This window comes from Coptis chinensis, chromosome 2 (assembly GCF_015680905.1).
Source record: "Coptis chinensis isolate HL-2020 chromosome 2, ASM1568090v1, whole genome shotgun sequence".
NCBI classification, from domain to species: Eukaryota; Viridiplantae; Streptophyta; class Magnoliopsida; order Ranunculales; family Ranunculaceae; genus Coptis; species Coptis chinensis.
The window spans coordinates 80,892,102-81,035,483 of record NC_141457.1 but is presented as its reverse complement, the minus strand read 5'-3'; the positions used below and the strand labels follow the sequence as shown (position 1 = coordinate 81,035,483).

At 37.3% G+C, this 143,382-nt stretch overlaps 12 protein-coding genes, 2 long non-coding RNA genes and 1 pseudogene across 25 annotated transcripts; 7 read left to right on the top strand and 8 right to left on the bottom strand.

The window, feature by feature from the left end:
* The first annotated feature begins 13,848 nt into the window (after window positions 1-13,848).
* Window positions 13,849-14,928, top strand: LOC147518199 (uncharacterized). Its single transcript, XM_086590118.1, has one exon. The coding sequence runs from the start codon at window positions 14,266-14,268 to the stop codon at window positions 14,632-14,634; it is 369 nt and encodes a 122-aa protein (XP_086446244.1). The 5' UTR covers window positions 13,849-14,265; the 3' UTR covers window positions 14,635-14,928.
* Window positions 14,929-19,857: 4,929 nt separating this feature from the next.
* Window positions 19,858-22,617, bottom strand: LOC147518198 (flocculation FLO11-like protein). Of its 2 annotated transcripts, none has more exons than XM_086590117.1 (4): window positions 22,383-22,617; window positions 22,272-22,305; window positions 20,229-22,098; window positions 19,858-20,137 (listed from the first exon to the last, which is right to left on the bottom strand). In XM_086590117.1, exon 3 carries the CDS (start codon window positions 22,018-22,020, stop codon window positions 21,418-21,420), a length of 603 nt encoding a protein of 200 aa, XP_086446243.1. In that variant the 5' UTR covers window positions 22,021-22,098; window positions 22,272-22,305; window positions 22,383-22,617; the 3' UTR covers window positions 19,858-20,137; window positions 20,229-21,417. The 2 variants fall into 2 exon arrangements, with proteins under 2 accessions (XP_086446243.1, XP_086446241.1); XM_086590115.1 differs by having other exon boundaries at window positions 19,858-20,134.
* A 1,433-nt stretch (window positions 22,618-24,050) lies between these two features.
* Window positions 24,051-35,238, bottom strand: EDR1 (Protein kinase superfamily protein). Of its 6 annotated transcripts, XM_086590111.1 has the most exons (15): window positions 34,614-35,094; window positions 34,097-34,513; window positions 32,365-32,397; window positions 31,417-31,520; window positions 30,221-30,501; window positions 29,288-30,121; window positions 28,972-29,012; window positions 27,741-27,809; window positions 27,522-27,622; window positions 27,126-27,204; window positions 26,921-27,019; window positions 25,348-25,416; window positions 25,160-25,209; window positions 24,659-24,835; window positions 24,051-24,490 (listed from the first exon to the last, which is right to left on the bottom strand). In XM_086590111.1, the coding sequence occupies exons 1-15, from the start codon at window positions 34,992-34,994 to the stop codon at window positions 24,367-24,369; spliced, it is 2,859 nt and encodes a 952-aa protein (XP_086446237.1). In that variant the 5' UTR covers window positions 34,995-35,094; the 3' UTR covers window positions 24,051-24,366. The 6 variants fall into 6 exon arrangements, with proteins under 6 accessions (XP_086446237.1, XP_086446235.1, XP_086446239.1 ...); XM_086590109.1 differs by having other exon boundaries at window positions 29,288-30,501; XM_086590113.1 differs by lacking the exon at window positions 32,365-32,397 and having other exon boundaries at window positions 34,614-35,092.
* Window positions 35,239-40,098: 4,860 nt separating this feature from the next.
* Window positions 40,099-42,623, top strand: RUG2 (Regulator of chromosome condensation (RCC1) family protein). The gene is made up of 3 exons (XM_086590108.1): window positions 40,099-40,765; window positions 41,635-41,965; window positions 42,062-42,623. Exons 1-3 carry the CDS (start codon window positions 40,214-40,216, stop codon window positions 42,532-42,534), a joined length of 1,356 nt encoding a protein of 451 aa, XP_086446234.1. The 5' UTR covers window positions 40,099-40,213; the 3' UTR covers window positions 42,535-42,623.
* Window positions 42,624-44,170: 1,547 nt separating this feature from the next.
* On the top strand, window positions 44,171-45,145 carry LOC147518195 (uncharacterized). The gene has a single exon (XM_086590106.1). It carries the CDS (start codon window positions 44,448-44,450, stop codon window positions 45,021-45,023), a length of 576 nt encoding a protein of 191 aa, XP_086446232.1. The 5' UTR covers window positions 44,171-44,447; the 3' UTR covers window positions 45,024-45,145.
* A 2,373-nt stretch (window positions 45,146-47,518) lies between these two features.
* On the bottom strand, window positions 47,519-51,475 carry LOC147518194 (uncharacterized). 3 transcript variants are annotated; one of them, XM_086590104.1, is made up of 7 exons: window positions 51,336-51,475; window positions 51,105-51,189; window positions 50,832-50,906; window positions 50,315-50,718; window positions 49,222-49,757; window positions 48,630-48,696; window positions 47,519-48,283 (listed from the first exon to the last, which is right to left on the bottom strand). In XM_086590104.1, the coding sequence occupies exons 4-7, from the start codon at window positions 50,700-50,702 to the stop codon at window positions 47,817-47,819; spliced, it is 1,458 nt and encodes a 485-aa protein (XP_086446230.1). In that variant the 5' UTR covers window positions 50,703-50,718; window positions 50,832-50,906; window positions 51,105-51,189; window positions 51,336-51,475; the 3' UTR covers window positions 47,519-47,816. The 3 variants fall into 3 exon arrangements, with proteins under 3 accessions (XP_086446230.1, XP_086446228.1, XP_086446229.1); XM_086590102.1 differs by lacking the exon at window positions 50,832-50,906; XM_086590103.1 differs by lacking the exons at window positions 50,832-50,906; window positions 51,336-51,475 and having other exon boundaries at window positions 51,105-51,243.
* A 30,016-nt stretch (window positions 51,476-81,491) lies between these two features.
* On the bottom strand, window positions 81,492-82,091 carry LOC147518193 (uncharacterized). The gene has a single exon (XM_086593853.1). The coding sequence runs from the start codon at window positions 82,089-82,091 to the stop codon at window positions 81,492-81,494; it is 600 nt and encodes a 199-aa protein (XP_086449979.1).
* Window positions 82,092-89,190: 7,099 nt separating this feature from the next.
* Window positions 89,191-109,492, top strand: LOC147518192 (pyrophosphate-energized vacuolar membrane proton pump 1-like; annotated as a pseudogene).
* A 2,090-nt stretch (window positions 109,493-111,582) lies between these two features.
* Window positions 111,583-113,022, bottom strand: LOC147518191 (uncharacterized). Its single transcript, XM_086590105.1, has 4 exons — window positions 112,890-113,022; window positions 112,719-112,802; window positions 112,083-112,329; window positions 111,583-112,005 (listed from the first exon to the last, which is right to left on the bottom strand). Exons 3-4 carry the CDS (start codon window positions 112,311-112,313, stop codon window positions 111,754-111,756), a joined length of 483 nt encoding a protein of 160 aa, XP_086446231.1. The 5' UTR covers window positions 112,314-112,329; window positions 112,719-112,802; window positions 112,890-113,022; the 3' UTR covers window positions 111,583-111,753.
* A 3,210-nt stretch (window positions 113,023-116,232) lies between these two features.
* LOC147518190 (P-loop containing nucleoside triphosphate hydrolases superfamily protein) lies at window positions 116,233-120,557 on the top strand. The gene is made up of 2 exons (XM_086590101.1): window positions 116,233-116,870; window positions 117,307-120,557. Exons 1-2 carry the CDS (start codon window positions 116,620-116,622, stop codon window positions 120,362-120,364), a joined length of 3,309 nt encoding a protein of 1,102 aa, XP_086446227.1. The 5' UTR covers window positions 116,233-116,619; the 3' UTR covers window positions 120,365-120,557.
* Window positions 120,558-121,717: 1,160 nt separating this feature from the next.
* LOC147518189 (uncharacterized) lies at window positions 121,718-123,707 on the bottom strand. Its single transcript, XM_086590100.1, has 4 exons — window positions 123,391-123,707; window positions 123,213-123,304; window positions 122,847-122,960; window positions 121,718-122,177 (listed from the first exon to the last, which is right to left on the bottom strand). The coding sequence occupies exons 1-4, from the start codon at window positions 123,593-123,595 to the stop codon at window positions 121,968-121,970; spliced, it is 621 nt and encodes a 206-aa protein (XP_086446226.1). The 5' UTR covers window positions 123,596-123,707; the 3' UTR covers window positions 121,718-121,967.
* A 1,648-nt stretch (window positions 123,708-125,355) lies between these two features.
* Window positions 125,356-128,611, bottom strand: LOC147518188 (uncharacterized). Of its 3 annotated transcripts, none has more exons than XR_015211723.1 (4): window positions 128,596-128,611; window positions 128,326-128,402; window positions 127,492-127,620; window positions 125,356-126,403 (listed from the first exon to the last, which is right to left on the bottom strand). It is a non-coding gene; the product is annotated as an uncharacterized LOC147518188 (long non-coding RNA). The 3 variants fall into 3 exon arrangements; XR_015211724.1 differs by lacking the exon at window positions 128,596-128,611 and having other exon boundaries at window positions 125,356-125,662; window positions 126,106-126,403; window positions 128,326-128,557; XR_015211722.1 differs by lacking the exon at window positions 128,596-128,611 and having other exon boundaries at window positions 128,326-128,554.
* A 581-nt stretch (window positions 128,612-129,192) lies between these two features.
* On the bottom strand, window positions 129,193-130,178 carry LOC147518187 (uncharacterized). The gene is made up of 3 exons (XR_015214017.1): window positions 129,746-130,178; window positions 129,610-129,643; window positions 129,193-129,252 (listed from the first exon to the last, which is right to left on the bottom strand). It is a non-coding gene; the product is annotated as an uncharacterized LOC147518187 (long non-coding RNA).
* A 911-nt stretch (window positions 130,179-131,089) lies between these two features.
* LOC147518186 (uncharacterized) lies at window positions 131,090-133,189 on the top strand. The gene is made up of 3 exons (XM_086594744.1): window positions 131,090-131,333; window positions 131,738-131,972; window positions 132,459-133,189. The coding sequence occupies exons 1-3, from the start codon at window positions 131,152-131,154 to the stop codon at window positions 132,948-132,950; spliced, it is 909 nt and encodes a 302-aa protein (XP_086450870.1). The 5' UTR covers window positions 131,090-131,151; the 3' UTR covers window positions 132,951-133,189.
* A 264-nt stretch (window positions 133,190-133,453) lies between these two features.
* LOC147518185 (dihydrofolate reductase-like) lies at window positions 133,454-143,159 on the top strand. 2 transcript variants are annotated; one of them, XM_086594741.1, is made up of 6 exons: window positions 133,454-133,637; window positions 134,221-134,316; window positions 134,424-134,522; window positions 142,091-142,132; window positions 142,256-142,487; window positions 142,871-143,159. In XM_086594741.1, the coding sequence occupies exons 1-6, from the start codon at window positions 133,572-133,574 to the stop codon at window positions 143,017-143,019; spliced, it is 684 nt and encodes a 227-aa protein (XP_086450867.1). In that variant the 5' UTR covers window positions 133,454-133,571; the 3' UTR covers window positions 143,020-143,159. The 2 variants fall into 2 exon arrangements, with proteins under 2 accessions (XP_086450867.1, XP_086450868.1); XM_086594742.1 differs by having other exon boundaries at window positions 142,851-143,159.
* Window positions 143,160-143,382: the final 223 nt, after the last annotated feature.

Genomic DNA, 143,382 nt, shown 5'->3' with positions numbered 1-143,382 from the left:
TTTAGGTATGTTGTTTGTGATATTTATTTATGGAATGATCCACAACTATTTCGGTTGTTGATATAGGATAAACTGCATGTTCATACATATGTTTAGATAAAGTCTCGAGTATCTGACTATAAACAACTCAGTTTTTGTGTTTGGTGCATTTTCTTTCATTTCCAGATATTGGTGAAAGCACCATTAAGGTAATCGGGCCCTCCCTATGGAGTGTGTGGCTGTAAGTACCGGATCCTAAGTCCACGTTTAACATAATTCATGTTTTCCACTCTTGCATGTTTTCTCGGATTTTTGAGTCATGTTTCTCTATGGGGTGAATTATGTCCTTATTGCTTATTGTTTTTCCTTATAAAAGTAAAAAAAATATTAAATAATAAACATAGTAATCTAGGAAGTCTCGGGAATCTGACTTTAAAAGACCCACTTTTAAAAAAACAAATTTTCTAAACTTTGTTGTAAAAAATTTGTTTAGGGGTGGGGTGTTCGTGTTTTCGTCCTAGAATGTTTTATGTCCCATTAGAGTTGCTTAGGCCGTTTAATTGTATTCTGATTTTGGTTGACATAATCTATGAATTTAGAGTTCATTCGTTCGCATAACTTACGTCAAACACATACTTCGAGGCGTTTTCCACTATCTTATATGTCATCCATGGTCGGAATAGTGTTTTATAGATCATTGGATTGGAAATTCTCTCCTGATCATTTCCATATCTCGTTTGCAAAAATCGGACCGGTAACGAAGCGGAAATGTTAGGTTGAAGTCGCGCTAAAAATCGACAAAAATTCGAAAAATTCAAATTGGGCTTGGGCCCAACTCGCGCGCACCTGCGCCCCTATGTTTCCACCAACAATCGTGCGTTTTCATCTTCCAAACCGCCATTGACAAACTTCCAAGCTTCAAACCCTAACTAACAATAAAATTAAAAAGAAACCTAACTACACCCACGCCAAGCATCCAAATCAATTTCAAATCTTCTCAAAAACCTTTCCACCACCACTTCCATCAATTTACAAAACCAAAAACCACCGAAAAATCCAAATCTTGGAGCTGCCGCGCCACCACACCACCACCACCATCGTTTTTTTAGTGAGGTTGTCCCTCATTGCTTCCCCCTACCTTATTCAAACCCCCTAACCTTATCAAAACTTCCAATGGCTCAACAACGCCGGATTTTGCCAGAGCAAGCATTTACTGGCGACCACTTCGCATCGTTTTACGGTGACGAAATGATTAGTAGAGATTGGAATAGCTTGTGGTACTCGACAGACGCCTTTTACCACGAAGAGTTAGTCCGACGGTTTTACAACACGAGGGAGTTGGAGGGGGATCGAATTTTTGTTACGGTGGCAAAGAGGAGGAAGGAAGTAAATACTGGGTTGTTGGCTGAGATTCTAGGCATTCCGCCTAGAATCCATCTTGATGCCACGTTACAGGAGTCCCAATATATCGGGTCGAGCCGTTGATGAGCAGCGGATCGTTGCGATCGGGGGAACTACAATGTGAGCTCGCATTGTGTTCGCCAGCATCCTCGAACCAACCAACCGGGCCGCAGCTCGATGGATTGGTAGGAATATCATAGGAAAGGAGAAGGTCGGCGATATCGGTCCGAATCGCCTTCACATTCTATGGATACTCCGGGGAGCGTAAGTATGAGTTACAGATCTTGGAGTTTTGCTTAACATGATTAGGGGGAGTAGGAAGTCTATTGCACCTCTCCCCGTTTTGATAACCAAGATCATCTTTGAAGTTGAGGCGACTTCGACGTCTGATAGGATTTGCCTCACCCTACACCGAAATCCTCGAATTTATAAGGAGTGTATCCAAAAAGTTTGGAGGTTGCCTGAAGATAGGGTAGTCGACGAGAAGGACGTCGGAAATGAGAATGACTCGGAGGACGAGGAGGACTTGACATGTTTTGATGTTGATGCCTTGGAGAGGTGTTGGTCAGATGCAGAACGCATGGCTGTGATTCATCGTGGCATGCTTTCACTCAATACTATCTGCGAAGACTTTCGGACTCGACAGGTACTATCCACCATAACTTTGAGATTCGTACCCAGCGAGAGGATGAGCGGTGGGAACAGATGAGGGCTGAGCTAGAAGCTTCGGTCCGCCCGCCAATATGCTTGCACGCTTTCCACCTCACGGGGATTCTCCTTCTGAGGATACATCATCGAGGCACGAGCGTCGTCGCCAAAAGACGAATGGTGTTGGCCCATCGGGAGCTCAAGAGCCATCTCCTGAGCGTGTGCCCTCCGCTACCAGTACTGACGTGTTTAGGGATAGTATAGCTTGATGATTTTTATTAGTAGTTTTATTATTGTTAGTTATTTTAATGTCCGTTTTAATTCGGTAATTTGAATTTTGTAGTGAAATGTACTTTGAATGAAAATTTTAATATAATGCGGTTATTTTCATTGTGCGTGGTTGTTTAATATTGATCCCACCTTCCCAAATTGTTTGGGGGTGGTATTATCTATTCCAGCATGATTTTTATATGACCCTCATTTCTAGAAGTTATTTCGGAGTTAGGGTGAGAATATTGCCGATCTGGGCATATCTATGAATAAATATTGGTTAGGATGAAATCTCGATAAGTTAAGTAGTTTTATCCTAAATTCAACCTAAAAGATACTAGGGTTGTTTTAGAATCAAGAATATGAGTTGTTTCCGTTTCGGGTTTGAAAATTTTAGTATTTTCGGAAATTGCCGTAAAAACTTTTTGGTAACTTCCTAATTCGTTTTAGCAACTTAAAACCTATAAAAACTTCATTCATTATACACTCACAACCCACACTACACCTAACTTTCATCTCTCACCTTTCACTCCCACGTTTCCCATTGTTCTTCACCATTTTCACAAATCAGCACCTCGGAGCGCACCTGCGCCCCAGTGGAGCGCACCTGCGCCCTAAGCCATTTTCAGAAATTTTACACTAAGCGCACCTGCGCCCAAAACACTGTAAATCCATAAGCACCCGAGCGCACCTGCGCCCTGACCTCCGTAGACCATAAATTTCCAGTTTTCTGCAGGTTGTTCCCGAATCAGTTACAGCTGTTCCAGAGGGTCATTTTAAGATGACATCTCCTACAATAATATCGGAACAGTCTTTCAAAGATTTGTTCCAAAGCACTACTTATGGTGCTTGGTTTCGCGAGGTGATCACATCGTAATGAGGTCGGGAACCGCTTTTATGGTAAGACCTGATGAACTTTATTCTCCAACACTTGCATCTTATTTTTATGATAACTGTATTTTCTTTGAGAGACCGGATGGAGAAGAAGTGTGTTCTCCATCAACATTAATGATGAACCAATGGAAATTACCAGGTTCTTGCTAGCATTTGTTCTTGGATTTGCTATGCCCGCTGAAATACAAGACCCATGGTGCTATTGGGTAGATAATATGCATGTCTACACTTATGAGTTTTTGCATGAGTCGTATGGGGCAGGCATTTTCCGTATCGAGGACCAAGGGGAATATAACGTCTCCTTTGGTAGCCTGTCCATGAACATAGGAACTGTTATGTTTTGGATCATGCTAAACATTTAGGGGAATGGCATTTTTCTTCTGTGAATGATGCCACTTGCAGCGTCTTCCTTACTTTAGCCCAGGGACGTATGTGCCATGACCTTCCCAGAACCTTGATGTCTAGTTTAGCACGAGCCTATAGCATTAGGCATAAGTACCTTCTTATGCCTGTGCTAATTTCCTGTATTATGCTATGTTTCTTTCCTATTTTTTGTACACGTTTCATGGATTGGATTACGGTCGACACTGTGCGACCCACCAATAGTATTATTCGATCTTTCCGTGCAATGACTTGGCTAGGGTGGAGGATACAACCTCATCAGGTTGCACCCTACACCCCGTCAGACCGAGTGGTGCTAAATAGGTTAGCAATAATAGATGATAAATGGCGGAAAGCCTGACAAATTATCATGGCATGGCAGGACGCGAAGGAACCTCACTTCTTTATAAAAGAAGAGGATGAGGAGGATGAAGAATAAAAGCGGGAGATAAGGTCAGTTTTTTTTTGTAATTCCAGTTAGTGTCTGCTTATGTCCTAAGCAATTTTATTCTTGTTAACCCCATAATGGGTGGAACTCTTACAAAGTTGCGTCAGTTATTATTTTCTATATTACAATGTTCTAACCTTGCTTTTGCGGATGTTCCGAATTTCCGCAGCGTTTCCATGGTATTTTTCTACCCTCTTTTATTTAAATGCTTTGAGGACAAAGCATGCTTCTTGTTTGGGGGGGGCATAGAAACACGTGTAATTAAGGCATCTGTTAGGATATAGATATGTATAATATGCATTTGTTTTTAAGTTAAAATTTTTAAAAATATAAATAAATAAGTTTATGCTATACACTTAGGAATATTGGTATTTTCTTTCTCTATGCTCTTAACAATCTAGAAGTCTCAACGTAGCTTTTGCATCGAATAATTGTTAGAAACTTAGGTTAATATGTAGGTAATAATCTTTGCATCTATCTATAAATATATTACATGAGTATCTATGATTGTTAGCGATAAATTTTGAAATCTATGCTAGAGACTTATTCTACAAATCCTGTGAGAATATAGCCTAAAAGCCTTATATGAAGCGAAACATTTGAGAAATGACATAAGGGAGAAGTAAAATCCGGATAGAGAAATCACACGTCCACTTGCTTGATCACTATGCCATATCCTAAGCGAGAATTTAGGCCCTCTTTGGATCGATATAGCCGTAAATTCAAACCTATGAATTATTTTCCGCTAGTCGCCCCTCTGAGCCTTTCTTTAGCCTTCCATAAACCACAATTCCTTTACCCTGTACAAAAACAAAACAAAATAAAAAAAAAAAAATTCAACTTACCCAATCTAGAATAAGTCTGAGAATAGAATGAGTGAAGAAAGAAGAAGAGAAAAACCTGTGTAAACAAAAATTAGTTAGTTGCTTCAGAAAAAGAGAAGAAGTTTCCATCTAAGGAAAAGAAAAATAGAAATAAATAAAAACTCCAAAAATAGAATAAAAGAGAGTCAAAAGCCAAAGAAAATAAAAAGAAAAATATGGCTAAGGATGGAAACAAAGTATAGAAGCAAAAGGAAATAACAAGGTTTTCTCTAAGTTACATAATATGAAGACTCTAGTATCTCAGACTTGTCCTTTTGAATATCCATTTCCTTCCTTCTTAAACCATCTCCTAATCCCCGCAACACCTAATAAAGACCTCTAACTCAATTAGGAATAGGTTAGTGTGATAGTAAGTGGCAGATGTGTTTGATCGACTCCGGCTTCCTTGTTTGTCATTGAGATTGTAAGGTAAAGTGTGCCCATCACAAGACCGGAGTAGTGAAACTTGAGTGGAAAAATCAGAGTGTTGTATCTTGACTATTATTGTGAGAACCTACTTAAGGACGTTATTCCGAGTTTCAGAAACGGACCTGTTAATGCATTTCATAATATTACTCATTATATATATGTTTATTCGTAGATGATCGGTTATTACGGCATATATTAACTTAGGTTTCGACTTGATTATTCTATATTCATTGCTAGTGAGATGTATAGTTAATTTAGAGCATGAATAAGGAAACAATAGTTTTATTTCTTAGTCGTTGTAGTATAGATGAAGTTTGTGAGTACCTTCACTGGAAAACTCTCACGAGGCTACAACTTGTCCACTAAGGAATTCCTAGTGGTTTAAGGCCTTGTTGCATGTGGTCAATGCAATCGCACTCAACGAAACGAGATTAGTTAGAACTCCATTTTTTGTCACTTATTCTAATTTCTCATATTTGCTTGAGGACAAGCAAAATGCTGTTTGGGGGTGGTTTGATAAGAGCCCAAAACTGTAGTTTTAACTCCTTAACAATCGTACTTTTAGACCAATTATGTGAATAATAAGTAAGAGTTAATATCGACACGTGTTTTATGCATTTCGGGCTTCAAAGTCCATTATGTGCATAAATGTGCCACTTTAGCGAGATAAAGGAGCAAAGGTCGGTTGCTAAGGAGTTCTGTGAATAAAGGCCAAGATTCAAGGAGACAAAGCCTTTGTAAAGCCCGGTCAAAAGCTGAAAAGTCAACACGGGTAGAAACAGTGCACAAGTCAGCAGAATTTCCGAAGACCATATCTTTGGACTCAGACCTCGGAATTGGGCCTACCTTATGTCAAAATGACCGGCTCGGAAAGAGCTTTCCAATGGTTGAAGCCTTGACCCAATCAGAGGAGCAGAAGTGGACAAAAAGTCTATTGAAGCCAAATCCAGCTGAAGAGCCCTTTTCGGACTGAAAGAATTGGGTTTTGGGCCCGATTTTCTGGCCCAAAACATAACTCCAAGCCCATGCACGATTTTTGGATCTGAAAGTATAAAAACAAAAGCTTGACTCTTTGTAATGGATAGATAGTTAGGTTAGAAAATAAAAGTAGCTTAGAATAGAAAGTAGCCATTAGAATAGCTTCTAGATCTAGTTTTAATGGTTTTTAATTAAGTTTAGTTTCATTTTCATTCCTTGTTTTAGATTAAACCTTTAAAATATTGTTATTCATTTGATTAGATTAATAAAATAGTTTATTATTATTCAATTCGTTTTCTGTCATTACATTTATAGATCTAGTTTAATTTCTTGTTGATATCATTTCTTAATTATTAATTAGATTTTAATTATTGTTTAATTTAGATTAGTAAATTTCAATTCTTTATAGTATGTTTAGTTTTAATTTAATCAGAAATGATTGCGTAATGATTCTCGACTAAACCTCCATTATAGGGGGTTGAGAAGCCTTGATGAAAGCTTGATTTGTGTTAGCGTAGGATAGTCGTAATTTCTATTCCACTCTAGAAACGATTAGTTCACCATGAGAATGGGTTTAATCGTTCACATGCTAGTTATGAATTGGTAGAAATGTCATGTGTAATTAGGGATTAGGAAAAACCAATTGTTCTGTGTAGCAGTTCAATTCGGATTACGACGATTCGTCGTTAGTAAGTTAAGTTGAGTTAAGGTGGAATCAATCCCCCCCCCCCCTAATTCCTTATCATAGAATCGACGTAGTATTTTCATAGCTGTTTATTTAGTTGACTAGTTGCATCTTGTGGGTAGTTGCATCGTAGTCTAGTTTATAATTCGTAAATCTCTCATTAGATTTTAGTTAAGATTATTTATACGTAGAGAACATTACTTTGTGAAAGAACTAAGAGTGGAACGAATCATCTACTCCACTATATCTCAATAGGATTGAGAGTAGAAATCTTTGATAAATTAGGCACGTAAACTATCGTTTAGTTTTACTTACGTTTAGAGTTTCATCGCTTTATTCATTAGTAAAATTATTCTTTTTACGTTTATCAAAGATCATCATAAGAAATTGGACTGTCTCTTGCTTGTGCAGAGCTAACAGTAGCTTCATAACTAGGTCCAACATTGCTCATAATAATGGAAATAATATCATCATCTTCAATCGGTTTTCCAGTAAGTGCAAGATTATCAGCAATGCGGTTAATTTTATCCACAAATTCAATAATAGAAAGATTGTCCCCTTTAGTGGTAAATAGTTCATTCCGCAAGTGTAAGACCCCAAATTATTTTTACATTATTTCGTAACAATATTTAGCATTTTGGAATTTGATATTTATTTCTTGGTCAACGGGCTAGTAAATGTGGGGTTGAATTTTTGATAGAAAGAGAAAGGAGGGAAAATTAGTATTTTGAATTTTTGTGTACAGATTTTTAATAGTTAGAAAGTTTTCAAAAGAGATGTTAATATAAGGTATGTAATAAATAGAATATTTTTAATATAAAATAATATTCTATATTATGAATATATATATATATTTGGTAAAATAGGAAGTTTATAAAATGTTAAACAAAATATAAATTTTTAAGAATGGAATGGTTTATCAAAAATTTAGGATTTTTTAGAAAAATAAGTTTTTGCTTAGAACTTGACAAGTTAACTAAAAGAAAGAACGGAGACACGGATCGTGCATCTTTTAGCTAGCTTAGGATTGGTTTTCTCACGTAATTTTTCTATATACTCTGTTTCGGGGATACAAGAGGTGAGTAGTTATATTTTTTTCTGTTTCACCGAACCTACGGGTACGAAGAAAAAGTTGTACTGTTAGAGTTTTTCCGCTCAGTTTCTTTGTGCTGCCTTTATTCTTCTTTCGATATTTTCTTATCGCGTTAAAGTGTTAAACTTGCCGAATTGTTAAACTGGTTACCGTTATATATTGTTTGTCTTTCTTAATTATTGAAATTATTGGACTGTTGGAATTCTGAAGAAGTTAATGGCGGCGCGAGCCCTAGGAATCGTACTGGATTTTATTTGAACCTCTATTATGTTGTTGTTTTGGTTGTTTTGGTTGGATTATGTTGTTGTTTTGGTTGGATTAGGATTGGTGGTAGTGGGGCTGTGTGAGGGCTATCAAATGGGTGTCGTTGAAGGTTGGAGGCGTTAATGGCGTCGAGACAGAGTTTTGTGAGGAGTGAGGATTTTTGGGTTTTGATTATACCCAAAGGTTTGGTTTTGATGGGGATCAAAACCCAACCGTTTGGTGGTGGTTGGGGGTTGGCAGAGGTGTTGTTGGGAGCTTGAAGAAGTGGTTAATGGCGGTCGAGATCGATTTTTGGATCTGAGGGGAATCGAGTTTTGAGGGTATCGAAATGTTGGATTTTTCTGGGGGTTCAAAACCGAACTGTTTCGGTTAGGTTTGGAGTGGTGGCAAGTGGAAACTCATGGTGGCTGGTGGTGGAGGAGAGCGGCTGGTGAGGTGAGGGAGACGACCTGTTAGCTTGGTTGGGCTTGGGCTTGGGCCGAAACTAATGGGTTTGTTTTCTTTGGGCCTGGTTATGATCTTTTAGGCTTAAGGTTTGTTTAGTTGGTTTGGATCTATTGGGTTAGCCTTGAGTTGGGTCTGCTGAGTTTGAGTGGACCAGATCTGTTGAGTTTGAGTGGACCAGATTCTATTAAGTTAGATGGGCTTTGGTTTTGGGGCTTTGTCTTGTTTAATTTGATTAGGACAGTGGGTTAAACTATTTTAAACATGGGTTTGGGGTAGGACCTGTTTGGATGAACACCAGTTAGGGACTGATGACTGTTGGGCTTGACCTGTTGACCAGTCAACCCTTTGATTGTTGACCATTGACTTTGTGTTACATTTTTTTTTATATTAAATTTTATAGACTAATCCAATGGTAGCATGTTGTGGAAGCCTATATAAACTATTTGTCATTATTTAAGAAAGATTTGACGTTGATATTGTGCAATTTTTGACACATGACGAGATTGAAATTTTAAGAGACATGATATTCCTAAAACGTTATAAAAATGTTATGCGGTACGTTTGGAGTAATTATGACATTATGTGGTATGCTGAAATTTTTGTTCTGTTAAATAAGATGATATGTTATGATATATATTAAATGCGATATTTTTTAGCAAATAAATATAAACGTTCCATCATTATATCTGTGAGATGCTACTATGAGGTAGTATAATATTTGTAGATATTTCCCAACGGATTGTGACTTAGTGTAATAATTTATTTGGCACGTGTAAGAATGAAAGTCGTTATGAGATATATTGAGATATTTCTAAATATTGTGGCTTAGTGCAATAATGTATTTGGCATGCACGTGATAAAGTGAAATGGTTATGAGATATAAATGTATGATACCTGAATAAATTACGTAACGAAAATTCTAGAACATAGCTACCATAACTTACTTGATTTTCCCCTGGTGTAGGGCATACATAATATGATTGGCCCTTGTATAAGGTGTATAAGATATTGATTGACCCATGTATAGGGCAATCGTAGCCGAATAGTAGCTTAATTATCTCGTTCGCAAAATTAGAACGAGACACGCGATATTTTATGTCAAATAGTGGCAATACCTACATAATGGCGTTTGTGTGGGGGTTACGTGGTATGTGATATCCCGCTTATGGTAACTACGCACGGAGTGGTTCATTATGTGAGGGGAGGCATGTGGATGTACATGTTCGGCGTAGGAAAGTGATTGTGGTAGCCAGGAAAACTAGGTAAGACATAGAGACGACGTGATTCTAGAGACAGTTGAAGAAATTTTAAACAATAATTGTGATGATATATCAAAGTGTACATTAAATCTATAATAAATGATTTATTGTAAGTTATGTTACATTCACAATGGTTTTGCAGAAGGGTGGGTTGAATTGATTATTTATGCAGATGTGACCCACTCTGTGATTAGGCTTACACCAGTGTAAGTATAGAGTAAGTTTTAGTTTTGTTATTTTATTATTAGATGCAGTTGATTTAGTACGGTTGGAAGCTAAGGCACCTCAGTGGAGGAACTACCTGTCTTAATTATTGTAATTAAGAATATTGTATTAGTCGTTGGAAGTTAAGGTGCCTCGGTGGAGGAACTAACTGCCTTATGGATTGTGTATATATATGTATAAGCAGTATTGTTTATAATGCTGACCCGATTTGCATGTTTACTTATCGGGTGTGTTCATAAAATGAACACAGTTGATAAGTCTTGACAGGATTAATGTTGAAGAAGGTTGGTTGCTGCTTGTTGTTTGCGTTAGCGTCTCATTACAGGATATGCTTTGTTTTCCCTTAAGGTGCAATAGATTTTTAGTTGAGACAATATTTTGTATTTTCAGTTGTAATTATAATTAAAGAGTTGTTGAAAAGAAATTTGTAACTTAATCATATTTGTAAATTTTTGTAATGAAGAGGACTTTTGTTTATTTAAAATTTTTTATTGGTTTCCAATTATTGGAATAGTTAAACAGGTTATGGGTTTTTGGAAGTGGAGAGTGCATCACACCTCGAAAATCGAAGAGTCAGGAACAAATATTGTTTTTCTGATTTTGTCGAAATTCGGGGTGTGATAGCAAGTGCATAATGCAATTGTGAGATTGAGAAGCATACCTTTTCTCTAGTGAGACCCATGATTCATGTCAAGATTTTGAGCAAGCAACAGTCGATAAAACTGTCGGAGTCAACGAATTATTGATCCAGCCTAAAATCATTTGATCTTTCTGCTGCCATTCAACATATGCAGGATCTTCCTCTGTTGTTGGAACACCATTTTCTCCCAGTTTAAATTTCGACAGACACTTAGTGGTAACATCAACAATACCCATGAATTTTTGCTCTTCAGAATAGGAGAAATCTGAGCCAACCATAATGGATAATTGGTTCTGTCTAGTTTGATTGACATGAATCCCGACAAGCTAGGTACTACGACACCATCATTTGAGTTTGAGTTGTTTCCTTCCATTGTGATTAGATTGATGAGAGGGAAAAAAAATAGCTATAGGAAATCGTTGGATGTAGAGGCTCTGATACCATAAAGGTTTGTACGAAAGATGGTTTCAAACCACTTGGGTTTTCAGTGGTGTTCCATGTTATATTTATAAGGGTTAGTTAAACTTACCCCCCTCCCCCCAATTACTAGTTGCAATTAGTGTTACTCAGTTGCAAGATCCAAACTCTGAGATGATTTTTTTTTTTAGGATGAAGAATCATAACCGTTGGATCTTACAAATGGGGAGTATCACTAATATTTTTGAAAATTGGGGGGGGTTAAGTCTAACTAACCCTATTTATAAATTGTACATAATAAGTCTCTTCCCAATACTTGGGAATTACAAGCTAAGAGTACATTTAAATTATAAGTAAGATTGAGAGATATTTCAAGAGAGAAGGTTATAGAGTCTCAGCTCCTATCTGTTCCTTGATATGAGGAGAGTAAGATTCGGTTAGGCTATCAATAAGATTTTAAGATTTTTTAGCAGTCGGGCGAAATTTTGGCATACATAGAAAGCAAGTCCAATAAGCTTTTTTTAGTATTTTGGTAGAATTGGTGGACAGACGGTCACTATTTACTTAAAAATGAATAGCAAAACTGAACAATACCATAAATAGTGACAGATGGTTGCGTCTATTGCAATTTAACGCACAGACCGTCTCCCGTAACTTATTTTTAGCAACTGCTATACAAGACTACAAATTTAACTCAGTTTATCACACCAACTAAATTTAAGAGCCTTCTAACAGCCCCATTGGAATGGTTTTTTGGTATTTGGAGTGCCATTAGACTTGCTCTTACAAGCAAACTGACATGCACATACTTAATAGAATGCATGCCTACTATTTTGGTTTTTGAGTTTTGATTATGTTACAACTTTGCAAATAGATGCAAGGGTCAACTTCTCTACCTGAGTGCATTGTTTTTCTTGATTAATTTTCTGCAATCATATAATACCTCCATAGAAAATATGGTTGAAATATTGCCATCACTAGCTTGGAAATGAATAGGTGTTTGTCCAAGCTTGAGTCGTAGTTATCAGACTAAACAGAGAAGCAACAAATAAAACACGCCACAGCTTTACCGAATGATTTAAAACTTTTTTTTTATTAGCAAACCTATTTTAAATGAGATCGGTAACTCTTTAATGCTGGTGGGGTTCGAGTCCCAAACCTCTGGTATCATCACCAAAGGTTTTACCGACTTTGCTAGTCGGCACCTGCAATGATTTGAAACTTGATAACTCAACAACCAATCATTATTTATATTGTCATACACTTGCAAATCAGTCATGTCCTAGAAGTAATACGTGATTAAGTTTTGATGACTTGCAGCTTTCATATCCTTCTTAAGCAGTTAGGGCACGATTTAAATTTAATGATGTTGGAAATTTTGATTGTCTAAGACATCACCGTCAATGTGATTAACATGCTAAATGCTAAGAAGCACGCACGCTGTCACAAGACATCATGACACTGTCGTTACGATATTCGCCAATTGCAGCATGCAAGCTTATAAATATCCTTTCGGGGTTATTAACTGACGAAAAGAATAGTTACCAAAAAAAAACTGACCCGAAAAGAATGCGTTATTGTATTAACAACTTACTAGCTTGTGAATTATCGAAAAAAACTTACTAGCTTGTCTGCAAGTTTTACAACAACTAACACCAACTTATCCGAAACATTGTTTTTAGTCAGTTGTCCTTGTATGAACCATATGCTGGTTAGACATCGTACATTATATAATTTTGAAAAGGCTAAGTCCAATAGTTTGGACCGCTATTGCACCTAACTACAATAGAATAGTTTATAAAGTTAGTGGGATAGCGTTTTAAGATTCAATGGTTTTTACAAAAAAAAAAAAACAAAAACACCTCCCTAGCCGCCTAAAAAAAAAAAAAAAAACTAAACTCTAACCGCCACTGCCAAATGCCAATGGTGGAAATTTTTTTCTTTCTTTCCCATTTTGCCCTTTTTTTCTAAGTATACAAATAAAATAATAAAGATGCAAACGTAATTTACCAAAGCTAAAAATTTTAAAAATAAATTTGGCCAAACAAATTTTCTAGCCGTCATTTCTATTATATCGTTAAAACTGGCGGTATAGAAAGTTAAACTTATACCGATAGCGTTAGCGGGTTAGCATTTTGACGTACTATTGGATTACAATTTCCCTCATATTTGATGTTTTGCCACTATTAGACTTAGCCTCAAAAGGTTCAACTGCAACTTTGACAATGAATGGATTCAATTGTTTATTAAGGTGAACAAGCAGACACGTATTCATACAAAATATATTGTTGCATATTCATGGAATCACATGCATAGTCAGAACAAGCAGGATCCAACCAACCAGAAAGCAAACAAAGAACAGCAAGCCAAGTCCAAAAGTAAAATGTAAGCTAAGCCAAGTCAAGCTAACAAATTAAACTATGTCAACCCCAAAGCATCAGTATATCGATTTATCAACTACAGCATTAGCCAAAAAGGAGTAAGAAGACAAGAGAAAATATGACATGGGGCGTATAGATTCTAATGCTAAAACCCCTCTAATTGAGTATAAAATATGACAAATAGGCCAACTATGACCCCTCCCCAACTACATTGTCTCATCTTCCACTCCCCATGTTCCTTAGAACATGGAGGAAATTATGGCAGATTTCCCTACCACATGAAGTGAAAGTCTTTCTCTCTCTTCCCCCACCATAAAAGCTCTCATACAACACCCAACATGACAACATCAGTTATCCTGGCAACAAAACCATGAACTCCCTAGTGAGATATATTAAAGCAATAATAAAGCAATCCAATCTTCCCTTCACTATGATAAGATCACAATCATTTCTAAGTTTGAAAAGTAGTATCAACTTGCAATAATTTGCTAATCACTTTCTTCATATCTTTTTCACACTTGGTTGTTGCATTCAACAGAGAAAAAAGAAGAAACGAGAGAAACATGGAGGTTGAATCAGTGAAGTGTGAGTGTTGTGGACTGAAAGAGGATTGCACCCAAGATTATATAACAGAAGTGAAGGAGAAATTTGATGGAAAATGGCTTTGTGGTTTATGCGCCGAAGCTGTTAGAGATGAAGTAAACAGAGGAAAAGTACCATTTGAAGTTCATGAAGCTGTGAAAGCACATATGTCGTTTTGTCGAAAATTCAAGTCCAATCCAGCTGTTAGAGTGGCCGATGGAATGAGGCAGATGCTTAGAAGGAGGTCAGACTTAACTAGTTCGCCGTCCAAGCCTTCTTCTACGAAGAAGTATTTGAGATCATCTAGCACTTCACAAGTAGGCGACGTGTCGTCCTTAACACTTTACTAGCTTGTTAGAGTGACAAGGAGACCTCTTCTTTGCTGAAATAATTCTTACCACCTTTAATGGCTAATTTTCTTATTCGTCTTTGTACAGAGGATGTTGTTCCAATGGAGGCACACGTACTAGTTTTATGTTTTCTTGAAGATGGAGTTTGTCTTCTTTTTTTAATTCTCTAGGATGAAGCAGAGAATAATTAAAAGTTCTAAAGATAGTAAGTAGATCCTAAATTTAGTACAATGGTATTAGAACAAAATCTCCACGTCAAGTTCAAGTATAATTATTCTTTAGTTCTCATCTTTATTCTTCTCTTTGCTTTAAGTTTCTTCTATTTCTTTGTTTTCTAACCTTCTGTTTTTAAGTTTCTTGCTAGCTATAGAGTATGAGCATGCATCTTTCATTACAAATACTAGAGTCTTCTCTCTGTTTTTGTCCTATATATTATATTCAAAACTTATGAGTATGTATAAGTGTATACATAGTTCTTAATGAAGCCAGCTTAAAAGAGCGATAGAATTCCGAAATCAAATTTATATATATCTTATTTTATTTTTATTTTTATTTATGAAAAGAAAAAAGTAGTTGATTTTGATTTCAGGAAAATGAGGTATATTTATAGTCTATTGGAAGCTTGTTTCTTCTCATTTCCCTATAAACACATTTCCACCTCTGAAATAGACAGTAGAAGAATGATTTACTTTACACATCGAGTTCTTAGTTTCTTACTGACTACGTATACACCAAAATTTCCATTTTCCCTTCTTCTTTCTCTAGAAAAAAGATTGTACTAGTCCCGGCCGGTGAGAAGGATCAAAAGTCTTGAGAATAAAATTATTATTTTTTATTATGTACACTAGATGAATAAAATTATTTTATCTTATTTATTAACTTTTGCATATTTTTCACTTTGTCGAATATGATTTTGGATTAAGAAAGTACATACATACATTTTTTAGGTTCTTTTTGCGTTTGTACCCGCTCAACTCCGATTTCCATTAACTTTTCCTATGTGTTTCTTAAACCTCAAGTTTGATAACTCCTCAATTTTGAAGAATACGCAATCATTTAGAAAGAGGGGGATTTGGCACAGGATCATATGAAATTATTTTTCAACCGAGTCCATGATCTCCGTTTGGCTCATTCGATATTTCATAAGCGAAAAAATCAAGACCAACTCTGTACTTCTCAATATTAAATTGTAACACAAGAAAGTCAGCTGCGCATCAGGCCAGTAGTCAGTACACTACAAAGGATACTCTAGGCATTATCGCGTGTAAGCTTAACTAACATAGAATAACCATGATTATTTGCTAAGATAAAGAGTCGTAAAGAAAGAAAAATCACTCTGCAAATCGACGCATACATAAGTTCGACTATTGAATGATTATTGATTCGTCCATTGAGATAGGTGCTGAATAACAATGGTCACACTCTATGCATATATATAGGATTAAGGCGTTTAGCCTATGAGCACTTAATAAAGTTTGGATATATATATTTCCAACATTATGATGAATCAATTCCAGGCGAAAATTGAGTAGCCTTAACTATTTACTTTCTAATATGGTGTTTGAAGATTGTGATGATATGATAGCTGGGAATGGATTGCTATAACAAACAAACATTTTTTCAGTCAAGTCTTTCTACTCATTACTACAAGACACAAAAAATTATTTGAGCAGTATGACATTTCCTTACAAGATAGCGTGGGAAGCAGACGTTCCCATGAACGTAAAGTTTTTTTATATGGAGCTTCTTTTAGGATAGAATACTCACAAAGGACAAGCTCGTTAAAAAAATCCAAGGTACGGATCCTCCTAATTGCTTTTGTGTTTTATGTAATGTTATGGATGAATCTCTTCTCCATTTTTTCTTCTCTTGTCTAATCTCTATCATGATTTGGAAGTCTCTTTTGGGAGATTATGTGAAAATGGTAAACTTGGTTCTTACATCCCCAAGTGCTAAAGCATTGTTGATGAATTGGCTGAATATAAATGTGAGTGGTTTATGAGCATGCATATGGCAGATCTTTCCTTACGCGGTTTGTTGGACACTTTGAAATACAATAAATGAAATCATCTTTGAAGATAAGAAACTAATGGTCAGTCAAGTACGTGGCCGGATCGCTCGAATAAAAGGAACAATTTTGAAAGCGACAAGGTATGAATCTAGAAAAGAACACAACTTCAAAGATCTCATTTGCAGGTGGGATGAATTGCTTAAAGCTCGATGAATCGTGGTGTAATGATGCAATGGGGGTTGAATACGGACTTGATGGATCATTGATGAGGTTTGGGTGGTGTCTCTATGAATGTGAATATGTGATGATAACGTGGAATTAGCATAATAGTTGATTAGATGGATTTTACTTTGATCGTCTCATTTGTTTCACTCTTTGTATCGTTGTAGTTGGCACTATTTGAAGATCTCCTTCATACTTAGATTTCCACAAAGGTTGTGCTGCCCGTGCGATGCATGGCCCGACTGATAACGGATGATGGGAGTGCATGGCTTAGGGAAGGGGGTAGTCTATACTTGTGTTTCCCATCTTTAATGACAATTTTGAGTGGATATTAATGAAATGTTTTTACTTTCATAAAAAAAAGATTATCTTTTCAACGGATTGAATGATGACGGTTTATCACATTAGCACCATCTTATCTACATGTCATATATATATATATATAAGCTAATTGATGAATCAGATTCCTAATTGATAAGTAAGAACCATTCAAACACCTCTATAAGCTAGATACTGTTGTTGGAAGTCTTGGAACTATCAACTAAGTGCTCCCTGCATGCTGTTCTGGTTCTTATCAGGGCATCTCTAATGGGGGGTGTAAACCGTATAGAGTGAAAATTTTACACTCCAAATATCAAAAAACTCTCTCTAATGGGGGTGCTATACCGTAGGTAATAGTGTATTAGCTAATAGAGAGGATGGGGAATTCCCCCTCTCGCTATTAGTTAATAAAAAGCCCGGACGTCACTTAAAATAACGTCTATTTAACTTAAAAACTCGGACGTCACTTCAACACACGTTTGAAGCTTTATTTTTCTGTTTGCGACGGTCTAAGTCCGTCGCTCAGTGATTTAAAACTGTTAAAAACACGGGCGTTGTTTTGAATGACGTTTGAAAGTGGACTACTATTTGTTTTAAGCTTTTGCAACGGACCAAATCCGTTATTTTACATTATTTTGAATGGGCTGTGAAAGTTTAAGTCCGTTGCTATCTATTTTTACACATTTGCTTCCACCTACCATTGGAATAGCCACAAATAGTAAATATACACTTTATGTATTTGGGATTTCTCTAAAGTGTATAATCCTAATGGCGCCTATGTGGAACCTATATGGAGGTGGATTTTTCCACTCTCCATTGGAGATGCCCTCACAAGAATAACTCCTATATGTATAAAGATTAAAAGCGTTTGTTAGCGTCTGAAATATTTAATGTTGCGCCCCAAAGTCGACAGACATCCAATAGAAAAGTCACCAACAAACTTTTTTCCTTCTTTGAAGAATCTAACAAATTCTTTCGAAAAAATGCTCTAAATATCTCATATAGAATGCGGACGTGCATGTTAAGTCTAGCTAACCACACATCAGTTGGGGTTTTCAATGGTTGGACAACCACTGCGGAATCATACTTACGTATGACAGATAGACTAAAGACGGTGTACACAAGCTGGAGGAGATTCATGTTGCTGACACTTAAGTTTTGCACAACCACAAACGGAATAGACATTATTAATGATGAAAAACTGATCAGGCAATCGATCAGCACACCAAAGTATTTGAATAACAAATTTTATCGAGCTAAAAGTAGGTAGAAACAGAAGGATGATAAATTGAGGAATCTTGCAAACTGGATTCGTAATATCCTTGTTTCACTGAGTTACGATCCAACTTTAAAACGGAAATGCTAATTTATTCATGTTCCTTGTATGGCATGCAAAACCTTTAACAGCTTATTCATGGTTGCTATTCGCACATTCAGGAACAAGATAAAAGATGATTAAGCCTCTTGGCTCTCCATCGGATGCTTATTAAGACAATCTGACTACCAGAAACACGTTTTGCTTCAAGCTGATGACTGTAAACTATTTCTCCTGAAATACATATATGCATAAAGTTTGCTCAAGTTTCAGTACAGTATAGGCATAAACAAGGAGGTGCCGAGGGGCGAAGCCATGAAGTTTCAGGAATTTTCATACTGACTGTAGTAAAAGTGTAAAACATAAAGGTTTTTCAATCCATTCTTGTTGGCAGCTCAAAGGCTCAAATAATCCGAAGACGGGCTAATATATGTTATACAATAACCCTGCCAGAGCAGTTTTTTAAAATAACGTTTAATCTGACAGCGTATCGAACTTTCAAGTTTCAACATCATGCCAGGTGATACTAATGGGAGCAAGCCAATCCCTTTACTATTACATTATATATTATAGGATTTCTCTTGTCAGTCAATTGCCTTCAAATTATTTTTGTGTCTGCAATTCTGCAGCCCTAGCTTAAGACAGGGCCAACTGATTCCCCAGTGACCATTTCAAGCATCTCAAGACAGCAATGAAATCAAAAAAATGGTCAATGAAATCACATATTATTGGCCAATAACAATTGTTTATAATTTTATCACGAAAAAGATAGGGTAGTAGAATACCCCAATAGGCAGCCAAGTGGATACGAAAAGAAACTTCCAACGGAATTGTAAATTATGAGGACTCCAGAGAGAACCGACACGGTTATGGCCTAGTAAGAAAAGGTCACTGGCAGCTGAAGACTTTGGTCAGTTTGGTGATAAGTGATAACTAGGCTGAACTAATAATACCGAGCAGTAACTGTTAATAGCAAATAAAAACAAGTTCATGAAGTGAGTATGCAATGCCAAAAGAAGATAATGGGATTGTGATGCAGTGAAGTTGCGGCAAGGAACTTTTAAAATCGTAGCAGCAGTCACTGAAAGAGACCTACTTCAATGGTTTTAACTTGTTTTCTATAAGAAAACAATGGATTAACACCAAATGACTGCATCTTCCGAACCTCTCTAATCCCACCCACTGATAAATCATAATCAACTATGGACAAAATAACCACCCCAAGAAGCATATGATTATCACCCTGCCCAGAAGCCATATAAGCAACAACATACACACAAAACATGAAAGTTTCAGTAGAACGCATGAAAGAAGTTTCAACATCCATTCAAATGCAGGAAGAAAATTAAAAAGATTTGGAGTTCAAGATCTTAGATATTATTGCAAACTAAGAGATACAAACATAACAGAACTAAATCATCCCCAATCTACCAGAAACATCCCTGACCACTAGTTCTATTATGAAATCTCAAATCAGCTCCAAAAGAAACAGGTCCAACGCAAAACACTTTCAGTAACAAACTGGAGTCCTCCAACACTGGCTGAGAAGACCACAGTTAACCTACTAGCACATAAGCATTTGCAGAAAAGCCTCTTGAAGATGCCTCTTCCATCGGCTCCCTGGTTCAGCACTGCTTCACAGATGAAAAACAAGAAACATTAATTAGAATAATCATAAGAAATATGAAAGACTACTCGATGTAAAAGGAAACCAAATTAACGTACATTATTTATAGCTTAGTACCATCCATAATCTTCACCAAACTGAGCTTCACAAAGACAAACTGGAGAAAAAGAGACAACTTGAAACACAAAGAACAAACAACTAATGAGGCCTACCAACAGGATGGAACGATCACAGCTACACCCAATGACACAAGAAGATCCAATTAACACAGATGAGAAAAAAAAAACTGGTGGGGCTTACAACAGGAAGGCATCGCACAAGTTACTCTAAGTAGTTGAAGTAACTAACAAACATCCTTTGGTTCCATTCCCCACTTTTTCCTCTTAAAACACGAAAAAGGGGGAGGGGGTAATGCTCATACAGAGCAACCAAAGAGTCAGAATTAGGAAAGAAGAACCGATAATGAGAAAAAGGCGCACTAGCACATTATGTAAGAAGCCACTTCAGGCAATCTAGGCAGAAGGAAAAGACAGGGTAAGAAGGAAGCATAAGTTTACAAAGGTAAATTCAAGAGATGTGGAATGCGAACAAGAAGAGAAAAGACATATTTAACAAGATCTATAAGGTTAAAAAGTTGAGAAGAAAAAGATAATTGATAGGGTGAAGGCAAGAGAAGTTCAATGGAACTATAACCTAAAAGAAAGATATGATCCTACAGTGAACAAGGACCCCACAGTATTCACAGGGAAAAAGAATAAAGACCCTAGGTTACAACAACGAAGTCGGAATCTATCGAGTAAAGAGGAAATTTTCTTCAACCAGATTTATGTGTTCTAACTTTGCTGATCAATGTAATATAGCTTCTGTTTGCCCCGTAGTTAACAACTGGGGGTTACCAAGCAATTCCATTGGAGATGAACGAGCATTGCAAAGCCAAACTCCTACGTATCAACCCTCTTCTTCTTTCTGCTGCCTGAATATGTCACCCATCCACATTAAAACCCCGCCATCTATCTACCATTTATCTACCACTTTCTTCACGTTTTCAAGGAGATGTACAAACTGCGAACCCAACATACAATTCTCTTTCCATTTCTAACTTTAACTCTAGTGATCACTGTATCAAACCATCCATGACCGTACCTCTTTCTACAACCAACACGAAGCTTTTGCCAAACTTCAAACAACACGCTAGACCAAAGTTTATTCCTCCAATATATACATCCTACCACGAAGCCAAATACAAAAGGGAAATCTATATACAAGAGGACCTCCCCCTCATACTCATTAATTATCAATATCAAGATTCAGAATCCGCCTGAGATCTTTAGTTGCTAAGGCATCTGAGGCAGTGCTGCGAAAGAAATGGTCACGAGAATGGCATGATCCCCCACGAGGGGAAGATGGAGCTGACTTGGCTACATGGTGAATCTTCAGTCCGTATTCCTTTACAGGCAGTTCAAGTGAAACACTCCTCTTCTGACGGAGCGAGAATTTGGGGATGGGTAGGGAGCTAGGAGGCGGTGAGTTTGAATACACAGGACCAGCAAATAGCTCAGCGTATGAAAGATCATCACTAAAGGACTTCTCTAAGTTGCCCACTTTCAAACTTATAGGAATTGCAACGCTTGTTCCATTGTTTCTCAACCTTTTCTCCCCTTCACTGTGAGCCTTAAATTGTTTTCGTGGTTTGGGAGATGGTGTCATTTTATCCGCAGAAGCAACATAACAAGGCTTCAAAGGGGTTGACAGAATAGCTTCTCTAGCTAGAAATCTGCAATTAAAATCTCTAAAACCGCCATTTGGAGAACCATAAATGTCATGAACATAAGAACCATTTCTCCCGTAATACTGATTCCGGTGCTGTGGTACCACAACAAGAGTCTCCATCTCAAATATGGCCAAACTCAAAAACTCAGTAAAGACAGCTGGATTAACCACAAATGGATATTACAACCTGAAAATTTGCTGATGAACAGCGGAAAAAATCTAATATTTCAGTTCAGTTAATAAGCAAAACTTCAAAACTTGTTAATAAACAGCAAACAACAATAAAAACCCAATCTTTCAGTTCAAACACTCACAACTAACACTAAACAGTAAAGAAAACAACAGATCTGTAAGTAAAATGAGCCACTTACCAGTTCCCAGTTGAATTAGCCCAAGTCTTAAAACCTGAAATAAAACAAGTAAAGATCAAAACTTGAAGCTTTAAAGCCGAAAATGAAGATGAAATGGATATGAAAACGTACAGAAAAAGTGAGTCTGAATCTAAAAGATCTGAATGTTAGTCAATCTAAATTAGCTCCGGATCTGAAATGACTTTTGAGAGTTGAATTTAATGAAAAAGGAAAACTATCGTCGTTTACGGATTTGTAGAGGGAGTTGGTGAAGTGAATTAAACAATTATTATTACTAACACCCCATTATTCACACCTGCAGTCAACATTTTTTTTTTTTTTTTTTTTTTTTCTTTTGTGTGTCATTGGACTTGTTTTTTGATAGCTGACGTTTTGATCGACAAGCCTCAGCAAAAGTGGAAAAAGCCCAACCAACATTGTTTTATCCTCTCTTTTTTCAATAATAATATTGTTTTGTTTTATCCCTTTTGATGTTGATATTTTTGGTATTTGGATCCATAATACAAAATATCAGGATATGGGTATTTATTGATATTCAATCTCTAGATATGTGTCGTGGATATATTCTTCTTTTTGGGAATATTTGACATTGTTTCACATGTAAATATCGTAGATATATCTAAAATATCGAAAAATATCGTAGATATTGTAAATATTTCTTGATATATCATGATACATTATTTATATTTATTTGAAATATAATAGTAAATATTAAATAAAATTATTATATACACAAAATATCTCCAAATATCTCCAAATATCACAAATATCGTTGAAATATCACCGATATTTGCAATCGTATATATCTCTAAACATATCGTGATATTTATATATCTTTTTCTAGAATATGGATAGATATCTCCAAATATCGAAATATATCGAGATATTTTGTACTATGTTTGGATCTATATATTTGGATCTTTACAACTTCTTAAGAGATTGCAAAATCTGGCGGACAACAATGTGAATGTGATGTGTGCTGGTTCGAATAAGCATGCATTTAGAATAATTTGATTCACCATTCAGATCCAGAAAAGACTTGCAAGTGGCAACACAGCTTCCATTGTGTAATTTCTTTTTATATCAATAAATTATATATTTAAATAAAATCAAGCAAATCAAAATCGATGCGTCTAATCCTTTAAGGTTGTACTATTTTGATATTTCAATCCATCCATGTCTCCAACTCGGCATTGGGAAGCTCTTTTGGTGAATAGTTTAGTTAGTGGTGTTGTCCCGTCCATTGAAGTGCACCATTTTAGATTCTCCTCTACATGACTATATATCTTACAGTTTGGGTTGTCTTTTTGTTAGGCAGGGACGCATGGCAGCTGTGACAGACTTGGGTGGGGCAAGTTAAAAAGGATTCGGATTCTTCAGGAATGATAAATCAATGGAGATAATTCACCACATCCGGACAAGAGGATAAAGATCAGGACCAATGCCAAGATGATTCAATTTGTTCCTGCTCCAAATTCAGACCACTGTTTCAAGTCTTGAACGCTTGATGAATCGCTAACTAACGAGTTGCACAAGTTTGACTTACCAGAACTGCAGATAGCACCCTCTCTTTAGCAATAATCATATGAAACAAATCCTCCATCGGCAACTTCGCACTTGAGGTTCTCCACACCATATGAAATGAATCTTCTAGATTATTGTTTGCCGAGTTAGCTCCACTGAAAGGAACACAGTAAATGTACTACACTTCTGCCCTCCACCCCAGATAACTTCTTTTTTTTTTTAAAATGTATGGATCACACATCACTATTCTAAACAGAACATAAATAGGATTTGGTTCCATTACTTGCAATTCCCAAGTACGTATCTTCCACACCTTAAAATTTACAATCAGAACTTTGCTCTGAAATCATGACAAGATGACTCTCTTTACAAAAGCATATATACTGAAATCTCAACTCATGTGCAAACTAAAACCATGCAAACACAGCCCCAAACAGCCACCGCAGTCCTTATAAGCCATGGAGACACATAATGATATGATAATGGGGCACTATGTTTTCATAGTTTCCCACACAGAAAAAGAAAAGGTTATATACAATTATAAACCTGTGCCCTTTTTATGGTGTGGAGTTTACAGAGAGATCTCTTGTGACAAAGGTAAACTCTGTTGATCTTGATGTGAAGGGATGACAAGACGTTGTAAAGACTGGAGAGCAACTGTGAGTTGAGAAAAAGAAGGACGCAGGTTTGGATCGCTGGAGAAAAATAAGAAACCAATAACAATCAGTTAGGACAACAATTTAGAATCCTTCATGTGGTGGTTCATAAGAATGAGGGAAAAAAAAACAAAACAAAAAATAGTTTCCAAGAAACCATCATATCAATAGCAAGGCAACAGCGTCTCGTATGGAATTTCCACTTACGTCTGCCAACATTCCCGAATTATTGTTGCAACCAAGGGATCAAGTTCTTTAGGGATATCAAGCCGTCGATTCTGGAAACCTACGGCACCCACCACCTGCATTTGGTTCATTCCAGTCCAAGGCAGTCTTAATGTTGCAAGCTCCCATAGGATTATACCGAAGCTATAAACATCACACCTGTCCGTATAAATGCAACAGAAGATTAGAACTGGCAGTGATAAGGATTATGGAGTGCTTAATCAATAAGAAAACAAAATAGTTTAGGACAGTTCTAGTGAAAAAGAGTGAAGCATCAATATCCTCCTCCAGCCCACTATTTGGTTCGGTCTAGGATAAAATGAGGCATTCAAATTAGATGTAGACAAAAAGAATACCACAGGAACACCAAACAGATCAAGTAGGTCAAATGCATAATCTATAAAGAGTTCGTTAAAAATCACCGAATGAACAAAACGGTTAACTAATGCAACAAGAAACATATGCTTACAAAAAATTACTCACTTCTCATTCGATGGTTCATTCCGCAACACTTCCGGTGCCATCCACTCCGGCTAATATGTTCAAGGAGAGTTTGTCAGAAAAAGAATGCAAATTAGACTATAACTAAATCATCTCTATGATTGAGTCCAGATCTTCAGGATCAAATTAATACATGAAACACCATTTTCGGAGAAAGTGCACTGACTCACCGTCCCAGCAGTGGATTTAGATGACAAAAATGTATTATGCTTCAACCGTGAAAGCCCAAAATCACAGACCTAAACGATTGAAAATCAAATCAGTACAAGCTAAAAAAGAAAAACTGTTTCTACCATTTTTTAATAGTAGAGAAAAGGTTATATAACAAATAATTTTACACCCACTCAGCAAACCCGCATGGAGATGAATTGAAGAGATTTTAAGTGAGTAAGATCTCATCATGGTGATAGACCAATAAGAAGGGGGCAAAGGATGTTTAGACATCTCCAACCTAATTACAACAGCAGTCCAAAATTCAAGAGTTTGATGTTTCGGACCATTCATTGAAAAACTAGACACCTTATTTGATGTTTTGGATTCCTTTGGAAGTCATAGAACGAGCTCAGGCCATGATATCCATGATGATGAGGATATCATCCTCACCAAAACTCAGCTTGGAATGTAGCTTGAACTTGCATCTATATTGTCCAAAATGTGGGTGCCAGAAAAAGTGAATGAAAAATAAGTGTAATTATGTATGTGTATATACAACAATACCCCAAGGATGTAGATGAAAAGGTGCCAAGTCCAAGAGAAGTGATGGTTCATAATGTGAGACCACATTATACTTTGGACCAAGGTAGCACATTTAACATTTATGACAATTATTTATAGCATTCTGGTACTTTGAAGGTCAAAAGGTGAAACACTTATCCTGCCTCATGTCCAGTCTCTCACCATATGTTCATCTTGTTTTTTGTTCTCTTTGCTTTACTAACGACAATGTTTATTGCCACTAATCCCACCATAACGACATCACACACAATTGCACATGTTTTTTTTTTTTTTTTTTTGCTAACCGGGTGTCCGGGCCAGCTTACGCGCACCTCGACTAATCCCGGGGCCCTGGTTGGAAATTAGACCGGGTACTGCCTCGCCAGTGGCCTTGAGGGGAATCGAACTAGTGACCACTAGGGAGCAAACCCAAGGCCGGACCAGTTGTGCTTATTTGATGCAAATTCAAGCACGCATTTTCTACCCAAATTGTTATTTTATCTAATTTGCCTTATTATATATAAAATATCAAGGAAACGAATCAGAATGGAAATTTATGCAATTTTATTCTTCTTTATCAAACTTGTGAAGTTGTATCACAAGACTAAGACTGAAACTGTGAATATTCAAAAATGAATAAAATATAAAAAGTTGAACATCCCCAGTCACTCTAAGTCAAAAAAATTCTTCACCAAACTGAACAAAAACGTCGATTTAATTAAGAATTTGGAAAGTTGGGTAAATAATCACAATTAATAGAAATAAATGCCAATTTTAGCCAAAAAAAAATAATGCACTCACAACTAAGAAACAGGACTTCCCTGTACCTAGTACATAACAACATATCCAGAAATCAGATCAAACTAACATTAGCATGTTCTTATATTCTCGTACTATACTCCTATGCTATCATTTTTTTCATCTTCATTCACAGTGAAGTTTATCTCCTCAAAGGAGAAAGATTCAAGAAAGTATACGACTAACAAAATTACTAAAGAAATGAAACAAAACATTCAGAAGACTTCATACCTTGACATTCCAATTGTCATCAACTAATAGATTAAGTGATTTCAGATCACGATGAACAATTGTCGGCATGCTAGTATGCAAGCAATTCATACCCATTGCCTGAGAGAGAGAGGTTTAAATATTCAGGGGGATAAAAAAATAAACATGATCATTACACTGCTTGAGCATCATAAATTGCATGGCTGATTATTCACTTAATCAGTACCACATCAAGAGCCATTCTGATCCTGCGCTTTTCATCAATTTGACAATTAGGACGATGAAGGATCCTGTATAAACTCCCCCTAGAAAACCAAAAATGAACAAATGATCACATGATCACATGAAAATACTAGAAAAGAAAAAAACCCAACTCAGTATTTGCTATTCACCAGTTGATACAACCACTTAAATAACAAGTATAAATATCATACAACAAGTCAACAACGACAACCAATTATTTAACTATTTAAGATTTGATCTTCCTCGAGTAGTAAATTGAATATCGACACTAGAAGCGCTTTCTTTCAACAGTAAAAACTCAGGTAAGTAGGTAACAACAACAATTTCTTAGCGAGCTCAACTAACTACAAAGAGCACGTAGCTTAGTGGCCAATTGTACCTCGGAAGAAACTCAGTGACAATAGAGAGGTTAGGAGGACGGGTTACAGCTCCTACAAAAAGGACAACATTTGGATGGCGCAATCTGCGCATTATGCGAACCTGGCAATTGAGAACACCGGACTACTTTAGAATGTTGTAAATTGGAAAGACAGGTACATATGGTCATGAATAGAAATTATGCTTTAAAGAACACATTGAGAGTCAACTTATCACTTACTTCACTTTTGAACTCATCCAGCGCATCCCCATAAAAGTCCTGATCTAAGAACTTTTTCACAGCCACTTCCTAAGGTTCAACAACAAACAACAAAGAAAAAAAACACAAATAAACAAATCAGTACTATTTAAGACTGCACAAAATACTAATACATAGAAAGGAACTCTAGATCCAAGAAAAACTGTAAGCCCATTATTGTTTTTTTCTTTTTCTTTGTTCTTTTCGACTCATCTCTCCTAGATATCTGAGTCATAACTCATAACACTAAACAGCAGAAGATGAGGAAAAGTTGTGACCAAGGAACTAATTTCGGTTTCAATCAAAGTTTCTAGGAATGCTGAAAAAAAGTCGTCTAGGTTTTCAGAAAAAGAAAAACATTCTAAATTGTATGATTAATATATAAATTTTCAGGACACTAAAACTTTCTTTGCCTGCCAAAAATGAAATTTTCAAGAGTTCTCTGAAATTTAGTTCCATGGCCATGACATAAACAGTATAATCTTCTTTCATCCCAAGGATAATATGGTGCAACAGTAATCACAAAAGAATGAGAGGCCTTAAATGATGAGGGATGATTAATCTCTCTTACACTAGTAAGAATAAAACGGACACCTGAGTCAACAGAGCCAAAAGCAGGATATAATGACCTACACAACAAAACCATAGATAATAGGCAGTCCTTGTATGTAGCTCCTAAACAACCAAATACTACATCATCTCCTGTTATTCTCCCTCAATAACTATTGTCGTTATCATAATAAACGACAGATACAACCACATAAAAGTAAAGAGATAGCATGACTCTATTAGGGTATTAACTTTCATCGGGCTAGGAAACAGAACCTTAATACTATAAACTGAGACTTCAACATTAAGCAATTGAATATTAAACTCTTCCCAGGTGGGGATATAGGGATAACAATGTCCAAGGCAGGATGAAAAAAATATGATAGGGCTCTGAAGTGCTGATCTAGTTGGGCTGTCTTCGTCAGCATGCAGATTCTTGGGCACCCAGTCTCAAGTATGCACCATATTATAATGATATTTGACTAATGTAATTTTCATTTGAACGAAAAAATAGGGAAATATAAATGTTCACAGGGGTGCTTATTGCATTCTTATCAAACCTAAAAAATAGATGATGGTTATACACATGTCTGTGGTATGTAGACTATGCCTGAGGAGACAGGTGCGGTGTGTGTCTGTGTATGTGTGTGTGAGAGAGACTCACCATGCCATTCCAATCAGCACGGTACACTTCTCCATATGAGCCTATTCCACCAAAAGCAGAACTATAGTCAAGCACGATAATATTAAAAAAATGCATTTCACCATAAGTAACTACTCCACAGTCTCCACCAGCTACCCCACCAGGAACCCCAACAATTAAGATGGAGAGAACTTAATATTTCTAAAAGTGAAAATAGAGAAATTCGATCACTATAATCAATGAAGAGAACTATATTAGATTGACAACGAATAGCCAGAGGAAAAGAATGCACAACGTATACACAAACAACAAACTATAGCGCAGTAGAAGCCATTACCTAGACCAATCCTTTCACCAATATAAAGGTGCTCCCATGGTATTTCCAGTTCAGCTACATCATCAAGCATTGGCTCAGGCCTACTTCGACCAGCATCAAGTGATGAGTTTTTATCTTTGGGATCCATCACAATCAATCTGCTGTCTGTAAATCTGTCATGACTGAACTCTCTACGATCATGATTACCAATAGCGTTATTGCCAGACTCTTTGGTTTTATCTACAAAATTATTTTGAAATATCTCCCCGACTCGCTGCTGATTATTTTTATCTGGACGTTGAATTGACGTTTGCGCCACATCTACTTTGCCATCACCATCAGAGTGCCACCTATTATATTGTTCTGTACTCAATCTTGACAACGAATTACCATAATCAGCGAAGCTCACGCCGCTAGTACCTTCTCTGGAAGCACGGGATCTGTCAGACGGCTCAGCAACATTAAGAATAGGATAGAGTTTTTCTGATGTGGCTGAGCTTGAAGAAGCTACTGATGTGTTATAGTCTCTATCTTCTTGGTTCTTCTTTGGAAACTGTCCCTCCACATACCCATACTGCTTTGTCCTAGGAACCTCATTGCAAGTGGAACGATTTTTCCAAACCAATGGCAACGGAGGTCTTCCAGGACCTGAGGCAATTCTTTCTTTCTGCCTCTGAAAATCAAGTGCATTGCTATCTGTTGGATTGTTTTTTGCAGAACTTTTGCCAGCTCCTATCATCTGAAAAGGGTTAAGATCAGCAAACAGGGCTTTTGAGTCCACAACATCTTGTGCATATGGTGGAACATTTGATCTCTCCTTAAAAGTATCAGTAAGTGAAGGTGCGTCTTGATTCCCTGTATATGAAAAAGGAGAAAAAAGACACAACGGCTTAGCAGAATGATCATCCTTCGAACCTTCATTTGAACTATTCCCAGAGCTCACAGGTAACAGACCATTACTAGCACTTGAGAGAGAAAGCAATTCTGCCTTTTTAAAAGGTGAATTCCTATCTAAAACTATGCCATCCTCAACGATAGACTTCCCATTACTATCTTCATTTACACCTTGTAATCTCTCTGCCCTTGAATAATCCCTGCCTGATTCTTGAGTTGCCCAAGATGTATAGGTTCCACTTAATCTCGGATTATAGGAGCTGACAGAAGCATCATTTGTACTCAGAAATTCAGCTGGTATAAGTGTCCCAGGGGCTGCCATTAGATCAACCAAGAATTCTCTGAAAGCAGAAAACCAAATATTAGCACAGCAAAGACAGGGTTGCATACTCGCATGCATACAAAAGTAAATACATACTAGAGAACCGTGAGGGCGGTGAAGACCGACGTTCGATTTGAGAAATCAGAACTCAGAAATACGAAGAGGAAGAAAAAGAAAACTAAGAACAATGGTAATGGCTGGTGACGGTGAATTGGTGATGAGATTGTGACAGCAGTGAATGGGTCAAGGAAATGAAGAATTGAAAGAGAAACGGTGAAGAATTTTGGTGGAAGGAGAAAGAGACACGAACTGTTATGGAAGGAGAGGCAAAGTTGTTTTCTTCTTTTGTTGAGACAGACTATTTTTTTATTTTTATCCCTGACGGTCGAGATGTTTTTACGAAGGTCAACAAACAGAAGAAATAGAATCCACTAGATTTATAAAATGGTATGTAGATAACGATTTTTTTCATTTTCCTCTGTCCAAGAGTTTAAAAACAACGTATTTACTGAGGTGTAGTCACAGCAAGTCAGCAAGTCTCATACAGAAGATTAACAACAAGTAGCACAAAGTGCCATTCTTGAAACCTATAAGCATCAATACTATCACATTATGTTCTCCTGAATTCTCTGAATTTGTAGAAAAACAACAATGCTATATGATTGATACTCTTGTTGTAATCAGAACTTAAGCTATAGGAGCAAGTATCACTCCAGAGTGCTATCTTAGTATCTTCCACTAGTTCTACGTGAACTATATGTTCGTGTGACTTTCAGCGGGCAGTTTTCTGGTGACAAAAAGGACTCTCTCTCTCTCTCTCTCATGTGATGTGAGATAGAATACCAACCACTGGAATAAGGTTTAAATTTTCAAAGAAGTTCCACGCAGAAAGAGAGAGATTTAGAGAAATATGAAAACAGAAAATATTATAAACCTTTCATTTTCCAACTTGATTATGTTGACTGCGTCATCATCGATGCCAGTGTAATGACTTCCTTTCACCAGTCTACAAGGTACTCCAACATTGTCAGCTAACACCTGCACTCATCACAAACAGGATATGTGCTGCACCTGTTACATTAGCCCATCCTCAAACCAAACGCAATAATAATAAAATGTGTGACCCTAGAAGATGTTATATACTAATATGACACAAATTATTTATTGAATTTGGGCATCCAACTTAAAACCAATTGGTGATAAGTGGAGAGGCCCCCAGATTTATTTAATTGAATGCAAGACTTAATATACCCGATGTGGGATTATAAATCTCAACATTATTTTCCATGGAGTGTGTTTACGACACTAAAACAGAGTAACAAATTGCATTCCAAGATTTACTCCTACAGTTGTGTACTTCTATCAAGTTTGAATTGTTAGTGTGCAGCTAATTTGTATGTATATAATGTTTCTAGCAACAGCTCTGTCACCAGTTAAAAAAATTTGAAATAGCTCTGTTGTCGAAAACTTATTTAATAAAAGTGATTGTTCCATTCTGTCCAACTTCTTATAGTATTTATGACTTCAACTGAATTTCTTAACATCCAGAAAACTCTGAGGTAGAATACTTCCGATTAAAGAACATCTAAAGAGTATTATACTTCACACACAACAGTTGAAACTCTCTGTTGGGAAAATAGAGATAGATTATTACAGCACAACAAATCTCGTTCCAGGCGATCAATTAAAGTATTGAATGGGTCAAAATCTACAAAATTTGTTCAGATCAACGACACCAATAAGTTTCAATCAAGGACTATATAAAGTCTACATTTGACAAATTTATAAGATTGGACATCCAGAGATGGCACATGCCCAAGGACACCCATGCTACCGCTGGATCGGAGACTAACCTGCACATCTAGGATTACCTCTCTATTACCTTGTTGACAAGCGGCTGTTCTATGACTTCAAGCTGTTAGAAAGATAATCAACTATGAACAAAGGAATTACAGTTTAACAAAGGACAGACACAGACTCCTTGAGGGTGAGGGTGTCCAACAAATATCATGGAAGGAAGTTAAGATTCATTGGAAGATAACCGAGATTAAGTTCAATAAGTGGAATTGAAAATGGTCAACCTGTGAATTCAATAATAGTCCATATTCTCAGGAAAATGGACTAGTATTTAACAAAATTCAGAATCTATTGTGTTGGAGATTCTCAATCAATTTTATGTTTATACCAGATATTTCTATTCAAGTATGGCATTAAAAAAAATGGGTGGAATCAGATCTTAGGATAAGCTGTACCTAAATAAAAAATAATGATCGGCCTTCTTAGCGATTTTACATGTCCAGACAAGATTAGCTATGGAGGAAAACCAAAATTGTTGGAATGGACGGATACGCAAAGGAGTGGGGAGACCAAGGATCTCACAATCTAGATTTTATGTTTTATAGTTTATATAACCCCAAAAGATAAAGGTACCGAGATTTGTCCTTCTTGATTTGTACCTAAATTTTCGATGATCGTACGTTAAGAAAATTAGATTTGAGATTCCTTGTTGATTATCCATGTATGACATTGAAGCTCTAGATTTCACTTTGTTCTCTAATGACACTACAAGCTAAATATCCATAAAAGTGGGAAATTTGACCACTTGTCTTACTTGAATAAACCAGAAACCACTATTTGTAATTTGACACAAAGAGGTGAAGTCTAATAGTTATTACAAATAACAAGGCCTAATTTTGTAGAACCCACTAATTTTCTGTCTAAGAAGTAAGAACTGCAGATAATGAAGGTTATGAAGTGGGTCTTGGACCTTATTTTATAGACAGACGGACTTGGACTTTGCGTTTTTTCTAAGCCAGTTATCTCTGCTTTACTCCTACGCAACTAATTTTTACTCGGTGCCAGCTGTTATGGGGAAATTTAAGGACTGGGCCCTTGGACTTTCTTTTATAGACCAACCGGGCTTATGGACTTTGCGTTTTTTCTAAGCTGGCTTAACTCCTACGCAACTAATTTTCTGTTACCTCCATATGCCAGCTGTTTTTAGAAAGTAAATTTTATGCGGTTCGGATAGCCTACGGCCTACGCTAAGTGTTAGTTAACAATTCTTGCCATGCTATAATAATATCTAATGTTTTCCATTCATTTGCTTGCAGTGTTTGTTGTTGGGAGCTGTCATGTTAGCTATGGCACATTGGCACCTCGCTTGAGCAGGTCTATAGATCTTCACTGTACTGGTGTTGTGACTCTGGGTCCATGTGGTGTTGATGGTCCTTCTTCTGGTAATTTCACTTTCTTTTGGTGTCTGACAGTTAATATTATTCAATTGCCATCTATAGTTATTAGCGTGGTGCATTAAGTGTCTTTTTTTGTTGAATGTTCCCTATTGATTCTGATACCCCTATTTTTCAAATATTCTTCACTTCATTGGTAAAAAAAGGATAAGCGTACAGTAACTATATGTAGTGTAAATGACATGGACGATACCCAGTGGCCTACTAGCCAAGCCTTGGGAGGTTGTCCAAGGTCTTGTGTTTGATTCCCACCTTGACCGGGGAATAGTTATCTAAGGCGTTATAGAATAAAGATCTAACTACTGATTAAAAATAAAATACCTCATGAGTTACCAAAGCAGAGATGATAGTGTAATAGCTTACCTTGAAAAGAAGAGCACGATGGCGTGATAGACCAATATTTAGGGACCCAAGGGGTAACACACATGTGTGAAGAGAAGTTCGTAAATCCATAATTCTATCCATCCACTTGGCCAAAATAATGTTTGCATCCCTGACTGGTCCACCCATATGCTCTGTAACAATGTCCGCAAGCCTTTGCACTAAAAGCTCAACATTAGTGGAAGGGCAATCTAAGGCAATACAATGGGCAACTTGCTCGAGCTCCACTAGAGCAGGGTCAATTGCTCGGTTGACGGTGACCACTTCAAAGCTAGGATCCCCATGGTTTGTTTGGATATCTGCAAGTGAGGGCATTTTTCCTTGGCAATCAGTGGGGAGCCCATATATGTCGTAAAAACCATCCACAACTTTCTCCATATAGTCAAGGACATTGTAATCCTGACCAAATTCAAGGACCATTTGGTAAATGTTTAAATTCCAAAAATATGAAAGGTAAAGTGAGTAAATAAACCCTAATAATAAGAAATAAATAACTTACCCAATAGCGACGCGATAAAGATTCAGCAGAATCAATCCCCACATCACGTCTAGAATTAATCCTATTATTAATTGGAGTTAAGCTAAGTAAAGTAGCAGCCCGGATCTGATCTTTGTCGATATCATTATTATTGCCCTTAAATTCAGAATTAGAATTAGAATTAGATGAAGCACTAATTGCTAATGCTAATTGTAGTTGAAATTCTTCTTCGCTTGAAATATAATCTATTCTATCGGCAACGGGTGTGGGAGTTGTGACGTGATCAGATGGTGATGAGGATGGTGGGGGAGAAATAATTTCGTTGGATCGATTTGGGTCAGTGGTGCTGCTGTTACTACTGCTGCTGCTGCCTATGTGAAGTTTCTTGAAAATGTGCTTCATGTTTTGAGGCGAGAGAAAGTGGGGGAGGTGTTTTTTAAGAGGAGGGAAAACTTGAAGAGTTGTGTTTTATAGACTTGGGTTTGGTAATTGGGATTATCATGTTAATGTTTGACACGTGTACACGGAATGGACCCACGTTATGCGGTTGGATTTGCAGCTTGTCGTATGAAAACAGTGTCAACGGGTAGCTTCCGATTACCAACCCATCAAGTTCTAGACTCCGACCATTTTGCAAAACTAGTCTAGGCCAAAATTGCAAAGTTTATACCACGGTTTTATTAAAAGTATTTACCACCCCAACTGATACCACGGTTTAGAAACAGTAGTTAAAGGCCTTTTACTACTATAAAAAACAGTGGTATATGATATTTTCTGTAGTAGTGTGAATAAACGTAAGGTGTGATTAGAATTTGTCAACAGAATGACTCATGTTCTTGATATAACACAATGTTGTTCGAAGTATGTGTGATTAGTATGTTAATGTTCCGATACCGTATTTGAATAATGGTAAACTCTGAATACTTTCTTTGATTGCAGCTATACTCATTTGTAGTACTAGATAGATAAAATATCCTGTTCTCCATAAGGTTCTAACGGAAGGTATAACATCACCTAAACATATCATGATATCAACAACTCCTGTCTCCAGAGAACAATATGTATAGAAACCTTAACGTTTTACAATATGTGTAATATTGTTGCATCTAAAAGTTTTCAGCTGAGTTACCTTTTTAAACTACACTAACAGTAGAAAATGTATATCTATTTTCTCAGAAAGTTCATTAGTCTTGGGACTCACCAAGGCGCAGTGACCACACTATCAAACTTAAAGTAATAAACTCTTAATACTTTCTTTGATTGTAGCTAAATTCATTTGTAGTTCAACTACAACAGAGCATTTCTTCTCCCTTTCCACCAAAAGTACGTGTTTGGAGTTTCGAGTTCAACTTTATGAACAAAACTTTATTTGCTAACAAAACTTTGTTTGCTATTGTTAACAGAACCTTATATTAGAGTTTGCCTACTGGATTCACTTATATCGCCATTTCTTTACAGGTAATGTTAAAATTTTAAATTACATTATTTAATTCATAATTTTTGTGTGTGTGCATGTAATTATATATCTGAGTACTTATTTTCTTTATACTATATTTTTTTGTGAGTGCATGATTATTATTATTTTTTTTTTTTTTTTTTGTTCAATCTAACTACTCTATATATCTGAGTACTTCATTTGTGTGTGTTCAATCTAACTACTCTATATTAAGTGTCCCTTACAATTATAATTCTGCCTTTTTTTAATCTTTATTATAATAAATCCCTATAGCCAAGGAGAAGAATAAACACGTTCGTAAATCAAGGCTAAGATGCATCTTCTCCCACAAAGAGAGTTGGTTATAAATGATTCACGTGCTACTGGGATTTCAAATATTCGAAGAGTTCAGTCTATGCATAGAGAAGAAACTGTGAATAGGCAAATAAGCATCACTATTGATGTTGATTTTCAGAACATCAACAACAATTCAACAAATTTTGATTTGTCAGATTTTGATTTCATTGACAGCATTCCACTTCGCAAAAGTACTCGCGATATTGGTAAGTATTAAATTAAGCATATTGAATATTTCGATTAATAACATAAGGAATAGAAAAGGAGAACTGGATACCTATTCTTGATAGTATAATGTTGAGCAGTGATACTTGATGAGGGACCTGAAGATGTATTAGTTTATGAGTTTTATACGTCAAATTTCTGATTAAGAGCTGGCTTTCTCTGAAGGCTTTTCATATCGTTAACAATTAATAAGCATATTGTTACTCTTCAACTGAGAGAACATGCCAACAACTACTTGATTTCAGTGTATTTTATTTTGCTGTCACATTTGAAGTGATTTTCTGAAGGTGTTACTCGGTTTGGAGATCCATCCTTTGACATGTGGGTTCAAATTTTGATATACTGAGAAGCTCACGAAATGATTAGTCTGAACTACCATCGTGCACAACTTCTTAAAGATTGTTTGCAGATATTTATTGATTTGATTTTGGACATTAATAAAGGAGCAGAGGATGGAGGATTATATTTCGCTTGATATTGAGATTGTTTTATGTGGACGCTGAGGATTCCATTCATTCTCAAGGACTTCTACAGAAACTCATAACGTTTTTCCGCGAATAGGTACAATCTTACTTTAACGAAGTGGTTCCTTATTTAATTAAATGAAACTCAACCATTTCTTCTGGCGATGGCACGATTGTATCTCTTTCTTTAGCTAAAATACATTTGATATTGGAGTTGGATGCAAGCTCAAGACACACGAGAGGACACAGGGATAGTGTACATCATATATATACGTGAAGCTATTAAGCATAAACTTAGAATGATACGTGACCAGATTTTCTTAAAATAACACGTGTGCACTGGCTACTTTCGATAAACCAGTGCGAAGCACGGTTCACATACTAGTATAGTTAAACGAGCGAGCTCGAGCCGAGCTTAAACGAGCCAAGCCCAAGCCGAGCCCGAGCCGCTCGGTCATTTTACACTATAAATATGTTATTTGAGCTAAACGAGTCAAGCTTCATCAAGCTCATTTGTTACACGAGCTTTAATTTGAGCTCGAGCTCGGCTCATATAGTTAAACGAGCGAGCTCAAGCCGAGCTCCGAGCCCTCAGCTCAAATTCCACCCTTAACTAATGCAAGCATGCAGCTGCTTATTTCACGTTCCGTTTTAGCATGGTAGATACTAGATTTATATTCGTTCTATAAGTAGTAGATGACATAATAAATACATACTAGAAAGTAAATTCGTACATAAACACCGACTATTTTAAAAACTTGCTCAACAATCATAAATTCGTATATAAATTTTATAACAAAATTTATGTTTTCATCACTAATCCGTTTTAATTTCTTAACAAATTGTTTTAATCAAGTCTTGAAAACTTGTTTTAAGTTCTCAACAAATTGTTTTAATTAAGTTTTAAAAATCCGTTTTAATTTAAAATTGTGATTCCCGTTTTTAATATGAGAATGATTTATGCTTTAATTAGAAGTGCTAGATTTTTCATTTTTAATACGGGATGAATTCTCATTATGATATGAGAATGATTCCCGTTTTAATTAAAAGTGTTATAATTTTTCTTTTCAATAGGAAAGAATTTCCCGTTTTAATACAAATTGATAACGTCAAATTTTAAGAGAGCTATAAAAGTATCCATTGTGGGAGCTTTAATATTAACTAGCTTGTAGGCCCGTGCATACGCACCGGCTATTTTGAAAACATTTATATTTTTTTTAGAAAATTGGGACTACCGTTTTAGTTGCTAACCCGTTTTAATTTTATAACAAATTATTTTAAATTAACTTTTAAAAACCCAGTTTTTTTCAATTAGGAGAGAGATTCAGTTTTAATATGATAATGATTCCCGTTTTAATTAGATACCCTAGATTTTCCCTTGATTTTCAATAGGGAAGGAATTCCCATTTTTATAGGAGAAGAATTCCCGTTTTAATTAGAAGTGATAGAATTTGTTTTAATAGGAAAAGAATTCCCGTTATAATAGGAGAGGAATTCCAGTTGTAAAAAAGAATTTCCATTTTTCAAATATGAGAGAAATTATCGTTTTAATAGGAGATGACGTGAAATTTTAATAGAGCTCGAAAAATACCCCTTGTGGGAGCTTTAATATTAAGATATAGATATATTTATTGATTGGTACATTGAATTGTTTTATTTTTGCTTTGGAATTATAGAAAGAAAGAAAGAAATGGTGTCATGGTAGGGGTGGAATTCCCCAAATAATGTTTATTGAAAAAAATTTTTTTTTTTGCAAACACGTCCTAGGTTTAAATACAAGTATGACCATGTACATGACATTTTATATGATGTAATTTGGTGTGCTAGTATACAAGTGAAGAAAGAGGCTCGTGTCAACTTCCTAATAGATCTTAGAGAAGGTAGATCGACGTTTCACCCTGTAGATATCTTGATATATAATTGGTTTGATGAAAAACATGCATGTGTGGATGTCATGGGGGTATTTCCTTTTGTCGGTTCTGGTAGTGGAGTTTAGGAGGGTGTAGAAAGTGTTAGGCAACAACGTGATAACAGGTAGTTTTTACGAATATGTGTTTAAAAGAATTAGTTTTGTTATTCATAAAGGGCTAGCAACGCAATTTGTAGCGCGCTTAATCTCAAAATCATTTGTTTTATTTATTTATTCATATTAATAAATATTTTTTTATATATAAAAAAAATGAATTCCCAAAATAATTTAGCAACACTATGCTCAGGTTCAACTCGTTTATTGAAAACTTTGAGACATGATTAGGATTTGGCTTTGTATAGCCCCCAAATTAGTTTGGTTAGTCTACCTTGCACGAATGGTATTCAAGTAAACCGATCTTTAATATGCTTGTTCTCAACTTGTTTGTCAAGTGAGCGGAGCGAAGGTTCTGGGGCGAGGGGGGGCTATGTAGACAAAAAATCATTTGGTTGGTTTCTATCTGTCTGTCCTTATTTCTCATCTCTTCTCTTCGTCCCTGTCCCTCTCCCTTTAACAGGCCTTCTCAATCTCTCCGTCTCCACTCTCCCCCTCTCTCTCCCTCTCCACTCACGCCCCACTACATAGCAGTATATTGTATTGCTTGTAGAGTCATCGAGTGAGGGGAGCGAACCATTTTGGGCATGGATCCAGAATGTTGCTTGACTCCCGTTCGTCTGATTGTTTATATTATCTCCAATCTCTCATCTCTTTGCCCAAAATCAATGACTCTGTTCTCTCTCTCCGCTCACTCCCCACTAACTATTATGCAGGTAATCTAGTTATACGAAATGAGTTCAAATGGGCTATAAAACAAGCCGAGTTTGATCAACGAGACTCAAAATCCACCCCTACTTGTCAATACATTTCTTTCGGGATCTGACAAAATCACATAAATTGTGTCCTCGGTGACTCATTTTGGCAACTACAGTACTACACTGACTGCCATTGCCACTTTCAACTTGCTTGCAAACCGATATCCATGCTAAAAGGCTAAAAGCCTTTGGGCATGTTGCAGTAGACTATCGTTCTGGAGCAGGTAAGCCATTGGCAAAATCCATGGGCCATGAGCCCAGGACGCACCCCATTAGAACAATACGATCCTCACTTTCCACAAATTGCAGATGCACACTTCCAACCCCAGACCCATTGATCTAACTATATTGTAGCATCGATGCTGCTACGGAAATCACTGAAAAAGAACAATACCAACTTCAATCCATTCATTCTCATCAACAACTATTACAACTACAGCACCACCACAAAAGATGTCGTTACTACTACTGGTATTGTAATGAGCTTTGGAGATGGTACTCACGGTGCACTAGGCCTACCCACATCTTCAATAGGTCTCGGAATCCATGCATTCGAACCCACAAAAATACCCAATCTCCCAACCAACATAACAAGCATAGGAGCAGGTCATTATCACTCCTTAGCTTTAACTTCACATGGTGAAGTGTGGGCTTGGGGTAGAAACAATGAATTCCAACTTGGTAGAAACAAAGGTCGAAATGAGAATGAGCCAGAAAAGGTTCATGGTTTGGATGGAGTGAGAGTTAGAAGTGTGTTGGGGTCTGGGGTTGTTTCAGCTGCGGTTGGTTATGATGGGTCTTTGTGGGTTTGGGGTAAATCTAAACGTGGGCAGTTGGGTCTTGGTAAAGGTGTTATTGAATCTGCTTTGCCTACTAAGGTTGATGCACTTGCTGGGGAGCACATTGTAAAGGTATGTACATTTATGTGTTGTTTACGTGTTCCTTAAATCGAAAATTTTGTTTTGGCTAATTGATCATGTACTATTTGGCTGTATGAACATCGACAAACAAGTATATTTATGGATGAAGCTATGATTTTCAGTTAATTGATTGGAAATTTACTCGGGGATAAGGACATTGTGCTGCTATGTGGTATGTCATGAAGAAATGTCTTGCAAGTGTACAAAGTCTGTTTAATTGCACGAGGGCATTGAGAAAATTTTAATACCCTCGAGAACTTTTATGAAGAAGTTTTGTGGGGATTTACATAGGGAGAACTTGGAAGAAGTCTCCATGGAAGTTTCAAGAGTACTAATATTCTTCAATACGTGCTAGACCCCGCACTGACGAAGGCCTTTTTTTTTGTCTTTATGCTTGCTATCTCATGAAAGATAGTCATATACTCCCTACATCTTCATATACCTCATGTAGTCAAGTCACGAGTTGGTTAATGTTGAACAATATAATCATCATGATTTGTGAAGAGTTGTCAAGTCCTAGTATCTTGCTAAGTACTAGTTAATTTGTAAGATTGTAAAAATACTCAGTTGGTGAATTGAAATATAACTACTATTGATTTTTTTTATATATAAAATGACGACAATAACATCCATGAATAAGCGAGTATTGTACTCTATTAAATGCTTTAACATAAGAATAAAAATCTTGAAGAAAAGTTGAAGACGGGCGTAGGAGCCCATACTGTAGCAATCAGTATGCACCGCGTTAAGGAGAGTATTTTTCTTTTCTTTTATGTTACTATTACTTCCTTTCGAAGGTTTTCCAGTAAACCGTTGTTTTCTTATGACTTTATCTATCCTTTTCAAACTCAAACAAATAGGTAGCGTTTGGGTGGGGACACGCTTTAGCATGCACTGAAGATGGAAAGCTGTTTGGGTGGGGTTATTGTGCTGATGGAAGGTTAGGACAAATTAGGGAAGCTGCCCTGCAGGAGGGGGAGAAAGTACTATCATCACCCAGTCTGACATCCACAGCCACAGATCAACTATCTTCAAGTCAATTGCATGATATGGCAGAAAAAATTGTGCTGGAACAAATGGAGAAAGAGGAACACATGCCCATCATTTGGAAACCTTGTATGTTGCAAGAATTACATGGTATCGCTGTCGATGATGTGGCTTGTGGGGATGATCATTCTCTAGTTCTTTGTGGTTAGTATTATCTATCAAGTGGTTGTAAAAGCATGTAAAATTGTTATGCCTTGTCATTTCCATTAAATTTGAACTTGTTTTTTTTTCTGTTTTCAGCTGATGGCACACTCTTGAGTGGTGGAAACAACACATATGGTCAGTTAGGTAGGTCGGCAGAGATGTTGGGAATTCATCCGGTTGAGACGAATTTGAAGACTTCGGCTATATCCTCAGGCCTTGGCCATTCACTAGCAGTTTGTCAGATTCCACCCTCAGGAGACAGTGGCATCTCTACGTGGGGGTGGAACAGCAACTCCCAGCTCGGAAGAGTAGGGCTAACTAATATCCCTTCGCTGGTACAAGGACTGGAAGGAGAGACACCTGTGTCTGTTTCAGGCGGGCGGGTACACTCCATTGCCCTTACATCTGAGGGAGAATTGTTGGTTTGGGGATGTGGTAAGAATGGCAGGCTTGGGTTGGGTAGCTCAGCCAATGAAGCTGAGCCAATTATGGTAGATTACTTGGATGGTTCTCAGGTCCTTCAGGCTGTATGTGGATATGATCATAATCTAGTCTTAGTTGCTGAATGACATAAATTGTACAAGTCCAAATGTCCAATGATCTTATAATTTCTCAAAATGCAAGTCAGGAAATAAATCCGAAATAATTTGTATTTGTAGACCTTTTTATCATGAGGAAGAACCAAATTATAAATGCCAGCAGCCTTGGAGTCCCATATTACAAAATATTGCGATATCTATCGAGATTTCAATAAGAGATACATAAATATCGTGATATGTTTAGAGATATATAAGACTGTAAATATCGGTGATATTTCAACGATATGTACAATACTAGGGTATGCCCATGCCTACGGCCCTCGTCGCGCCTTCGGCGCAAGGCTTACGCGGCATGAAACAACACGTCGTGCCTTCGGTGCAAAACAACTTGTCGTGGCGCAAGACCAGCCCAATTGCCCATTATCCATAAGTTCAATAGCATCAATTGGGTCAGCCAATTGTGCAGTACCATGTCAAATTTGGAGCCCCAACAGTTTATAAGTCCAGTCACAATTGTTGATTTTTGGATAGATCCTATAGTATTGATTGTACTTAACAAAATTGACAAACTCACTAAACACTTGGATCTGACAAGTCATATTTTGGTAAAAAATGATTACCTACTATTGGATAGGGTCTTTTGGGCCCACACTTTTCTATTTTGTTAGATAATATAGAGTATGCCCGTGCCTACGATCCTCAAAGCCCCCCTGCTTACCCCCACTATTATCATTTTTTTTTAATTGAGCTCATGCTCATGTTTCCAAGCCCATAAAAGATTCAAACTATAAATTTTTTGTCTAATGTTGACTCTTTTTGTGTGGGGTGGGTGAGGTGAGAAAAACCTTTTAACTTACCCCATAAAAACTTTTTAATTCACCTTCTATGATTTTTTAGTGGCCATGGTTAGGGAGTGTGTTGACTACGTCTCACCTTATGACGTGGAATCTGTCCTTCCACTCCTTTCTGTTTTATTAGATAAGAATTGACGATATTTTGTATATGTAACAATTTTATTTAATACTAGATAACTGCAAACAGTAGGGGCGTGAGCGTAGGTGGAGAAGAGAGAGAGGGAGAGATGCGTTTGTGGTGGGGAGAGAGAGTTGGATTTGGTTAAGAAAGAAGTACGGAAAGGAGGAGAGAGATTGAGGACAGAAACAGAAACCAACCAAAATACTTTTTAGGCCATATACCTCTCGCTCTCATAACGTTCGGTCCGCTCACTTGATTACTATTATATTTCAAATAAATATAAATAATATATTATGATATATTAAGAAATATATGCATACAGAACAATGTAAAATATCTCCAAATAAGACAATATATCTATAATACATACCAAAAAAATTGAATATCAATAAATACTCGGAGATATTTTTTATACCATGTGCAGTCCAACGCTCCAACTTTTTCACTGGTTCTGCTAGAACAAATTCTTCGGCACCATATCCACCTCACATCAAGTCCCATTCGGCTTGGCACAAAATATTTGTACATGGCTAGTAAAAATGCCTATGATCCACTGCTGAAAAAGCAAACCTAATTAAACTAACATTATGTCGCCAATTATGTCCAACTTTAATCAGATTAACATCTTTGTCAATGTTCGTAAATATCTCAAATTATCGAGGATAAACTTCTTTATAACATGAACAAATTTCTGTCACCTCCCACTTCAAAAACCCAATAAAACAACAAGTTTCCGTAATCCCCAAATTACCCTCCCTTCACTATTACTTCCGACACACACAAAAGAAAGAGAGGATTCATCTCAAATTCTCAATCAATCTTCTTCCCCTCTTTTAGGGTTAGGGTTTCATCACAAAAAAAAAACTTGTCAATTCCTCCAAATTAAATAATCTTCCCCAAAATTAGGTTATCATTCATCAAAAAGAAGCAATCTTTGATAAAAATCCCGACATTTCAATGAAATTTTAATGATTTGTTCACCCCACATCACTTGGGCATCTCTAATTCTACTTTCTTGGCTCTCATTTGACTGTTTGTTTACTGAAACAATGAAGGTACACCCAATTCCAAAGAAGAGAAACATTAGTTTCCACTACAACATGAATTCCCCATTATCAGAAGCAAATTCAATCATAAACAGACAGAAAAAGCTACGTAGACTACCTCATATATTCAATAAAGTCCTGGAACTTCCATTTCATTCCGAAACCGACGTCGAAATTGAAGAAAAACAAGATTGTTTTAGGTTTATTATCACTACTGATGATGTCGGTACCGATATTTGCACACACACAATTGAGATATATCCTGGTGTTAGTAAAGTTGTTTTGAGAGGTGGGAATGTAGTGGAGTTGGATTTAGATGAGCTTGAATTTGATTTATGGAGGTTTAGGCTACCGCAATCTACTAAACCGGAACTTGCTAGTGCTGTTTATGTGGATGGGGAACTTATTGTGACAGTTCCGAAGGATAATGAAGGTTGGGGAGATGGAAATGAGCAGGTTAGGGAGAGTGGTGTAGGTCGTCTTGTTCTTGTACAGTAATGTTTCTTACTTATGCCCTTTTGGTATGGGTTAGAATTTTCATTTTGTTTTATGAAACTTTGTTCTTGAAAGTTTTAGTGTAACCTTGTTAGTTTTAATGAAGAAATTTGTTTCATTCCATAGATTATCTTGTGTTGGTTTCGATCAGTTTTCTTTGTTTTGTATTCTATTGTGCATAATTGAGCTATTTAGGGCAGGGAAAAAGATTGTGCTTTTAGAATCTTCGGTCTCTTATTTGTCCTATTTAGTGTAGGGAAGCATCAATTTTTTTTGCTTGCTGATTATCTCTGTGTTTGGTGGTGTACTAGTCTCTGAGAAAACCATGTTGCAATATTCGAGTTCCAGAGTTGATGTTTTGTGCCTAGGGATAATTGTAGAATTTTTCAGTAATACACAACGAACATTTATGCTTCGATCGACTTAATCCTTGGATAATCCAAGTCAAGTTTAATTATCAAGGATGCCGAATAATCATAAAGAGACATCTTCACTTGACCTGATTAAGTTTCCCTATTGTTGGAACTTGGAACACACAACTTTATTTAAAAGAGAACACATGTGAGAAGAAAGCACATATAATTTACCTAACAGAATGTTGCTAGATGGCCTTGAGCCATCAATTTCCCTATTTTTCTTTCAGTAGAGGTAGGAGGAATTCCACACCGGGATGCATTTGGTGTTCATTGATGTATTGGTTCATTGAAACCTTTGTGGTCTTTTATCATCGACTCTAAATTGTTGTCTTCTTACCCATATTGTGTCTCAGACAATCAAGATTTCCTCCAGCTTGCAAGACTAATTAATACATTATGGATTTAGGGATGTGTTTGGTACATCGAATAGGAATTCATGGAATACGGGGGGATATAGAGAAAATATTGAAGACGATGGTCTTATTGTTTGTTTGGGAAAATGAATGGAAACTCCCTCTTGATTCATGGACTAAACTCTAAAGAGTAGGTTGGATATTTGCATGCTGTTCTTCTGCTTTACTGATTTTGGTCGTCAAGTAATTTTTTTGATACCCAGCTGAGAGACTGTTTTCTCCAATTTCTGTGTAGTTCCTTCTGTTGACTTTCCTCGCAAATGTTTTTTTTTTGGATCAGAGTGATGCTCATTAGCTTGTTCTCTGTTCTTGTTGTTTATGAAATTGCCGATGTTTGGCAACCAAGGAACAAGGTTTCTTCACTTCGTCAGTCAATTTAAGTTTGTAGGCTTCTGTCAGCAATATTAGTAACTCGACTTTGAGTTGCTCTGCATTTATATTGCTGAATTGTGGGTTAAAAGTTCACCATTCCGTTTAAATACATGTTGTTTGTCAGTTTTATCACTTTTTTCTGAAATTGCTTCTCCAACCTTGAGAAGTAGATATATTCTTTGAAGGACATACGCGAATCACCACATCATTAGAAGCTATTGATAAGTTAAGGTGAACTGCAGCCTTTCCTCAGTATGCCTAGACTTTGAACTGTATGCAGTACTTGTGCTAATCCCAAGAGATTTTGAATCTCAAAGCTTTCTAGTCTGCAAGTTTAAAGCATCATCATCTTTTTTTAAGTCCTTTTTCAGTTTTTCCATCCTCAAATTGTTTTGGTGTTAGTGTGTTACACATAACACATTGCAGTGGTTTAGACTTTAGACTTTAGATACAATCCAACATGGTTAATATATAGGGTCCTTCAATTATGGTTGGTTCTGATTTAACCTTTTGTCCAATGTGTGCAACCCCAATAATATAATATAGAATCTTCTTCTTAACTGAGAATACTGACCTTAAAGGATCACTGAAATGTCAAGAGAAAAAGAAAAAAAGATGATGAAGAATGAGACCCTTATCCTGTGAATAAGAATGTCCTTTTAGGTAGACCTTCGAAAATGCAAAACTGCTCAGGTCCAACTATTTTCCTCCACGGCTCCACTTCCTTTTACATGAGAGAACTTTACCACAAATTACACGTGAGCATCAATTCTCCTTTCGGTGTTTTGGTCTATTATGCGGGCTCTTTTACTTGGGGTGCTTTTAGTGTCTTGTTGTAGTTGAGAAACTGAGATTTTTGACAAATCTTATTACAAGAATTCCTGATATACTCTTACAATGGTTTGATCATTTAATTTTATTTACTTTTTCTTCCGTATGGATTGAATTCCCATTTCATCATAGAATTTTTTTGAGAGCGTGGTTCGCCATGTTCGTGAAAAAAATCTAAGCCACTGGGAACGACACTAAGCTACCATGTAGTTAGGCCAAGTACTAATAAAGTGGAATACCTGCATCCACTAAGTGAGCGAGTTGACTCGACAATGTCCCCCCTCTGTATACATACCGCATACCTTTTTGGGGTAACATGTTGGTCTGTATCTCAACTTGCAAGAGACGACATGAACATGTTGGTAAAGGCCAGTGCGGCAGTCTGCTCTCTAAAATATAAAGCGAAGGTTTTTTATACCTTTGGAAGCTAAAAAGGGTACATTTTCTACCTATATAAACTTGTAACTAAAAGTTTCAAACACACAAATCCTTAAACTCTTAGAGGTGGTTACATGATGCTGGCGTAGATGAAGTAATTACTTCTACACTAATTCTAACATTACGGTTGTCTCAGTAATGGGGAAAGAGTTTGTTCCACACTCTCTAAGAATTAGGTCCAACAAGGCAACAAGAAGTAACATCCTTTGTTCTCTCTATGAACCTGAGGCCCATTTACAACAAAATTTCTGCTCTTCTTCCCAACTTTAGGGCAAGGCTTAACGATATTATACACTAAAGCAAAATTCTGCATTAAAACTTTGAAGTTAATCATCAGCATGAAATCCAAAGTGCTCTTTTAGAACTCTTTTAGGAGTTCTTCCAAATCCTTTGGCAACTTCCTCCATGTCCTTCAGTTTCACCACCTCTTCCTTTATCTGATTCACTCTGCTTAATATATTGTTGAGAAGGGCATCAACATCAGCGTCCGAGGTTGATGATGTGCGTTTAGCTAGTTCAGATCTATCTGTGTCAAGCTGCTGGTACAACCGGATGATGGAATCTTTTTGGGCATTAAGCTTTTGTTCGGCCATTCTATATTCGAATTCCTGAGATCTTCTAAGATCCTGAAGTACTTGCTCAATCTGTTCTTTGAGTTTTGCAGATTCTATCTGATGGTCTGAAGTTATATACACTGGTTGGTGTGAAGTCAGTTGCGAGTTGATTAGATTCAGGGATTGACCATGTTTATCTTCCAGTGACATGGTCCCTTTGTTCCCCAGACGCATTGCTCCTGTGTTGAGAAATAGAATATCGAGATTTTACAATTAATTATTTGACAAATCTGCCAGAGTCCTACTAACACAATTTTCTCGTCTGTATTATTTATCAGAACTAATAGCATGGAACTTTTAAGACATGAGTTAAACAAGAGAAGTGTTTCACATGCAAAAAGGGTTTCGCCAATAACACCTATGACAAAACATTCAGTCCAGTTAACTCCACAACAGCTCGGCAAACATCTAATGATTCACATGGGATTTGTAAGAGCATGAAATTCAATGGTGATAAGCAGCCGTGTGTCATTCACAAAAACAATTTTAAAACGGGATGCAATTCAAAAGTAAACTAAGACAGACCTGCAGAAATGGCCGAGGTGTCATCTTCCACGTTCCAGATATCTTTCAGATGAATTCCACTATTAAGCTGATACAGAATTCAGAGAAGTGACTACAGATAGAAAACTCAAAGAGAAAATATTTATATGAATGTACTATAGCTATCCACCCATTCAAAGTGCACTAAAAGTAATATCAAGTCTCCACTTTTAACTTTGAAATTGCTAAACACAAATTCCAGGTCGTTGATATAAAAGCCACGTCAAAGTACTTCTTGAAAGAGTTGAAGATAGTGAAAACAACTTGCTTTATTTTTTATTTTCTTTTTCTTTTTCTTTTTTTTTTAACACCTTGCTTTACTGAATTGCTTGATCTCTACTAAACTCCCCAGTAAGTGCGAGCACATATTATCTCTTAGTCTCCAATTCTTCAGTCGGTTAATGTGGGATTAGAGAAAATTGTATATATGTAAGAATATCTTTCGTTCAATGTCATTCCCAGGACTTCAGACTTGATAACAAGAACTACTTAATAATAAGTTAATAACTACAATTGTTTGTGTATCTAGCTTTAAGTAAACAAAAAATAATTTGAGTTCATAGAGAAATTTTACCTTTGTCAGTGCCAACTCAAAATGGTTACGCAATCTCTTTGCTCTTTCTCGCTCTGAGCCATGCACAATGCACAGTCCCAGCTTTAGAACCTTCTCGATGTCATGTCGAGAGTCAAGAGATTCACAGGTCTTTAAAATCCTTGAAACATGTGAAAAAAGATCGGTCCTCTGATCACAGCGTCTACAATAATATTCTACATCCAATCCGATGCTTCCTCCAACTGTCCCAGCCATGTATGAACGAAGAGCACAGTCAATGTGAGCTGCATGCCCACAAATATAGTTCTCGCCAACATTTTCTGAGCACCTTATAAAACTATAACCTCCATAAGCCCAATCAATACTCCTGGAACAAAGAATACAACAACAATCACGACAGAAACCAGATTCGCTGCAGCAGATATCGCAATCCATGGCTAGTAAAGAGTTGCTCCTTGCTTCTAGATCAGGATTGCACATTCTATTCTGAGCCTTACAAGTCATACCAATATCTGATTCAGACCCAGAAAGTTCAGGCGCAATTTCTTTATATAAATCTGCATACCCGATATATAGAAATGATACCAATGGTTAAATCCAAATCACATACTTATATTAAAAGTTTAAAACGCAAGCAGTTAAAGATAATGTGAAAATAGTTTACAAGTAAGAAACGCTTTAAGAATCAATCAACTACTGAAGTTAATAATACTAGAGTAAAACCGGAGCAGAAGACTTCAGATGATTAGGTATGAACTACTCAACGATTATACAAATCAAGTACTGATCTCATGCATAATATGGCCTTAAAACTGGTAAAAACAAAAACGAGTAAAAAAAGGAACATCCAGTCACCCACACTTGCACACAAATTAGAATGACTAGTTGAAACTCGGAAGCAGTGGCACCAAGGACAATGATGGGTTCAATTGTCTGCTCACGGGGTGTACTCACTTAAACATGGGTCTAAGTTGAGCCTGAACCAGAACGTTTACCCAGGGACAGGATAAATATTTGATATCATACATGCTAAACACTAGAAACATAGTTGGTATGATATGAAATTATGAATATGCTATGATAATAGCATGAGAAGTATAAACTTAAAGCGGACCTTTTCCCTCCCGGTGATCTTTGGAAGGCACCTTCCAACTAAAAGAAGCAAAGAAGGCATCGTGATTTGCATTTGGGAACTCTTTTTTAACAAACTCTCTGATTGACTGCAAGCTCGCAAAAAACTGTTTCCTCCCAGTGAGAGACTTCTGAATACGGCGTGGAGGATAAAGATACCTATCCACCATGAAACCAGCAGTGTTTTTTCTCCTTCCTACCCTCCAACCCCATACATCGCCAGGATTAGGCCAATCAATGGGAGCATATGGCAAACCTTCACCTGATGCATTATCTGGCACCGGCTTGAGAACAAGACCATTTTCTTTCAAACCAGCCACAGAACCACTACTTCCATCAAGAATTTCATGCCTGTGAGATTGGTCTTCCATCGATAGAACTTGTTACCTACAGAAGAAGCAGTTCTAGTTATTTCACAACTTCTTAGAGAATGCAAATTGCCACTGCATTTCCAACTGCTTGAAACAAAAGTACTACAGTCCTACACAATACAATCTCACATTACTGGTGTCCATAAGCAGTCAGTAGAAGCATCTAATTTTAGCATTTGGGCTTGCAGGGTTTTAGCTCTTTTCCTAATTTTAAACAGACAAAACTGGATTAAAATAATTTTATTGTTAAGGAAATGCAATATTTATATTATAAATATTCTTCTTATAACATTTGATTAGGAAAGTGTGATCTTCAATCCAAATTAAAACCTTAAAACCCATTTTTAATTCTAAAATTTCTAATAAAGAAAAAGGAAATGATAGAGTGGGAAAAAAAATCACCTGTCCTGGTTTAGAAAGTCAGCTGGAAAATGATTTCAATTCCAATCTTCTCAAATTACCAAAAAAATAAGAATGAATCTCTCACCTGCAAATGAAGAAAAAAAAAAGTCATATCAAGAAGGCAATTCTTGAAAAAGAACAAAATTAAAAAAAAACAAAAAGGTTCATTTTCCAAATGCCCAAGTTTTTTTTTTTTTTTTTTTTTAATTTTAACTTCAGATAGTGGCTGACTTGTGAACTTCAGACGGGATGTTGGATTCCAAAAGAAAGAAGGAAATTCCAAATGCCCAAAGATAGAAACAATCACTTGAGAGAGAGAGAGAGGTTATATATTGGCTGATGGTATTGACAAACAGTGAAGTCTGTAAAATGTTTGGTGGAACAGTTAGTTATTTACCGTTACTTTAGGCGGCCCAACTCAGACGCAGTTAGTTGGGATAATAGATGGGCTAAAACATAGTATCTTGGGCTTTTGATTTGAGGAGTTCAAGTCTAAAATTTAATTGTAGAAACCAAATCAAACAAAAATGAATTAAGAGCATTCCCAATGCAAGTTAATATTTTTCACCTCTTATCACCTCCATCTCCACGTAGACAGTATTACTCTCTCTTATTACCGTTTTGGTGAAAAGCAAGATGAAGCTGTCCAATGCAAAGGTGAAAAATAATCTCGGACGGGATGTTGGATTCCGTCTGGAGGCTTTTTGATTAAGACGGAATGTAACATCCCGTATGGTATTTTATCTGAAGTTAAAAAAAAACTAAAAAAAATCGAAAAAACACGTGAGACGGAATGAAACATTCCGTCCGAAAAAAAAAATTGATTTTTTTTTTTTTTTTTAAAACACACGAGACGGAATCCAACATCCCGTCTGAAGTTCACAAGTCAGCCACTATCTCGGTTGAAGGTTTTACCCTGGTAATGACTTGGAAAAATAGTCACTCTCGTTTTCACCTCTGCATTGGGCACTGGATTTGAACAAAAAGGAGGTGAACATTTTCACATTCCCTTCTTTTTCACCTGCATTGGGAATGCTCTAATATTGTTTTAGGTGAGAGTGGACACCCAAAATGGGACATGGGGAAGAAGGGATTGTAGTTGGAGAAAATTTCAATGGACAAAATAAATAAATAAAAAAAAATTGAGTGGAAGATTCAACGGAAGAGACAAATATGTGAGTAGAGTGGAAGAAGATGGATATTTGGGAGAAGAAAAGGAGCACAAACATTACCGCGCACCAAGACAAAATGATGGACCTCCTTACGGTCGGTCAGACAAAGTGTTCATATTGTTCAAGAAGGGTAACAAACCGTAGGGTTGAGTTTGACAAAACCTTCCGAGTTTCCCAACGACTCTCCTACTATATATGTAAAATTTGTCCTATGTGTATAAAAAGTAGGGTTTTATGCTAAAACAAATCAAGAAATATGATTTTGAAAACATAAATAAGGAACCATTCATGTCCTGCCTATTTAGTTCCCTTGCCTCTTCTTACTAAAAAAATGTGCTTGATCTAAAAGGTTAGGATTCGAGAGAAATCCACATCTGACCATGATATTAGAGCTTTGGTTATTAGGGCATCTCCAATGGGGGGCACACAAACTCCTGTATGATATATTCAAGAAAAATATACACCCTGAGTAGTTTCCAATGTGGCAAAATGAGCGAAGTGTATTTTAAAGGACGGACATTTGTCAGACTGATGTTTGAGAGATTAATAGATTAAACGTCACTTTAAGTAACATCCCACTTTTGTTATGTTTCTTGAAGAAACGTTCCGCTTCTATTTTAAAAGGCACATCACTTTGAATAACGTGTCACTTGTTTTGCAAAAGAAAAAACACAGAAACAGTCCAGTAGACCGAAACTCTCCTCCTTCTTCCTCTCAACTCCATTTTTCTTTTCCAATGCCTCCTCGCAAACGTTCTTTTGGTGGTAGAGAGCTCTGCGAAGAAGAATCAACAACATCTAGTGTAAGAAACTTAGGGCAAGAAGACGAATTTGTCGCTCAAACACCGGATGAAAACATGCACACTTGAACCCATTGTTTTTCCACCATTTATCAATCCACAACAACATCCACCATTGATTCGAAGCCCAGAAACGCATGTATCAAAGAGAGTGCTTGAAAACCAAGTAAGTTTTAGTATATTTTTATTTAAGATTTACATGATTAGAAATCGTTTGTTTAAATGTCTATAAGCAAACTTTGATGTTTGAATTCCTAATCGTATACTATTTTAATTAATGAACTTTTTTTTTAAGTAATGACTAATCACAGGGTGTAACTCCTTGGTTGATTCGTTGTTCTTGGGAATCAGTTAAAAGATTTTGGAAAGCTCTTCAGAGTAGAAAGGAGCCGGGGTTTATACGAATTTGTGATGCCATATTGGCGACTCCGTTTGGTGGTATCATAGACGTGCCATATTTGAAAAATGACAAGGCACTAACGTACACCTTGGTTGAGCGTTGGTGGAATTCCACACATAGCTTCCACTTTCCTTAGGGAGAGGCCACCATCACCCCATTAGATTTCTCCATGCTTACGGGGTTGAGTATATGGAGAGGAAGACTGTTCCAATCTAACCACAGTTATGGGACTTTTGAAACGGCGCAACAACTATTTTCTGGAAAAGAATTTAAAGACGATGATCCGGCTAAGGCATTGAGGTTGACTCCATCTAATTGGACAGTGCCGATAAAAGAACTATACATACCTTCGTCAAAAATAGCCATCATAAAAAATAGGCTTATCAACAAAATACAATCTCCTTAGATGGTTCTTACAATATAATCGATCGCGGTGAACATAGTTTCTCCCCATTACACTACCACCACGCTTTGAAGTCTCTTCTCCCTTCTCAACAATTTCTTGATTAGTGGTATCATAGGACCAACTATATTTTCCACTTTTGGACGAAACATATCATTAACCAAAATTTCCATTTCTTCATCTTCGGAAGAACTACTAGATGAAGAAGATAAATTGTTCCAAAAAAGAGATTGGTTGAAACCAATTTTATCTTCTCTTGACATTGTTGAAATGCTAAAATTGTTGATCTATGAAGAGAATGAAGTCTAACTTATATAATTTGGAAGGTGGAGACTAGGGTTGTCAACGGGTCGGACCTGAATAGGACACACCTAGGTCCAGTCCCGACCCAAATCATATTTGATATTTTGAGTCCAAGCCTGACCTAGGTCCTATTGGGTAAGTTCGGATTCGGGCCAGGCCTAGGTCCGTTAGCAATACATGAGAACTGTTATTTTTACTCTTGTGTGGCAAACACAATACTAACCAATATGGCTTCCAATTTTCTATGTCAACTTTCAGTAAATATAATAGATATATTAATAATATTAAATATAAAACATATAAACTATTATAGATTTCGGGCCGGGCCATTATCGGATCGGACATAGGTATGTCCAGACCTGACCCAATAATCTTATCGGGCTAAATTTAAAGTCTAAGTCCTTATCTTATCAGTTCGGATTCAATCGGGCTTCGGGCTTGTCCCGGCCCATTGACAGCTCTAATGGAGACAACGAATTTTGTAGAGATTGCTACGTGTCAAGAAACCGCATGCTAATGAGAAATGATATATTTATCTTGTGTTTAAGTGACAGTAATAATTTGTTTTAATATAGACACTTAAACTATAATAGATTTTGTAGTGGCATGAGGACATATATTATGGTATTATTTAAAAACAATTAATATCAACGTTATCTTGCTTAAGTTTAATCTCTGTACATTCTTGTGTAGGTTCTAAGTTAATAACCAACGTTATTTGTTCGTATAACTTACTTTACTTTCGAATCTCGAGATAAGATTCTTTTGAGATATGTTTAACTGTAACGCCTGTATTTATAATATGTATTTATTTATTAATTATTTTTTTTTTAAAATTTATTGGATTGGATTTGGGATATGTGGGCTTGATTTCTGGGCCCGAGTCTGTGCTGGTTTAGGTTTCAAACCCAGGTATATATATTCATATTTTTCCAGAGAATAGGTTTGGATAAAAATAAAATAAAATTGAGGCGGAGAAAAAACAACTCGCTTGCTAGAGAGTTGGAGCGCAACGATTCGGACTATGAGGGATTCGTGGAGCTTTTAATTAATGTGAGTAGATTAGTTTTTCTATTTCACGTCTAATTTTACTGTTCAAGGTTTACACTCATGTTTTCTGCTCATTCTTCTGTCATTATTATTCGTCATGTCGTTGTTAAAACTTGTTAAACTGTCGTTGTTAAAACTCGGAAATTGAAATTGAACTGTTGAAGCTTTATGGGCCCGTTAATGGCGGCGCGAGCCCAAACAAACATTTGTATTGTATATTGTTTGAAACTGTTATACTGTTGTTGTGTGGGTTGATTTCTAATTGGTGGTAGTGGGGGTTGATCGGGTTATGGTGCTGTTGAAATGTATGATTGTTGGTAGATAAAAAAATATTGGTTTTTGGTTTGAACTGTTGATGTTGTTGAGTAATCAAACGAGTAATCCATTGAAACAAATCGGTGGGTAAATTGTGGGGTTGGGTAAACTGTTGGTGGTATGGGAAGATTGTTGGTTTGATGTTTTGGTGATGTCGGGGGCTGTTGGAGCTTGAAAGGGCATTAATGGCAGCCCAGAGAAATCGCCAAGTAGATTAGATTAGGCGAACTCTTATTGTTATGATTTGAATTGGTTGGTTTGATGTGGGTTGTTGATGGTTGTTTGGGTGCTGGAGAGTGTGTGGTTGAAACTTTGAACAAGCACATTAATGGAGGTCGAAAATTTCCAGATCTAGTTTAGAGAGAGTGGATGGAGTTAAGGGTTTTAGTTTTACCTTTTATTAAAGTCATAGGGTTTTTCAATAGGATCAAAACCGATGTGATGAGGAAGGGAGAAGTGGTGGCCGGAAATTTGGGCTGGTGGTGGAGGAGAGGTTGCTGGAGCTGGTGAGGAAGACGATCGGTTGGGCTTGGGCTTTGGGCCAAAGTCTTTAGCTTTTGTTCTTTGGGCCTTAGATTGTTTTGTTTGGGCCAGTTTGGTTTAAAGTTTTTGGGCCGGTTTCAGTTTAAATTCTTTGGGTCGAACCCATTTGTGTTTTAGGCCAGTTTCAGTTTCATTTTTTAGCTTTGTTTGGTTTGGGACAGTTTAGTTTAAGTTTTTTTTGGGCCAGTTTCTAATTTGGTTTTAGGCCGGTCCATATAACTTAATATAGATCCAAATGGAGTCTTTACATATTTAGACTTTTGGGTTTTGGTTTTGGTTTTGGGCTTTGATTGTGGACTTTTGACTATTTAATTGTGCTACGTTTTATGTTGTAAATTGTATGGACAAATCAAATGCTAAAATGGTGTGGAAGCCTGCATAAATTGGTTCGTCATTATCTAAGAAAGATTTGGCGTTAATATTGTGCAATTTTTGACACGTGACGAGATAGAAATCTTAGGAGACATAATATTCCTAAAACGCTATAAAAATGTTATGCGGTACGTTTGGAGAAATTGTGATATTATGTGGTATGTGAAAATTGTTGTTCTGTTAACTAAGATGATATGTTAATATATATCTATTAAATGCGATATCTTTGAGAAATAGATGTAAACGCTCCATCATCATTTCTGTGAGATGCTACTATGAGATAATATAATATTTGTGAATATTTCCCAAGGGATTGTGACTTAGTGTAATAATATATTGGCACGTGAAAGAATGAAAGTTGTTATGAGAGGTTTTGAGATATTTCTAAATATTGTGGTTTAGTGCAATAATGTATTTGGCATGCACGTGATAAAGTGAAATGGTTATGAAATATAAATGTATGACACCTGAATAAATTACGTAACGAAAATCCTAGAACCTAGCTACCACAACTCATATGATTTGGCCATTGTGATGGGCGTGTGTAATTTGATTGGCCCTTCTGGCGTTTCAGTGAATCTGAATGGCCCTTCTGGCGTAGACGAATAGTGGCTTGATTATTCCGTTTGCAAAATTAGAACGAGATGCGCGATATTTTATGCCGAATAGTGGCAATACCCACATAATGACGGGCGTGTGAGGGTTACCTGGTATGCGATATCCCGCTTAGGGTAACTACGCACGGAGTGGTGCATTATGTGAGGGGAGGCATGTGGATGTACATGTTCGACGTTGGGAAGCGATTGTAGTAGCCATGGAAACTAGGTAAAATATAGAGACGACGTGATTATAGAGACACTTGAAGAAACTCCAAACAATAATTGTGATGATATAACAAAGTGTACGTTAAAGCTCTAATAAATGATTTATTGTAATTTATGTTGCGTTCATAATGGTTTGCAGAAGGGTGGGTTGAATTGATTATTGATGCAGGTGTGACCCACTTTGTGATTAGGCTTACACTCGTGTAAGTATAGAGTAAATTTTAGTTTTGTTCTTCTATTATTAGATACAGTTGATTTAGTATGGTTGGAAGCTAAGGCGCCTCATTGGAGGAACTACCTGCCTTAATTATTGTAATTAAGAATGTTGTATTCGTTGTTAGAAGTTGAGCGCCTCGGTGGAGGAACTAACTGCCTTATGGATTGTGTATATATATGTATAAGTATATTTTGTATTTTAGGGCTACTCATACCATCATTTTTATAATGCTAACTCGATTTGCATGTTTGCTTATCGGGTGTGTTCATAAAATGAACATAGTTGATAAGTCTTGACAGAATTAGTGTTGAAGAAGGTTGATTGCTGCTTGTGGTTCGCGTAGCGTCTCATTTCAGGATATGTTTGTTTTCCCTTGAGGTGTAATAGATTTTCAGTTGATACAATGTTTTTGTATTTTCAGTTGTAATTATAATTAAAGAGTTGTTGAAAAGAAATTTGTAACTAAATCATATTTGAGAATTTTTGTAATGAAGAGGACTTTTGTTTATTTAAAATTTTTATCGGTTTAAAATTATTGGAATAGTTAAATGGATAATGGGTTTTTGGAAGTTGAGAGTGCATCACACCTCGAAAATCGAAGAGTCGGGAACAAATATTGTTTTTTCCGATTTTGTCGAAATTCGGGGTGTGACAGCTCTCCTCCACCACCAGCCACCACCATCGGCCCTCCAAAACAACTAGTTGGCTCGACCTAAGCCCAACCAAAACAAACTTTCTCACCTACTGACTGACCGAGAGTACTGAATCATTCTCTCAGTCATCTCTCCCAACCATTCCTCCTCCACTGATCAGCCACCATCAACCACCCACCACACTCCAAACCTAACCAAAAATAATCCCCATCAAAACCCCTACAACTTTAACAAAAGCAAAAACCTCAATTCATTAAATCAATACTCTTCATCAAAACCAGATCTGGATCTCGACGCCATTAATAACTTCTACAAGCTTCGACAGCCCCCACCCAATCCAGCATTCAATCACCCCACTATCACCCATCATAATCCAACTAAAACAACAACATAACCCACCAAAACAAACAACATAATAAAGGCAGTACGATTCATGGGGCTCGCGCCTCCAGAGTTCGTGCCGTTCCAACAGTTTCAATAATTTCAGTAATTAAGAACAACAAACAATATATAATAGTAACCAGTTTAACAATTTGGCAAGTTTAACACTTCAGCGCGATAAGAAAAATATCGAAAGAAGAATAAGGGCAGCACAAAGAAACTAAGCGGAAAACTCGGCAGTAAATGTTTTTATTCGTAGACGTAAAACTCATTTCGATGAAAAAGAAAAACATAACTACTCACCTGTATCGCGAAAAAATATCTAGAAAATTACGCGAGAAAACCAATCCCAAACTAGCTAGAAGACGCACGATCTGCCCTGTCTCCGCTCTTCTTTGTTTTAGGTTGTTTAGTTTTTAAAAACTTATTTTTCTGAAAACCCTTCATTTTTGATAAATTCTTCCATTCTAAAGAATTTATATTCTACTTAACATTTTTGAAACTTCCTATTTTACCAACTATCTCTATTCCTAATTATAGAATATTCTTCTATACTATGAGTACTATATTTATTATATAACATATATTAATATATCTTTTGAAAACTTTCCAAATATTAAAAATCTCTACACAACATTCAAAATTTAAAATACTTGTTTTCCCTCTTTTCTTTTTCTATCAAAAAGTCAAGCCCACATTTAATAGCCCGTTGACAAAGAATTAGATATCAAATTCCGAAATGCTGAATATTGTTACGAAATAATGTAGAAATAATTTGGGGTCTTACATCAAGAACTGAATATACAATGAAAAAAACAAACATACCGATTGTTCACTGAGATGATTGGTATAAGGTTATGGTTGTATCCAGATTACGGGTTCTGCTGTACAAAGAGAGATGATCGTGTGTTCAATTGGCACATAAAACTTTCAAATTGCAAGTTTTGCGAGAGGAAGACACGGAGAGAGGTTTCTGACGCGAGGGCTTGCAATTTTGTAGAGTGACAATACAGAAAAATGGGTTGCATATTGCTGTTTCACGTTAGTTTCTAGATTACCAAGTGTTGTTTCACGTTAATGCAATATTGCATAGTCTCCCCTTCAAATTTAGACTCCTCTGAGATACGCTGGGAGCAAGCTTTTGAAATACTTGTAACACCATTGTTGTGATTAGTTTTGATCCATTATCTGATGAAAGGTTTTCCACCGATGAAAGTATAATCATTTACAATAACTAGTAAATGTGATATGATAAAGTAAATGTGTAGTCAATTGAATCAATGAGTCAGTTTGTCATTTCATTTTTAGCTTACTTTCTGCTTCAAAAAAGAAAGAAAAAAGGAATAGTCAATTTGAATAGTAAATTCGTTAGCAAAATTGGACGGAATGAGATAGAAAAGAGACTGAGGTACTAAATTGAAAGTTCGGGGTACTAATAGGCAAGAAAAAAAGTACAGGTACCATTTAGGAAAAAAAAATGAAAGTACGTGGTACTAAATAGTCATAAACTCTACTACAACGACTAACATGTGTCACGTATCTCATTCCATAAAGTTACACGTCTCCAAAAAGGCAGAGAAAAGGTGCTAAAGTGGAATGCATGAGATGTGTGCACATAAGACTCAATAACAAAAACAAAAACATGGGTTGCCTCCCATGAGCGCTACAGTTAACGTCTCTAGCAGACGAATGCTTCACATACCAAATTCGTGGATTAGCATTATCATATGAATGCATGCAATGTCATGCAGATAATCAAATATTCCAAGCTTAAGCAAAAGATCATGTGATGATAAATATAAACACTGCTACCCCCAAATTTATGCAAAACAATATTTAAACATACTATCACCTAATAAGTTATGCAAAAACAATATTTTTTTTTTGCTTAAAGGTAATTGATTAAAAGAATAAAATGAAAAGGTACAAAGGAAAAGAATAAGTAGAGTAAAAGTTGCCTAGTGTGAGTACCATCATATGTGTACCCACCTATTACAGCCCAAAATTAGTTAGAGAAACGAAAGTAGGTAGTGAACTAGTTCTCCAGGTTTCTCATGAAAGGAGGTCTTGTGCCCCACCATTTACTTTCCCCCCTTTGTAATGCTGCTCCATGCCTCGAACAACTGTCCGCTCCTAAGTTAGTTTCTCGCCATGTTGCAGTTACATTAATCCATGTGGCTTTCTCCTTCAGCTGCCTCCATTTAGCTCTAACTTTCCAATGTAATGTGTCCTCTTGAAAGGCTTTAACCACTGAGGAAGAATCTGATTCAACCCTAATGTATTTCCAGTCCAAGTCCAATGCTCTCTAAATTCCTTCAACAACTGCCACAGTTTCTGCCATATAGTTAGTTGCAATACCCAACCCCCCTGCTGCTGCCCCCAAGAAATCTCCTTTGTAGTCCCTTAGAACTATGCCCCATCCCGCCATACCTGGATTTCCCCTTGAGCTCCCGTCTGCATTCACTTTAAGAATCACCGGGGTTGGGGGAAGCCAGTAGCATTCAATAATTTGGGGGGCTCTTCTCATTTTATGTGGAAGATTGAAGCTGTGCAAAGCTTTCATGTCCATTGATAAGCACCCAAAAGTGTATTATGAAACCCCATTGAGACATATAAATTTGGTTAATTATGTGTTTAATAATCATGAAATAAATATGTTTTCATACTTTTGCAGGTATTTGCAGTAAACATGGAAATATTGGTTAAACCTGAAATAAAGCACGAGGAACGGCGATATACTGAATTCTCCCAAATCCACACGAAGCATCAAACTTCCAAAGCTCCTACCTCTCGAACCGGGGACTCGAATGCGACACGAGAGATGCTTTCGGACAATCGTATGATGAACTCTACGATAGGCGGAAAATTGTAACTCGCCCAAAAAATACCGGACCGCCATCGGATCGCATTATGGACCCATCGCGGGGGGCCACAAGATTGGATGAGTCATCAATCATGGAGCATGTCAAGACAAAGATAACAAATTATTGGTGCAAAATTGACACCTTGCATGTAATAAATTAGATTAGGTGTTAATAGTGAAAAAAAGGCAAGGTGTCACTTTGTTTTAATGTGGTAGATAAAAATGAATCAATGTGGTTTGATAATTCACGTGGGAGGAAATGAGATTTCTCTCAAATGGAGAAGAAATTAGACAAATGTGGGGACACTCCATTTACTCCCTTGACTTATTTTCCTCACATGACATTATTTTAGTTCCTTAGTGAAAATGAGAAGTTAGTTTTAGTTTTTATGAAAAAAAAGCTTGTAATAGTTTTAATGGAGGAACACTTGTTCTTCTAGAAAATAATAGAAGTGAGTTTGGTTGTTCATCTTTTTCTTCTCTCTCTCTCTCTCTCTTTTGTGTTTTTCTTAGTTCATAAATCTTTGTCCCAAGGATCATGAGCTAACTTCCCTTTTGGGGAGTTAATCCAACTCATGTGAGGGTAAACAAATTGTTGTTGGTTTGATAGGTTTAGGAAGAACAACTAACTCTACATCCTATCCCAAAATGGTAGTTGGTGTAGAGTTTAGTTAGGAATCAAGCAATGAGCTTAGAGATAAGTCATTGTTTGGTTTCACTTGCTAGCATGTATGAGCTCTTTAGTGAGCCATGCATGTTAGGGATCAAGTCTATTTTTCCATTAGGGACTTGTCTATGAGTCTAGGAAGAATCAAAACCTTTTTCAAATCAACACTAATGATAGTTTCACATGAGGAGGATTAACTCTCCACCTTCTCTTTCAAATCTTTATTTCGGTATTAAGTGCATGTTTTCAAACTTTAATGTCTTTCTTAATGTTTATGTAGGAAAGAAAAATCTAGCATTTATATTATGACCTTACTCCTTAGTTTCCCTTAATTGTAAATTCCAATTTGTAGTTGTTCTAAGCTTTAGTTTAGTTCGAATCTTTATTCCAACTCTACGAAAGGAAGATCGTGAGTAAGGAACCTTGATTGCTTTTGCACCAATTTAGAGAGTTCAAAACTCTAAGTAGTGTTCTCCAAGCATATATCAAATGGCGCCGCTGTTGTTCTAAAGCCATAGAACTTGTGCTAAAGATCGGAAGTTGCATCAAGGGGGAACCCCCATTCTCTTCCTTCCTTTCCTTTTCGTTCGTTTACGTTTTTTTGTTTTTTTTTCGTATTTTTGCCTTGAAATATACCTGTAATCTAAAAAAAAATTTGTTCCACTTCCAGGTACCAAAAGTTAGGACTGGGAAAGATAAATACAGGCGATTATAAGACTTCTGAGAAAATTTGAAAGTATTCTGAATTATTGGACAAAGCGTCTTGTGGGTGTAGAGTCACGCGGCTTGAGTCGCGATCCAGCGTCCATGGGTGAATTTCTCGATTTGTTGCTCTGTTCAACCACCAAAGATCTCCTCGATCTACATTGATCCATTTCCAGGCCTAAATATCTGGCCTTGTACCTGAAAATATCGATAATCCTTTGGGATTAATCGCGTTGACGAATTGAAACGTTTGTTTCAAGGGCGAAAACGTGGGAAGCTACAGGTTCCAATTTTCAGTATTATTGTATTTTTTTTTTATTATTATTATGTTTTTCTGCATGTATGCCATGTATATAGTATTAGGAAAAATTTATGGATTATTATTTAAGCTTTAGCCTCGAATTATGCATGAATCAAGTTTGTATACCGGTAAATATTTATATAAGATTACTCGGACATGATTTGCATATGAATGTATATTTACATATTAATGGTACTGTTTTGCATGGGTATATGTCTTTCTACGTATAAATGTTGCTTGTTCAATGTTTGATATTTTCTCACGATATCGCATTACCGTATTGTCTAATAAGTCGATTTTGTCAAGAAAGAGGAGAACATTCCAACGAGGGTTAAAATCTGAGTTGGGTAAGTTGTTTCTAAACCCTACGGGATAAAGCTGCTCTCTATAGGACATTCACAATCTCAATGAGTATTGTCGAAATCGATTTATTATGCAATACAAGAGTTGTATTTTAGTTTAGGTATAATACTTTGCATATTTAGTTTTGTCATCTCTCCTGCGTATGTATACTGTATTCGTATGCTAATGTATTTAGATACGTATGAGTGATTCAAATTCGCCTGTTACTGTTGATATATATTTACGTAATATCGATTTACAAATTAGCGTACATATACGTATTACTGATGTATATTTGCCTGTACGTATGGAAATATTTATCGATGACACAAGCTTGCCTATTCGTATAGCTATACGTATGAGTAGAGTACCTTCACATGCTACTGCACCTAGTATTGTATGAGTAGATCGTATTTGTATGTTTGTATTTTAAACCTTGCATAAATCTTTAAAAAATAATAATAATAAATAAATAAAAAAAATTAAATTAAATTAAATTAAAATTAATTTAATACCACATTTGCATAAATTTTAATTCCATAAATCTTAATCATATTCCAATGGTGTCTAGGAAACTTGAAAGATTGAGGTTACTTAATTAGAACCGTGCTTGCACGGAAATCCTCCCTCATATCTCTCTTTGCGACCGACTGGTTGTTGGTTTATGCACACGTATTCCTAGCTTCCTCGCTACGTTAGCGCAAAGCTTAGGCATATGTTGTTCAACCCTAATGCTTAAGATAATAATAAAATTCGAGTCCTCATAATTTCTTACGTAAGTTAGATTTAATTTTATGCTTGCATGAGATTAAGGTCCGGGTTCCACTAAAGAAATTGAACATACCTATCGTCGAAAAAAAATACGATAAGCAATTGCGTAAGTTCTCACATAAAAATTATTCTTCTTACGCTAATTACCTTCATCACAATCCTTCGCCGCCATCAACTTACGTCATTATGGCCGACGATCCTACACCAGAGAGAAGCCCTCTCGGACTTCTATACTGCATTACAGGAAGGACCTTCTTCTTGCATCAAACTTGAGGACATTGTCGGTGATTTTCGTATCCCACAAAACGTTTTCAGTTTGTTACCAATATATCATGGTTTAGAGCACGAAAAACCGTACAATCATCTTCGTAGACTTCAACAAGTGGCAACAACATTTCATCATCCAGTGATCTCTAAGGAACAACTCTTGCTTCGATTTGTTTCCATTCACTTTAGCGGAAAAAGCGTCAATCTGGCTAGCAGGACAACAATCACAATCCATAGACACATGGAATAAACTAGTTTAAGCTTTTATGCTTCAGTTTTACATTCAGAAGAAAACAACTGAAATGCTTCAGAAAATTCAATTCTTCCGTCAAAATCCTCATGAATCCTTTACGGAAGCATGGAGTCGCTTTTATCGATCTTACGTTAGAATGTCCTCACCACCAACTAGAAAAAGTTGTCCTTGTTCGTTCATTCTTTAATGGTGCATGCGATCATAAAAAGAAACTCTTGATATAATGAGCGGAGGTTGCTTCATGGACAAAGGAGCTTGAAGCTTATACTTTTCTTGAAAAACAAGCGAAAAAAGGTACACACTGGGGTAACACTGAGTCGTCTAGATCATCAAAGGATACTGTTACAAAAGCCACATCTATTTTTGAGGTAAAACCCGATCCTGAAATAAAAAATTTGATAGAATCCCTAACTAAAAAAGTAGATGCCCTTGCAGTTCAAGTAAACGATCAACTACCAAAACCAGTCATGAACGTTGACACCACTCCTTGTGTCCTTTGTCTTAGTCCTGATCATCCTGATGCATATTGTCCCTTGTTATATGCTTCCCCTACTCAACAAGCGGAGGAGGCATGTGCATTCAACATTCCCAATGCACCGTGGAGACAACATCTGAATTCGGCGGCGGCGTCAAAATAACCAACAAATGGGGGCTCCTCCTGGTTTCGCTAATCAACCTATTCGACCTACCAATAATTTTATTCCATACCGCCAAGGAAATAATCAACAATACCAACAAGGTCAATTTCAAAATAATTCTAATGCTAATTATCAGACCAACCGCGCGACCTTGTTCCAAATTTAATCCAAATCCCAACTATAATCAACAACTTCTAAGCAATAATCGAGAACTACTACATTTGCACAACTGCGCCAACCATTACGGATAGGACAAATGAGACGTTCTTGGCTTACATGAACCAACAAATCCCAAATTTTAGCGTCTATCCAACAATCACTTCAAAGAATTGGCGCAAGAAAAGAGTCGAAGGCGTGTTTCATGCACAAGCGGTTCCAAACCCTAAACCAACAAACACACCTTTGGTGACCAATGCCCCGGTACAAGCACCCCCAACCAAGGTGAGGTGCATGCAATCACTACTCTACGATCCGGAAAACCGCCGACAATCGGATCATTATGCGGATGATCAACCAAAGGAAAAAGGGTTCCAAGGAATCTAGTTCTAATAATAAACCTACGGAAGATTCCCCGATACAACAAAGTCAACACCTCGAATGTAGGAAACAAGCAAGTAGACCCTTTGCCAAATTCATACTAAGGCACCGCTTTTCCGCGACGCTTTGGCAAAGAATAAACCCGATGACAATTTTCTTTGAAATTCGGAGACTTTTCAAAATTTAACAATCAACTTACCTTTTCTCGATGCCTTAAAACTATTACCAAAACATGCAAAATTTCTGAAAGATATGTGCACCACAAAAGGAGAACTAATGTTCCTCAACAAAGCGTTCCTCATTTGAGCGGTTTCCCTCCATCATAGAACACAATGGTATAGTAAAATACAAGGACCCGGTAGACAAGCGGTTCCATGCACCTTAGGTGACAAATACCGCGGCTATCAAGGCTTATTAGACCTAGGAGCTAGTGTGAACTTACTTCCATATTATTTATTTAAACAACTAGGACTTCATGAGCTCAAACCTACCACCATGACTCTACGGTTAGCCGATCGTTCCATAAAGTATCCAAAAGAAATTGTGGAAAACGTCCTTGTAAAAGTCCAAGATTTCTTCTATCCTGTAGACTTTGTTATTTTGGATACAGAAGTTGAATGTGATTCCATTCCTATCATCTTAGGACGTCCGTTCCTCGCCAATCGCTAATGCTCTTATTAAGCGTAGAGATGGTTCCATGACCATGTCCTTCGGAAATCTTTTCGGTCGAGGTGAATGTGTTCAAGTTGATGAAACAACTTCGAGCGACATTGATGGTGAGGTCAGCGGGGTTGACAGCATTCGCAAAGAGTATTTCACAAACTCTTTTCACGAAGATGAAGTGTACCAATTTCTTTCCTTTAGCTTAAATCGAGTTTGAGGGCGATGATTACACACAAGAAGTAAATGAGTTATTAGAGTCGATTACCATTATTTGACCCTACAACGGTGATGTCAAGTAACTTGGATGATCATCAATCTATTTACTACATGGATGATGACCTTCCTCAAGAATCTTTAATACCCACTCCGCCACCCCTGAATTAAAACCACTTCCTTCGAATTAAAATACGCATGCATGACTTGATGTCGATGGTCGCCACCCGCTTATTATTTCTTCACAATTAACCGACGATCGAAGCTCGTTTAATTAATGTCATTCAACAACATCGTTCGCTATTGGATGGTCCCTTGATGACATTAAAGGCATTGAACCTAATGTGTGCACCCATCGCGATACACGGAAGAAAATGCTAAGACGTCGCGTGAACCACGCCGTCGCTTTAAACCCTACCATGAAAGGCGTGGTCCGAGGAAGTGTTAAAATTACTAGATGCGGTATTATTTTACCCTATCTCGATAGTGTTTGGGTGAGTCCCGTACCGCGGTTCCAAAGAAATCTGGCATTACGGTTTGTGCGAAATGATAAAGATGAATGCATTTCCGCCGTATCGATAAAATGGCGAATATGCATTGACTATCGCAAACTTAATGCCGCCACTCGTAAGGATCACTTTCCACTTCCATTCATCGATCAAATGCTTCGAGCGTTTAGCCGGTCATGCCTATTCTGCGCTTTGATGGTTATTCGGGTTATTTTCGGATAGTCATCGACCCTGGCGATCAAGAAAAGACAACGTTCACCTGTCCATTTGGTACATTTGCATATAGACGAATGCCTTTTGGCCTTTGCAATGCACCTGGTACTTTCCAACGCTGCATGCTTCATATTTTCAGTGATATGGTTAAACGGTTTATGGAGGTATTCATGGACGACTTCTCAATTTATGGAGATTCTTTCGATAGCTGTCTATCAAATCTTGAAAAAGTCTTTACACGTTGTGAAGAGAAAAACCTTGTTCTTAATTGGGAAAAATGCCATTTCATGGTTACTAAAGGAATAGTTTTAGGACATATCGTTTCAAAGGACGGAATCGAAGTCGACAAAGCTAAGATAGAAAAAATTGCTTCACTTCCTATACCAAAAACAGTTCGGGACATTCGCGCATTCTTAGGACACGCAGGTTTCTATAGGAGATTTATTCAAGATTTCTCAAAGGTTGCTAGACCTTTAACCAATCTCCTACTTAAAGATGCCGCTTTTGATTTCAGGCCAGTTGCAAACAAGCCTTTGAGGTATTAAAACCGCTTTAACTACCGCTCCCATAATTCAACCACCGATTGGTCTAAACCTTTTGAATTAATGTGTGACGGCGACTATGCTATTGAGCTGTATCTAGGGCAACACCCGAAGATAAGCCGGTTGTCATTTATTATCGCGAGTAAAACCCTTAATGAAGCTCAACGTAACTATACCACCACCGAGAAAGAGTTTCGCCGTTGTATATCGTTAGATAAGTTTAGTCCTTACCTAGTGGGTTCTCCAACTATTGTCTACATCGACCATGCGGCACGCCGTTATCCGTTAGCGAAAAAGATGCAAAACAAAGGTTGATCCGATGGATTCTCCTTTTGCAAGAGTTTACTCTCGAAATTAGAGATAAAAAAGGTAGCGAAAATGTGGTTGCGCACCATTTATCAAGACTTGTCATTGATGTTGATATCGATACCGAACCTATCGTGATTCCTTTCCGGATGAACACTTGTATTTCTATTTTTCGTCCCCTTGGTACGTAGACATAGTAAATTACTTAGTTACCGAGGAATTTCCTTTATCTTGGTCTTATAATGACCGGAAAAAGTTTTTATCCATCGTGAAATTCTATTTCGGGATGATCCCTACCTTTTCAAGTATTGTTCGGACCAACTAATTCGGCCGTTGCATTTCGACCGGGAACACAACGATGTGTTATCCTTACGCCATGAACAATCTTGTGGTGGTCATTTTAGTGGTAAGAAAACTGCGGCCAAGGTTCTACAATGTAGTTTTTATTGGCCAACACTGTTTAGAGATGCACATGAGCATTGCAAAGCATGCAATCGCTGCCAGATTAGGTCGCATTACTCAACGCAATATGATGCCCTTAAATCCCATTCTAATTGTGGAAATCTTTGATGTATGGGGCATCGACTTCATGGGTCCATTTCCAAATTCTCATGGCTTCGTATACATACTTGTAGCAGTTGACTATGTGTCAAAATGGATTGAGGCATTGGCATGTCGCGGTTAACGATCATAAAACGGTCGTTTTTGTTTGTAAAATAAAATATTTTCTCGATTTGGTGTTCCAAAAGCTATAATTAGTGACGAGGGGAAAACATTTCTGCAATAAAAATTTTGAATCATTAGTAAAGAAATATGGAGTCACGCACAAAGTGGCAACTCGTATCATCCTCAAACCGGTGGTCAAGTAGAAGTCTCTAATCGAGAAATAAAATCCATTTTGGAAAAACTGTCAATCCATCTAGGAAAGACTGGTCTCTACGATTATCGATGCCTTGTGGGCATCTGAGCGACTTTTAAGACACCTATAGGGATGTCTCCGTATCGCCTTCGTTTTTGGAAAACCCCGTCATCCGCCGGTTGAACTTGAGCACCGTGCTCTATGGGCCATCAAAAGCCTCAATTATAACACTAACGTGGCGGTAAAAAGAAAAATTGTAGTTAAATGAGCTTGAGGAAATTCGAGTGATGCTTATGATCTCGAAATCCTATAAAGCCAACATGAAAAGAGTGCATGACAAGCACATATTGCGAAAAGAGTTCAAAGTCGGTCAAAAGTTTTGATGTACAACTCAAGATTACACATCTTTCCGTGAAAATTAAAACTTCGATGGTCCGGTCCTTTCATCGCTCTCTGTCTGTCACTCCTTATAGGCTATCTCTCGTGAAAAACGTAAATGATGGTAGCGAATTTCAAGTAAATGGCCAGCGCCTTAAACATTATCATGAGTTGCGCTCTCCAAATGTCGAAGAGACTCTTCTCAATGATCCAGTCTACACAGACTAATAGATTCGCTGGTGTACTTCTTTCCATGTATTTAAACAGGAAAAGTATGCCATTAGGGTAGCCGGGCCCTCTTCTATTTTTTTTTTCTAACAATCCCTAGAGTGTGTGGTTGCAAGCGCCGGAACCTTAGTCCACAAAAACTCTACTTCAGAACTGAGTATAAATGTCTTCTCGATAATCGAAAGCAAAGCGTGCCTCGGAAAACAATGGGTACCAAAAATTTCAACTCCTTCTTTCTCCTCCCTTTTCTATTCTCTTCCTCGCGAACTCCAACTCATCATTTGGTCCAAATCTCACCCATCTCGAATTGGTAATGGTCGTAGTACTTTTGCTCGAAAAGGCGAATTTGAAAAGGATGGGGTGGTGTATGAACTGTCAAAACTTTTTCGTCTGTGTCTTGATCTTTTATCCGAGATGAGCCGGTATAAGGTATATTATTTGTCGACACCAGCTCAATAGGATAAACTTCGTCGTCGTCCCGTTGCTCCCACAGGTTGGGATTCGTCTTGAGGATCTGACGTTAAAAGACTCACATTCGTCTTGAGGATCTGACGTAAAAAGACTCAACATGTATATACTCGTTTTGTTTTATTAGCACCCAGAATGGTGCCCAAAGAGAGTCGTGATATGCACCATCGGACATTTCCTAGTTCGTACGGGCAATGGATTCCACCAGGCCAACCCCGTTCAGTTTTCTATGTGACTGTTTCGGGGCGGTTTGAGGCTATACCATATGTACTAAGGGTAATATTATTATTAGACCATTGCACATTGGTCAAGGATGGTACCGTCCTAAAACATAAAGGATAAGCCACAGTTTGGCTGGATTGGGTTCGCCCAGAGTCGACATGAAAGTTGCTTGAGTTAAGCTGTTGTGATGTGTTGTTTTATTTGGATTTTCGGTGTTGTTGACACGTTCTTCTTGACTTGTACATTTGTATATAAAGTATAAATAAATAAAAACAAAAAAAAAAAAAAAAAAATAATGTTTGAATGTGATTTTTCATATTCTAGTGGATGACATTTTTAATACTGATCGTTTTGATATCTCATCCGTTCAATTTGGAGTTGAAACGAATCGAATTTCCACGTTTGAAATTTCGGAACATTTCGGGACATAAGAGGAATTTCTGTAATTCATTTGTACTTGGGCCAAAATTTTGACCCGACCCAAAAACCAAAGATCCGGGTACAAAGCCCACGCGCGGGGCACCCACGCGTCCACCCCCCTCACTTCTTCTTCCACAAAAATCGGATCTTGGTCCCCCCAACAATCCACTCGCTGCATACATGCATACCAATGATAAATTCGAAATTACAAGACGCTGGCCAAACTCCACCAAACTCAACCCCTATCTCCAGCACCACCTCCTCCACCTCCTCTTGCTATTTGCACCATCAAAACTTAATTTACACCGCGCTATGGCAGCACGAAGAAGAATTACAGTTGAGAGAAATTTTACAAATCTCTATAATTCCGGGATGTTTCACCCATTTTTCGATGAGGAAATTGCTAGCAGAGAGTGGGAATATCTATTGCATCGAATCCCAGCTCAATATTCGAAGAATTGGTGTTGAAATTTTATAACAATGGAGGTTTCGGGGTGACGAATTTTGGATGGATTACGGCGGATGGGATGGAACGTGAACTCACATTTGGAGTTGATTTCGAATACCGCGAAATTCGATTAACTCGATAGCCCGACCGTTATTGTCGAGTATCGACCACGAGGGATTTGATGTTTGACACGCTTCTCGAGGGGAGTACAACATCGGCTCGAACTGCGTGTACCAAAGATTCGCTTCACGGGTAACCAATTAGCCGTCCACTAATGGTGGGGGCGACAACGCGTCATTGGAACTTCAAAGACGCGTCGACGCGTGAACAAGACTTTCTTGCACCTGCTGTGGATCCTACAGGAGAGGAAGCACACTTTCTGTATGGTCCATTTCCTGGGCCATATTCTTACGACCGCGTCAAATAGGTCAGCTCCTCTTGCTGTACTTGTTACTCAGCTTATGCTTAACTTAGGGTTCCAGTCCGCTACTCCTTTCATTGAAACAAGGTCTTTCGAGAATTTTGGAATTTTTGAGACTTGTGTTTTAGACCATTGGGACCCGGTAGCTAGAGATGGCATTGAGCATGATAACGTACCTCCTCCTCCTCCCTTCACCACTGATCGTTTTTAATGAAGATACCATGCGCCGAATCAATACTCCTATGGATGCCTTGAGGAACATGAATTCTAGTATGCGCAGGATGTTTCTTCGCCAGGAAGAGATGATTACTTCCCAGAATGAATTCCAGCAAGAAATGAGAAATCGCCAAGGCCAATTCCAGAGAATGATGATGGCAAATCGCAGCAATTCAAGATCGGGTTCTTGTTACAGCTCTGATATAGGCCACATTCCGCACCGGTCATTTCAACCTGAAGTTCGTCGTGGTCAAGACGAAACCCCGGTTCATCTTTCGCTAACCCGGAGGATTCACAAGAGTCTGTTTATTTCCTTTGGTTTAGAAATGACTATGTCATTTATTTCCCTTATGCATTGCATTTTTATTTTTTAGCGCTAAATTATTATATATCGGTTGATTTCTCATAATTTTGTATCTCCGGAACGGTTTGAATGAGAAATTATTTATGCGAATATAGTACTTCAAAAATATGAGTTTGCTCATTGATTCATTGGGCCTACTCTCAAAGCCCAACGGTCAGAACCCAACGGACTGATCCAAACGGTCAGATGCCCAACGGTCAGAAATCAAGTTATAAATACAACTCTCCTTTCCACTTTCACTCATTCCCTTCTCTCACTCTTCACACATTCTTCTTCACAAATTTTCAATTTCTTGAACATAATGAATAAACTAGAGCGATGGGAAAAGGAGCAACGCGAATGGGCTATCACATTAATCGTGATAACAGTTATTCTCTTGTCACTCATGCACAACATGATCCAGAACATCTAGATCTATGTAACCGTTTTCTTTTTTTCTGATTTTCATTTTGTATATTAGTATGGTGTGTTAAATAATTCTCCCACATTTGTACGGGTTACGTATTAATTGGAGAAGTTCCGTATTAAATATTTGTGTATATTAGTTGTCTTTTCCTCTAAAAAAAAAATATATATATAATAATAATAAGTAAATAAATAAACAAACCATAACAAAGAAAGGCCATCCAAAACTCACCAAAATAATTAATGGATACACATAGTGTTCAGAGAAAATCGCACACGCTACAAGGTACACATAACACTTGTCACACATGCAGCTCGATTATTCTATCCATATTCTATTACTGAGTTATGATCATCATTTCTGAAATTACGTGTAAGTTTAACTACCCTGTGAAACTTTCCTCCGTATTTTCTAAACATTAAACCATCTCATTAATTGTATTTGGATATCTGACATGACAAAGACTTCTTTGTGGATCCCCTATGATTTGTACATAATCACATGGGTCATTAAATACACTTGGACTCCAGATTGGTATAGCCTCATAGATTGCCTATAAATCTCTTCTTTTAAGCCATTCTTATTCATACAATTTTCACTATCCTTCCTTCAAGAATGGCTCAACCAAGAAAAATAACGGCAGAGAAAGACTACCTAAAAACTTTCGAAGAAGGCCGGTTTTCTCCTTATTTTGACACACGAAATCATCGTCATGGATGGACTTCTTCTATATCATTCAGCAGCCTAGTTATTCCCAGAATTGATTTTGATGTTCTACCAATTTAGCGGATATGAAGATGGAAAATTCTACTTCAATGCCTATGGACAACGATTGGAATTGAATAAGGAAATGATCTCCCACATACTTCAAATCCCAATAAAACCTGTGAGTCCCTTTGTTCAAGAGTCATCATTCGATTCAAAAAACTTTTATCATGAAGCTACCGTATCTCATGGCGACGTCGAAAATACACATCACATGGTTCTTCAACGCTCTTTGAAACAGAATCAACGCGTGTTGTGCTCCATCGGGTTGGGACATAATGTGGTAGGTACATCACACCAAACTGAAGTCACAAAGCCTCAACTTCACCTACTTTGGATTTTGCAAACTCAAAGAGATGACTTTTGTCTGATCCAACACCTCTGGAACGTAATCACCAAGAAAACAAGAAGGTCGCTGAGCTCTACCCACTTTGGTTACGCAGATTATGATGCGTTGGGGTTATCCAATAATTTCTCCAGAGACACCCCTTCAAAGAGCATATATAAAGGTACTTCAAACAGACTACTCCGTTGGTTTTTGGACCCCTGATACTCTGATAGATGAGCGTAACACCTCAAGCTCAAATTGACCATTTATTTGATGAAAATGTCATGTGAATATTATTAATCCCATGGAAGGCATTAAACTTCTTCATCGGGGTTTGAGGGAACTACACGCTTCGTTTAATATCATCATCACAACTCTTCAGATTTCCAAGATCGTCAAGCAACGATGATGTCAAGCGGGGAGGAGATCTTGGAAAATCATTCTCAATTCTTGCAAAATCACGCCTCCTAATGGAAAATCAAACTGTACTCTCTGCCCGACCAAGGGGACATTCGGATGCATTTCGGCCAACAAATAGAAGACCTAAACAGGTTTGGTGCAAAATATGCATCTCCAAGAGCAATATAAGAATCCATGATATTACTAAGTCAATAAGTATATAATCATCTATGTTATTACATTTTTTCGCCTTACTATGTATTTTGTCTTATATTTTTGTCTTCTTTTGTATGCAACGCTTAATAGGATTGTCATCATTTCCATTGTGACTAATATAATTTTAACATGTCTTCTGAGGAGGGTCTATTTTCTTACATACTCATTTTTCCATCCAGTTTGCTCAGATCGTTACCCATTTCTTTACTTCATCCACCATGGCATCTTCATCAAACATTGCATCTTCATCATCCATGGTACCTCCCAAACTCATTCCCGAAAGCAATCCTTTCGATCTATGATGGATTCCAATGCCTATGGCCATCTCTTCCATGATTACATCACAAACATTGGGTGGTCTTCCCTAATTTTTCAACCCGACCAAACTTATTCTCCAAGTTTGGCTGCATACTTTTATGCTAATATGGATGACACACCAAAGATTCAACCATGCGCATGGTTTCTACTTAGACGGGTTCACAATCCGAAGTTGGTGACACACCTCATATCTTTTCTCAACAACAACTTGCTCTATCTTTGGACCTTCCATACCACTTTAACCCATTTGTGATCTTGGCAAAGACATCTATCATAATTTTACCGTTCCTTTCAAAGGGCAAGCGTTTTGCGACTTTTATGGTGATGGTCTTGAGATCAAACGAGAAGGAGATGGCCATGTGCCATGGCGTAACATCACCATTCCATTAGCAAGCATGACCATGAACATGGGGACCGCCATGTTATTTGTATTCTAAACATTATAGGAGATTGGCATTTTTCTACCGCCAATGAGGTCGCTTATATTGTATTGATTGCACTAGCTTAGGGTCATGCATTATTTAACATTTTAGGGTCAGTTATCTCGGCTGAAACGAGCTCGCGACTTTTCGAGGATCAAGATATACTTTTATCGACCACCGCTGTCGGATCATGAAGACACATTTCCCACAGGTTTGCAGCCACTTTTCATGATCGGGTCAAGGTAGATTCCATGTGCCCAGCCTAACGTAATCATTCGCCATTGAGGTTTTCATTCAATGGAAGGCCCCGCCGATACGAAGCATGTTCAATGTTACCCAAAGGACTAAAAAGATGAAGACCAATTTGAGGGAATCCGGAGACAAAGAATGGGCGAAATTTGGCGGACTATTATCTATTGGCGATGCTAAGGAAATGCATTTCCTTAAAGAGGACGCCAGACCTTTCGCCCCGGCTGGATGGTAAACTTGAGTTTGCCATTGTACATATATCTAGCTAAACCTTCGTTGGTGTGCTATGGTTTTTCATGTTTCAGATGCTATGGTTCATTATTTCGCGGTGCTATGTTTAGTGTGCTATTGAACATTTTCTTGTTCTTTTCTGAATAATATATTATGATCTCCAACCCTCTCGTTCGAAGAATTTAGCCCTAATTTTGCTCACGGTTCTCAAGTACTTTCTCTCTTTAATTATTGATCCTTCGAGGACTAAGCATCATTCGTTTGGGGGTGCTTTAAAACTCAGAGCAAAAAAATTAGGCATCTTGTAGCCTATATATAGTTTTTATTTTCATATTAATAATTGTACTTAGTGACAAAGTCTTGTTTCCTTTTCAATGATGAAAATTGTCTAGAAATCTCACATTAGTATCCGAATTAAGATTTGTTTTTAAGAAACTTTAGATAATACATATGCAATAGTTTATACATCTTTTCATGAATATTCATGTACTGAGTATCATTGATGGTACATAGCAAGTAAGTTTTCGAACCAACGGTTAGTTACTTAAACTATAAATCCCTGTGGAGAATCTAACCAAAAGCCTTGATATGAGTGATTTGTGTGTGATGACACAGAGGAGTAGTTTTTCCGATTAGAGGAAATTACGATCTACTTACTTGATCACCACCCAAACCCTAGCGAGAATTTAGGCCTTCTTTGGATCGACATAGCTAAAAATTAATACATTTACAAATATTACCGCTAGTCACCCAATCGAACCGTTCATCAAACCTTTCACTTTCACCAAAAATTCCTTACCCATTTATTAAACCAAATGAAAGAACCTACCTAAGTGATGAGTATGAGAAATAGAATGAAATGTGGAAAGAATAAAGAGAAAGACTTGTCCTAAATATAAGTCGGGCCATTTGCTTCAGAAAAAAAAATAGAATCATGTTCTTAAGCCACATACATATATATATATATATATATATATATATATATATATATATATATATATATATATATATATATATATATATATAAAAAAAAAAAAAAAAAAAAGCATCAAGATCTAGAGGCTTAAGAACAAGGTTGGAAAAACTCACTAGAAGAAGGAAAGGAAACAAGGATTTTCTAGTGTAAAATATATGAAGACCCTATTCTCTCATACTCAGAATTTTGATTATCCATTTCCATTTTCTTGTACACTATCACCTAAGCCCCCACAATACCTAATAAAGACCTCTAGCTCAATTAGGAGTAGGGTGGTGTGATAATAAGTAGTAGACGGATCGATCGACATCGGCTCCTCCTCGACTGTCATTGAGATGTAAGGAAACGTGCCCACCGCACACTAGAGTTAACAAAACCCGAAAGTGGAAAAATTTTGAGTGAATTTGTGTTTCGACACATACCGCGGAGAACCCATTTAGGTACGCTCTCCAAGGGATCCGAAAAAAACTCGCTAGTATATTTCAATGAAAAGTTCATTGCATGAATAATCATATGTAGATGTTTTAATTATTGAATACATATTAACTTGAGTTTCAAAGAAATAAATCATCATTCCCCCGCTAAGGAGATGTATGGATATCCGAGATTAATTTAGGAAACGAAGTTTTCACACCGAAGTCGTTGTAGTATAAATGAAGTTTGTGAGTATCTTTTTCGAAAACTCTCACGAGGCTATAACTTCCCACTAGGGAATTCCTAGTGGTTTAAGGCCTTGTTGCATATGGTCAATGCAACCGCACTCTGCTAAACGAGAATTAGTTTAGGACTACACATATTTTGGCCACTTATCTATTTTAGTGTCTCTTCTTTGCTCGAGGACAAGCAAAGTGTCGCTTTTTGGGGTAATGTGATAAGCACCCAAAAGTGTATTATGAAACCCCATTGAGACATATAAATTTGGTTAATTATGTGTTTAATAATCATGAAATAAATATGTTTTCATACTTTTGCGTGTATTTGCAAAGAAACATGGAAATATTGGTTAAACTGAAATAAAGCACGAGGAACGGGGTGATATACTAATTCTCCCAAATCCATACGAAGCATCAAACTTCCAAAGCTCCTACCTCTCGAACCGGGGACTCGAATCACGCTAACACCGAGAGATGCTCAGACAATCGTATGATGAACTCTACGATAGGCGGAAATTGTAACATCGCCCAAAATACCGGACCGCCATGGATCGCACATGGACCTACTATCGAGGGCCACAAGATTGGATGAGTCATCAATCATGGAGCATGTCAAGACAAAGATAACAAATTATTGGTGCAAAGTTGACACCTTGCATGTAATAAATTAGATTAGGTGTTAATAGTGAAAAAAAAGGCAAGGTGTCACTTTGTTTTAATGTGGTAGATAAAAATGAATCAATGTGGTTTGATAATTCACGTGGGAGGAAATGAGATTTCTCTCAAATGGAGAAGAAATTAGACAAATGTGGGGACACTCCATTTACTCCCTTGACTTATTTTCCTCACATGACATTATTTTAGTTCCTTAGTGAAAATGAGAAGTTAGTTTTAGTTTTTATGAAAAAAAAAGCTTGTAATAGTTTTAATGGAGGAACACTTGTTCTTCTAGAAAATAATAGAAGTGAGTTTGGTTGTTCATCTTTCTTCTCTCTCTCTCTCTCTCTCTCTCTTTTGTGTTTTTCTTAGTTCATAAATCTTTGTCCCAAGGATCATGAGCTAACTTCCCTTTTGGGGAGTTAATCTAACTCATGTGAGGGTAAACAAATTGTTGTTGGTTTGATAGGTTTAGGAAGAACAACTAACTCTACATCCTATCCCAAAATGGTAGTTGGTGTAGAGTTTAGTTAGGAATCAAGCAATGAGCTTAGAGATAAGTCATTGTTTGGTTTCACTTGCTAGCATGTATGAGCTCTTTAGTGAGCCATGCATGTTAGGGATCAAATCTATTTTTCCATTAGGGACTTGTCTATGAGTCTAGGAAGAATCAAAACCTTTTTCAAATCAACACTAATGATAGTTTCACATGAGGAGGATTAACTCTCCACCTTCTCTTTCAAATATTTATTTCGGTATTAAGTGAATGTTTTCAACGTTAATGTTTTCTTAATGTTTATGTAGGAAAGAAAAATCTAGCATTTATATTATGACCTTACTCCTTAGTTTCCCTTAATTGTAAATTCCAATTTGTAGTTGTTCTAAGCTTTAGTTTAGTTTGAATCTTTATTCTAACTCTACGAAACGAAGATCGTGAGTAAGGAACCTTGATTGCTTTTGCACCAATTTAGAGAGTTCAAAACTCTAAGTAGTGTTCTCCAAGCATATATCATCCGTCATGCAATTATCCATAGTACCTGATGAACAGTGGTAGGCTCTGATGATGGCTCTCCTGGTGAGAAAGCAAATATCCAAAAAACTGGATTTCTTCTCTTCATAAATCACCTTGTTTCGATTTTTCCACAAACTGACCATGCAAGTCAGCGAGCAAGCTTTCCACATATCCAAGATCAATGCGCTATGATGCTTGCTTTGTTGCAAAATATCGTTGAAGGATTCTATACCTGATCGCATGCTGAAAATTTGCCGCATCTGATCCCAAACTCGTTTTGCTAGAGGCGTGGTACAAGATGTGATCGATGGTTTCTTCTTCTTCGTTTACATATACAAAGATCGCTGAAGCAAGTCAGTATCTTCCTCTTTTTTGCAACTGATCATCCGTTTCGCGATGCCCTCTTACTAGCTTCCATGCAATTCCTTGCATTTTAGGGAGTATCTTGGCGCTCCATATGAACCCGCGAACCCATGTGCTTCACCGCTTTTTTCCCCGATGTCTTCATGTGTCTGCTGCTGCGAAAATTTTCCTTTTCCATCGAGGAAAGCCATACTCTTTCATCGGCCTTGGAATCATCGGGATGTTGAGAGAGAGAAGGTTGATACCGATTGCTTGAAGCACTTGTGAAAAGTTACCCGAGAATTCGGTCCGCGACCTCAATGAACTCCTCAGAAAGCCTTCCTTGGAATTTCTTGATATCGTCACTTTCTTCCGGGAAGAAGTCGCGCAAATGGGTTTCTTCAGAGCCAGTTTTCGCTAGATATTAATAGAGGAGCCATTCCCCACTATCCATCCATGGAGTTCGGTCATCTCCTTAAGTGCCCATCCGATGCCCCCCAAACTGTCGATGTCTTGTAGTTGGTCCAGCGCCCGGATCGATTTGTGTACTTTCCTCTCATAAACTTCGACCGATCATTCTCCCTCGGAGCGTCCCCACGCTTTGTTTCATTAGCATGGATAGGTTGATATCTTTAAGTCTCCGAATGCCTAGACCACCTTCCTCTAAAGGTTTGCATGTTTTTTCCCAAGACACCGTAAAAGATTTTCTCTCAGCCGGGTTACCACTCCAAATGAAATTCCTGATGATTCGCTCACATTCTTTGATCACTGACTGTGGCCATCTGTAGATCGCCATATTATGGACTGGGATACTATTTAGAACATGTCTCGCTAAAACAACCCTTCCTTGAAAAGATAGCATTTTCCCCGCCCATCCTGCCGCCCTTTTCCTAATCTTGTCCACCAGCGGTGCCAATGCCTCCCTTGTTACCCTACCCATGATCAAAGGTACTCCTAGATAATTCTCCGGTAAGCTCCCTTCTTTGATTCCCATAGTTGCCTGAATCAAATTCTTCTTTCTGCTTTGCATCGGACTTAGAAAAATCTTGCATTTCTCTTTATTTATGAGCTGCCCTGAGGTGTCTTGATACCTGTTAAGAATCTGCCCCACTTGCTTACGACATCTCATATTTGCATTGCAGAAAAGAAAGATATCATCTGCAAACATCAAGTGCGAGGGACTGCAGTACTTGGAGTTTATCACCATCGGCTGTATCTTGTTCTCCAGGACCAATCTACTTATGCTTCGGCTTAGGCAATCTTCCGCTATAGCAAATAGCAGAGGAGATAGAGGGTCTCCTTGTTTAAGACCTCTTCCCGCAGAAAAATTCCCTTGTGGTCCACCATTTATCATGATAGACATTGTGTTGCTTTGGAATAGCGCTTGAATCCACCTGATCCATCTTTCATTGAACCCCACCTGTCTGCAAACTGCCCACAGAAAGTCCCAGTCCATCGTGTCAAATGCTTGAGAGATGTCAAGTTTTATCCCAATGCTTCCACCATGTCTAAGAGTCTGCAAATCATTCACCAGTTCCGATGCTAGGCCAATGGCTTGTTGTGAATTTCTATTACGGATGAAGCCATATTGTTCCTTGCTGATGATTCGTTCTGCTACTGGACGCAGCCTTGCGGCAAGAATCTTTGTGATGACCTTGAAGACGAAGTTCGAAAGATATATCGGCCGAAATCTGCCTAACTGATTGGCATTTTTCTCCTTTGGGATTAGAACAATGAAGTTGGTATTGATACCAAATGGCAGTCTAGATTTTAAGAAGAAATAGCAGATGGCCCTTGTAAGATCATACCCGACTATATCCCAACAATGGTGGAAAAAATATCCGGAGAACCCATCGGGACCTGGGGAGCTGTCTGGGTTCAAATGAAAGACAACTGCTTTCACTTCTTCTGGTGTTGGAATGGATGTGAGGAGATCATTATCCTCAGCTTGCAAGTCCTGAGGCATAACATGTATAAGATCCCAATCCATAGTATGCTCCACTCTCCTGAATTTGGCAGAGTAATGGTTGACTATGTGCCTGCCGATCTCCTCCTGAGTGTGAAGGGTGACACCCTCCTCATTCCTCATTTCTGTGATCAGGGACTTACTTTTATTTCTATTGGCCATTTCATGAAAGAATTTTGTGTTTCGATCATTGTCCTTGTCCTATTTTGTTCTTGACTTATGTTTCCAAAAATCTTGTTCCTGCTGTAGCAGCAGTTCCACTTGATTTTCTTGGTCCACCATGTTCATCACAAAGTCCTCCGTAACATCCCCACTCTCGAACTGCTCATGCATCAGTTCCAACCTCTTGGTTTCTTCCTCTACCTTGAACCTGATGTTACCAAAAGTCTCTTTATTCCACTTCTTCAAAGCAGCCTTTAGTCGCTTCAGTTTCTGAGTGAGAATGTATAAAGAGTGTCCCGATAATGGCTCCTGCCAAGATTCCATCACCACATCTTTGAACTTTGGATGGGAGCACCACATGTTGAAGAACTTGAAAGGCATGTTGTTGGGTCGCGGGATACTGATACTACCCCCCATTAAAGGTGAGTGGTCCGAGCAAATTCTGCTCACCACCTTGTATTTCCATCCTGGGAATGTGGAACTCCAGTTCACATTACATAGCATTCTATCGAGCTTGCCTAGAATTTTAAAATCTCCGACTTGCTTATTCCACCAAGTAAGCTGAAACCCAGAATTGGGAACTTCCATCAGTTGGTTGTTGTTCATGAAGTCTCTGAAGTCATTCATGGAAGCAGCCATGGGATTATTCCCCCCTCTCTTTTCCGAGACACTTAAGTAGGCATTGAAGTCTCCCAGAATCAGCCATGGCAAATTTAAAGAGTTGATGGTGGATAGTTCTAACCAAAGAAGTCTTCTTTGCACGTAAAGGCAATGGGTGTGCACTATGGTGATTAAAACATTGTCAACCATAACTGTAATATGCTGATTCGAAAAGTGAATCATATTGGGAGCTGAAATTGAATCCTTCCACATGAGCCAAAGGTTAGGTGTTCTTTTAAGATCCGAACTGGGATTGGAGTAGAAAGCACTACTCATTCCCAAAGATTGTAGAAAACTTATGGGGAGATCAGTGGGATAAATCATCGGTTCTGCAATACCCACAATCTCCGGTTCCCATTTATTGATAAGCTTAGACAGTCGATTCTGAGACTTGTCGTTTGCTATACCTCTAATATTCCAATATATGCACCTCATTGAGAATATTGGAAATTTATTCGTTGCATGGTGAAAGTCGAAGTTATTCTTCCGTCCCTTAGTCCTAGATCTTGATCCGGACTCGGTGGCCGGAGGAATGTGAGGATCAGAGCTGCCATTGTGGTTTGTATCTTTCTTTGTTGCTTTGGAGTTGGTCCTCCACTTCCTCTTCAATCATATCACTCCAGTTCGATGATTGCGGAGAGGTAGGATTAGGAGGCTTAGACTCGAGTTCCTTCACTTGTTGCTTTTGCACCAGTAGGTGCAGCACTTTCTCCGCCTCAGAGTCTGCTATGTTTAGTCCCACTGAAGTTGTATGGATACGAGATAGCAACTCAAATGTAGATCCTCCTCTCTCTGAAAATGGGCTGATTCCATTGCGCAATATGAGCCAATCCTCCTCTCTTATATGAGGTGGTGGAACTGCTGTTGCTACACTCTCCGTTTGCTGGATCCCTTCCTCCTCTCGAGTCTGCCTAGAAACACAGCCCTCTCGAGTCTGCCCAGAGTTACAATCCTTTCGAGTCTGCCTAGAATCCCAGACCTCGCGATTCTGCCTATAGACCCAGCCCACATCTCCCGTTACCAGAAGATCTGCTGCGCTACTCTCCGCTTTGATGGATCCCTTCCTCCTCTTGAGTCTCCCCTCGAAGTCCGTTTCCAGAGTCACCGTCTTCGCGAGGCTGCCTAGTGTCACAGACCACATCTCCCGATACCAGAAATGTTTCCCCCGGAACTTGTTCTGTAGGAGATTTCTCATGTTCTCTGTCATTTTGCTGCGCCTTACCATGTTCTAATTGGTCAATCTGAGTACCTCGATTCTCAGCATGTTGCTCATTTCCAGAATCTTCTTGCTCCTGCTGGGTACCTCTAAGAACAGTTGCGGTACATGTATGAGGTTTTGGTACCTGGTCTGGGACCAAAAACTCCTGATCCTCAATAACATGAACCTCCTCCACTTCACCTAACCCATCGAACCTGTTTTGAACATCAACCCCTCTATTTTTTTCTCCAGGCTTTTGGTCTCCGGATAGTCTCTCCTTGCTTGTCGCTCTCTCCTAAGTTTCTTTTTTCTCCTTTTCGCCTGGAAAGCTATCTCCACCATGTTAGGAGGGGAGGGCGCCCACCACCACCTCTTTATCCTTATTTGTCTTATCCTTATCTTTGTTGTCTTTGCATATCCCTTCTTAGCTTCCGCGACCGTGACCAAGTGCCCAACGAACAATTTTACAATGCGTGCACATTTTTGGTAATTTCCCAACCTCATTCGTTTGCCGGTTAAAATTCTTAGCTTTGACGTAGATTTGATCCGGGATAGGCTCTGACAGATCAACATCCACTAAGATGTTTGCGTAGTACCCATACTCGCGATTGAGTGTTTTTTCATCTACTTGCATTGGATAACCCACTCCACGTGCTATTGTCATGAGGGATTCGGGCTCCCAGTATTCCTGTCCAAAACCCGGCAAACGAATCCAGACCGAACCATGAGATTGTCTTTGGCTGTCTAGATTGAAATTTGGAGACCATTGGCTGATTCGCATAGGGTTCTTATCAAAGTCCCAAGAACCCTTTGCCCAAACTCTATTCAGATCATCCGCATTCGAAAATCTTAAGAATAGGAACCCCTTTCCGATAGCTGTAATAAGCCACTCGCCTGTTGGTTGCCAGATTTGGTTCACTAAAATACGCACTTTGTCAAGCGAGACTTTTTGAAGGTCTATGCATCCCACCAAACAATGTTTGCAGAATAGCAACCCTGCCTCATAAGCCTTATCCGGTATTGTGACAGCGGGGTATTCTCCCATTTTTTCTGGAGTAGTCAGCTTTGTCACAGCCGCATATGAAATCCTCTGTGATTCTTTAGGAGCTGAATCTTCAGCTCAAGCCTCTATGGTGATGTATTGCGTTGGTGGTTGTAGCTTTTCGTTGGTCACCTTATGGGGGTTCTCAAACTCATAGATGTCCATGGCTGTCCCTTCCTCTCCAGAACTTATACTGTCAGCAACAAAGGATTTTACCCGAATGAGGAAGTACACATGATCTATTAGGTGAGAGGACCGATTCCTGAAGCTAATCAGAACACCCACTGTACCTCAGTGGTGGATTTTACCTGAAAGCAAGGATAAACCAAAGGTGTCAACTTTCCTGATAGAGACCGGAACACTCACTGTTGATCAGTGAGGGATTTTACCCGACGACAAGAGTGAAAGAGAAGAGAGAAATTGATCCTACTTCCTTGCCCTATCGCAACAATCAATCGTTAGGGCGTTGATGGATTTTACCTAAATAGGAAAGGAAATTAGGATTGAGAAGATAAGAAAGCTTTGTCTAAAAACTTTTTAACTAAAAGTGGCAAAGTTTTTGAGCACAGGATCATAAATGTTACTTAGGTTATCTCGCACCCACTCGCCCAACCTTTGGTCCCCATTGACAAAAGCTGCAAAAACAATAAATGGTAGGTGAACATGAGACAATGCATCTAACAAATAGTAATAATGTCATCAGGTCTTCACAAATCAGATAATACTTTCAAATCATCTTTTCTTACCTAAATAGCACGAACCTGAGCTAAATGGTATCTAGGTTGTGTATGTTTATATTTCACTCCCATTTTCTTACAATGATTCCTAGGTAATTTATAATCACATCTCATAGGTCTATTAGATAGACTAGATATAACAACATCATTAGCATGGTTATGAGATGGAGCACAAGATTGTGAAACCTGGTTCAAAAATGATATCGGGTGGTCATGACTAGTGGTTTTATACCAAACCTGAGAATTGCTTCTTCTAACATGGCAGTGACACTTAATATGACCTACACCACCACAATAATAACAAATAATAGGTTGTCTAGGGCGGTCAACATAAGAGGTGGAAGGGACATTATTAGCTGGTATACACCCTGGTTCCAACGAAGATGCAACTGACGTAGAACACATATCAAGATTAGCACAAACACGTGGACACTCCTCAATATTCAAATTTATATCACCACTACAAAGATTAGGAAATGTTATATTGGGGGTCCATATTCTTCTTTAAAAGATCAAACACAGTTTCAATATCCTTTTTAGTTTCATTAATGATGCCAAACTCACATTTCAAAGAATTATTCTTATCCCTAAGAGATTCATTCTCTGCCTGTAACTTGTTAGCAATACACATATTTTCATTAACTGTGGAACTCAAAATAGTGTTTTCACTTTCAAGAGATATTACCCTTTCAGCCAACCTCTCGTTATCATTAAGCAATTCATGATTTTCCTTTAAAAGTGTAACATACAACTCATGAAAATTTTAATTTGAATCACTCAACAAACTATCACTGCTATTACTTAGACTAAGAGTGCAATCATGAGAAAGATTATCATTAGAAATAGGACATGAAGAAGTAACATCAAGAGTATCCCTAAAACAAAAGTCTTGAGATATAGGATTCACTACTGCTCTCAGTTCCTCATCATCACTATCACTAAAGTGGTTTGGACGAACATACATGGACTCAGATAAATAAGACCAAACATCATCATCAGGGTCATCACCCAACAGTTGGTTATTAGTCTCAACCAAATTAAGCTCATGTATATTTTCCGACTCCCCAAGTTAGTTGTTTTCCTCAAAAACATTAGGTTCTACCTGGTTATGGAGTTCTCTCTTATTATATTCCTCCATAGATTTTACTAACTGATTGACACGAATAAATTGTTGGGTTGTCTCATAGGTAGCTAGTGCCTCTCTCTTGACCTCTTGCACGTTCAACGTATTTTGCATGTTTAATGTATTTTGCTCCATTTGAGCAAGAGTGTGTGCTATAGAAGATGAAAGTGTAGAAGGATTGTAGGTGTTATAACTCCACATTTTTTTTTTTAAATTTAATGAAAGTAAATACGACAATCCACACAAACAATATCAAACAAATATATCAATTTCAATTTAAAAATTATATGTTTAATATTGTTGCTCCTAAACCCAAATAACACGATTCCCAGTTCTTGTGCAAAAGCACCGTCACTCGATCCATGTATCAAAAAGGCTTTCCTAATAAGCGGGCTTAACCTGTCCTAATGCAAAATGCCTAGGGCTGGTTAAGGTGAATTATCCTTCCTAAATATAAGAAAAACAAAATGAAAACAAACACACACGATGCAAACTAATTCAATCCTCACAAGTCCGAAGTGTACCTCCTTTTGTTTCACCGTGTCCTGCAGTACTTGAATACCATACGAGCACGGTTCTGGATCCTACACAACAACTGGAAGTAGCCTGTAAAAAATAAGATGCCTCAGTATAGAAGTCAAGGTGCGGGTTCGCTCAGCAAACACTGCAATAGAGCACGTGCGCGCTCTGTGTTTAATTTGCAGAAAACAAGAGAAATAGCGCGGGCGCTTTCTCCAAGGCAAAATAGGGCTCGTGCGCACTCTAGGTTCCTCACAAGTAGACCTGCAATTTTTCAGAGAGGTTCCTACAGATGTCAGAACCTTATTTATGTGGTCGTATGCAGAAAAATCTAAAAAGATATTTAACTATAAATTAACAAAAACTACGGCTAAACTAAAAACAAAAAATATTGAATTACATAAAGTAAGACTTTAAGACTCAATTGTACCACTGCAATCCCCGGTAGCAGCGCAAAAAACTTGATAGGAAATTAACCAACCTAAATTAACAGGCTAATTAAATCCTATTTTACTTATACTGATACTTGCAAGAGCACGAGGTCTATTGTAGTAGGTGTGCAAATACGAGGTCGATCCCACAGAGAATGCGTGTTGGGTACAATTGAATATTAAAATACTACTTAACCTAATCCAAACTATATTGGTTTATAGGAAAAGTAATTATTAACTAAAGGTAGTTAAACTATGAAAATAATAAAACTAATATTAAAATTATTAATGGAGATAATACTAAGGCATTCGAATCCACCCTAGACTGTTGTAAGTTATCCTAATTCAATTAACTCAAAGTTCTCCTTTTATTACGAGTAGCACGAGGGAAAGGTAACCCTAGCTTTCTCGAAGATGTGAATGTTGAGCTCTTATATAATCTATATATTGGTTTGATTGAATTTCAGCAAACGAGAATATAAACTCCTAACAAAAATCGTCTTCTTACAGCATGATTTCTCACAAGTTTACGTAAACGATAAAAACGATGCTTTGATAAGAACAGAATATTAATTCAACTATTAACTAGTCAAGTCATGGCATAACATGCAAGATATAATCAATGAAGGTAAACCACTAATATCAGAGAAATAAATCAGTTATTCATTGAGTTGAAGAACAATAAACAAATTAAACAGTAAAAACCTACGCAAGTCTAGGGCTTCATCTAAGCCCTAGCTTGGATTTAGCTACACATAATCATAATAAGACAAAAACTAAAGTAAGAGATAGATAAACTCATTGTCACGATGAGTTTGTTTCTTCCTTGCTCCAAGCTTTTGCCTTCTTCTTTGAATCGCTCTGGTGTTGCTCCAAACCTCAACCTCACTCAAGATATCACCTGTTTATACCGTGGGTTGAGTCTCTCTCTACTTTACTTTCGAGATCCCTCTCTTCTTCTTCTTCTCTCTCTCTTTACTCTATTGTTTCTTTTCTATCTTCTGTGTTCTGGAGAGCTCCCTTAGCTGTTGGTTTTCTTGGTTTATATAGAGGCTTTTATTAGGGCATGCAAGCCTTTGAACTCCTTTATAAAGCTTCCTTTCCGTGTTTTAATCACTTTTGGAACTGTCTAAATCGAGTTTTGAGCGGTGGAGATAAGCTGTGAAGGGTCTGGAAATACACTGTAATTTTGTGATTTTAGAAGGGGGAGCGGGCGCGCTTTGTCATAGACTTCTTCAGGCACGGGTGCGCTTTGTCATAAACTTCTTTAGGCATGGGTGCGCTTTGTCATATATTTCTTCAGGCGTGGGCGCACTCTAACCTCTTGACAACAGTACCTCAACTTTTTGTAGTAGCTTTATAATGTCATACACATGTTATTTCATATCTCCTTTTGTGTAGTCTCTCTGTAATCAAGACGTGAGAATCTCATAACTCCGTAAAGGCCTCAGTCTCAGCCCGTTTCTTCGTATTTGCGTTGATTTCTATAAAATCAAAGAAATAGACTAATTAAAGGAACTTATATTAATTAACTAGACAATATAACATAAATATGGGCATATATGTGTAGCATTTATGTACTTATCAACCACCAAACGGCGAACGAATGTTCCTCAACAAACGTTTCTCACTGAGCAGTTTCCCTCCATTACTGCTACTAATAGTGTGGTTAAATACAAAGACCCAGGTTGACTAACTGTGTCATGCACATTGGGCGACAGGTATACCGCTACCACCCTTTAAGACCTAGGCGCGAGTGTTAACTTACTTTCCTACTACTTATTCAAGCAGTTAGGTCTTCATGAATTAAAACCTACCAGCATGGCCCTGCAACTTGCGGATTGCTCCATCAAGTACCCAAAAGGCATAGTATAAAATGTCCTAGTCAAGGTCTAAGATTTTTAATACCCAATTGATTTTGTCATTCTAGATACCGAAATTGCCTATGACTCCATTCCTATCATTTTAGGACGTCCATTTCTTGCAACTGCTAACGCTCTTATCAATTGTTGGGATAGTTCAATGATAATGTCTTTCGGGAACCTTTCTATAGAAGTCAATGTGTTCAACTTAATGAAACAACTTCCCAATCCTAACATTGAGGGTGAGATTCGCATGGTTGATAGTCTGGCACAGGAATATTTCACAAGCTCTTTTCCCGCATACAAGGTACACCAATTTCTTTCTTTGGATAATCCTGAGTTTGACGATGACTTGTACATTAAGGATATCCACACATTATTAGAGTCAGTACCACTTTTTGACCCTACTGCTGCATTACCAACCGGTTCAGAAGAACCTGACTCACTCTTTTTCCATTGAAGAGGCGGTCCCTCACGAATCCTTGATCCCCAATCATCCAACTTCAGATTTAAAATCTCTACCCTCTGATTTGAAGTACGTGCATTTCAATCCTAATGGTAGTCACCCTATAATAATTTCTTCCCACTTGACTACCAATGAAGAAGCACATTTGATTCATGTCATTCGTGAACACCGCTCCGCTATCGGTTGGCCCTTAGATGATATCAAAGGAATACACCCTAGTGTATGCATACATCATATACATCTAGACGATGACACAAAGACATCGCAGGAACCGCAAGATCGCCTTAACCCCGCCATGAAAGAGGTAGTGAGGGAGGAAGTTTTACATTTACTTAATGTGGGTCTCATATACCCTATCTTTGATAGTGTTTGGGTTAGTCCTGTCCACGTTGTTCCAAAGAAGTCCGACATTACAATTGTGCAAAATGAAAATGATGAATGCATCTCCACTCGCATTCCAGTGAAATGGAGAATTTGCATTGACTATAGCAAACTTAATGCCGTAACACGTAAAGATAGATCACTTCCCTCTTCCATTCGTTGACCAGATGCTGGAACGTTTAGCCGATCATGCTTACTACTATTTTCTTTACGGCTATTCCGGCTACTTCCAAATTGTCATCGATCCAACTGATCAAGAGAAGACAACTTTCACATGTCCCTTTGGCACCTTTGCATAAAAACGAATGCCTTTTGGTCTTTGCAATGTCCCTGGTACTTTCCAATGCTAGTCTTCATTGACGACTTTTTCATTTATGGAAACTCCTTTGACGATTGCCTATCCAACCTTTCTAAAGTGTTAATGCAATTTGAAGAGAAAAATCTGGTACTTCATTGGGAGAAGTGTCATTTCATGGTTACCAAAGGAATTGTTCTAGGTCATGTTGTTTCGAAAGACGGAATAGAGGTTGATAAAGCTAAAATTGTTAAAATTGCTTCTCTACCTATCCCCCGAACAGTTCGCGATATCCGTGCCTTTATAGGCCACGCTAGGTTTTACAGGCGATTCATTCAGGATTTTTCTAAAGTTGCTCGACCCTTAACCAATCTCCTGCTTAAGGATGCGGTCTTCGATTTCAATTTCAATTGCAAACAAGCTTTTGAAACTCTAAAAATTGCCCTGACTACCGCTCCTATCATTCAACCCCCTGATTGGTCTTAACCATTCGAATTGATGTGTGACGCTAGCGATTTTGCTATTGGCACCGTACTAGGCCAATGACGTGATGACAAACCCGTTGTCATTTACTATGCTAGTAAAACTCTTAATGACGCTCAACGTAATTACACGACAACTGAGAAAGAGTTCCTAGCTGTTCTCTATGCTTTGGATAAGTTTCGCCCTTACCTGGTCGGATCTTCAACTATCGTATATACTGACCATGCCGCACTTCGGTACCTACTCATGAAAAAGGATGCGAAACAGAGATTGTTCTGCTGGATCCTTCTCTTGCAAGAATTCACCTTGGAAATCAAAGACAAGAAAGGAACAAAAAATGTGGTGGCCAACCATTTATCAAGGCTGGTTGGTGACATTGATAGTGATTCTGACGCCATCTGTGATTCCTTCCCAAACAAACATTTATACTCTATTTTCTCATCTCCATAGTACGCGGATATCGTTAATTAACTGGTTACTGAAGAAGTCCCTTCCTCTTGGTCACGCCCTGATCATAAAAAGTTCTTATCCACTGTAAAATATTATTTATGGGATGGCCTCTTTATGTATTGTTCTGACCAACTCATTTGTCGATGCATTCCCGACTGGGAACATACCGACGTGTTATCTTTTTATCATGAACAATCTTGCGGTGGTCATTTCAGTGGGAAGAAAACTGCGGCCAAGGTTTTACAATGTGGTTTTTACTGGCCTACCCTTTTTCGTGATGCACACGAACATTGCAAAACTTGCATTCATTATCAGCACCTGGATTGCATTACCCAACGCAATATGATGCCTATAAATCCCATTTTAATTGTGGAAATTTTTTATGTTTGGGGCATTGATTTTATGGGATCCTTATCTATTTCTCAAGGTTTTCTCTACATTCTAGTCATTGTAGACTATGTGTCCAAATGGATTGAGGCACTCACATGTCGCTCAAATGACCATAAGGTTGTCATTAAATTTGTAAAAGAAAATATTTTCTCTTGTTTTGGTGTTCCCAAAGCTATCATCAGTGATGGGGGTACACATTTTTGTAATAAATTTTTTGGGCTTTTAATGAAGAAATATGGAGTTACTCACAAAGTTGCTACTCCGTATCACCCACAGACGAGTGGCCAAGTGGAAGTCTCCAACAGAGAGATAAAGTCCATTCTGGAGAAAACTGTCAATTCATCAAGAAAAGATTGGTCTCTCGGCTTATCAAATGCCTTGTGGGCATACCGAACGGCGGCCTTTAAGACACCTATAGGGATGTCTCCTTACCGCATCATTTTTGGAAAACTTTGTCATCTGCCGGTTGAACTTGAGCATCGTGCCTTATGGGCCATCAAAAGCCTCAATTATAATATCAACTTGGCATGCGAGAAGCGAAAGCTGCAATTAAATGAGCTTGAGGAGATTCAGAGTGATGCTTATGATCTCTCGAAATCCTACAAAGCTAATATGAAAAGAGTGCACGACAAGTACACTTTATGTAAAGATTTCAAAATTGGCCAGAAAGTTTTACTTTGTACAACTCCAGATTACACATTTTTCCTGGTAAATTGAAAACACGATGGTCTGGTCCTTTCATTGTGTCAGCTGTGACCCATTATGGGGCAATCTCTTTTCTTAATCCACAAGATAACAGCAAATTTCAAGTAAATGGCCAACGCCTTAAACATTACCACGAGTTACGCTCTCCAACTGTTGAACAAACTCTTCTTCAGGATCTAGTCTACATAGACTAGATGTTTCACTTGACGTATTCAACCTTGTTTTTCTGTAAAGGGTACGTCATTTTGGTAGCCAGGCCATCTTCTATTTTATGATCTCAAAAGTACTTTGAAGTGTGTGGTTGCAAGCACCGGAGCCGTAGTCTACAAAAACTCTACTTCAGAACTGAGTATAAATGTCTTCTGAAATGCGAGCAAACGTTCCTGCTGGTAAACGATGGGTCCCAAAAATTTCTCCTCCTTTCTCCACTTTTTTCTACTCTCTTCCTGCCCACGTTCAAATCGTCATTTGGACAAAGTCTCACCTCTCTCGAATTGGACAAGGTCGCAGTACTTTTGCTTGTCGATGACGTACGCGCAGAATGGGGTGGTGTATGCACTGTTAAACCCCTAACTGTCCTGGTCTTCAGCCGCTTGGTGAAGGCGTTTATTATAACATATACACTTGTTTGACACCAGCAGCTTGGGATCAACTTTGCTAGGTCGTTCCTCCCATAAGTTGGGATTCGTCTTGAAGATCTAACGTTAAAAGACTCACCTTGTATATATGTATATATTGATGTCTTTTAAAATTCCCCTTGCATTAACGCTGTGCACAAAGAGATTCATGTTCAACCTCGGATGTTGCCTACTTGGGACACGGGCAATGGATTCCACCAGGCCAACCCCTAGATATTGGTTACTTTGAGTTCCCTTTGCGGCGGTTTGAGGCTAGCCATATGTAATAAGGGTAATATTATTAGACCGTAGCGTGCACGGTCAAGGATGGTACCGTCATGCACCCTAGACCCATATATAATACATAAAGGTGAAGCCACAGTCTGGATGGATTGGGTTCGCTCCAAAGCCGACATGACAGTTGCCTGAGAGTTTAGATGGCGAGCCTTCTGGCCATCCAGTGTTGTTCACATTAATCTCCCTTGTATAGAAATAAAACCATAATAAAAAATTAAAAAAAAAAACTCATTGTTTATAAATAAAACATCCCTCCTTATTTTCAAAAACTCTTTTGGCCTTTGAGCATGCCACATATAATTGGATGGAATTTTTCATGCCAACCATTTCGGTAGCTCATTTATCCAATTTGGAGTCCGAACGAGTCATGTGTGTGCATTTACATTTTTTAGGTTTGATTTGGGCTTTAGGTTTGATTTGGGTTTGGGAAAAAAATTGGGCCCGACCAAATCTCGTGATTTTTGGCCCATTTATAAACCGTGACACCTCACCATGCGTCACCATTCCATCATTTCTTCTCCCACAAAAATCGGATCTCGTCCCTCCCATTCCAGTCTCGCACGAGACAGCCTCAGGTTCAAATCCAGTCTCGCGTGCGACCACCACAGCTCCGTTTCAATTTCTGTTCCACTACTATCTTCAAATTCTTTCCCTCATGTCAAAACAATACCCGTCATGTTCCTCCGATCACCAAATGGCCGGAAACATGCGAATTTCAGTAGAACGGAATTTTGGATCCCTCTTTGAAAGTGGGATGTTTGCCCTATTTTTTTATACTGAAATTTAATCTAGAGGATGGGAGTATCTGTTGTATGCCAATGTCGATCTTTATTCGACAGATTTAGTGTTGAAGTTCTACAACAATGGCGGCTTTAATGACGATCATTTTTGGGTCACCATCGACGGCGTGCCCCGCCAAGTCACACCCGCCTTGATCTCTGGGATCACTGGCATACCTTTGGTCGACCATGTGCTGACCTAGAAGCAGTCCGTGTATCCATGGACTTACGACCTCATGCTCGACACTCTAATCGAGGGTGATTATAATCTGGATGGGAAATGCACGTATCAACGTTCTGTGCATTGGAACCAACTTGTCGTGACTCAATGGCTGGGTCAAAATGTCATTGGCACCTCTAAGCCATCGAACATTAACAAGACATTTCTCCATCTACTCTGGGTCCTCCAGGAGCGAAAGGGAAACTTCTGCATGGTAACCTTTCTTTTCGACATCATTACTCATGCCACACTTTCAGGTCCGCTCCTCTTGCCGTTCTTGTCACGCAAATTATGATAAATTTGAGTTTCCAGTCTGCTACACCTTTAGTTCCTATGCTGCAATATGAGAATATGCATGTTTTCAAGAAGTGCATACAGTTCCCATGGGAACCCATAGCACGCATGACAACGGAACATGATAACGTGACTCCACCTCCCCCATCCCCCTCCACCTTCCTTTGATGAGGCTGCTGTCACACCCCGAATTTCGACAGAATTCGGAAAAACATTATTTGTTCCCGACTCTTCGATCTCCGAGGTGTGACGCACTCTCAACTTCTAAAAACCCATAAACAATTTAAATATTCGGATAATTAAAAACCAATAAAATTTTTAACTTAAACAAAAGTTCTCTTTATTACAAAAATTTACAAATGAAAATACAAATAACTTTGTCTCAACGGAAACTCTATATCACCTCAAAGGAAAACAAAGTCTATCTTGAAATGCGACGCTAACGGAAACCACAAGCAGCAACCAATCTTCTTCAACACTAAACCTGTCAAGACTTATCAACTGTGTTCATTGACCCGATAAGCAAACATGCAAATCGGGTTAGCATTATAAAAATGCTGGTGTGAGTAGCTCTAAATTACAACATATACTTATACCAAATATATACACAATCCTTACGGCAGTTAGTTCCTCCACCGAGGCGCCTTAACTTTTAACGACTAATACAACATCCTTAAGTACAATAAGTAAGGCAGGTAGTTCCTCCACTGAGGCGCCTTAACTTCCCACTAACCACACAACAAATTATACGCATAATAAAAAGGCATTTAGTTCCTCCACGAGGCGCCTTAGGTTCTAACTAAACTATAACCAGCCAAGCATATACAATCATTAACCAACACATTACCATAATTATATTATTTAAGGCTTTCTTTGCGTGTCCCTAAAATCACGTCGTATCTATGTCTTACCTAGTTTCCCTGGCTACCACAATCGCTACCCAACGCCGAACATGTATATCCACATGCCTCCCCTTACATAATGTATCACTCCGTGCGTAACTACCTTGAGCGGGATGTCGCACACCAGGTAACCCTCACACGAAAGCCATTATGTAAGTAATGCCACTATTCGGCATAAAATATCGCACGTCTCGTTCCAATATTTGCGAACGGAATAATTAAGCCACTATTCGGCTACACCAGAAGGGCCATTCAGATTCACTGAATCGCCAGAAGGGCCAATCATATTACTTACGCCCGAAGGCCATTCAGATTCACTGAAACGCCAGAAGGGCCAATCATATCACATACGCCCACACAGGGCAAATCACATGAGTTGTGGTAGTCAGGTTATAGGATTTTCGTTACGTAATTTATTCAGGTGTCATACCTTTATGACTCATGAAATTCCACTATATCCCGTGCAGGTCAAATACCTTATTGCACTAAGCCACAATATTTATAAATATCTCAATTATATCTCATAACCACTTTCATTCTGTCACGTGCCAATATATTATTGCACTAAGCCATAATCCCGTGGGAAAATATCCACAAATACCATACTACCTCATAGTAGCATCTCACATATAAAATAATGGAACGTTTACACATTTATTTCTCCAAAACTATTGCATTCAATATATATATATCCCAACTTATTATATAATGTCACAATATCAACGTCAAATCTTTCCTAGATACTGACAACCAAATTTATACAAGCTTCCACAACATTTTTGCATTGGATTTGTCCATACAATTTACAACATAAAGTGTAGCACAATTAAACCGTCCACAGTCCACAATCAAAGCCCAATATATATATGGTTTACACACTATTCACGTCAAATCTTAATTAGATAATGACAAACAACGTTATATAATGTTCGACCATATTTTATTATTATATTTGTCCATATTCTTAAATATGTGAAAAACGGGAAAAAGTCAACATTCCACAGTCAACAGTCAAAGTCAAAGTCGACATGTCATAGTCAAAGTCAAACTGGCATGGTCAAAGTCAAAGGTCAACGTTCAAAGTCAAACTGTCATGGTCAAAGTCAAAGTCAAAGGTCAACGATCACAGTCAAACTGTCATGGTCAAAGTCAAACTGTCGTTTCTATATTCAACAGGTGTGTGGTCATAGCCATGGTTCATGGCTAAGGTCAAGGTGCATGGCTCCTGGGCTCATGACCAAGATAATGGTTCGGACCCAACTGGCCAAGCCCAAACCTTAAAACCTGGAAGTCTAAATGTTGAAAGACCCATTTGGATCTCTATTAAGTCCTATGGACTGGCCCAAACAATATTAGAAAACTGGCCCCAAAACTTTAAATTAAACTGGTCCACAAATTTAAAACAAAACCGGGCCCAAAAACTTTGAATTAAACTGGCCCAAACTAAACATATAGAAAAAATGGCCCAACCACTTAAAATAAAACTGGGCCCAACAACTTAAACTAGAGTTTCGGCCCAACAACCATCTAAACAAGCTAAGCCCAACCAACCAAAGTTTAGGCCCAAGTAGCAAGTGGATTCGGCCCAAGGCCCAACCACCGCTACAGTTCTTCTTCTTCCCCAATTCTCTCCTCCACCAGCCACCAAAACGCGCCGGCCACCCACTCTCATTTCATCAAGTCGGTTCGACTCCTATACACAAACCCTACAACTTTAATAAAGCCAATAACTCTAAATCATTCAATCCAAACATCACCAAAACTAGATCTGGAAGAAATTTCGGCCTCCATTAATGGCTGCTACAAGCTTTCAACAGCCCCCACCACTCTACAACACTCAACCCAACATCCACAACCAACAATATCAACTAAAAACCGTTCAAACTGCTTTACTGCAGTGTTTTGGGCAAGCCGCCATTAATGGTTTCTCCGAGCTTCCAACAGCCCAGTAAACCGACAGTCGCACCCCATCACCAACAATCCGTCACCCCACTATCACCCATCATAATCCCACTACTCCAAACAACCTAACCCAACAAAACAAAACAACTAATTCAAAGGCAAAGATGATTTTTGGGGGTCGACGCCATTGATGCCGAATTTCTGCTTTGACCGCCTAACGCCTTCCCCTCCAATACAAACAACATAACTTAAAATGGCCGAACGATTCATGGGACTCGCGCCTCCATTAACAACGCCCCGAGTTTGGAACCGTTCCCACAGTTCAATAAAACGTATAAGGACCCCATTATCACAGTTTCAACAGTGTTTGACTAGAGATTTAACAACTCGACGAACACGACGTAGAATAAAACAAGGCAAAAGAGCAGTATAAAAACAGAAACAGTAGACAGTATACCGACATACGAAAACTACAAATCCGGTGAAATAGCAAAATAGCTACTCACCTTAATTAACAGCTCGACAAATCCCTCGTAGTCCGAGTTGTCGCGCTCCAACGCTCGAGCAAACAAGCCGCCTCTATTTTTAATATATTTTATTATTTTCAAAACCCTATTCTCTATAACAATGTGTTTATATACTTGGGTTCAAAACCCAAGCCCAACACAGACTCGAGCCCAAAAACCAGGCCCACGAATCACAAATCCAATCCAGCGAATTTTTAAATAAATAAATAATTAATTAATAAATTAATAAATATGTATTTTAAATACGGGCGTTACAGCTGCTATGAGCTAGATGAGCCGTCCTATAGATGCCCTACGCACTATGAACAGTGGCATGCGAGACATGTATACTCGCCAAGTATCGATGGAACATTACATGGGCGAATTTAGGGAGGATATGAGCACTCGCCACGATTCACTAACCGACACCATGGGCAAATTTCAGCAAGAAATGCGCACTTCCATGAATGCATTTCAGGATCAGCTGACTACTTGCTAGAACCAGTTCCAGCGAATGCTCATGGCAAACCAGCACCAGTTTCAAGCCCAGGTGATGGATACTCTAGGTGATATCTAGGAGCAGTTAGTCTCCATGGGAAACGTCACAAGACTCTTGATTCTTCTTCAGCAGCCCCTGAGGATTCCTAGTAGACATTTTATTTTCCTGGCCTTGTATTTTATTTATGTCGGATATTTTATTTATGTGTTTCCATTTTAATTTTCTACTTACGTATGTCTTATATTTCCTACATTTTCCACAATATTCTGCTTTATCAAGTATTATATTAGATCTTATATATCTCCAATATCAAGCTAATATATATATATATATATATATATATATATAATATATATATATATATATATATATATATATATATATATATATATATATATATATATATATCAGTTGACGCCACACATAACGGCAAATTTTACCGTCAACTAACGATCTATAACGGTCAGAAAATGGTCATAGACCCGCCACCAAAACGGTCAGAAAACGTCTCCATTTCCTTTCTATAAATAGAAAGTTCACCACCTCCTTCACATTCACTCCTTTCATCTTCTTCCCTTTACACTTTTTCTTTAATTCCAATTACGTTTTTTTAAGTTCTTACAAATCTTCAGCTTCATGGATGCTCTAGAAAAATTTGAGCAGCAGCAAATTGAATATGCTACTCACGTCTTCATGCTCGTTAGTTTTATTATCGTAATTTTGTTGATGTGGCATATAGTCTTATCTAATATCTAGATCTGTATTTTGTTTTCCCGTTGTCATTATGGTGTGTTTTCACTTCCCTGTACATTGTTACAACTTATTGTGAGATTCTATTTACGTATTCCTTGTTCTTCTACTTAGGATACGTCTAGAGATCTTGCTCAAAAAAATAAAAATAAATAATAATAATAATAATTAGGAAGAGTGCGCCACTCCTTGTTTAATTGATTTATGAATATACAAGTTGGTAAAACTACCCTGTGAAACCTTATCTCATATATTCTATCTCTTCCCACGTCTAACTCACAGTCTCAGGGATCTGACTTTAAACAATCTTTTGGGAAATCACATTGATAGAATTATTTTAGAAGATACCCGTGGTCTAACTACCCTGTGACACCTCAATCCGTATTTTCTAATTTTTTTGGATTGGTGTCTATTTATAGCTAGGTTAGACACCTCTAAAATCCAATCTTTCCTTTTTCACTAAATTATCTTCACCACTCCATTCCTTCTATCTTTAATGGCCCTCACTCGAATTTTCGTGCTCGAGTAAAACTTTATGGAAAATTTTCAGAGCGGTCTATTTCAACCATATTTTGACACTGAAATTTTACGTCAAGGATGGTTCCCTATGTTACATCAGAAGGAGGCACTTTATTCCAGAGAATTGGTTATGCATTTCTATACACACGGTTATATATTTTCAAAATGGGCAATTGTTTGTCCGTGCAAACGGATGCGAGCACGAATTGACTCCAGAAATCATCTCTGAAGTCCTTCAAATTCCCATAATGAACCCTGGGGTACACCTTTAGGATTCACCATTCGACAATATAAGGCATCTAATGTTTGCAACTATCCTTTACGGCGAATACAATTGGAAAAACCGCATTGTTTATCAGCGGTCCTTGCAAAAGAACCAATTATCTGTGATCCAATGGCTATCCCATAATGTGCTCGGCACATCTAAGACTTCCAAAATAACAAAATCCCTCCTCCATCTACTCTGGGTCCTGCAAAATAAAAGCAATGATTTTTGCATAATTCAATTTCTCTGGAACGCGATCGCACGTGCCAGGAAAAAGTCAGCTCCTTTGCCAACCATTGTGACACTTATCATGGTGCGTTGGGGTTTTCCTATTACTGCTCCTACTACCTATCTTAGAACAGCGAACATTCTCACCATTCACTCCGTCTGTATGAACGGTTTTTGGACTCCCGATGTTGCAAAGAACCATGCCGATGCAGAAACTGGCAAAGTCTGTTCCTCTGTCAACATCTTCGCTGACAATGCAATACACAACGTATTTAATCCTATGGAAGGTCTTCGTTTAATTCATCAAGGACTAATGACATTATACACACGACAAAACATCATTATCACCAGTCTTCTTGAGTTTCACGACCTTCAGATAATGCACGACGAGGAACAAACACAATTCTTGAATAGCCATAACCAGTTCTTGGCAAATCACAATCTCATAATTAAGAACCAATCCGAGATTTACCAGACACAGAGCGCCCTGTTGCAACGGGCTGTTGCACGGATTGACTTCATCGAGAATCTGATAAATGGATTTCTCCCACCTAAGGATCCTCACCGTTACTCGGGCCATGACACAAATTAAATTTCGCAAATTTCCGTTAGAATTTCCATTTTTTGTCATTTTCTATTTTTTAGTTTTTTCTTTAGTAATAATTAAGTGTAGTGTAATTTTTCTATTGTAATCAATGTCATTTGTTTTTACTCAATCATTTCCATCATATTCTAAAAATTGGTTTATCTTTGTCTACAGGTGGTGTCTTTCATCACACGTCTTCGGCATCTCCAATAATGGAACCTCCAAAGATCATCCCTGAACAATCCTTCCAGGCTATGTTGGATTCTCCTTCGTATGGACTTCATTTTAGAGACCTTATCACCCAAGCCGGTTGGTCCTCCCTCGTTCTGCAACCTGAGCAGACATACTTTCCACGTTTAGTGGCTTATTTTTATGATAATATGGAGGATACAACAACATTTAATGGTGCCCGTGGTTTCTTTTTGAATGGATCAACAATCTGTATGGGTAACATCTGACATATCTTTTACGAGCCAACAGTTGCTATGACTTTGGACTTTCTCTATCACCAGCCAACCCCCACCATTCAATACATCATACAAAACTCCTTTAATCACTACTTTTGGGAAGATTTTGCCGGCCTCTATGGCGATGGCCTCACCTAAGTCGTTGAAAATGAGGAATCTGGGCGATAGCCTCACCCAAGTCGTTGAACATGAGGAACCTGAAAAGGGCTTGTCATTTTCGACACCAGTATATCACCTTGCCTGGTACCGCATGTCGGATAATGAGGGCATTCTTCCCATAGTTTTCAGCCACTTTTCATGATTGGGTACGAGTAGATTCTATGTGTTCGGTGAACAGGATAATTCGTTCTTTGAGATTTTAGGTTTAGCGTCGGCGCTCTTCAAGGTACCTGAAGTACGTTCGTTGCTTTCCCAAAGATAAAGACATGATAGGTCATTTGGACACTTCTAAAAAGAGAAAGTGGAGCGAAGTTTGGCAGACCATGATAAAATGGCATGACGCCAAAGAATGGCACTTCGATAGAGATGAAGCTAGAATTGACATACCCCTAATTCGTAATTAGGGCAGTGTAAGTTGATGTAAATATTTGTTGTTTTACTTTTTGATGTGCCTTTTCCCTTTTGTTTTGTATATTATATATGGTGTTAGCATAACCTTCTGTTGCAAATATCAGCTCTATTTTTGCTCAAGCATCTCAGGTATATTCTTTCTTCCTCTTGACACTTTGAGGACACAGTATCCTACTATTTGGGGGTGGTTAGAACCTTTCGCAAAAATTAAACATTTATAGGTTGTATATAGTTTTATTTTCTATCTAAATAAGTGTATTTAGTGACAAAGTCTCGTTTCCTTTTCAGTGATGAAAAATATCTAGAAATCTCACCCTAGCATTAGAAGTATGATTTGTTCTTAGAAACTTAAGTTAATACGTATGCAAGAGTTTTTACATCTTTTCATGAGCATTCATGCACTGACTGTCATTGAATGTATATAGCAATAAGTTTCTAGGACCCACGGTTAGACAACTTAATTTCCATATCCTGTGAGAATCTAACCAAAAAACCTCAACATGTGTGATATATGAGTAATGACACAGAGGAGTAGCTTTTCCGAATAGAGAAAATCACGCGTCTACTTACTTGATCACTACCCGAATCCTAGGCGAGAATTTAGGCCTTCTTTGGATCGATATAGCCAAAAATTCATACCTGTAAAATTTTTACCGCTAGTCGCCCCACTAAACCTTTCATTAACCCTTTCATTTTCACCAAAAAAAAATCCTTACCCATCTATTAACCACAAATAAATAAGCTCACCTAGATGATGAGTATGAGAAATAGGATGAAGTGTGGAAAAATGAAGAGAAAAACTTGTCACAAATCAAAATCGGTTACCTGCTTCAGAAGAAAAGAAAAAGAAAAATAGAAATATGTTTCCAAAAATCAAAAGAAAAATCAAAGTTAGACTTTCCCCCAAAATCAAATCAAAAGGGAATACAAAAGCTTAAATAAGGATTTCTCTAGTGTAAATATCTCGAATACCTTATTCTCTCATACTTATCATTTTTGAATTTTCCATTTCATTTTCTTCTACACTACCACCTAAGCCCCATAACACCTAATAAAGACCTCTAACTCAATTAGGAGAAGGATGGTGTGATAATAAGTAGTAGATATGAATTCTCGACCTCGGCTCCTCTGACTGTCATTGAGTATGTGAGGAAACGTGTGCCCACTACACACTGGAGTTAGCAAAACTTGAGTGGAAAAATATGAGATAATTTGTGTTTCGACATATACCTGTGAGAACCTACTTAAGGACGTTATCCAAAGGATCCAGAAACAACCCTGCTCGTACATTTCAATGTAAAGATCACTGCATGCGTGTTCATATGTAGATGTTTTGATTATTGTATGTATATTAACTTGAATTTCAAAAGAATTAATCCTTGTTTCCCCCGCTAGTGAGATGTATAGATATCTGAGATTAATTAAGGGAACAAGCCTTTGTTACTGAGTCGTTGTAGTATAGATGAAGTTTGTGAGTATCTTCTCTGGAAAACTCTCACGAGGCTATAACTCGTCCACTAGGGAATTCCTAGTGGTTTAAGGCCTTGTTGCATACGGTCAATGCAATTGCACTCTGCTAAATGAGACATAGTTTAGGACAACACATTTTTGGCTACTTATCGTTTTAATGTCTTTTCTTTGCTTGAAGACAAGCAAAATGCTGTTTGGGGGTGGTGTGATAAGCACCCAAAACTGTAATACTAAACCCCATAGAGACATAATATTTTGGTTAATTATGTGTTTAATAATCATGAAATAATTATCTTTTCGTACTTTTGTAGGTTTTCGCAATTAACGTGAATATGATGATAAAACCTGCATCAAAGTATGGGAATATTGTGCATACTTGAAGTCTTCCCACTCAGCCCCAGTGAAGCCCAACAAAGCCTTACTAGAGCCTAAAAGTCCAAAGGGACAAAACCGGTGCAGAACGGGACCACGTATAAAGAAGCAGCAAACTTCTGAAGCTCACATCTTTCAAACCTGGACTTCGATTTAAGCAAGTGAACTGCCAGAACGACCAGGGCGACGAGCTCTACCCAAAGATAGAAAGTTGTAAAAATGTCAAAATCCGGGCCACCACTGGACACGGCATGTGGACCCACTTTGCAGGCCCACAAGAAATGATGAGTCATCATGCATGGACAAATGGCAAGATATGGACACTTTGGTGACACCTTGCAAGGAGAGACAAGACAAAATATTAAATGAATGATTAAATTTTTTATTAGGAAAAGTTGAATTTTTTTTTGGAAGATTTGAAAAGAAAAGACAAATTTAGAAAAGATAAAGTTTGAAATAAATGAGGGAAAACTTCATGTGAGAGAGGGGGATATATATTGGGAGTTTGGAGAAAGGCAGACATTCATTCTTGCATTTCTTTTCATTGTTTACATTTTCATACATTAGTATTTTCCTTTCTTTGAAGCTTGTATTAGGTTGGTACAGGAAGTCTTGAACTTCAAATAAAATCTATTTTCCTCAAGTTAAATTCTAGTTCTTCTTTTACTTCTTTTCACTTTTCAGTTCATACATGCAAGATATAATATCAATCCAAGGACCATAAGCTAAAACCCTCCCAAGGGGAGGGTTAATGATGCTTATGTGAGGATCAAATTGCAATTTAGTATTCCAGAATCACTACTTAGGAAACAGATTTAGATTATACATATGGTCCCAAAATGACTGAGTCTGACCAAGTTTGGAGTGTTGATACTCCAAACCAGTCTCGCGCGAGACCCAGTTAACACTATGTCAAGTCTCATGCAAGACCCTATAGTGGTTGTTAGCCCTCTGGTTTGTCCAGCTGATGTAAAATCAAACCAAGAGCTGAAGTGATATTCTAGAGATGGAATATTAATTCAACTTCTCATGCTAGTGAGATGAACTCAGAGATGAGTACATCTCACTAGGGATCGATACTCGACGCCGTTTCGGGTTTGTCTATGAACTCTAGACGAATTAGAGCGGTAGTGATAAGGTACTCTAAACTTTTGTAACTGACCTTGCTTGATTATGATTGACCTTCTTCTTGTATCTCTCTTTATTTAGTTTACTTAGAAATCGATCGTGTAATTTAACGTTAACTTGCATTCCAAGTTTTAATTGAGCAACATAAGAAATAAACTAAAATCCTACTCACTAATCCCTTAAAGCCGTAAATCCAGTTGTGAACCTTGCCTAGCCATAAGGCTTGGACGATCCTTTACTCGATCTATGCTACTAACCCACGTGAGTAAGGTAACTTGACTAATCAGACATTTTATGGACTTTGGACTCAAAAGAACAAAACCCTAAATTACTGATTATCATCAACATAATGTATGATCAATAAGAACACATATTGGGGTATGAACAATCATTGTTTATACCTCAACATGAGCTATGAATAATCATTGTCCATACCTATTTAGGGTATGAACAATCAATGTTCATATCTCAACATCATGTATGATCAGTAAAAATACCTATTGGAGTATGAACAATGATTGTTCATAACAAAACAATATAAATGTTAAAATCGGAAAATATTTATTTCAAATTCAGGCTATTTGTCCTTACAGGTTATTTTCTCTAGAAAATTGGTTTTTAGGGTTATTTTCACCTGAAAATTGTCCTTGAGACATTGAGAGTGATTAAAAAAAAATGCTAGTTCTAATAGTGATTTTCACTCTAAAATGAGCCTTGGGACAAATTTATTGTAAATAAAATTACATAATATAAAAATCTTTTAAAATGATATAAATTGTCTTTTAAAAAAATTCAATTAAGTTTTAAAATTCCACAAATCTCATATTCTCATTGATCGCATTTGGAATTCAACTTGCATTGACATTTTGTGAAAGCGCAATTGAGTCAAAATACTATTTTATTTATATATACTAGCATCATGCACGTGCTCGCGCACATTGTATTAGACAGATAGATTCTAACATTCGTTACCAAAGCTTAACCTATACATGTTTCGATTATTGTACTTCGAATGGAAAGGTTTTAGACTTGAGAACCGCATGGTTTGGGGAGAATGCAGAGATGAACCTGGGAAGCTTCTTGTGGTACTACAATAGAGTAAAAGTACCGATTGAGAACAATCACACAGCTTATCATGCACCATGCACTGATTGACTAAATAGCACATTGTCGTCATTCCATTTAAACAGTGTTTTAGTATAAAGCTGCACATTTATTGCAGAAAAGAAGTGGAAGAAAAATAGTTTTTACACAGTTCAATTAGTAGCACTTATTGTATTCACTGAGGTAGGGGGCATCAAATAAAAAGATGTATACTTTACGGACAAAGGTTCGATCAGAGCATGCACTGCTTATCAAAAGTAGTTGGCATGAAGCTGTGATTTCAAATGAATACCGCGCTCAAAGAATAGCTTCAATAGCACTTAGATGCACTTAGATTTTGCACAACTTACAAAGGCACTAAAGAGTGCCAAAGAAACCAGAGCAGCAGATCAGTAGTGATTCCAGTAGCATCAAGAGTATCAGTTCTCTCTCGGATCAAGTGGCTCTTGCCAACCACATCAGCAATGGCGAAAATCGGAATAATGACAGATTTGTATCCCAATGCAAGGCCTAAAATAACGTTAGTAGCAGCTCCAGTTCTGCAGGATTCAGCAACATCTAGCACGGGGGTGCAACAGAAGAACGGAAAATAAAAGATGATATAGGACGGATCAAGAAATAATAAAGAATATAGAAAAGTTTATTAGAATAGAAAACCTGTATGCATTACTAGTAGAGTATTCAATCACAAAGTCAATGACCGAGGTTACCCATAGACCAATGGCAACACAAAAAAATAGTTCCCTGCAAAGAAAATCAATTTAGTGCGCCATGCCTAATCTTTGACATACCACGTGACATGTAAAGTAACTTACCAATTTTTCACAAATTTTTGCTCTCCAAAATAAAAAATTGTAAAGGATGATGGCAGTGCATGCCAGGTAACAATTGTAATACCAATAGTGATAAAAAAAAACAATTGATGTAATGAGTTGCTTCTTCAATGCAGGCTTAATTTCCTTGACAACATCGATTTTAAATATATCAGTTGCAAAAAAGGGTGGTGATCAGACTGACAATAATACCCCTGGAGCTGATGATTAATGGATACATCATGACAGCGAACTGATGGTTGAATCCATATGAGAAGATGAGTTCAACCATGAGAATATGAATTCATATTCTCAATATAATTGAGAATACGAGAATAAATTCATTTACTTGAAAGCTCTAACCATGAATAGCATATATATGAGAATATAATTGGAATATTTTATATATGGGATCCGCCATCAGTAAAACTGCAAATGGATTTGGTATCGAAAATGTTTTCACATCTCCATTTAAATCAGTTTTTTGGTCGTTCTTGCAAGTAAATTTTTTCCCACTATCTAACTTTCCATACCTGAATACCATTTTTGTCTATGGTTGCAAATTGTTAAAGTCGTCTACCACCAGCTGAATTTTGGGCTTCAAAATGATCATACAAGCACAAGTGTCCAGGAAAAAGGGACGGCGTATTTTCTGGATGATTCATGGTTTTCTAAGGACAATTTTTGCACCATCTTTACAATGTAAGAGTATGGTGAATATGATGATCTATCCAAGTGTTTGCTTCACAGAAGATATCTGCTTTTGTGAAATCGGCTAGGCTTTGGCAGAGATTGGTTTTTGGAAACTTTCAATGAAGTCGTGAAGCTATATATAAGGAGTAATCAATGGGAATCTGCTCTTAAGGTATACGACCATTGGTTAATTTAAGAGTTTGTTTTTAATCATTTATTTATAACTGTTTAATCGTTTTTATAAGCTGTTAGATTTTTAATCAGTATCAGAAGTGAGTGCTTGATGAGATACAAAATAGACAACAACTGAAACTGAGAAAGTGAAATGCCCAGTATCTGTTCAGTTAGTAGCACTAATTGTTAGCTGGGTCCGCTTTCTTTCACTATTCTATCTTACAATTCCCGTTCATCACTTATATTTATGAGTTTAAGCCCATTCTTTTGTAAATATACTTGGGTACTAATTTTGATTTTTTTTATGATAATTTGCATATCGTAGGTTCATAATGCAACAATCTTTTCTCTAAAATCTTCTAGGTTTTTAATTTTTTCCCTTAAAATCTTTGTATCAGTAAAATTATTTCATACTGCCTTTATCATTGGCATTTTCTTAATTGTACGTGCTTTATTTGGAGAAACATTTCCGGTGCGCATCAAGTCTTAGACAACATTCAGCTTAGAGTAGGATTGTAGAAGCCTTTAGCTTTGTTAAAAGTACTATTTCACTAAGTAGAGACACAAATTTAGAGTGTCACTGTCCACAATTAGGCTATCCATGTGAGTTATTTAAGTTTCTTTTGGCTTGAAGTAGTTGTTGCTTTGGAATTGGATGTTGGAATTCTATTAGTTAGTATTAGTTAGTTGTTGAATCTTTTAGTATTGCTTCTTTTTCGTACTTTTAAATCTTAATACTTAAAAGTCTGTTGTCCCCAATCACGCGTAGGTCTCAAACCTAAAAGTTATCCTATGGTTGAGTTTTTGGATTTTGCCACAGTTGAGATTGAGTGTAGTATTGCAGTTAGTGCGCTTGGACTAGATATAATAGTTGAAGTAGGATTGCCAGCAGGGACATAACCATAGCTCTTGAAGGGACAATGAGAATAGTTTGAAATCCATTGATAATCAAGTAAGATTCTAAAATTGAATAAATGATTTTTAAGCATTTGCCTAATCTTTCAGTCACATTTGCTGGGTTTTTATGATGAATCATGTGATTGGACTATTCAACTAAGAATTTCATTATGGTTTCCATCCAATCTGAAGTTATATATATATTTCATGTGATATGAATTGGTTATTGCTTAATATTGTGATTCATTTATGGTTAGAAACCATTTTTTAGAGCTACCAATTTCAGTTTTTCTGAATAGTCAATTAGTGGTGCTTTGGGGGCCCTGCTTTGAGAAAATCATTCTTGACCATTTGTGTTTTACATTTTTTGATGCGCCTATTTGTTTGATGTGTAGTTCATTTTTCTTTTGTTCAGGTGATTGCTGACAATGTTGGTGATATTACTAGGATGGGTCCCAACCTTTTTGGCTCATATGTTGAGGCTTCCTATGCTACTTTGGTTGTTGCCTCCATCTTCTCATATGGATTCAACCATCAGTTCACTGTCATGATGTATCCATTACTCATCAGCTCCATGGGTATTATTGTCAGTCTGATCACCACCCTTTTTTGCAACTGATATATTTAAAATCGATGTTGTCAAGGAAATTAAGCCTGCATTGAAGAAGCAACTCATTACATCAATTGTTTTTTTTATCACTATTGGTATTACAATTGTTACCTGGCATGCGCTGCCATCATCCTTTACACTTTTTTATTTTGGAGAGCAAAAATTTGTGAAAAATTGGTAAGTTACTTTACATGTCACGTGGTATGTCGAAGATTAGGCATGGTGCACTAAATTGATTTTCTTTGCAGGGAACTATTTTTTTGTGTTGCCATTGGTCTATGGGTAACCTCGGTCATTGGCTTTGTGATTGAATACTCTACTAGCAATGCATACAGGTTTTCTATTCTAATAAACTTTTCTATATTCTTTATTATTTCTTGATCCGTCCTATATCATCTTTTATTTTCCGTTCTTCTGTTGCACCCCCGTGCTAGATGTTGTTGATTCCTGCAGAACTGGAGCTGCTACTAACGTTATTTTAGGCCTTGCATTGGGATACAAATCTGTCATTATTCCGATTTTCACCATTGCTGATGTGGTTGGCAAGAGCCACTTGATCCGAGAGAGAACTGATACTCTTGATGCTCTTTGGAATCACTACCGACTGGCTGCTCACGGTTTCTTTGGCACTCTTTAGTGCCTTTGTAAGTTATGCAAAATCTAAGTGCATCTAAGTGCTATTGAAGCTATTCTTTGAGCGTGGTATTCATTTGAAATCACAGCTTCGTGCCAACTACTTTTGATAAGCAGTGCATGCTCTGATCGAACCTTTGTCCGTAAAGTATACATCTTTTTATTTGATGCCCCTACCTCGTGAATACAATAAGTGCTACTAATTGAACTGTGTAAAAACTATTTTTCTTCCACTTCTTTTCTGCAATAAATGTGCAGCTTTATACTAAAACACTGTTTAAATGGAATGACGACAATGTGCTATTTAGTCAATCAGTGCATGGTGCATGATAAGATGTGTGATTGTTCTCAATCGGTACTTTTACTCTATTGTAGTACCACAAGAAGCTTCCCAGGTTCATCTCTGCATTCTCCCCAAACCATGCGGTTCTCAAGTCTAAAACCTTTCCATTCGAAATACAATAATCGAAACATGTATAGGTTAAGCTTTGGTAACGAATGTTAGAATCTATCTGTCTAATACAATGTGCGCGAGCACGTGCATGATGCTAGTCTTACATAAATTTCATCCTTTTAACAATAAAAACGAATCAACCTCAAAGCCCAAAGTTAGTATGACTTTTAAACCTCCCTATTACAAAGTTAATTTAAGACATTTCGTAAAACAAATTGATTTTTTCTGTACAAAATTACAATTGGTGAAATTCAATCTGTAGAGTGAGAAAGCTAGAACATACCTTTTTTTAACTACCAAATTCAATCTGTTGGAGAGTTTTTTTTTCTGAGTTGGAGAGTTTCTTTCTGAAATTAAATTCACTAAATTTACTTGTAGAGGAGAGTCGAGCAGAGAGAGAGAGTGGAGACGAAGAAAGGAAAAACCGAGAAGCGGATAGAATTTTCTATTAGGTGTGAAATGACAAAACTGCCCCTGTTGTTTAGATACGAAAAGACATAAATACCCCTGTGACGTACGTGAAAATTACTGTTCGTCGACCCCCATATTTTTCTAATATAGTAAGATTTGTTTCAATGAACAAGTCAAAATACCCACATATCTTGTTTCTCCGATTGAGTGAAAATGCACTTTCGTGTCTTGTATGCATAGTTCACGATTGCTAATGAAAATTTGAAATTGTGTTAAATATTCTGGGTTATGGAAAATTCAAAACGGTATCAGAATAACAATTTTGAATTTCGCTCCGAATATATTGGAATTCCAACTAGAATTATAGTTTTTAGAATTCCGGCAATTCCAAAACCCGGCCTGAAGTGTGCTTGTATAGATAGTTAACCTTCTTCTGTGGAAACGTTTATAATTCTTTCGAGAATTCATGGAAGACTTAATGGTCCACCGTCCACAAAGCCACCTAGTTTTATTACTTTTCCTCCAACAAGGAGTACGAAAATTAATTGCCATAATAATTTACAAAATATATAATATGGTAAAAGTTGGTAACAAGGAGACCAACCACCTGCACTATTGCACCCTCCTTTCTGGTGTAAATTATCTGTGTGATGGAATGAAACTGCTGCCTTTGGTTTGTTCACATGTATTTTGATAAAATGGTACAACCTTAGAGCATCTTTAGGTGAGATACTATCCTAACATCAAACACCAAATTTCATGTTTTGGAAATTTGGTGAGATACTATCCTACCTTAGAGCATAAAATTTGGTGTTTTTTCATCTTCAGGAGAGACACATGTTGATGAAAACAACAAAAAAACACCAAACCAAACACCAAATTGGCCAAAATTTGGTCTTTGGTTTGGTGTTGTATCAAATATCTCTCGCAGTTTTGGAAAACCACACGGTTTTTCGAACATTGCATGGGCTTGGGCTAGACAGTGGGCTTCTATGGCGCGGTTTTGCGAAAACCGCATGGGCTTGGGCTTCTATGGTGCGGTTTATCCAAAACCGCGTGCGTGATATGAATAAAAATGATAGAAATTAGAATGATCCAAAATAATAAAAATTATAAATGATAGAAATTATAAATTAGAATGATCCAATTGTATCTAATAAGAATGATCCAAAATGATAAAAATAATCCAAAACCTATGATTATGTATCTAATAAGAATGTATTGTGCAATTGTTTGAGAATGAAAATGATACTAAGAATGAATTATACTCCAATCATGTTACATATTCTTATACATCTTATATTATATAAAATTTATTTAGCTATCTTCTTACGCCCCTTACCACTCAACTCTCCTCTTTCTATTTGGATGTTCCGAACCTGCTCCTTTAAGTTCCTAACCTAAGAACCAAGATCTTCTCTGTCTGCACGAATGTTAATTACCTCAGCCTGAAGTTTCTCATATTCCTGATATTGTTGCATGTACACCTGTTGAATATCCTCATACGCTTTTCGAGTCTCGTCATACGCACGTTGGGATTGCTGATGTGTTTGAGAATATATCTCCTCTCTTTTTTGGCTATAATGATACACGGCAGTCGTCATCCCATCAAACTTACGAACCTTGTTCTTATATCTTTCCCGAACCTCAGCCTGAAAATCCAAAAAAATATAGTGTGAGTACATATTATATATATAATGAAGAAGATAAATAAAACAACTAAACTCACCAGGGTATACTGATCAATTTGCGGTTCTAACTCATAGAAACGAGCATGAGGCACCTCAGGAATGGAAATGTAAATAGCCTTCCCATCAGGTCCACACATGACAAACATCTGAGAGTGGACACCTGATGCATTATCTGGCACCGGCTTGAGAACAAGACCATTTTCTTTCAAACCAGCCATAGAACCACTACTTCCATCAAGAATATCATGCCTGTGAGATTGGTCTTCCATCGATAGAACTTGTTACCTACAGAAGAAGCAGTTCTAGTTATTTAACAACTTCTTAGTGAATGCAAATTGCCCTTTGCATTTCCAACTGCTTGAAACAAAAGTACTACAGATCCTACACAATACAATCTCACATTCTTCGGGTGTCCATAAGCGGTCGGTAGAAGCATCTAATTTTAGCATTTGGGCTTGCGGGGTTTTAGCTCCTTTCCTAATTTTAAACAGACAAAGCTGGATTAAAATAATTTTATTGTCAAGGAAATGCAATATTTATATTATAAATATTCTTCTTATAGCATTTGATTAGGAAAGTGTGATCTTCAATCCAAAGTAAAACCTTAAAACCCATTTTTAATTCTAAAATTTCTAAAAAAGAAAAAGGAAATGATAGTGGGGAAAAAAATTCACCTGTCCTTGTTTAGAAAGTCAGCTGGAAAATGATTTCAATTCCAATCTTCTCAAATTACCAAAAAAGAAGAATGAATCTCTCACCTGCAAATGAAGAAAAAAAAAATCATATCAAGAAGGCAATTCTTGAAAAAGAACAATTTAAAAAAAAAAAACAGTAAAAATATATACTTTAAACTTGAAATCAAAGTAAGAAGGAAATTCCAAATGCCCAGAGATAGAAACAATCACTTCAGAGAGAGAGGGAGAGAGAGGTTATATATTGGCTGATGGTATTGACAAACAATGAAGTCTGTAAAATATTTGGTGGAACAGTTAGTTATTTACCGTTACTTTAGGCGGGCCCAACTCAGACACAGTTAGTTGGGATAATATATAGGCTAAAACATAGTATCTTGGGCTTTTGGGCTTTTGATTTGAGGAGCTCAAGTCTAAAATTTAATTGTAGAAACAAAAACAAACTTAAAAAAAAAAAAATAGAGTTTTATACTAAAACAAATCAAGAAATATGATTCTGAAAACATAATAAGGAACCATTCATGTCCTGCCTATTTAGTTCCCTTGCCTCTTCTTACTAAAAAAAATGTGCTTGATCTAAAAGGTCAGGCTTCGAGAGAAATCCACATCTGACCATGATATTAGAGCTTTGGTTATTAGATAAGTAATTGTTCATATCTCTATTCCCCCTCTCTAATTTTACACCTATGCTAACTTGTGCCTCTTACTGTACCGATAAGATACTATTGTCTCTCAACTAGTAAAACCCTAATTATTGAAGCAAAAACTAAAAAAATACATAGCTGATTCGAAGTGTAGTTGAAAAATATTGATTTACAAAATAAATAATGTTATTTGAAACTTGACGAATTTTTTTCGAATCAATTGTAAATCAACAAAGAATGTAATTGAAACTCGAAAGGCATCAATAATTTAAGAAATATCAAAATAGGGAGTTAGAGAGATACTAAGAGATACCACTTCTTAATACAAATTGTTTTCAATCAACTGTTTTACAACTTAACTTAGGGACATATTTATAACCTCATATGTCCAATAAATAAAACAATGAGTGACTCTTCAGGATAGATTGAGGGAAAGAGTAACTCTCCATAACCATTTTTTTTTAAATCACTTATAATGACCGGATATATGAAAAGTCAAATATATCCTTGATGCAAAATTTAAAACAACTCGAGTAGATGAAAAGTCAAGTATACTCCTGACACGAAATAATAAATGACCCAGTCTAACTGAAACGACCCGATGTGTATAGTATGGTATGATCAATGATCATACCTCAATCATTGTTCATACCTCAACATAATGTATGATCAGTAAGAATACTTATTGGAGTATGAACAATCATTGTTTATACATATTTGGGGTATGAACATTAATCAATGTTTATACCTCAACATAATATATAATCAGTAAAAACACCTATTGGAATATGAACAATTTCTCAACTGAGCTATGAACAATCACTGTTCATAACAAAACGACATAAATGGTAAAATAAGAAAATATTTATTTCAAATATGGACTATTTGTTCTTACGGATTATTTTCACTTAAAAATTGGTTTTCAGGGTTATTTTCACCTGAAAATTGTCTTTAAGAGTGATTAAAAAAAAACGGTTAGTTCTAAAAGTGGTTTTCACTCGAAAAATGAGCTTTGGGACCAGTTTCTTGTAAATAAAATTACATAATATAAAAATCTTTTAAAATAATATAAATTGTCTTTTAAAAAAAAATCAATCAAGTTTTAAAATTCCACAAATCTCATTGATCACCTTTGGAATTCAACTTGCATCGACATTTTCTGAAAGCGCAATTGAGTCAAAATACTATTTTATTTTATATATATTCTAATGAAAATTTTCTAATGAAATATTTCTAAACTAAAATATTTAACATAATTTTAAAATCTCATTGTTAAATATTTTAGTTTATGAAAAATTGAAAACGGGTATCAGAATAACAATTTTGAATTTCACTCCGAATATATTGGAATTCCAACTGGAATTATAGTTTTTGAAAATTTTGAAAGTTTTGGAATTCCGACAATTCCAAAACCATGAAGTGTGCTTAGTATAGACAGTTAGGGGCTATTTGTTTTTTTGGGTTAAGTTATAAGAGGGTCTTATAAGACCATGTGTTATAAGAGGGTCTTATAAGATGGTCTTATAAAGTGGTTTGTTTTTAATTTTAAGTTCCTCTTATAAGCACTTTTAAAAATAGAAAAAACAAATACATGACATCTTATAGATGGTTATTTGACAAATATAACCCTACTTTATATCACATTTAACTTGAATATATTAATTTGAAATAAACGTATAGTTTGATTTTCGATTTCAAATCAATTTTGATAATTAGAATATCGATTTTAGGAAACTACCTTAATTGGCGGTGGTAGTGGTAGTGGTCTTAATAGCACGGTGATGGTGATAGTGGAGGTGATGATATTGGTTTTAATAGAACGGTGATGGTGGTGGTAGTAGAAGTGGTGGATGTCTTAATAAGGTGGTGGTGGTGGTGGTGATAGTCTTAATAGTGCGATTGGTAGTGGTAGTAAAGGTAATGATATTGGTCTTAATAGTACGGTGGTAGTGGTGGTGGTGGTGGTGGTGATTTTAATAGCACAGTGGTGGTGGTGATAGTCTTAATAGTACGATGGTAGTGGTGGTGGAGGTAATGATGGTGGTGGTGATGGTGGTGGTAGTGGTGGTGGTGGTAGTGGCAGTGGTGGTGGTGGTGGTGGTGGTGGTAGTCGGTGGTGGCTAGGGTAATAGAGTTATTTGGAAAATAAGATAATGAAAAGGGAAGAAGAGAGAAATGAGGCTAGGGGTATATGGACGGGGGTGTTTGAGTTATTTTTCAACTTATAAGACTTATAGAATTGAAGTAGATCTAATTTTGGTACTTATAGAATTGGAGCCTCTTATAAGACATTTCTAGTAGAATGCCTCTTTATAAGAGGCAAAAAACAAACAAAAAATGTCCAAAATCACTGGGCCATATCTTATAAGAGGTTATAAGACCTCAAGGTCTTATAAAAGGCAAAAACAAATGGCCTCTTAACCTTCTTCTGTGGAAACGTTTATAATTCTTTCGAGAATTCATGGAAGACTTAATGGTCCACCATCCACAAAGCCACCTAGTTTTATTACTTTTCCTCCAACAAGGAGTACGAAAATTAATTGCCATAATAATTTACTAAATATATAATATGGTAAAAGTTGGTAACAAGGAGACCAACCACCTGCACTATTGCACCCTCCTTACCAGTGTAAATTATATGAAACTGCTGCCTTTGGTTTGTTCACATATAAATACACTAAGCTAATTCTTGGTACACGTGGTCTCACTTAATAAATTAATTAACACACAAGTGGTCCCAAAATTAGATTTTACACTTCATTCTCAATCTGGTTGGAAAAACAGGTGCATATCTTTTCCAAAATGCCAAGTTCATGACAGCTCCTTAGTTTCTAGCTTTCTTTGATTTTGTATCAACTTATCCGGTCCAGCTTCAGAATTTTATTTCGAGTTTGATGAGTCCCATTAATAGTACTGTACTAATGAGGAGTAGGACTTTGTGGTCTTTGGTCCAACTTGTTCTTGGAGTGAAGTCCGTAGGTGTCAGAATGGGTACACATTATATACAGAGAAAAACCTGCAAACATGTTAAACTTTTGTTTGCATATGGGATTTTGAATCTAATAAGCATCCAACAAGGTCTGACCCTATTGGTTTCTGTGAAACTGAAAAATAAACAATGATTTCAAATACACTGTTTATCTTTCTGTCCATAATAAAACACATAAAACAAACAGACAAAAAACTATTCAGTCCAACTTACAAAAAGCACATAAAATAAGTACTTTAGATCACCCAGCATGGCTTCATTATTTTTTTACATTCAAACTCTTATTACAGATCAATCCCATGCATTAGATTCCCTGTCTGGGACTTCACACTTTCACACTTCCATTTGGAGGAGACAGAGAGAGAGAGTCAGAGACTCAAAGAGAGAGAGAGAGAGAGAGAAGTGGAGGACTAAGAGGTTGTGGAGGAGTAGAGGGTGTCTTCTTACTGGAATCAAGTTGAGCTCACAGACTATAGGATGGTATTGGACCACATTGGAGAGGTAGTCTTCTGTTTTCTAAACATATTTTTGATATTCAGTTCAATATGTTTGCATGAGTATTTGATTTATTTGGATTCAATACGGTTTCTTTTTTGTTTGTTTGGGATTATGAACATTGGGTTTACAAGAATGTGATTTTATCCCTCTTTTTTGGGAGGGGGTGTTCACTGTTCTATTCTACAACAATGGTTATTCATCTGTTCAATTAGCTGTAGGTTTATTACTTTGTTCTGAGCAATTCTGGGTGTTTTTGCTTCGTTCCTGAGCACATTGTCCACATATTATTCTTGGTTGCTTGTGAGATACTCCTTTCTACTTTAGTCCTAGCCCTTTTTATTGTCCTAAGTTTTTGATTAATTTCTAAGCATATTGTCGTAGTTTACACCTGTTCAATTACTAATACTTGTGATTACTTTCTGTATTTCCATTCTTACAGTTTCAATCATGAAGAAATTTATCTTCTCACATTGATAGAGGCATCAGAACAATCTCAGAATGCTGGTGGATGTGGAACAACTATTAAGCCTATGAGTTTCAAGACAATGAGTTCCAAAATTGAAGCAAGTAACGCAGTAACAAATTCGTCCCCAATGAATACAAGCACCAAACCATCTCATTCAGAATCAGATATAGTAGTCCCTCAATGTCAATGGCCACCAATATCTTTAATTAACACCAAGAGCTCAATTGAATCGTCTACCTGCAACTCTCCGTCTTTGATTTCACCTCCATCGTCTGCATTTGTTTCTGCTTTACAATCACCCTACATATCTCCAAGAGCCACATTGTACCCACCACCACCAACAACACCGCTACCCCTACCGACATCTGTTCCGCTCTCGTGCTGTAGTGGTTCTCACTCGGACGACATCCCAAGTACCTCATACACTCCCTTCACAGAAGAAAGGTTTGAAACCTCTGATGAACCAACTTCTGCTGATCAAAAGCAGCTCAAATATGTGAACTGTGACACTGCTCCCCCTCGAATTTCCTTTTCCTTCCCTGTCCCTCGAATATCCTTAACCAAAGCCTCTTCTGTCTCTCCTTCTTGCAATGCTAAGCTAAGGAGCTGTGATGTCTATATAGGCTACTATGGACAGCAAAACTCGAATCTACTTCGATTTTGTAAGTGGCTGAAATCTGAACTAGAAATCCAAGGTATAGCTTGCTTTGTCGCCGATAGAGCCAAATACTCCGACACTCAAAGCCATGAGATTGCCGATCGAATAATTTGCTCAGCAACCTTCGGTGTTGTGGTAGTCACCAATCCTAGCTTTCTGAACCATTTTAGCATGGAAGAGATTGCATTCTTCACCCAGAAGAAAATTTTGATCCCTCTCCTATTTGATACAGACTCCACAGAGATTGAAAGTCTTCTCAATCATAAGTTTGATGATAAGGAATGGAAAGAATCAATCCAAGGATTTATCAAGTCACACGAATTCAAGCTGGAAGCAAATGACAGTAACTGGAGAAGCTGTATATCTAGAGCTGTTGGAGTTTTGAAAACAAAGCTTGGAAGGAAAAGTGTATCAAAGATAGAAAATGATTGCGCTGAGGAGTTACCACTTCCGAGAAACAGATTGTTTGTTGGAAGAGAAAGGGAAGTTATGGAGATTGAGAATTCGTTCTTTGGATGTGGCGATTCTGTCGAAGTCGATGGTTCAAAGACAGTTGTTAAAGGAGGGTCAGATGGAGTTTCAGAAGGCTTTGCGGATGAAGAAAGTGATGCGGTTAAAACTAGAGGGAGATACATTAGCTTGGAGATGAGAAAGTGCAAGGAGCCTACTTTAGAGGCTTGGATTGAACCGGTTATTGGAAAAAGTCCGTCGAAGAGAAAACAGAAGAAATCGAAGAGTGGGAACAACAAGAGCCTCAATAGTGTAGTTTCAATAAATGGGGTTTCAGGTGTTGGAAAGACGGAGCTCGCTTTGGAATTTGCTTACAGGTATTCTCAGAGATACAAAATGGTCTTGTGGGTGGGTGGAGAAGCTCGGTATTTCAGGCAAAATATACTCAATCTCTCAGTCAATCTGGGGTTGGATGTTAGTGCAGAGGCAGAGAAGGAGAGGGGCAGGATTAGAAGCTTTGATGAGCAAGAATATGAAGCGTTCCAAAGAGTAAAGAGAGAGTTATTTCGAGATGCCCCCTACCTTCTCATTATTGACAATCTTGAGACTGAGAAGGAATGGTGGGAAGGGAAGGATCTTAATGACTTGATCCCAAGGAACACTGGTGCATCCCATGTGATTATCACCACTAGACTCTCGAAAGTGATGAACATCGATCCAATGCAGCTCGGAACATTGCCCACATTGGATGCACTGACTTTGATAAAAGGGAGACGGAAGGACTACTCAACTGAGGAAATGGAGTTTCTGAGGAAATTTGATGAGAGGTTGGGGAGGTCTAGCTTTGGAATGTGGGTTGTGGGGTCATTGCTATCTGAGCTTGCAATTTCCCCTAGAGTTCTTTTCGAAGCTGTGAACAATGTCCCCCATGAAGATGATTCACAGAATCCTTCTTTGAGTTCAATGGATGAACGATTCTGCAAGAACAATCCTTTTTTGATGAAAATCATGAACTTTTGTTCTTCTGTCTTAAAACAAACCAGCGACAGAAAGAATCTCCTTGCCTCCAGAATGCTTCTTGCCGGAGCGTGGTTTGCCCCTGCACCGACTTCCGTGACTCTGCTAGCTGCAGCAGCTAAGAACATACCTTCTACCAGTAACCGTTTTAGGAAGTGGACAGAGTGTTTGCGTATGGCCTTCTGTTGCTGCTCTAGTTGTTGTTCATCCCAAACTCGAAAGAGCGAAGTGGACTCGGCTCTTCTACTAGTGAAACTAGGCTTAGCAAAAAGAACTACCAGGCAGCCGGGGTGTTGGATTCAATTCCACCCTATCACACAATTATTTGCTAGAAGGAAAGGAGGATTACAAGCTGCCAAAGCAACAGTTGAAGGCGTAAGAAAGATTGGGAATCCACTGGTACATTCGGACCACCTCTGGGCTTCTGCATTTCTCGTGTTTGGGTTCAAATGTGAGCCCCCATTCGTGCAGTTGAACACAATTGACATGGCTCTCTTCATCAAGAGGACAGCTCTCCCTCTAGCAATTCATACTTTCACGACGTTCTCACGGTGCACTTCTGCATTGGAGCTTCTGAAGGTGTGCACAAATGTCCTTGAGGAGGTTGAGAAGTCGTTTGTGTCCCAAATACAAGACTGGAATCATAGTTCATTATGCTGGAAGAAAAAATTGCAGTCTACCCAAAGGGTGGATGAGTATGTGTGGGAAGATGTGACATTGCTGAAGGCAGCATTGCTTGAAACCAGAGCTAAGCTGCTACTGAGAGGTGGACACTTTGACAGTGGTGAAGAGCTTTGCAGGACCTGTATTAGCATCAGGACGGTAATGCTTGGCCACAACCATGCGCAGACTTTAGCAGCTCAAGAAACTCTTACCAAGCTGGTGAGGTATAGGAGTAAGATGTGAAACTAATGTCCAGAGTCTCATTTCTTAAGATGCTGTCTGGCAAGAGTTCCTTGCTAGTCCACTCTCCCAAGGTACATAGGAAAGAGAAGCTGACAATGGACCATACGTTGGTTGTAACCATCAACTTCACACGTTTTAGCTTAATCAACACAGTGCCACATATTAATAAGAATCTCTCAACACCTTAACACAATGCTTTCTCATGCTGATTGTGCCCATCTCTACCACAAGTATTCTGCGTGTTCCATGAAGCTCACTTCCGTGACTCGGGACATAAAAGACTTGCTGTTACTTTGATTACATTTGTGGCATTTGCTTACATAGCACAAAAAAAGAAACAATACAAAAAAAAAAACAAAAAATCAAAAGAAATCAAAACATTTGCTTGCTGATCTATTTCTTTAGGACCTGTAAATGTGCAATGAGCATGCTTGTCACCTTACCAAACTAGGTATATTTCAGGGCTCAATATTTGGATTGTATGTTACCTCAAAGTTGGTTTTTAAACTTTCATTATACGGCCATTTAAATCATTTTGCAAGGAGTTAGACAAAAAGGGCATTAGAGAATGCACCTTGAAATTGGCACGGTGACATTTCCCTGAAGCTCTTGTAAACTTTACTTACACAGAAGGCAACTGTTTTCCATCCCTTGGTCTCAAATGGTCTGTGCCATAATATACCTTCCATATGACTATATTAGCATTTATAAAAAAAATCAAGTTGCCCGGGCAACACAATATCTCCCACCCCAAGTCGGCAAGTTGTGTTCTTTGGGTTTTCTCCTCCCAAAATAAGAGCTCGCGTCACCTTGCAAAGGCCTATGTATTATTAGTAGTATGCAATTGTGCAAGCTCACTGCTCACCCATCTCACAAGGTAATCTTACGGCGCTAAAGCCCAAAAGGGAGTAAAGACGTAAAGTTAGCACCATAATCAAATGAAGTGATCTACACTCGGACAGAGTAACACAGCATGTATCAAGTAATTCAATTCAAATCACTAGGACCTTTTTGTGGTTCTCTCTCTTACGGATAGAAAAGTATACTCACAGGTTAAAACTGGCAAGTGAGGTTTATATTTTCTCTTATCCCGGTTCTTCTCTCTTTATATCCACTAATCCACACCAATGTGAATTGTAAAAGTAGAGCTTCTAATACCAATGCTCCATATTTAACTGACTAACACCTCGATTTTGATATTTAACCTAAAACTACCCTCCTAAAACTACTCTGATAGGCTGTTTCGACACCCAAAGCCAAAAAGCACTTATACTACCATGACAAATGGTATCTGGGGATGCTGATAGGCTAACGGGTCTGCACACTCCCACTGATCTGATCAGAGTTCTACGATTACCTTCATACATTACTGCTTGATTGGAAAAAGGATGGTTCAAGATTACAACATGAATTAATTAAAAAAAAAAATTGTACCCAAATGAAAACCTTAATGGATAAATTTGGTAAACCACACGGATATTTAGACTGACGAAAAGGAGCATAGTTCTTTTTTCAAAACTGCTAAAATACTGGCAGGGGTCCTTCCTCACTCATCTTATATGCTACCAAACAAGCAGGTGAAAAGAGCCTGACAAACTTTAAATTAACGTCTTTTGCCTTGGTTTCGCCTAGATGGGACTACAGTCCATCCATCCTCAACCTCAACGGTTTCTGGCTGCTGTTGCAGCTGCTGCTCATCCACTCGCATTATTTCTGATTTTGGGGCTAACCTTGAGCTTGGCTCATCGACAGTCATATCTGATGCCTCATCGCCTGAACTTTCACCATCAGTTTCATCCATATTTGTTGCCACCTGGCACATGACCAATATGACGGTTGAGAACTTCTAAAATATCAGTGTTTATGATCCTTTTGTAGTAAAAACAAGAATGGAAGTTTCCAACGCAAATTAGTCTACCAACAACCAAAGTGAACGAGTGGGGGTACAGACATAAATAACATTGTTGAGTTAATAACATGAAGGAACACTCTTTGATGTTTGTCAGGTGATGGCAACAATACAGTTCTTGTTAATGGTCCAAGTAACTGGATTATGTGACATTAACTGGACTCGGCCACTCGGGTAATAACAAGATGGAAAGATATTCTGCTAATAGCCTGTGATAAGTAATCTAACTCTTGCAATCATCTTTAATAACTCACCAAATTTTCGAAATCAGGAATTTAAGATGAGAATCATAAAACTATGAACCCAATTATGAGATTCTACAACAAATATGCTATTTGCTTTTTTTTAGTGTCCTGTAGCCTGTAGGTGATGGGGGTACTTGTGTGTACTTTGGTATTGGCTTGTTGGTCCTAGAAGACTTACTAATGGATAATGTTCTTGGTGTTAATCTAATCTCTTAAGTTATATCAATCTATATTAACATTTATCGATAACAAAAAAAAGAGGGGATATGACCAGTGTCAAATGTATGGAGTGAGGACTTCCAAAATTAAGGTTTATAGTTGCAATTACCGCTCTACTTTTAGCGACAGAATCTGATGCAGATTTGGATTTCCTTAGTTTTTCAATGAAGTTGAAAGTGTCATGTAGCAGTTCATCATGCAAAATCATCAGTTCTTCCGCAACCTGCTTGTAATCATTACAAAAGACAACTTTAGCATTACACATAAAGAGTTATCAAAATCACAGCATAAAAGGAATGATACAGAAAGCTGAAAACTAATCTAGAACATATTAATCACATTAAATGGATATGAATTAGCCACTGTATATTGTAGCACGACAATAGGCACAAAAGCTATAACAATTGCCCGAGGCTTAAACCCTATCAAAGACACTTAAGCTAGTATATCATTTGAGAAGAAGTTTTAACCATACCTCTTCAATGCTGCCATCTTCAACAACCATATTGAGGTACTCCCCAGTGTTAACAAACAGTAAATCTTCCAAAACATCAATATAAAGTGGTCCTGAAAATCACCCATCATAAAATATAAATTAAATTTAAATTTCGAAGCATACCCAAAGTTTCAATTGCAGTAAAGTTATGATATACCTTTAGATTGAGCGAAAAAGTTGAGAATATCGGAAGCTAAATTTTCCGATTTTTGACGAGATAATCGACCGCCCCACTCATTTTGAACAGCCATTTGAAGGGCAGTCCATCGGGAGAGAATAAGATTGATTCCTTCTATGCAAATTTGTAGATTGTTTGGGTTTAATTGCTGTGGAAGTTCGTTGCCTCCATGAGCTGTTTCCATTTTTTGCCTTCTTCTGCTCCAAAATGCCAGGTTTAAATATTTCGGCAGATGTTAACGAAAGTACAAATGGAGTACTTGTATTTTGTATCTGGCAGATGCACTAATGCCCACCACTATGTAAGGGGGTGTAAAATTACACCTCTATCTATCTCGGTGTCATTGTCACCAAATTCGGTATAACACGTTTTAAACCTGAGATATTGGCAAGGCGTCTTGTTCCAGTTTAAATCATGAGCTTTTCAAAAAAACGCTTTTTAAACACATTTTAAATTTAAAAAACGTTTAAAAACCCGAGATTTTGAAAATCTCCCGTTTAAAACTTTATTAAAACTTTTTTTTAAAAATAATAATCTTAAAAAAATGCGAGAAGAAAAAGGAGTTTTAGAGTTTACCTTTTGACTTATTGAGACAGTTTTATTTTGCTTTGGACTATTAATAATTGAAAATTTTAAAGTTATTAATTTATTTGTAGTACTTGATTATGCCATTATGGTTGGTAATTAGTAGTATCTTATTTAGAGTCGTGTGTTTGGTACTCAATCTAAAACTTATAGTATTTGGATGAGTAATGATAATTTGATACTTTCATGTATTTAAATTTTCTTTCATTTGTATTATTTTTATTTTTATTTTACATGCCTATTTTTTTTCCACTCTTATAAAAAATCAAATTCCTTATCTATTATATTCTTTATTATCGGTTTTTACCGTTTCTTTTACGTATTATACGTATTAAACCTGTTTTACCGTTTACCGTTTTTTATGCCCCACATTTTTTTATGTTTTTTTTTTCCGCTTTTTTCCCGAGACGTTCCGTTTAAAACACAAACTAAGTTTTTTTCAAGTACACCGTTTTAAACCCATACTGTACTTGGTGACAATGGTGTCATCAGGATTTAACAATTCTACTTACACACTAATTTATAGATTGCACATATCTACATTCTACGGTTCCCAATGGAGCGATGTAAAAATAAATAGATTTTAAACTCGGACATCATTTGGAGTGACGTCCGAGTTTAAAAATTATAAATCAACACATTAAAACTAAAAAGGGACGTCCGGGACATATTTTAAATTCGCATGCCACTTGGAGTGACGCCCGAGATTTTTAACAACTTGTATCTAGGTGGGGAATTTCCCACTCGGTCCATTGGCTATTAGCTTATTAACTAGCCATTGAGCCGGCCCATAGCCGGGATTGTTGCATGGTATGTTTTAAAGGTTCGGCTTTACTTGTGTTTTGGGCTTATGGTTAGGCTTAGTAATTTAGATGTTTTTAGTTTTGGACTTTTGCTTTTGCTTATTTTCAGGTCCTTATGTTGCCGGGCAGGTTTGCTACACGAAATTTGGATTTTTTCACTACTCATAAACTTGCCAAGATATTTAGGTTACCAAAATTCTATAGCAACCGAATGTTTTGAACCGAATTTGTGAACACACTGACGTGGCACTCATCAGGCAGGGGGTGCGTGTGTATTGGTCAAAGAAGTACTGAAAATCAAGGTCTCTCTGCTTGCCACGTCAGTGTGTTCACAAATTCGGTTCAAAAGTGTGAGTTGTTGTAGAAACACTCTTTAGGTTAATACCAGCTTAACTTGCAACTTAAGAATTAGTAATAACAATGCACCTTCAACATGGAAATTAGATGGTATTTGCATGATATTGAATTCAATCGGGCATAGAAAATGAAGGCCGTAGAAATCAAGCATAAATATCCATGTGAAAGTGAAATGCAAACTTTTCCAAAAACATACAAATCTTGTAACCCATCCACTAACTAAAAACTATGTCATAGTCATAATCATCACCAGACAGCCCTGAAGTTTTGATATATATTTTGTAATTTGTACATTCCTTGAATATATATCCATGTGTTGTACCAAAATGTGTCATCTAGCAACTACACATCGTGCTTCCAGCATTCTGATAACTATGAGGATGCATTTGTAGACACGATTTATTGTTCTATACAGTAGCCATTCTCGAATGAACTGATGTACATTGTTTGACTTTTTGTATGATTGATTTAGTAATCCCAAATTGCGTTCTACTCATCTTGTAATCCTGCAAATAAATTCTAATTGAAATGAGACATTGGCACAACTTCTACTGCAACTTATAGGATATACCTACACAGGCTTATAATCTTATCGATTTTTTTAAAAAAAATAATCGCACATGGTAACGACACAACAAATTACTATATTAGCTTGACCTAGACTAAAATAAGCTTATAGTGAATTTACATATGAGGAAACGATTACTAATATAATAATTAAAGTTGCCGAACGATTTTTGGCCAAGATGTATAGGAAAGTCCAAATCTGAAACCATGATTAATAACCGTCAGAGACGTTAATAGAATAAACAAATCCTCATTGATAAATTGACTATCATAGATTTTGTACCTAGACAACATTACATAGGAATGTGAAAAATCGAAGGACTCATAGCTGGTGATGGAAACTATTATTGCAGAAAAAGGTAAATGAAGCAAATATACAAACCTGTTATTAAGTCATATAGGAATTGGTATTATGATATGCGCACCTTATTAACTGATGTCCCGAGGACCCCCTCACAATTAGACTCTTGGCATGTTAAAGATTTAAAAATAAATCAATGTTATAGGCTATACAGTCAACATTAAATTGTCAATTCAACAAACAATAAGCAAGTAAATCCTTGGAGTTGAGAAAGTTGAAGCTAACCATAACATACCTTTTTATAACGATCAAGTGAAGACAATCCCGCGAAGAATCATTCGCATTTGGTGTTGAATTGCCAATCTCGGACCAAAAAACACTGATAGAAAAACACCGAGAGCCAAATTAATTAGTAAAAGTGAAAATTACAGCAAGAGATCACATAGAATCAAAATATATGATCAAACAAAGAAATGGTGAATAGATGAGGGATCCAAATATAATATAAAATTACATCCTAACATAGAAAGAATGATGCATTCATGGTAACATAACAATGATCAAATTATAGTATCCTCAATCAATATAAGGCTCAAAATTACATATACTACCAACTGGCAATGGTTATAACATCACATAATTTGAAAAAAAAACAACACCTGTACACGAAACACCAAAATATAGGCTATTTGCATAGTATTGCCCATGTAAATTATTCTAATAACATACTAGCTATCTTAGAGACAATAGTTTTGTGCATGTGAAATTACAGTATTGGAATTCCAAAGGAACCCAACTTTATATTGTTACATTGCAAGTCTAAATTAAAGTAAATAGGAACTCTGAAATTCTTTCATTTGGCCAGTATAACATTATATGTACAACTCAGATGTACCTGATGAATTGTGATGATAGGCATTCCCAATTATCATATTATCCTAATCTAAGCGTGAGGTGGTGGGGACTCAATTGATCGCATGAACAATCACTACATGTATAACAAAATCATATACTTTGAGGTTACGGATCCCAATAATTGCATATCACATTAAAACATAAAGAGAGACATAATGCTTTAACGAAACTAAAACCTTGATACCAAATTTAGTGAAATTAAATTATCGTCTTCAAAATGAATTGAATTTACAAATATGATAAGAGAGATTAATATTACTCTATACTCTAGCCACCTTACAATAAGTAGAAACCCTTTGGCTATTGTTGCATCCTTGACAATGCAATTATGCAACACAACTAACATGGGAACTAAGCTCAAAAGGAAGGGTGTAAGGAATACTCCTAGGATGCCCTTCTCTTTTAGCAAAATTATTCTTTTAATCAAATATTGAAAGAATTTTATGTGGCCATGAGCAAGAGATGTGGTATGCAGCATACGCATCTTGCAAGATACAATCTGCAACAGATTTATACAATCCCCTCGAGGCATAATCCAAACACTTTACATACCGATATTAGGATGCTGAAGTGATTTCTCCTAAGAAAGAAAATTCACCAATAAATAATCGCCATCACATTAGCAGCTACAACCCAATCAATTCATTCTGAAAGGAGTTTTACTCAACTACATAATCAAACCTACAGCGAATGAAATAGGTGAGCAAAAACAAAAACTTTATTACAAACTCAAAACTGAAGTACAATAATTTAGAAATTTACGGAATCCAAAACCAAGAAATTCCAGTTAAAAAGAACCATACTCATAATTCGACGGAAAGAGAAGAAGATGACCTTGAGGGCAGATGGAGAATATGCAAAGTTTGGCTAGCATAAATATTTATTAGGGAAGAGATCGCGAAATTTGACACTGATTGTGTGGCCACGACCATGGCTGATAGTTCTTCAGGCTACCAGACCTACTGTGTACAGAGCCAAGTACTTATAACTCAACCACATGAGCCAAAATCCCTTTCAGTCTCAAAATCCCTTAGGACGTTTTTCTTTTTTTCTCAAGGGTACAAAGTTACCCAACGTTAACAGTAATATAGTTGAGCCCTTATTATGTAATAAATATTTTTTTTAAACTATTTTCTAAGAAAATTTGAGTTTGTGGTTTATCGTTTAAGAGAAACATAATATATGGTATAACTTGTTACAGATTACCAAAATCTCTAAATTTTTGGTCTATTGGTTCATTAAGCTATAACCAACATAACCAACTATTTAGTAGGCTTAGTAGCATTTCTCAAAAGAATTAAACAGTTGATGATACCAAATTTGAAATGGAGAGTATCTATAACTACGTATTTTTTTTTTACAAATGTAGGATCTTCAAAAACTTACATTGAGTATTTGATTGCTTTAACAACATCTTCAGCAGGGAGGAAGTCATTGACTGCAACTTCTTTGTTCTCATTCTTCTTATATTTGTTAAAGCAATGAGTTAAGGAAATAAAGAGTATATGTGCGTACAAATAAATACTTCACTGCAATATATATTAGTTGCGTGAAATCAACTTACGGGACTGATACCTCAGAGTTAAGAGTTACAAAATTCCTTTAATTTGAACAACCAAGAAAACTGTAAAGAAATAAAAGCATGAAAGTGGATACAGTCCTCAATGAAGCGGCCGGATGTCGGTACAAGGCAATGAGGAGCAAGCTCCTTGATATCGATAATGATCTAAACTCGGGGAAATAACAACGGTCTAGTATTTAATTTCATCTTTGCGTCAAACTATTTGTATCGAAAAACATAACGTTTTTCGGATGGTCTTCCCAAATTTGCTTTGATTAATTTAATTTTCTGGGATACTTCCGGCTAAGAGATAAAGAAGAAACTTTGTTAAGAAGACCAAACTAAACAACCATTCTCGGTATAAAATGGTTTAAAATGCAAAATATAGAAGCGTATTCAGAAAAACACCTCAATAGCCCAAACTTTTTTAATGGTCAGTCATAACTATCTCTGGTTCTTCTAATGGCCTTCTTGCTTTGCAGCCTCTTTTGCTCACCAATTGCAGCCCTGATGTAGCGGGAAGAGAGCCAACAGTAAGTACTTAAGAGATTCCTTTCTTGATTAACACTTAACAGTAGGCACACCAATTTCTGCTTTTATTCTACGATAGTAGAAAGGTTCCACTGATGTAATTACAATATGAAAGCCAGAAGCCAAAAACATACAAAAGTATGATTCTTACATTTTAGCTATTTTTTCTTCTGCTCTTCTGAAGGTGGTGGCGGAACATAAGAAGCAGCATCTATAATTGCCTGCCCAATTTGTTTAGTTATAACAAAAGTATCACAAGAAGTAGATGTAAGTGTAATCACAATATCAACAAAGTAACCAAATATAAAACCAATAGTATTTGCTTATTTGGTCTATTTATGCTGAAAATCATCTTAAATCATTACCTTTAATTATTATGCTAAAAATTAACTCTAAACCATTAAAAAAAAATCACAATTGTAAAGAGTATTCTAATATTTTTGGTAATAGTGCAAGAAACTTTGGTATTATATCCTAACACCTGTTGGTTTTACCGTTTTGAGATTTTGACTGGAAGTCCCCTTAGTTTTTTTTTTCTCAGTACAGATGATATATTTAAAGGTAAGCGAGTGAGCTACCCGTAATTTTCCCAAAGCATCTTCAATGTTACCCCTGAAACAGAAAATCTAATGAGATCATATACTTAGGCAGCAAAAATAATGGGTAACAAAAATGAAAAGAGGATAGAAGATAACTGCAATTATCTTATCATACCTGTTAAAGAAGAGGGCTTGGAGTGGCAGAGAGAACCGAGAGACTGATGGTGCTTGAAAAGTTTGTTTTTTTGTGTGAAGAAGAAGGCTGGAGAAAATCAATGACAAAAGGTTTTCTTTTTCTAGCTATTGGAAGATGTCACAGTTTGACTATAAATAACTAATCAAATTTGTGAAAATAAATTCCGTTGATGAGATTGCTTCCTTGTTCGTGCCAATCAGAGTTTTTTTTCTTCGCCGTCATTGGGGTTTTGGGTGTTTTATTTTTTGGTTAATACAGTAGTCGAAGGTTTTTTGGGTTTTTAGGATTCTTATAGTTTGAAGTCGGAGGGTTTTTTCTTTAGAATCAAATTTTGTGTTTGTATGATTCGTAGGTCTATCACGAATTGGTTTGGAGAGTGGCGTGTAATTGTTTTTTCATACTTCTTTGTATCTCGAAAGCATATAACCAATCTCGAGAACATCCAACGCCTGATGTAATTTGTAATAAGGACTGACTCGCAAATAATCAAAATACTGTCCTGACTTTTAATTAACTCTGTGTACCCACTTAAAAATTGTGCTGACGTGGCGTGCTGAAAACCCTTAGGAGCATTTTTGCCCACTTTGTAATAATGGTTTTAGATTATGGTTTACAAGCCCCATTAGGGCATCTCCAATGGGGGTGTAAAATTACACCTCCACTTAGGCTCCACTTATATATCTAATTACATACTATTGTATAACCTATAAATATCCACACTCTATACTCTCCGATGGAGAAGTGTAAAAGTGACGTCCTGATGTACGAGTTAAAAAATTATAAATTATGACTTTAGAATTAGAAAGGGACGTTACTTAAAGTGATGTTTGAATTTTTTTTTGTTCGGACGTTGGTTAAAGTGTCGCCCGAGCTATTTATCAACTGATAGCGAAATGAGAAATTTCCCACCTCCTCTATCAACTAATACTCTATTATCTACGGTATACCACCCCCATTGGAAAGAGATTTTTGATATTGGGAGTGTAAACTTTACACTATACGGTTTACACCCCTATTGGAGATGCCCTTAGAAAGAGTTTTTTGAATTTAGGGGGGGAGAGGATTTTACACTTTATACTGTTCACACTCTCCATTAGATTAGATTAGATTAGAGATGCTCTAAGGACCGATTTGGTAATTTAGAAGTGTAAAAACTCGTCGTCAAACCCCATGCCCAACACGTCGACCAAAATATTTGTTTCGTGGTGAAGTGGCTTAATCGCACGTGTATGCGCCATCCCACTATTTCAAATCATGGTTATTAGTGGGCGGTAACCGTTTTAACTGCCACTTATAAAAACAATAATTGAACAAAACATAATCAAGTAACTTTGCTTTGAATTCCAACACGTTTTTTAGAGAAAATTCAGTAGAGATTTTGTGCAATGGAAGGAATGGTGATAAGGAAAGGACCATGGATGCAAGAAGAAGATGAAATTTTAATGAATTATGTGAAGAAACATGGTCCTAGAGATTGGAGCTCCATTCGATCCAAAGGCCTTTTGCCTCGAACTGGAAAATCTTGTCGTCTTCGCTGGGTTAATAAACTTAAACCGGATTTAAAGACGTAAGTAAATTTCAATCATTGTATATCACAATGTAGTCATGTTTGAATTGCCTTGCTACTTTATTCTCTTTAGACGAGATAGCAACATTTTTTCTTTAATTGTTTGTTTGCTTAAGCATTTCTATGTTTTTTTTTCGATTTTTACGTGATAACTTCACTATGCCCTGTCATTTTTCCTATTTGTTGCATTGTACTTTATACATAATTTTCTTTAGTTCTCTGAAAATTCTTGTTTGAACCGGGAAGTAACATAAAATTTGAACAGATTATACTTAAAGTTTAAGGTTTAATGTATTTTGATAAACAAGAAGTAGTTCATACTTTTCTTGTTCTTTGTACCCTGTTTTATAAGTATCACAACTGATGGCAAACATTATCTTCTTGATTAAATTTCTGGTGGGAAGTGGATGCAAATTTTCAGCAGAGGAGGAGAGGACGGTAACCGATTTGCAGGCACGAATTGGCAACAAATGGGCACAAATTGCAACGTATTTGCCAGGGAGAACTGATAATGATGTTAAGAACTTTTGGAGTACTAGACAGAAGAGGTTGGCGAGGATTTTGCAGACATCAAAGGCACACAAACCGCAGAAAAGCAAAGGAAAAGCCCCTGCGCATCATCCAGTGACTACTATGGAGGTACTGAAAAATCGTACAAACCAAAACTTTTTTTATGCATCTTTGGTTCCAAAGGTGTACAATACGGTAATTGTTACTTCTGTTTTGAAAAATAAGTCAATGCAAGTACGCAACCACCCTGCTTTACGTTATTTTCTTCTTATAAAAAGGAGCAATTATGAGCAAAACAGAATTTTCTTTAAGAGCAAATCATGTAAACACGCATTTTATTTTCTTTAACGCGTAATGGACAGAAATAACGTATTTGTGTTTATAATTTATTATCTCTGGATGTGTATTCCCAATTGCATATATTTCTGATCAAAACTGTGGAAATGGGGTGATATTGCTCTTTTAAATCTAGTTCTTGTTATATAATAGAACTGATTTATTTTGTGCGCATTTTGATTGTAGGCAGTAGCAATTTATTTCATCAAATTTATTTTGGATTTATTGCTAAGTTTTAGATCAACCAATAAACCTTGTGTGGATGTTACTTCATTTCAGGCTTCTCGGCCGAATTCCAGTTCAATGGAGGAAGTATCATCGTCAAAGGATCAGTCATGTCAGCCTTCATATATGGAAAATCCTGAAGTGATCAAGATGGTACCCTTGCAAGATCTGATGAGCCCAGCTTTACTTAGCTTGGAACCAAAGCTACCTCAATTTGAGTTTACACCTACAGAAAAGAAACCTTTCATTGACCATCAACCGCAATTCTCCTTTCCTCCACTTCCTCAGCCTACACTAGATCTTTCACTCTTGCCAGAATGTCAAGAACTTGTTCCTGGTAGTAATACAAATCTTATGGACATGCTTGGCAATCAGTATGCCTCTGCACCTGATAATGGCTCACAGTATTTTGGACCAAGGGGCAGCGGCCAAAATGGTGGAAAACGAGATACTGACATCCCTTCAACCCCAGATAGCTTCTTTGATGATTTCCCGACTGACATGTTTGACTATATTGAATCCCTTCCTAGTTCTTCGGAGTGGTAGTCTATCAATGGTGTAATTGAAGTACTGAACATGCAGGAGTGAAAGTGTTCCGTTTCGGGTGCACAGTTATTCTCACTTCCCTGGCATGTTGTAGGATCGCAGTTGTCAGTTATCTTTTCTACTCTGTATGGACTTACCTCACTTACCTATTGGACTACTATTTTCATGTAATGGTTTTCATTTTCTCGGATTATATATTCGAGAACAGTTATTCCTAAAATTTCATTTAGTTGATTGCATTAAGGGAACATCTGCTGACTTATAATTGGCACACTTAAATCAGTATTCAAATTAGGTTGTACAGGCCCGGCCCAAAGGAAAAATGAGGCGCAAACTTGATTAAGTCCTCAACTATAGCCCAATTGAACGGTAGAATATTTGTTAGGTTTGCATCTACAACACCAACCATATATATGTAGTTGGGAAGGTAGTTGAGATGGATGGCTCTGATCGCATTTGCTATTATTGAAGAGTTAGCTAGGTAGGGAAAATGGCCTACAAAATTCATGCTTACCTCCTATTTCTCTTCTTTAGTTCCGAGTGATAGTGAACTTTCCCCGAGGAAAGAGTGAAGCAAAATGGAAGGAGGAAATGAGAAGAAAATGAAGATCCTTTGCTTGCATGGATTTAGAGCAAGTGGGAGTTTTTCGCAAAAACAAATCAGTAAATGGGGTTCCCTTCGACATGGTTGGTATTGCTATGGCACTCACCGACTGTTGTACTATTTATTTTAGACTTCGTAGCTTTAGTTGCTTGCACCTAATTGTTTTCATGCGTAATGGTACGTGAAGCAACACACATATATGGACTCAGCAGTATGACTTCTGGTGAAAGTGATAAGCTGAAATGATACGTCGATCTTTTCAATAAAAAACCCTAAAAATAACCTCGACAAACAAATTTGTGAGGTTATTAGAATTCTCCAATTGATATGAATCTTTGTGAGGGTGATCAGGACGTAGGACGGTCATCCTGATAAAAGTTTAGTTTCAATTAGTCTTCTTGAGGTGCATGGCTATATGCATAGGCGGACCTAAGCACAGCAAGTCTTGAACGATATATGGACCCTTAATTCTAACTCTTTGACGCCTAGTTGCTTAGGACAACCAAGCAACAACCTCTGCATATATAAGGAGGTATTTTAACTTACGAAAAAAATAGCGCTTTAAAATATTTTGTGGTCTACTTGTTTTCATATACACTCTGATGACCAGAAAAGTTTTGGCTCATACTCATGAATTCACATGAAATTAATTTGTCGCCACTGTAGGTTTTTCTAGACGGGATATTCCCTGCAGGCGGAAAATCAGATATTGAAGGCATTTTCCCTCCACCTTACTTCGAGTGGTTCCAATTTAATGGCAAGGTAATATATATTATTGAGAGAAAAAATTATTTGTTTCTAATTTCCAAAACCGTAAAAGTAAATATTATTGGCATATTAAATTGGCCACTTCTGTGAGAATTATTCAGGAATTCACGCAATATACAAACTTGGATGAATGCGTTTCGTACCTATGTGAGTATATAGTCACTAAAGGACCCTTCGATGGACTACTGGGATTCTGTCAGGTATGCTCTCCTTGTCATAGTGATAAGTGTTGCAATTGAGTGCACTTGCAATTTTGCAAAAATACGATGGAGAAGATAATTCCATATTTCTATTACTTCAAAACTTGATTACAGCAATATCCACAAAGGGGGGGGTGCGTGGGTGGGGAAGGTCTATTACAGTATTACTGACATTCTCAAATACCCACTTGGTTAAGCTATGTGCCTCCCTGTTAAGAGTTCTAGCTATCCACTTAGGATCAAAATTTTCAGATATAGAAATATAGAATAGTGGTTCAAAACAGAATTATAGATTAGTAAACAGTTCCAATCTGAAGGTGTCTTGCTGTCTTTGATTGATGTCATGACATTTTTGTTATCTCCTTGAAGTTGGACACACCCTAGCTCTAAGCTGCCTAAAAATTTGCTTGCTCAGGGCTTGAAGCTCTAAACATTTTTTTTTTGAAAAAGTTACAGGGTTAAAGCAGACTCCTACCTATTGATTAAACGTCAAAGAGTTACATATCTCCTTAAGATTATGATCATTAGAGGGAGAATCCTAATAAAACAACACTAGGCTTATAAGCCTTACAATCATGAACACTCATGAACATAACCCACATGGGTACACAAACATAGTAGCATATAAACATCTATCGTTTGCCACCAAACAAGAATTTATCTCTTAAGACTGGATGGTTATTCCTTAGGTGTTTCTGTGCATTATCAAAATTATAAAAGAAGGTCCCACACTCACAACAAATATATTGTTTCGGCAATAATCTGCTTCAACACAACAAGAGCAAATGATAAAGAAGACACTAAGAAACAGAGAAAATTTGATGTTGGGAGAGATAAAATTGAACCAAGACAATGGCTGCCTACGTACCTAAGATCTATTTTCTAGGGATCAAGTTTCAACGTAGTTCACATTCTCAGAAAAAATGGTTTTTATATGAATGAAGAGGTTGAGTCATCAGAGGACTGTATTTGTTTGTGTCACAAGAATTGTTCTCTCTTTGAACTTTTATCCTTATCTTTTTATAATAATGAACCTGGATATATTGATAAATAGACCAATTATTGGGTATAGCTAGGATTACAGATTTGGGCTGGATTCGTAGGCTTAATGAGCCACAAAGTGGGGGTCTATACATCGCCCTCTCTTTGGTGGATGGGCAAAGTCCATGTGGCAAAGAAGTTAATAGAGCAAAAAAAAAAGGGAAAAACATCGATTTAAAAGAAAAAAAAAAATGGCACAAAGTATTGGCGTGCATAATCTCATTGTCAAAGGCGACAGGAGGCGAAAATTATTGGCGACAAAAAACGGATATAATTAGCGAAAATTATTGACAGAAATAATTAGCAAAAATTATTGGCGGAAATTATTAACGGAACTAATTAGCGAAAATTATTGGAGAAAATAATTAGCGAAAATTATTAGTGTAAATAATTAGCGAAAACTATTGGCGGAAATATTACAATGAAATTCGAACTTCTGTCTCTTTCATAATATAATGCTTCTTTAAAGGCGAAAAGAAATATCCCATCAGAAACTTCTGGAACATCTGCTGCTACCTTTCAGAACCTAGTAACAAAAGTACGTAACTTTTCGTCACGTTGTTGCTTGATGTTCAAAAGTGAGTTGACATCCTTTGGCGTCTTGCAATTGTGGCGGAAATGATTGACAAACTGATTTTCTACTTCATTGTATTGGTGAATTGATCTTGAAGGCAACTCACTAAACCAGCGTAATGCTTTTCCCTTTAGAGTTGATGGAAAGAGCGTACACATGAGCGGATCATCTCCACCCATAACACCAGCTTATTTTTAAATGATAGAACATGCAAGTCAGAATTTCTTTCCGACTCATCATAAAGCTCAAAATCGGATTGTTTGAAGTCAGGATGGTGGTAAGCTTCCTGAATGTCGAGTGAAAACTTATCAAGTACGCCATCATTAATTGTCAAGTTTTTCATTTTGACGTCCTTTGACTCTTTATCGTTATCGTTAAGTTCTTTTGCAATCAACCCTTTCAACTGTTGTTCTGTTAGAGTTAAAGTATTGGCTTGAACAGTTGACCCCGGTCGTGCCCATGTGGAGAAGGACACCTTCCATTGTCTCTTATTGGAGTTAGAGATCTTTGGCGGTACACACGATTAGCTCCGACCAGTGATTGTCTTTCTCTATCCCTGTAACCAGCCTGTTTAGGTCGGTAGTCACCCTTGGCAGGGTGGTCAGTATAATTATACTGCTCCTCCATATTTTGTTGCTCTTATCTGCGATGCCCGCCTTCCTAGTCATGTCGGATATATCTCGGATGGCGGTCTTCCCTGAAATTGCTTCTCAGAGGTAAATCTTCCCTTTGAGATCGGACATGTCTAAGGTAGTAGTTATCCCTGCCAATCCGATTCTCCCCATAAGTTCGAGTAATAGGGTCATTACTCTTAGAGCGTGCACTGTTTGATTGTGCTTAAGAAGTAGCACGTTGCTGAGGACGATGAAGTAGATCTTCAAGATGGTCCAATACACTGGAATGGCCTGCATCCCTACGTGGTCGCCTTGATGTAGTTGAATTGGCAACATCGTCCACCGACCTTTGCCTCTTTGCCAGTTTCCTTCTCAAGTTCCTATATATTTAAAATTTTGACTCGTCGTAACTCATGCTCAACCGTATTAGGGGTGTATTGGCTGTTATTATCACCTTTTATGTTAGTTGGTGTGAGAGTAATGTCCACGTCCATATCCATGTCAACTAAATGATCGACATAGAAGGATGGCAGACCGTATGGAGGATTACCGACTTGTAAGTTTTCTTGTTGCAAGACTGTTAGGGGTGGTGGCGGTGGCATTTGTACTGTCGTTTGTGGTGGCGGTGACAGTGCTACTGTAGTTGGATGTTGAGAATTAATCCTACCACTAGAAGCAACTCAATTGTTCAACGATTCTTGTGTTGGCCGACTTGAATTTTGAGGGTTGCGCGCGATTCTTATTGGTAGGAGGAATATGTTGACTATTCGGTCTACTTCTTGTGCTTACCATCTTGATTGCTTCACTTGATTACCACAGACGACGCCAATTATGTTTCGGCAATAACTTGCTTGAATACAAAGAGCAAATGATAAAAAAGTCACTAAGAAACAGAGGAAATTTGATGTTGGAAGAGATGAAACTAAACCAAGACAATGGTCGCCTACGTACCCAAGATCTATTATCTAGGGATCAAGTTTCAACGTAGTTCACATTCTGAGAAAAAATGGTTTTTATATGAATGAATAGGTTGAGTCCTCAGAGGACTGTGTTTGTTTGTGTCACAAGAATTGTTCTCTCTTTGAACTTTTATCTTTATTTTTTTTATAATAATGAACTTGGACATATTCATAAATAGACCAGTTATTGGGTGTTAGGATTAAGCCCTTGGGCCTAATTGATTTGGGCTGGATTCGTGGGCTTAATGAGCTACAAAGTGGGGTCTATACACATATGTTAGACCAAAGTGTCATCTGGATGCTAACTTGTTTCATCATAGCTAAGGTAGGACTAATCTCACCAGGTAATTAAGTGCCCCTTGACCACGCTTGGAGAGGGTTCTTTGTATTTCTTTGGCCTCACCGTAGTCCATTCCTATACTTGAGTTGCCTTCTGAACTCTCGACCTTGTGCCAGGTGGAGAGATAGTATGCACTTTATATCTGGTCTGTTGTTCCATGGGAGCACTAGCTTCTGCTTGCTCAGTAACCATAAGTTTCCAGCTTGGTCTCTGCAGAAAGCACCAGCAACTGCACTATTTATTGACCTGAGAAAAGATGCATCAAAAGTAACTTTAGGACACATATTAGATAGCTTTCCAAGACAAATCCATTCCTTCCATTCTGGCCTTGTTTTTGGACATCCATATTTCATACTATAATATAAATTATAGGCAAGTTTTCTCTTAAACGGACTGTTCGTTAACGTACATGTTATATAGTGTCTTGAGCAGTTTATATAGTGTCTTGCACAACTTATATAGTGTAAATAAGCTGCCCACGAACAAATTAATAGGTGTAAATTAAAAAGTTGTTCAAGACACTATATAATCTGCCCCAGGAACATGTCCGTTTAACAGAAAGCCTGAAATTATAGGTACTTTTTCTTTAAATGACAATAGTAGGGGCTTTTCCTAGCTAGCGCCTTACCTTGCCTAGAAAGAGAGGGAAACAAAAAAAGATTTTACTTGTAAGGTCGAGAAAATTACACAATTTGATCTTGCTTTATTTACAATCGTGAGGCGACATTAGTAAATGTCTACATGAGATAGGCTCCACTTGCGTCAAAAATTTATGTAGAATTTGAGTTTTCTCAAACTTGTGGACAGATAGAGAACCCTTTTTTGGGTAGATGTTAGAGCATCTCTAGGAGAGACACTTTCCTAGCATCAAACACCAAATTTCCAACAATGTTGATGAAAACACAAAAAAAACACCAAACCAAACACCAAATCGGCCAAAATTTGGTTCAAGTTTTGGTGCTGTATCAAATCTCTCACGCGGTTTTAGAAAAACTGCTCTGTTTTTCTAACACTGCATGGGCTTGGGTTGCTAAGTGGGCTTCTATGGTGCGGTTTTACCAACACCGCCTGGGCTTGGGCTTCTATAGGCGCAGTTTTGCCAACACCGCGTGTGTTTTTTCTAAAAATTAAGAATTGTGCAATTAAAGAAATTAGGAATTGTCCAATTGTATGAAGAAATTAGGAATTGTGCAATTGTATCTAAAAATGATATGATTATGATTATGTATCCAAAATGATCCAAAACCTATGATTATGATTATGTATACAAAACGATCAAAATGATCCAAAATCTATGATTATGATCCAATATCCAAAATGATCCAAAACCTATCATATTACATAAAATTTATTTAGCTCTCTTCTTACGCCCCTTACCACTCGATGCCTGTCCTCTCTCTATTTGGATGTTCCGAAGCTGCTCCTATAAGTTCATAACCTGAGAACCAAGATCTTCTCTATCTGCACGAAAGTTAACTACCTCAGCTTAAAGTTCCTTATATCCATGATGTTGTTGCGTATACACCTGCTGAATATTCTCATACGCTTTTCGAGTCTCGTCATACACACGTTGGGATTGCTGATATGTTTGAGAATATGCCTCCTCTCTTTCTTGGCTATAATGATACACGGCAGTCCTCATCCCATCAAACATACAAATCTGGTTCTCATATCTTTCCCGAACCTCAGCCTGAAAATCCAAAAAAATACATTGTGAGTACATATTATATATATAATGAATAAGAAAAATAAAACAACGAACTAAACTCACCGTGGTATACTGATCAATCTGTAGCTCTAACTCATGGCAACGAGCATTAGGCACCTCAGGAATGGAAATGTAAGTAGCCTCTCTATTAGGTCCACACACGGCAAACATCTGAGGATTACTGGAAGACACATGAGTTGGATGATATGCATTCAAAGGTTGTGGGTTGTAAATAGGTTGTGGCGGATGAGGAATACATAGCTCACGTCTCATCCCTTCTAGGCCCACAAACTTGAAGTTGCTAGCCCAACCAACAGGGGGCAACAACGGACCCATGGAGACACGGTTCCACCATCTATAATACTGATCAACAGTCTGCTCAACAACAAAAGAAGATGCAGCTGGCTAAGGACCACAACTGGCATGAACTTCATGAACTTGAGTTCTACTCCATGACTTAACATCAGTAACATTTGGTATGGGAGCACATGGAACTCCATAACTTCCAGTCATCTGTCTCCAACATCTGTCTCCACAGTACCAAACCTTACAGTCACGTGCGGCAAAAACAACTCTATGACGTGACAACACATAAGTATGCTGCACAACTGGATCGTCAAAGGCAGTAGACAAACGCCAAGGTCTCCACTCAATAGATGGCAATGATCTAATGTCAATCTGAGCACGAGCCATACATACATTATTTCTAATTTGCCCCCTGTTACGAGTCAAGTGAGGCCCTGACCAACTAGCAAATCTAGGGCGAGTATTAACAATCATGTCTATGTTAGGACAAAGACAACGAAAGTACTCATAAAACCAAATCTCTAAAAGTCCTGTGAATCCTGCAATCTGAGGATTTCTACTTCTGAATGTCTGTAAAGATTTATCTAACGCCGATATCAATGTGGCATATATTGAGCTACCAAGGTCATAATCTCTCATATTATGCAAATCGGAAACATAAGCATAATATCCAAGTCGTGCTGTAGAATGACCATTTGGAAACAGAACATGTCCAATAAAAAACATCAGAAAATCCCTAACATACACATCAGCACCCTCACTACCAGGTAGAACAGTCAAAGCTAACTTTGTTCGTGTATCAGGATCCAAGATGGGTTTCATATATTCTTAATATGAGATAGCTTAATACTAGAAGAATCATAAGCATCTGCATCCAAGCGAGGAAAACTCACAAGCATACTACCAATATTCTCATAATTTGTATTAAAAGGTATCGGTTGGTCTATACCGATACTCAACCCAGAAATCATGGTGAAGTCTAGTGGTGTGAACTCTAACTCCGCACAAGAAAAATAAAATGTATGAGTTGTATTCCACCATCTTTCTACTAAAGCTATGACTACTGCCCAATCAGCCTTCTCATAATCTACATCAACCAAAAGACCCAAAGGTGTACACAGAATACTATCTCTAATATGTACAAACTCATCCAAACTCTTAATAACCTTCCACCACTTTCTAACACCAAGTAAAGCCGATCTAACTCGATAGTCAATAACTTGTTGATATTATGAAAAAAATAATAATGCATATAAGATAAATAATTAATTGGTCTAACTCAACTAATTAATGCATAATATTCAAAATATTTAATTAAAACTAATTAATTACTTGAGAATTAGCCACAACACTCGACACGTGTTTTGTATCACGTGTAGAAGACACAACTTGTATATCAAGTGCTTCATTGGGATTAAATTGCCAATCGAAGTCGTTCATTTGATACTCAAGTACATAGGGATGTCTATCAATCGGCACGACATCCTCAACTTCTTCTCCCCCACCTTCTTGTACTTCCTTCTTGATAAATTGCCACCTTCTTGTACTTCCTTGGGTTCTTCTACCTCTACTTAATCGCCAATGTCGTTTGTATACTGCCAATGCACATTGTCATCACCGTCGAAAGATTCAAAAGGATCTATATAAAATTTCAAGAGTTTATGTAGGTTTTTGTTTTTATTTTTTATTAAGGAGAGGGTTTATAATTGAGAGAAAAGTTAAAAGTGATTGAACTGCGCAGTTTTGGTCATCTTTATATAGAAATAGCATGCGGTGTTGAGAACACCGCGCGGTTTTTGGAAAATTGCGTGGGTTTGGGCCTGTCAGATGGGCTTTAGTGGCGCGGTTTTGGGAAAACCGTGTGGGCTATATGGCGCGTCATTTGATGTCAAAAATTTGATGTTTTTTTAGTTTGGTTCAAAATTTTGGTGTTTTTTAGGTTTCACTCCTAAAGATGCTCTTAATATGTTGTGATTCTGGCTGCTCTTAGATATCACATGTTTACTTGTTCCAATCTATTTTTCAGGGAGCAGTATTGGCTGCCCTTCTGCTAGGATACCAAGCTCAGGTGACAGTTTAATATTAATCGATCGATGTGCTGGGAAACAACATTCTTGTTTCTAATTGTGGTTGTTCTGCAAAACTCAACTATTTAGCCCTTTTGCCAATAATGTACAGCTTCATGTTACAGGGTAAAGTTTTGAAGGACCATCCACCATTTAAACTGTTTATCTCAGTATCTGGGATTAAATTCAGAGACCCGAGCATATGCGACATTGCTTATAAAGATCCCATTAGAGTGAGATCAGTTCACTTTATAGGTGCCAAGGACTGGTTAAAAGTGCCATCTGAAGAGTTAGCTGCTGCCTTTAAAGATCCGTTGATCATAAACCATCCTCAAGGCCATTCTGTTCCAAGACTAGGTAAGCCATCATTTTTGTTGCTTCAGTTCATAGACTGCATTAGTATCCTCTTTCTGAATTTCCATCCCTTGAAATTTGAACGTGGTGTTCCCGCCGACCTATTATACATTCATCTTCATTGTCATAACTATCATCATATTCGTGTTCATCATCAATCATATAGATATAAAATGAATTTGTCAAGAGAGCTTTAAGCCATCATAGTGTCATTAAAATTCATTTAGCAGTATGATTGATACTTCATCATCAACATACATATTTGAGATAGAACGATTTTGCGGCCTGCGTGTGTGTTTGTGTTCGTGCGTGCGTGTGTTCTTTTGTTTTTATATGGAAGATTTAGTCTAATATTGAAATTAACAGATGAGGTAACTGTTGAGCAGCTCTGCCACTGGACAATGGACACCCTCCAAAGCAACAGTGGAAGCAATCCAGTGAAGCAGGGAGACGCCCCTGGCTAAGGAGACCGTTTCTGAAGAAGGAACTGAGAACGAAAAACCTTATTTGCCGAGGCGTTATAAAGCCAAAATGAAGGATTTAAGAGTGAATAAATAACCTTTGATATTTGTGGGCTGTAATCAAGTTGGAGAAAGAATTTGAGAGGGAATAAAATGATGAAGACCGAGTAGAGATGAATAACAATGATGAAATCGTACACTAAGCAGACGATGTTCTTTTAGTACTCCTTATCAAGACCACTAATAAGATGTATCTATAATTCTGTACACTTTGTAAGTACCCTCCGTTCTGCACTACAGGACATGTGTCCACATACTAGGTCGTACTCCATCAGCTCGTACCAATCCATTAGAGCGTACCAATGACCCAACACCCAGGTCGTTCCAAGTAGCAGTTATAGCCATATATAGAAGCAAATCAACTAGCGCAATCCTGG

Excerpts from the sequence above, each read along its gene's own strand:
- LOC147518199 (XM_086590118.1), top strand. The coding sequence starts at position 14,266 with ATGGAGGTTGAATCAGTGAAGTGTGAGTGTTGTGGACTGAAAGAGGAT.
- LOC147518198 (XM_086590117.1), bottom strand. The coding sequence starts at position 22,020 with ATGGAGACTCTTGTTGTGGTACCACAGCACCGGAATCAGTATTACGGG.
- EDR1 (XM_086590109.1), bottom strand. The coding sequence starts at position 34,994 with ATGAAGCACATTTTCAAGAAACTTCACATAGGCAGCAGCAGCAGTAGT. Across the intron at positions 34,514-34,613 it reads CTTTATCGCGTCGCTATTGG|GATTACAATGTCCTTGACTA; the intron begins GTAAGTTATTTA and ends GAATTTGGTCAG. Across the intron at positions 32,398-34,096 it reads ATCGTGCTCTTCTTTTCAAG|CTTGAAGTCATAGAACAGCC; the intron begins GTAAGCTATTAC and ends TCTTTCTAACAG.
- RUG2 (XM_086590108.1), top strand. The coding sequence starts at position 40,214 with ATGCTGCTACGGAAATCACTGAAAAAGAACAATACCAACTTCAATCCA. Across the intron at positions 40,766-41,634 it reads CTGGGGAGCACATTGTAAAG|GTAGCGTTTGGGTGGGGACA; the intron begins GTATGTACATTT and ends TCAAACAAATAG. Across the intron at positions 41,966-42,061 it reads TCATTCTCTAGTTCTTTGTG|CTGATGGCACACTCTTGAGT; the intron begins GTTAGTATTATC and ends TTCTGTTTTCAG.
- LOC147518195 (XM_086590106.1), top strand. The coding sequence starts at position 44,448 with ATGATTTGTTCACCCCACATCACTTGGGCATCTCTAATTCTACTTTCT.
- LOC147518194 (XM_086590104.1), bottom strand. The coding sequence starts at position 50,702 with ATGGAAGACCAATCTCACAGGCATGAAATTCTTGATGGAAGTAGTGGT. Across the intron at positions 49,758-50,314 it reads AGATCACCGGGAGGGAAAAG|ATTTATATAAAGAAATTGCG; the intron begins GTCCGCTTTAAG and ends TCGGGTATGCAG. Across the intron at positions 48,697-49,221 it reads TTGAGTTGGCACTGACAAAG|CTTAATAGTGGAATTCATCT; the intron begins GTAAAATTTCTC and ends ATTCTGTATCAG.
- LOC147518193 (XM_086593853.1), bottom strand. The coding sequence starts at position 82,091 with ATGGCTGCTTCCATGAATGACTTCAGAGACTTCATGAACAACAACCAA.
- LOC147518191 (XM_086590105.1), bottom strand. The coding sequence starts at position 112,313 with ATGGAAGACCAATCTCACAGGCATGATATTCTTGATGGAAGTAGTGGT. Across the intron at positions 112,006-112,082 it reads AAATTGATCAGTATACCCTG|GCTGAGGTTCGGGAAAGATA; the intron begins GTGAGTTTAGTT and ends TTGGATTTTCAG.
- LOC147518190 (XM_086590101.1), top strand. The coding sequence starts at position 116,620 with ATGGCTTCATTATTTTTTTACATTCAAACTCTTATTACAGATCAATCC. Across the intron at positions 116,871-117,306 it reads TATTGGACCACATTGGAGAG|TTTCAATCATGAAGAAATTT; the intron begins GTAGTCTTCTGT and ends CCATTCTTACAG.
- LOC147518189 (XM_086590100.1), bottom strand. The coding sequence starts at position 123,595 with ATGGAAACAGCTCATGGAGGCAACGAACTTCCACAGCAATTAAACCCA. Across the intron at positions 123,305-123,390 it reads CTTTTTCGCTCAATCTAAAG|GACCACTTTATATTGATGTT; the intron begins GTATATCATAAC and ends GGTGATTTTCAG. Across the intron at positions 122,961-123,212 it reads AAGATGGCAGCATTGAAGAG|GTTGCGGAAGAACTGATGAT; the intron begins GTATGGTTAAAA and ends GATTACAAGCAG.
- LOC147518186 (XM_086594744.1), top strand. The coding sequence starts at position 131,152 with ATGGAAGGAATGGTGATAAGGAAAGGACCATGGATGCAAGAAGAAGAT. Across the intron at positions 131,334-131,737 it reads CTTAAACCGGATTTAAAGAC|TGGATGCAAATTTTCAGCAG; the intron begins GTAAGTAAATTT and ends TCTGGTGGGAAG. Across the intron at positions 131,973-132,458 it reads ATCCAGTGACTACTATGGAG|GCTTCTCGGCCGAATTCCAG; the intron begins GTACTGAAAAAT and ends ACTTCATTTCAG.
- LOC147518185 (XM_086594741.1), top strand. The coding sequence starts at position 133,572 with ATGGATTTAGAGCAAGTGGGAGTTTTTCGCAAAAACAAATCAGTAAAT. Across the intron at positions 142,133-142,255 it reads TGCTAGGATACCAAGCTCAG|GGTAAAGTTTTGAAGGACCA; the intron begins GTGACAGTTTAA and ends TTCATGTTACAG. Across the intron at positions 142,488-142,870 it reads CCATTCTGTTCCAAGACTAG|CTCTGCCACTGGACAATGGA; the intron begins GTAAGCCATCAT and ends ACTGTTGAGCAG.